The 141,750-nt window shown below is 47.0% G+C and overlaps 5 protein-coding genes across 9 annotated transcripts; 3 read left to right on the top strand and 2 right to left on the bottom strand.

The window, feature by feature from the left end:
* Positions 1 to 9,136: 9,136 nt before the first annotated feature.
* On the top strand, positions 9,137 to 13,500 carry LOC115466595 (prolactin-2-like). The gene is given in 5 exon segments (XM_030197940.1): positions 9,137 to 9,322; positions 9,517 to 9,624; positions 12,799 to 12,861; positions 12,863 to 12,979; positions 13,248 to 13,500. Coding segments are annotated over 5 exon segments (663 nt in total). The 3' UTR covers positions 13,437 to 13,500.
* A 672-nt stretch (positions 13,501 to 14,172) lies between these two features.
* PIH1D1 (PIH1 domain containing 1) lies at positions 14,173 to 23,965 on the bottom strand. 3 transcript variants are annotated; one of them, XM_030197932.1, is made up of 11 exons: positions 23,719 to 23,965; positions 23,229 to 23,314; positions 21,156 to 21,222; positions 16,911 to 17,096; positions 16,611 to 16,672; positions 16,313 to 16,394; positions 16,000 to 16,096; positions 15,720 to 15,767; positions 15,499 to 15,589; positions 15,266 to 15,409; positions 14,173 to 14,419 (listed from the first exon to the last, which is right to left on the bottom strand). In XM_030197932.1, exons 2-11 carry the CDS (start codon positions 23,310 to 23,312, stop codon positions 14,384 to 14,386), a joined length of 897 nt encoding a protein of 298 aa, XP_030053792.1. In that variant the 5' UTR covers positions 23,313 to 23,314; positions 23,719 to 23,965; the 3' UTR covers positions 14,173 to 14,383. The 3 variants fall into 3 exon arrangements, with proteins under 3 accessions (XP_030053792.1, XP_030053793.1, XP_030053794.1); XM_030197933.1 differs by having other exon boundaries at positions 23,725 to 23,965; XM_030197934.1 differs by having other exon boundaries at positions 23,875 to 23,965.
* Positions 23,966 to 24,093: 128 nt separating this feature from the next.
* Positions 24,094 to 47,111, top strand: ALDH16A1 (aldehyde dehydrogenase 16 family member A1). The gene is made up of 17 exons (XM_030197917.1): positions 24,094 to 24,331; positions 33,686 to 33,788; positions 33,957 to 34,083; positions 34,159 to 34,337; positions 35,070 to 35,147; positions 35,996 to 36,180; positions 36,910 to 37,062; positions 37,522 to 37,719; positions 37,909 to 38,007; positions 38,196 to 38,332; positions 39,177 to 39,282; positions 40,270 to 40,439; positions 40,588 to 40,755; positions 41,778 to 41,982; positions 42,073 to 42,258; positions 45,281 to 45,406; positions 46,798 to 47,111. Exons 1-17 carry the CDS (start codon positions 24,146 to 24,148, stop codon positions 46,969 to 46,971), a joined length of 2,580 nt encoding a protein of 859 aa, XP_030053777.1. The 5' UTR covers positions 24,094 to 24,145; the 3' UTR covers positions 46,972 to 47,111.
* Positions 47,112 to 53,127: 6,016 nt separating this feature from the next.
* Positions 53,128 to 75,783, top strand: FLT3LG (fms related tyrosine kinase 3 ligand). 3 transcript variants are annotated; one of them, XM_030197928.1, is made up of 10 exons: positions 53,128 to 53,395; positions 64,907 to 65,030; positions 66,255 to 66,353; positions 67,490 to 67,543; positions 68,309 to 68,452; positions 69,836 to 69,986; positions 72,197 to 72,313; positions 72,746 to 72,963; positions 73,451 to 73,520; positions 75,562 to 75,783. In XM_030197928.1, exons 2-10 carry the CDS (start codon positions 64,962 to 64,964, stop codon positions 75,612 to 75,614), a joined length of 975 nt encoding a protein of 324 aa, XP_030053788.1. In that variant the 5' UTR covers positions 53,128 to 53,395; positions 64,907 to 64,961; the 3' UTR covers positions 75,615 to 75,783. The 3 variants fall into 3 exon arrangements, with proteins under 3 accessions (XP_030053788.1, XP_030053787.1, XP_030053789.1); XM_030197927.1 differs by lacking the exon at positions 53,128 to 53,395 and adding an exon at positions 59,034 to 59,071; XM_030197929.1 differs by lacking the exon at positions 53,128 to 53,395 and adding an exon at positions 62,391 to 62,549.
* Positions 75,784 to 85,424: 9,641 nt separating this feature from the next.
* Positions 85,425 to 140,737, bottom strand: LOC115464607 (otogelin-like protein). Its single transcript, XM_030194966.1, has 37 exons — positions 140,656 to 140,737; positions 129,536 to 129,712; positions 129,245 to 129,401; positions 126,881 to 126,885; positions 126,361 to 126,497; positions 126,043 to 126,169; positions 125,722 to 125,899; positions 125,249 to 125,355; positions 124,840 to 125,064; positions 123,343 to 123,517; positions 122,394 to 122,471; positions 121,831 to 121,883; positions 121,536 to 121,680; positions 119,600 to 119,710; positions 118,735 to 118,876; positions 118,068 to 118,211; positions 117,792 to 117,935; positions 114,504 to 114,602; positions 114,003 to 114,113; positions 113,650 to 113,806; positions 113,314 to 113,340; positions 112,737 to 112,892; positions 112,034 to 112,312; positions 111,438 to 111,555; positions 110,636 to 110,715; positions 108,401 to 108,525; positions 107,057 to 107,183; positions 106,680 to 106,778; positions 105,115 to 105,134; positions 104,842 to 104,947; positions 104,274 to 104,416; positions 103,256 to 103,364; positions 100,515 to 100,534; positions 100,230 to 100,335; positions 98,754 to 98,852; positions 86,667 to 86,737; positions 85,425 to 85,643 (listed from the first exon to the last, which is right to left on the bottom strand). Exons 1-37 carry the CDS (start codon positions 140,735 to 140,737, stop codon positions 85,425 to 85,427), a joined length of 4,458 nt encoding a protein of 1,485 aa, XP_030050826.1.
* Between the last annotated feature and the right edge of the window lie 1,013 nt (positions 140,738 to 141,750).

The following is a 141,750-nucleotide window of genomic DNA, read 5'->3' as shown; positions in this document are numbered from 1 at the left end:
TACCTTTTGATCACCAAAATCTTGGTTGAATTAGCACTAGGAGCTGGAGGTGGGGTGGGGCATACCCTGCCCTGTCCTGTTGGGTCATATCCTGTCCTGCCCTGTCTTGTCAATTTATGTGCTGTCCTGTCCTGCTCTGTTGTGGCTTGTCATGTTATGTGCTGTTCTGCCCAGTCCTGTCCTACCTGTCTTGTCCTGTCCTGTTGGGTCATGTCCTGTCTTGTGCTGTGCTGTCCTGCCCTACCTATCTTGTCCTGTCCCGTTGGGTTGTGTCCTGTCTTGTCCTGCTCTGTTGTGGCTTGTCATGTTATGTGCTGTCCTGCCCTACCTGTCTTGTCCTGTCCTGTTGGGTCATGTCCTGTGTTGTGCTGTCCTGTCCTACCTGTCTTGTCCTGTCCTGTTGGGTTGTGTCCTGTCTTGTCCTTCTCTGTTGTGGCTTGTTATGTTATATGCTGTGCTGTCCTGTCCTACCTGTCTTGTCCTGTCCTGTTGTGTCTTGTCATATCTTGTCCTCACCTGTTGCCAAGGAAATGGATTCCTAAGCAACAGCCCATGGGGAGGGGCATGAAGAGCTGGTACCTGCTGTGGGCCAGATGGCGGTGTCCTACTGGAGTTCAGCAATCCCGGCTGCATCCTATAGTTTGGTGAGGAGTGTACATGTGTGTATATGATGGTATGTCAGGGGGTGTGCATTGGATTTTCCATGTATGTTTATGCAAGCACAAGATCATGCATGTACACAGCTCCAGACAATTCCCACTGGCATCTGTGGAGAAAAAAATAAATAAATCCCAGTACCAATAAGAAAGTCCAGAAGCAAAGAAGTCAGAGAGCTCAGGAGAGAGAGAAAGAATGGGAGGAAAGAGAGAGACAGTTGGAGAGAGAAAACGGAAGAAGAGAGGGGGCATGGACAGAAGGGGCAGCAAGAAGAGGATGAAAGAGGGAGCGTGAAGGAAGAACTGCCTTTTTCAGGACAGGCTGTGGAGTTCTGGTGTCTCCCCACCCCACCCCGAATGTAGGGACTTGTAGGTTTCCTCCTGCTCTTAAATAAGGAACTAAGGAAAGCAAAAAAGAGAAGAAGATGACGTGGAGTGGAGAAAATTCTCCAGAGCTGGGCCAACCATTAGTCAAGCCTAGGCAGTCGCCTAGGGTGGCAAAGGACAAGTGAAGACAAAGCTAAACACTAGATTCAAGAAACAACACTGTGTGTTTCAGCAGCCCAGAGGGTGGGCAGGTTTCAACCAGCCCTTTTACCCCGATTTATTCTGGGAACGGTGGCACTAGAGCGATATTTATGTTTATTGAGTACTTGTTATACTGTCTTTCGGTACAAAACATCAAAGCAGTATATAAAACTATAGCAAAGAAAGGAACAGCAATAACATATAGGACAGTGGACCATCCGTAGCGAAAGTAAAAGGGCAGAGGAGGAATCATGTTCCCCCCCCCCCCCCAACAAAGGACCTAAACCTGCCCTTAAGACAATGCAACCATTTAATATCCGTAAGGGGGGGAGGGGGGGAAGGGGGATAGATGCAGAGGGAGATGGGGAGAGGAGGGAAAGGAAGAGAGCAGCAAATGGAGTGAGAGGCAGACATGGGCACTATACAACCTTCATAGTGTTACACTGGACAAGAAAGTACCTGCCCCCTGGGGCTTACAGTCCATTCACACAGGACAGGGAGGACTGATACAGGACTGTATCTTTTCTTTTCCCTCATCCCCTCTCCCTCCTGCTCACATTCTAGAAACTTCCCTGCTCTCATAATTTGGGTATGAGTCAGCAAAGCCAGATATGCAATGGTTTGAATAAGAGAAAAACCGTAAAGAAACTGACACACTAAAGAAGGCAACAGGTGCTGATCCAGATTGCCCATTCGGGGCCCGGTGGCAGACACTACTGATTCTTTCTCTTCTTTCCCTGAGGACCAGACTCTGTTTTTCCTGCTTTGTTCTTTGTTTCGTCTCTTCCCTTTCTTTGGATTTTGCTCAGTACAGGAGGAAATGCATTTCTGTTTCCCTTTCGCTGCTGTTGCACTGTAGAAAGACTCTGACATTTTGGGGTTTCTAACTCTAATGTGTGGTCTCTTATTCTCTGTTTTTCTGTCTTCTCTTTGGGAAATGTCTCTAATCTCTTTGGATTTTGCTCAGTGCAGGAGGAAATGCATTTCTGCTTATCTTTCTCTGCTCTTGCACTGCAGACTGACTGACATCTCAGGGTTTCCAGCTCAGTTTGTGTCTGCACATTTCTGTTTTTAATTTGTGGGCTTTTATTCTATGTTTTTTTCTGTTCTCTTTGGAAAATGTCTCTCTTCTCTTTGGATTTTGCTCAGTACAGGAGGAAATGCATTTCTGTTTCTCTTTCTCTGTTTTTGCACTGCAGACTCTGACATCTCAGGGTTTCTAACTCAGTTTGTGTCTGCAGGTTTCTATTTCTAATTTGGGGTCTCATATTTTCCGTTTCTCTCTGTTCTTTTGGGGAAATATGTCTCTTCTCTCTCTGGATTTTGCTCAGTACAGGAGGAAATGCATTTCTGCTTCTTTCTCTGCTCTTGCACTGCAGACAGACTCTGACATCTCAGGGTTTCCAACTCAGTTTGTGTCTGCAGGGTTTCTATTTCTAATATGTGTCCCTTATTCCTTGTTTGAGGGTTTGTGTGACAGAGGTGAGTGATTCTGCTAGAGTTCAGTGTTATCTGTCACAGTTCAGCTGCCTTTGAAGTCCAACTGTTATCACTGTTCTGTCAGCGCCATCTAGTGGCATAAAGATGTCAAGCTCCATCTCAGCATAACCCTTTTACTACTACTACTACTTGACATTTCTAGAGCGCTACTAGGGTTATGCAGCGCTGTACAGTTTAACAAAAAAGGACAGTCCCTGCTCAAAGGAGCTTACAATCTAAAGGACGAAATGACAAATTGGGGCAGTCTAGATTTCTTGAATAGAGGTAAAGTGGTTAGGTGCCAAAGGCGACAATGAAGAGGTGGGCTTTGAGCAAGGATTGAAGATGGTCAGGGAGGGGGCATGGCGTATGGGCTCAGGGTTTATTCCAAGCATGGGGTGAGGCGAGGCAGAAAGGGCGGAGCCTGGAGTTGGCAGTGGTGGAGAAGGGTACTGAAAGGAGGGATTTGTCTTGAGAGCGGAGGTTACGGGTAGGAACATAAGGGGAGATGAGGGTAGAGAGGTAAGGAGGGGCTGCAGATCGAGTGCATTTGTAGGTTAGAAGGAGAAGCTTGAACTGTATGCGGTACCTGATGGGAAGCCAGTGAAGTGATTTGAGGAGAGGGGTGATGTGAGTATATCGGTCCAGGCGGAAGGTAAGACGGGCAGCAGAGTTCTGAACGGACTGAAGGGGGGATAGGTGGCAAAGTGGGAGGCCAGTGAGGAGTAGGTTGCAGTAGTCAAGGCGAGAGGTAATGAGAGAGTGGATGAGAATTCAGGTGGTGTGCTCAGAGAGGAAAGAGCGAATTTTGCTAATGTTCTACAGGAAGAAGCGACAGGTCTTGACTATCTGCTGGATATGCGCAGAGGAGAGGGAGGAGTCGAAGATGACTCCGAGGTTGTGGGCAGATGAGACAGGGACGATGAGGGTGTTGTCAATTGAGATACAGAGTGGAGGGAGAGAAGTGGGTTTGGGTGGGAAGACAATAAGCTTGGTCTTGGCCATGTTCAGCTTCAGGTGGCGGTTGGACATCCAGGCAGCAATGTCGGACAAGCAGGCCTATACTTTGGCCTGGGTTTCTGCAGTGATATCTGGTGTGGAGAGATAATGTGAGGCAGAGCCCGGGATTAGAACCGAGACACAGGACGATAGTGACTCACCCAGGGTCACACAGAGAGTCAGTGAAAGAGCCAGGGATTAGAGCGAACATGACCCACACTTTTGCTTTTCTCACCGGACATTACCTTTTGACACTAATTACTCATTGCCGGGTCAGTATTTTTATTCCCACTCTTTTTTTTAATTCTTTCCAGTGTTTTACCATCATACTTGTCCTGTAAAATATATAACATAGTAACATAGTAGATGATGGCAGAAAAAGACCTGCATGGTCCATCCAGTCTGCCCAACAAGATAAACTCATATGTGCTACTTTTTGTGTATACTTTGATTTGTACCTGTCCTCTTCAGGGCACAGACCCTATAAGTCTGCCCAGCACTATCCCCGCCTCCCACCACCCTGTATAAGTCTGCCCAGCACTATCCCCGCCTCCCAACCACCAGCCCCGCCTCCCACCCCCCCCCCCCCCCGGCTCTAGCACAGACCATATAAGTCTGCCCAGCACTATCCCCACCTCCCATATAAACCTATATCCTCTGCGTTGTATCCTGTATAATCCCTCATCTGCCTCCTGTATCCTGCATAATCCCCCATCCACCTCCCGTATGCAGTGTACACCCATATCCACTGTGCTGTATTCTGTATATACTTTGTTTTTTGCATATTTCATTACATATTCTGAGACTCCCGTTGCCATTACATTATAATGACATCTGTGGTACGATTTCCTTAATCGTTGCTCATATTATTATTATTTTTATATTCATGTTTTCTCTAAATGATTGTATTTATATTGATAGATGCTCATACTTATTATAATTATGTCATATCAATGTTTTATCATTTTTATTGATGTGATTGTACATTTATATTGATAGTATTTATACTTTTATTGGCTTTTTATATTAGCAGTTTATGCCTTATCATTTTCATAGGTGTTTTTCCTTTTATTGTACACTCCTGTATAATCCCCCATCCACCTCCCGTATGCAGTGTACACCCATATCCACTGTGCCGTATTCTGTATAAACCCATATTTGTCTCATGGGACTTTGCTGTTCGGTTACCTGTTTGTATCCTGTATAAACCCATATCCACCGCACCGTATCCTGTATAATCCCCCATCTGCCTCATGTTTCCTGTATAAACCTATATTCACTGCACCATATCCTGTATAATTCCCCAAATCTCATAGAGTATCCTGTGGCTTTCTCCATCCCGAATGTTTTATCCTGTATATTTTTCCCCACACTTTGTCAGGTTGAACGTTTGGCATCTCTTCCCACAGTGGTTCATATACCTGGTTAAGACCTGGGCCTCTGTTAGGGGAGGATGGGAGAATGGACAAAAGGTAGAAATGGAATGGATGGTGGTCTGTCCACGGGACTCTAGCGGTCTCAGTTTTCCTGTAAACTCATCAGCCCAGTAATCAGTGCACAGTTAATCTCACCATTACATGAGTCATGAGAACCCATTAATGTGTGTGTTTCCTGCCTGCTAAAACCATCTCCAGAACAGACGGGAGTGTTAATCTTCATGTATATGTATTTAACAGTCACTATTACTCAGACTGTGAACCATGTACTGGTGCCCTGATACTGACCCAGTGTCCCAGCATGGTGTTAAGAGAATTCTCTCCCCTCTGAATCAGTATTGACCCAGTATCCCAGCATGGTGTTAGGGGACTCTCTCCTCTAAACCAGTACTAACCCAGTGTCTCTGCATGGTGTTAGAGGACTCTCTCCCCTCTGAACCAGTACTGACCCAGTGGAGTGGAGACCCAGTGAGAAAGACAAAAACAGTATCTGAATTGAAGAGAGCTTGGGAAAAGTACACAGGATCTCTAAGGGAGCAGTAGGGAGAGTAGATGGCATGGATAGGTCATATGGTCTTTATCTGCCTACATTTTTCTCCATTTCTCTGTTTCTGTTCTGTGTTCACAGCCAAAGGGCCGGGAGCAAGACCACAGAAGACAAAAACAAATAGGAATGGAGGGGTGATTGTCCATGAATGATTTTCAGAGGACTGTGTTTGTGAGGAGTTGGCTAAGCTACAGATGGATAAAGCAATGGGGCCGGATGGCATCCATCCGAGGGTACTGAATGAACTTAGGGAAGTTCTGGTGGCTCCACTGGCTGACCTTTTCAATGCTTCTCTAGAGTCGGGACTGGTCCCAGAGGACTGGAGAAGAGCAAATGTGGTCCCTCGCCACAAAAGCAGAAGCAAAGAAGAGATTTTGGACCTACAGGCTGGTAAGTCAATTAACCCATTAGTGGCCAATGTTCCCATACTTGTTCCCACATATGGGAACATTGGCCACTAATGGGTTAATGGAAACGCTTTTAAAACAGAGAATAGTAAAATTTTGGGAATCCAATGGATTACAGGACCCGAGGCAACATGGTTTCACTAGAGGCAGGTCTTGTCAGACAAATCTGATTGGTTTTCTTTGACTGGGTGACCAGAGAATTGGATTGAAGGACAGCGCTCGATGCAGTGTATTTAGATTTTAGCAAAAGCTTTGCCACAGTTCTGAATAGATGACTAATAAATGAACTGAATTCCCTCGGTATCAGCCCTAAAGTGACTGACTGGATTAGGAACTGGTTAAGTGGAAGGCGACAGAGGGTAGTGGTAAAGGGAGCTCATTCCGAGGAAAAGGATGTTACCAGTGGTATGATGCAAGGTTTGGTTCTTGGGTTGGTTCTTTGTAACATTTTTGTAAGCGATATTGCTGAAGGGCTGTCAGGTAAGGTTTTGCCTCTTTATAGATGATACCAAAATGTGCAATAGGGCTGACACCCCTGGTGGTGTGGATAACATGAGGAAGGACTTAGCAAAGCTAGAGGAATGGTCTGGAATTTGGCAGCTTAAGATTTAATGTTAAAAAAATGTAGGATCCTGCATTTGAGCTCCAAAAACCCAAGGGAACGGTACAGTTTAGGGGTGAAGAACTTTTATGCAAGAAAGAGGAGCTGAACTTGAATGTGATTGTATGTGATGATCTTAAGATGGCCAAACAGGTAGAAAAGGCAACTGTGAAACCTAGAAAGATGCTTGGGTGCATAGGAAGAGGAATGACCAGTAGGAAAAAAGAGGTGAAGACCTCATTTAGAATATTGTGTACAATGCTGGAGATGCACCTGCAAAAAGATATAAACAGGATGGATTCGGTCCAGAGGCCATCTACTAAAATGGTCAGTGGTCTTTGTCAGAAAGTGTACGGGGATAGACTTAAAGATTTGAATATGTCTACTTTGGAAGAAAGGTGGGAAGGGAGATTGATAAGAGATGTTTAAATACCTCTGTGGCATAAATGCACAGGTGAGTCTCTTTCAATTGAAAGGAAGCTCTGGAACGAGGGGGCAGAGGATGAAGGTGAAAGGGGACAGACTCAGAAGTACCCCGAGGAAATACTTCTTCACAGAAAGGGTGGTGAATTCATGGACCGGCTTCCCAAGTGGAGGAGACAAAAATTGTGTCTGAATTTAAGTCCATAGATGGGAGAGTAGATGAAATGGATGAGCAGACATAAGACTTGATAGGTCATACGGTCTTTATATGGCTACATTTTTTTCTGTTTCTATGTCTCAGGATAGTGTTAGGGGACACTCTCCCCTCTGACCTAGTATCAACCTTGTCTCCGAGTTTACTGCCTAGATGTCACTCTGAGTTAGGATTTACACCTTGAAGTCATAAATATTCTCGGAGCACGTCATATGAAAATAGAGATGTTTTTCAAAGCATTACAGCTAACTTTCAGGCCAGATTCTCTAATATTCTTCTGGGCAGCTCACAGCCCCTTGTCCCCATTTTCCTAGTGAAGCTCTGTACCATTCAAAATCTGGACATCGTTGGTTGGGCTGCCCTAAGAATTACCCAACGATTAGCTCCAAAGTCCTGGATACAACTTGGACTGGGCAGTGAAAGGAATCAGACCGTCTGCAAAGTATTTCACATTTCTGCCTGACAGAAAGGGTTTAGCAGAAGAGGGCATGAGCAGGGCACAGTGTTTTGCACAGGAGTATCGGAGATGGAACAACCTACTACAGCAGGCACATAGGTCGCACTGTCAGAGCCACACTGAGCAGGAAGAAGGGGAAATAGCCCTCATGCTAACTTAACATGGCGCAGTTCTGAGCCAACTTGGACGCCACAGCAAATGCCAATCAATAATCTTATCCTGGTTTTGGTGAGGAAGGCACATGTCGCCATGTGGCGCTTCTCAGGGCATCAGCTGAGTTTCCAATGCAAAACAGGGGGACACTGTTGTCTCTGCTGCTTCCAGGCTCAAATTGCAGGTAGGACACTCAGAGAATACAGGTTCGCTTGCTCTGCGAATGCAAAAGGTGCTCAGACGTACTTCCTATGACGTGTACTCTAACTATAACTCAGCAGAAGGAGGTAGTGGATACGGCCACTGTTTAATTAAGTTACTCTGAGTCTCGTAAATAAATGCACAGGTATCAGTGCAAAGCACTGAACCTATTGGGCCCCTCTTGAATATGAAATACCAGGGGACGGAGACTTGATGTTTCTGATTATCGAACTGATGTCATGGAAGGGGCCAGGGGGAGACCTGAGTGGAGGGACGGGGGAGCCATGGACTATAAAGCTGGGACCCTTGCTGCATGGAGACGACGACAACACGCTGAGACGCCATTGGGAGAAAGCCCAGCTGTGCTGGAGAAAATCGGAGCCAGTCATGTTTGGCGCTTGCAAAACATCTCTCCCAGGTACAGGGTACTCTTTGTCTGCTAGTGGTGAGGGGAGGATGGCACTTGGTGTGGGGGTTTAAGAAGGAGGCAGCTGAAGGATATGATTCCACACTGCTTGACCATAGGCTTTTGGGTGGATTCCTGATGCATTTTCTCGGCTCTCTGTGGCACAGTGCAGGAACCATGAAACCACATAACACCCAGCACATGGATTACTGGCTCATTGGAGGGAAGGGAAGGGGTTGAGGTGAGTGCCGGGGACTTTGCAAGCATAGGCATGAATGCTGGCACATCATATGAATGCTAATTCTGTTTACGTGCCAGAAGGCTAACATGGCCAAAAGATGAACCCCAGGTGTGGCCACTGGAAACAAATTTACCACACCAATACAGACTGCATTTTCTGAATGTGCTGGAGCCCAGAATCCAGACTGCAGGATTGTCCCATGTGCACGTTAACTGATTATTTTCCGAGCCTTCTCCCTTACTTAAACTAGTCCAGATACCCCTCGGAATCCTCCCCACTTCCCTTCGCCCAATGGCAGCAGTCCACGGGTTTTCAGAGAGGAAGTGGGGTGTGTGTGTCCAGTACTGCCGTCTCCTCTCTCTGACACTTTCTGCCCTCCTATGCAGCCATGCTGCTGACCATCCTGCTCCTCTCCCAGCACTTCGGGTCCCGGACGAGAGTAGCTTCCTTGCCTATTTGCACCAACGGAAGCAGTGGTCACGGCTGCAAGATCTTGCTTGGAGACCTGTTGGACCGAGCCGTGATGCTCTCGCATTACATTCACTCCCTCTCCACGGAGATGTTCAACGACTTTGTGAGTATTTCCATCCTGGGGGAAGCAGGTCTTCTGCTAGGTGAGGGTGTGGTTCTTGCCTATCCTATGCCTTGGCATTCAGGAATTGCTGCCTTGCTCTCCTGGAAGGGCAAAGATCATTTCTCCATCTGCCATCGGTTTTTGCACAGGACTTGGCCAGGCTATAGTGAGATATCTTATATTTTTTTTTCCAGGACGAGTGCTACAATCGAGGTCATCAGTTCATCAGCCAAAACATCAATGCCTGTCACACAGCCTCACTGAACACCCCCGAGGACAAGGAGCAAGCATTACATATAAACGTGAGTCCTCGGACCTCAGGAGAACATTAGAGCTGCCATGCTGGGTCCACCTGACCCAGTAACCTGCTTCCAACAGTGGCCAGTCCAGGTCATAAGTACCCAGTAGAGTCCCAAAAAGTAGCAAGATCCCACGCTACTGACCTCAGGAATAAGCTGTGGGTTTCTCCAGGGTTCCTTAATAATGGTTTCTGGACTTTTCCTCTTTTTTTAATCCAGCTGCGTTAACTGCTTTTACCTTAATAACAGTTGCTGGGATTTTCTTCCAGGAATCTGTCCAAATCTTCTTTTTAACCCTGCTACATTAACTGTGTTTACCATTTGCTCTGCAACATGTTCCAGGGCTTAACTATTTGCTGAGGGAAAATATATTTTCTCCTATTTGTTTTAAAAGTATTTCCATGTAATTTCATTGAGTGTCCCCTGGTATTAGTACTTTTTGAAAGAGTGAAAAATCAATTCACTTCTACTCATTCTACGCCACTCCAGATTTTGTAGACCTCAGTCATATCTCCTCTCATCCATCTCTTTTCCAAGCTGAAGAACCCTAACCTCTTTAGACTTTCCTGATACGACAGGCATTCCATCCCCTTTATCATTTTGATCGCTCTTCTTTGAACCTTTTCTAATTCCACTATATCTTTTTTGAGACATGGTGACCAGAACTGAATGCAATACTCAAGCTGAGATTGCACCATGGAGCGATACAGTATTCTTGGTTTTATTTACCATCCCTTTCCTAATAATTCTAGCATCCTGGTTTTTTTTTACTGCCACTGCATACTGAGCAGAGGATTTCAACATATTTTCCACGATGACATCTAAATCCTTTTCCTTGGAGGTGATGACTTATGTGGACCCTAGCATCATGTAGCTAGAAGTTGGATTATTCTTTCCAATGTGAATCACTTTGCATTTGTCCACATTAAATTTCATCTGCCATTTGGATGCCCAGTCTTCCAGCTTCTCAAGGTCCTCCTGTAATTTCATGCAATCCACATGTGATTTCAGTTTTGAATAGTTTTGTCACTTCACCTGTCAATCTCATTTCCAGATCATTTATAAATATGTTAAATAGTACCGGTCCCAGTACAGATCCCTGCGGCACTCCACTATTCACCCTCCTCCATTGAGAAAAATGGCCATTTAATCCTACCCTCTGTTTTCTTTCCAATAACCAATTCCTAATACACAGAAGGACACTGCCTCCTACCCCATGACTCTTTAATTTTCTCAGGAGTCTCTCATGAGGGACTTTATCAAAAGCTTTCTGAAAATCTAGATACACTACATCAACCGGGTCACCTTTATCCACACAGAAAGGTAACGGCAGATAAGGGCCAAACGGCCCATCCAGTCTGCCCATCCTCAGTAACCACCAACTCTTTCTTCTCTAAGGGATCCCACTGGAGTCTAACCCTAGCCTAGTGGTTAGTGCAGCAGACTTTTGATCTTGGGGAACTGGGTTCAGTTCCCACTGCAGTTCCTTGTGACTCTAAGTCACTTAACCCTCCATTGCCCCAGGTACAAACAAGTACCTGTATATACAATGCAAAAAACACAGAAAGGCGGTATATCAAGTCCCGTTCTCTTTCCTCTTCCCACATGCCTGTCCCATGCTTTCTTAAACTCTGCCACAGTCCCCGTCTCCATGACCTCCACAGGGAGGCCATTCCACGTTTCCACCACCCTTTCCATGAAAGAGTATTTTCTTAGATTCCTCCTAAGCCTATTTCCTCATTCTAGAGTTTTCCTTCATTTGAAAAAGGTTCACTTCCTGTACATTAATGCCCCTGAGATATTTAAACATCTCTATCATATCTCCTCTCTCCTGCCTCTCTTCCAGCGTATACATTTTGAGGTCCCTAAGCCTGTTCTTATATGTTTTAAAACAGAGGCCACTTATCAATTTTGTTTGCGCCCTCTGGACCGACTCCATCCTGTTTATATCTTTCCATAGGTTGGGTCTCCAGAATCGCACACAGTACTCTAAATGGGGCCTCACCAGAGACTTATACAAGGGAACTATCACCTCTTTTTTCCTGCTGGTCATCCCTCTCTTTATGCACCCGAGCGTCCTTCTGGCTTTGACCGTCGACCTGTCTACCTGCCACCTTAAGGTCATCAGACACAATCACCCCCAAGTCCCACTCTTCTTTCATACACAGGAGCACTTCACCCCTATATTGTACCCTTCCTTGTTTAATTACTCCCATGTTTACTTACAATAAGATACGGTATATATATATAAATTAACATAAATAAAATAAATTCAAAGAAATGAAACAAATTGGTGAGGCAAGACTTCCCTTGGCTGAACCCATGCCGACTCTGTCCCATTAAACCATGTTTAACTATGTGTTCCATAATTTTATTCTTTATAATAGTTTCTGCTATTTTACCAGAAACTGATGTCAGGCTGTAATTTCCCGAATCATCCCTGGAACCCTTTTTAAAAATTGGCGTCACATTGGCCACCCTCCAATCTTCAGGTACCACAGACAATGTTAATGACAAGTTACAGATCACTAATAGTAAGTCAGCAATTTCATGTTTGAGTTCTGTCAGCACATCCGGTGCACGTGATTTTCTGCTTTTTAACTTATTATCTTCCATATTTTAACTTATTATCTTCCATGTTCTTTCAGTTCTTCTGTATCTTCACCCTTAAATACCATTTCTGGCTCCCTGACATCCTCCTCAGTAAAGAATAAAACAAAGAATTCATTCAATCTCTCTGTTATGGCCTTGTCCTCCCTCAGAGTTCCTTTTCCTCCTTGATGATCTAATGGTCCCTGCCGACTCCCTCACAGGCTTTCCGTTTCTAACGTACATGAAAAAGGTTTTGCTGAGTTTCTGCCTCTACAGCAAGTGCTTTTTTTCAAATCCATCTGACATGCAGAGGTTATGCTGCTTCCTGTTACCTTCATGAGGATCTTTTTTCCATTCTCTGGCGCTAATAGCTTCCTTCACCTCACCTTTTAACTATGCCGGCTGTCCTGCACCTCAGGGGGGCACAGAAATTGGAAAGGATGGATGAGGCTGAGGAAGAGAGGGATGGGACATCAGTTAAACAAGACAGAGCCAGGGGGATGCAGATGAGTTAAACAGTTGTGAGAAAGAGAGCTATCCTCCCTACCTCCGGTATTTCATCCCACGCACTCTCGCCTATCACAGCAGGAACAGCTACTGATGCTGGCGCTCAGGCTGCTGCGTTCCTGGCATGATCCACTGCTGCACCTTGACCTCGGAGGCAGAGAGAATTGAGGAAGCATCGGATACCATCCTCTGGAAGGCCACGGAGGTGGAGGAGCAAGCCAAGTCCCTCCTGGAAGGGATGGAGAAGATCGCCAGGAGGGTACGTAGCACTGCGGAATCCCTTTCCCTCAAACTGCACACGCATGCCGGGGAGGGGGGGGGGGGGGGGAGCCAGAGAGAAAATTAACGTCACAGAGGATATTCGAAGTCTACCTCTCCCATCCTGGCCATTCCAAGAGCAATGGGAGGACAGGATCCATCCTGCACGGAAGGAGGTGGAGAAGAGGGGCCAGGAGGGCAGTTAGGGATCAAGTGCCTACCCACCCCTCAGCAGTGGCTACATCCTTTTCTCTTTCCTCCCATTTCAGATCCAGGGCGATCCTGGGAACGAAGTCCTCCCGCAGTGGCGCAGACCTGAGAACTTGCTGGCAGACCCCCGTGACGCCCGCCTCTTCGTTTTCTGCCACCTCTTGCATTGCTTCCGCAGGGACTCCCACAAGATCGACAACTACCTCAAACTTCTCAAGTGCCGCATGGTGGCTGCTGGCAACTGCTAGAGGGGAAAAGATGGGGCCGTCCTGGCTCACATCCCTTCAGTGCCCGACTCCAACTCAGCAAGGGTCAACGGCAGAGAACATCTCAAGGAGAGCTTAGAATGTCTTACAGCTAAGGCAGAAAAGTTGAACCGTAACCTCTCCGTTCCTCCCAGCTCCCTAAGTAAAGACATTGCAAAGAGTTATTCCTGTCCTGTAGGTGTCCCAGTCCCACTGTTTTTTCTCCCTGATTTCCCTTTATGTGTCTCTCAGTCCCTCTATCTATAAGGATGTTACAGGGGTTCCGTCCTGTCGTGTCACAGCCCCCCATTGTGTATTCCCTGAAGATTTCCCTTTCTGTGTCTCTCTATAAGGATGTTACGGGGTCCCATCCTGCCCTGTAGTGTCCCAGCCCCCCCCCCCCCCCCCCCCCGTGTGTATTCCCTGGAGATTTCCCTTTGTGTCTCTCAGTCCCTCTCTCTCTCTATAAGGATGTTAAGGGGCAGTCACCAGCCCCTCCCCCGTCACCCCCAGTGTATTCCCTGCAGATTTCCCTTTATGTGTGTCTCAGTCCCCTTCTCGCTCTCAATAAGGATATTAAAGGGGGGGTCCAGCCCCCCACCCCATGTGTTCCCTAGAGATATCCTCTGTCTCTGAGACCCTTGCCCCTCTTTTCCACAGACTGACTCCGGCTGGGATTTCTGCTCTCTTCCCTGTACTGTTGTATTAAAGATTTCACACCTTCTCAGCTTCTTTCATTGCACTGTTTGTATTGTGAATATTCGGCAGAAACAAACAGAAATAAAACCCCACACTGTGCACAGTTCTGGACCAGCTCTTTCTTGCTGCTCCTGCCGTGGGAGAAGCCTGTCTTTGCATCCCTCAGCTCCGGGTACAAACCGATCTGCTCCCGCAATCACAGTGAATGAGTGAGACACTGCAGTCGGGGGTCACGCCCCGCAATCTCTCTGCTACAGGGGCTGTACAGGCATGGTGAGGGTCAGCACCTGAAAGAGAAGGGGGCAATGAGAAGCAAGTCCTTCCTCCTTTGCCCCCACCCCTCCCCCATTTCTACAACTACACAAGCTCCTCCTCCTCCTGTCCCCCACCCCTCCCCCATTTCTACTACACAAGCTCCTCCTCCTGTCCACCCCTCCCCCATTTCTACAACTACACAAGCTCCTCCTCCTGTCCTCCCTCCCCTCCCCCACTTCTAGAACTACACAAGCTCCTCCTTCTCTCCTCCCACCCCTCACCCATTTCTACAACTACACAAGCTCCTCCTCTTGTCCTCCCTCCCCTCCTCCATTTCTAGAACTACACAAGCTCCTCCTCCTCTCCTCCCACCCCTCCCTCACTTCTAGAACTACACAAGCTCCTCCTCCTGTCCCCACCCCTCACCCATTTCTACAACTACACAAGCTCCTCCTCCTGTCCTCCCTCCCCTACTTCTAGAACTATACAAGCTCCTCCTCCTCCTGTCTCCCATCCCTCCCCTCCCCCATTTCTACACCTACACAAGCTCCTCCTCCTCTCCTCCCACCCCGATTTCTAGAACTACACAAGCTCCTCCTCTTGTCTCCCACCCCTCACCCATTTCTACAACTACACAAGCTCCTCCTCGCGTCCTCCCTCCCCTCCCCCATTTCTAGTAAACAAGCTCCTCCTCCTCTCCTCCCACCCCTCCCCCATTTCTACAACTACACAAGCTCTTCCTCCTGCCCCCCCCACCCCTCACCCATTTCTAGAAGGCCAAAAAACTGTTCTGTTTCCCCAACCTTCATAATTGTCTTACAAGTGGTATGCAGCCCCTTGCTGCCACCCTCTCTGTCCCCCCTCCTCCCACCGGATACCTTGCTGTTCCTGTGGAACTGGGCCCCACTCTCCTCCTGGATAACACTGAAGGGTAGATAGATGTCGAGGTGATAGAGACTGGGCCGTGCCCACAGCACGATGCGGTCTTCCCCGAGGTCCAGGAGCAGCGACCTCACTGAGGACTGGAAGGCAAGAATAGGGATTAAGCCCTCCCTGCCGAAGCCCTGCTATTAGGGAAGAACTGGGGAACAGCTTAGGCTCCTCCACTCACCACTTTGGGTACAGTGATTTCTGCCACTAGAAAGCTGGGGTGTCCTTCGGCAGGTTCAGCCAGGATTCTGTACTCGGGAACATCGGGGGAGCTATGGATCAGGCACATAACACACACGTGAGTTAGTTTATCATGTCAGGCCATGGGGAGGGGAAACTGGGAGCAGGACATGGCAGGCCTAGGACACAGTGTCCTGGGGTCGGAGACAGATTGTTCCCTACCTCGGAGGCTCCGAGGCCTGTGTCGCAGTGCTTGGCTTTGGCACCTCACTGTAAAAACACAAAACCGTGTTAAAGCTGAGAAGTTTACGCCGTGTCTCCTAACTGACTCAAAATCCTAACAGAAATAGACTCCCAGCTCAGAGGCATTTACTGTGCAAAGCTCAGCATGTGTTCCCAGAAAGCTGCTAGGTCAGGGAAGCTCACAGCATGCAGGAAAGGGAGGGAGAGTACATGTATACTTATTTACACCATCCCCGTCCCAACCACAGCATCCCATTACCTTCTATCCACTTCCTGAATGATAGGCCGAGATTTGGTTCGGATGTTCTGGTCTGTCACGGATCCCATGAACTTGCGGTTCTTCAGCATGCGCCACTCTGGGGTTGGGAAGGTGGCAGATGGAAGAGGCATTAGAATTACAAAAGCAATTTGGGGAAAAAGGTGAACTCAGCACTGCTCAAGCCAGCAGACAACTCAGTTTGGATTTCACACTTTTTGGGTGACGGTCACGGTCACAGTTTGAGTAGGAGATTCTGAAATGGTTTATTGCAAGCTCCCTGCCACCTCCACAATAACCCAGCACCCTATCTCACCTCGGGACAGGTCCAGGCTGTATTTATTCTCCAGGCCCTCCAGGGCGACAGTGATCAGAAATTCCAGGAAGAGCTTGTTAGTCTGTTAAAAGAGACGGGGCGTTACAGGGAGCTGGGAATGGAAGACAGCGGACAGTACAATGGAGGAGTAGCCTAACGGTTAGAGCAGTGGACTGGGAACCGGGGTGCCTGGTTCAAGTTCCACCACTGCTCCTTGTGACCCTCCATTGCTTCAGGTACAAACAGATCGAGAGCATTCTGGAAACAGGCAATTCCCCTTCTCATGGGTACATCCTACCTGGATCTTCTCGAAGAAAGCTGTGTTAATGGCAACGTCATAGGCAGTACAGCCGTTCCCATCTGCAAAGAACAACGAACCATAATTCAGTTCTCATAGAGAGACGAGGCCTTCACACTCTCCTTCCTCTAAATAACCGCAGACCTCGTGACAGGGTACCACAAATGATTTCCCACCCCATCTCCTCTCAGGCAAAAATGGGTGAGGAGTTTGGAAAAGTCACTGATCTCTCTGGGCTCGGCCCATCCTCATTTCACGGATGCAGAGAGACAGGCTGTCCTGGGTTCTTTTGCTACTCACTGTTGTCCACCTCTGTGTGGGGCTCGCCCAGGCTCATGGGGACCCGGTACCCTGAGGGGTCTTCCGACTCAAGCAGGCTGACGAGGCCCTGCTCCGACAGTTCTGGAGGGGCCGGGATATGCTCAGATCTGCAGATGTTAATAAACACTTTGTTGTCATTGGAGGTTCGGGTCTTCAGGCAGAAACCTGCAGGAGGAAGCGAGAACCCAAAGTGGGGGAGGGGTGAAGACGGACACACACAGACATACAATCTACCCTCCAGACCTGCACACAGGAGCCAAAGGTTCCAATCAAGCTCTCCGAAACCTGCAAAGCCTCCTTCAGGGAGAATTAGAGAGAGGATCTGATGACTAAGGGGCCGTTTCACTAAACCGCATAAGTGTCTATGCGCACCAAAATGGAGTAACCGCCCGACCACCGTGTGGCTCTTGTGGTAATTTCATTCTTGGCACGCGTCCAATACGGATGTCTGCAAAATATTTTTTCTTTTCGGGTGCGTGTAACGGACGCGCGCAGGTCATTACCGCCCAGATTCTTTACTGCTAGGTCAATGGCCGGCGGTAAGATCTCAGACCCAAAATGGACGCGCGACAATTTTGATTTTGCCGCGTCCGTTTTTGACCAAAAAAAAAAAAGGCATTTTTTTGTAGATGCGCTGAAAAATAATTTTGTGCGTGCCCAAAACACGCGTCTACACTACTGCAGGCCATTTTTCAATGCACCTTAATAAAAGAGACCAGTATACTCTTAACACGCCAATGCCTCTTCATAGGTCCAAATTATGTATCCCTTTTATTAATTACTAGTAAAAAAGCCCGTTTCTGACACAAATGAAACGGGCACTAGCAAGGTTTTCCTCGGAGTGTGTATGTTTGAGAGAGTGCGAGAGTGACTGTGTGAGAGAGAGAGAATGTGTGAGTGTGTGTGTGTGACAGAGAGAGAATGAGACTGGTTGCAAGTGTGTCTGTGAGAGATTGTGTGTGTGAGAATGAGAGTGTGTGCAACTGCATATCTGAGACACAGTGAGTGTGAGAGAAAGTGTGTTTCACACAGATACAATGTGTGTGAGACAGAGAGTGTGAGAGTATGTGTGCGATACACAGACTCTCTGTGAGCAGCCACCCATGTCCAGTGACCCTCCTCTCTCCCCTGCCCCTCCCTCCAGCCACCCATGTCCAGCGACTCTCCTCTCCCCCTGCCCCCCTTCAGCCACCCTTGTCCAGCAACCCTCCTCTCTCCCCTGCCCCCCCTCCAGCCACCCATGTCCAGTGACCCTCCTCTCTCCTGCCCCCCTCCAGCCACCCATGTCCAGCGACCCTCCTCTCCCCCTGCCCCCCTCCAGCCACCCATATCCAGCGACTCTCCTCTCTCCCCTGCCCCCCTCCAGCCACCCAAGTCCAGCGACCCTCCTCTCCTCCTGCCCCCTTCCAGCCACCCATGCCCAGCGACCCTCCTCTCCCCCTGCCCCCCTCCAGCCATCCATGTCCAGCAACCCTCCTCTCCCCGTCCCCCCCCAGCCACCCATGTCCAGTGAACCTCCTCTCTCCCCTGCCCCTCCTCCAGCCACCCATGTCCAGCGACCTTCCTCTCCCCCTGCCCCCCCTCCAGCTACCCATGTCCAGCGACTCTCCTCTCTCCCCTGCCTCCCTTCCTGCCACCCAGGTTGTCCAGCGAATGCTTCGGAGCAGGAAAAATCCCCAGTCTTGCCTGCCTGCCCGCTGCCCCTCTCCCATTGTCGGATCGCTCTTCAAAATGGCCGCCGAGACTTCTGCTGAAGTCTCAGCGGCCATTTTGAAGAGCGATCTGGCAGCAGGCAAGACTGGGGATCTTTCCTGCCTGCCCTGAAGAATTCGCTGGACAACCTGGGTGGCTGGAGAGGAGCAGGGGAGAGAGGCGACCTTGGGGGGGGTGTAGAGGGGGGAGCAGTGGCTGCGGCAACATCGGGAGGGGGGGTGGAGGGAAGAATGGTGGCGACCCTGGGGTGGGTGGAGGGGGTAGCGTTGGCGACCTCGGGGGGGGTGGAGGGGTGAGCAGCGGTGGCGGCGACGACCTTGGGGGAGGGGTGTAGTGGCGAGGGCAGCAGGGGCGGGGCCTCCTGCTGCTGTCGTGCGGTTGGTCAGTGCTGCATGTGACGTCAGCCTGGGCTTTGGAGCCTAGCAGACCAACTCCGAAGAAAGCCACGGACACAGGCAGCAAGATAGAATGTTGGAGGTGAGAATTATTATATAGGATTCATTACTATACCTGTTTAATCTTCAAATAATCTCAATAGCGTTAATAGCTTACTCCTTTAAAAATAAAAAGTTTTTATCTTTTTATATTCTTTAAAACTTAGCTTTTAACAGTTGATTGAAAACACCAGGACCTCTGGCCGACATGCCGCATGTTTCGCAATAGCTGCGTCAGGGTCGGGTTCATATCCAAGACACCATCATCCAACTTTTACTCCCAGAGGTCTTGGTGTTTACAACCAACTGTTAAAAGTTAAATTTTAAAGAATATAAAAAGATAAAAGCTTTCTATTTTTAAAGGAGTAAGCTATTAACGCTATTGAGACTATTTGAAGATTAAACATGTATAGTAATGAATAAGGAGAAATTAGATCTTACCTGCTAATTTGCTTTCCTTTAGTCCCTCCGGACCGGACCAGTCTCCACCTGCTGGTAGGCGAGCACAACCCATCAGTCCAATCCTGGTCCGGTCCGGAGGGATGCTAAGGAAATGAATAATCAATAAAAGGGATACATAATTTGGTCCTATGAAGAGGCATTGGCGTGTTAAGAGTATGCTGCTCTCTTGACAAATGAACCACCGCCGCATGGATTGTGCCACTGAGGTCCTTGAAAAAATTAAACATTAACAAATAGTTCATATGTAATAAATTGCTGGTGGATACAGAAAAAGAAAGAAAGAAAAAAAAAGACGAACTATTTCTGAGTATACTTTGATTCTGAAATATTGCACTGAAAGATGTTACACAGAGTATTTGAGGCGCTGGGTATTTTTGGATCTATTAGATAATTTAATATTACCCCCGCCCGGTGTAATACAAGTTTTGTATAGTGGCCCTATTCTTGATTTGCCTTGAAGGATAATGCACAGTGTATTCTATTCTAATTATGTTTTGTATACTAAGTAGGGTTTGTAGTGGTTAACATTTGAGGGATGTATAAACAACACCTTCCTAAAACATAGGTAGGAAGGAATTTGTCTTAGATCACAGGGCAAAGAATTCTTTGAACATCTGTAAGAAGGAACAAGTAATTCAGCAGCTCCCCATGATTTTTGGCCATAAATTGGTTTAAAAACTTAAACCTAATGCGTTTACTAACACGTACCAATGTAGGTCTGTCAGAAGCGGAGCAGCGCTGTCAAACTTGCATTTGCTATTACTGACGATCGGTCGCAATATTGCAATAGTCTAGTTGTGGATGGAGAACTGCCCGCATTAGATTTCTAAAGCTTTGTGAATTTAGTGAAGATCGTACAGCTCGAAATTGTCAAAGGGCGCCTATAGGGATATTGCACGCGCGTACACGGTTAATGCGTGTTAAAGATGCTGAAGCGCCTATAACGCTGCTTAGTAAACTGAGCCATTAGTCTGAAAAAAAAGAAGTACAGAAGTACATAAGTATTGCCATACTGGGAAAGACCAAAGGTCCATCAAGCCCAGCATCCTGTTTCCAACAGTGGCCAATCCAGGTCACAAATACCTGGAAAGATCCCAAAAAAGTACAAAACATTTTAGACTGCTTATCCCAGAAATAGTGGATTTTCCCCAAATCCAATTTAATAATGGTCCATAGACTTTCCCTTTAGGAAGCCGTCCAAACCTTTTTTAAACTCCGCTAAGCTAACCGCCTTTACCACATTCTCTGGCAACTAATTCCAGAGTTTAATTACATGTTGAGTGAAGAAACATTTTCTCCAATTCGTTTTAAATTTACTACTTTGTAGCTTCATCGCATGCCCCCTAGTCCTAGTATTTTTGGAAAGCGTAAACAGACGCTTCACATCTACCTGTTCAACTCCACTCATTTTATAGACCTCTATCATATCTCCCCTCAGCCGCCTTTTCTCCAAGAAATGTTTAGTTAACGCATTAGTTTGTCTCTCAAGGACCAGGAACTTTAGCATAGCACTGGAAAGGGACTAGGGGCTGGCCAAAATGGATGGGACATATTGTGAAACCCCAGCGGACAGAGCTACCACCGCTCCAGCCTCTGAGCTAGCCTCCTCCCTTACCTGGCTGTGGCCGGATCTGTTTCGACTGGGGCTCCCTCTTCGCTGTGCCTTGCATTTCCTGGTTCGCCTGCAGACAGAAAAGGCAGAGGAAACACATACCTTATTTACGCCACGGCATGAAAGGATGTCCCATAACTGCGATTATATTGAGGTTCGAATGTGGTCGGCAGTGCCAATGCAAAGGGACAGCTTTGTGACTTTCATATGAGACAGACTCTGGGGGCTACCAGAAGTCACCATGAGGCTCTGTCACCAAAAGACGCATCTTATATTGTTATAACTCAAAACAAAAATCGTTTTCCGGTTCTGCTCAGGGTGGAGCGCTCTCTTTCTACCCAGATTCTCATCACAGCAAATCACCTTGTCATCCCATCACACTTTAAACCAATTTCCAATCCAGAAAAAGACTGTAATCTGGCCATTGGCCTTGGTCTTAAGTATAAGAACTTAAAGATTGCCACAATGAGACAGACCAACGATCTATCAAACCTAGCATCCTGTTTCCAACAGTGGCCAATCCAGGGTACAAGTACCTGGCAAGATCCCAAAACAGTACATTTCATGCTGCTTATCCTAGACATAAGAAGCAGATTTTAACCAAGTCCATTTTAATAATGACTTATGGCCTGTTCTTTTAGGAAGCTATCCAAACCTTTTTAAACTCTGCTAAGCTAACTGCTTTTACTACATTCTCTGGCAACGAATTCCAGAGTTTAATTACACGTTGAGTGAAGAAATATATTACCTCATTCTTTCATCTTTAAAAACAAATTGGGAAGCGGATTCCAACTGGATTGGTACTGAAACAGAATGGCAACATTATTTTCGTCATGTTAACGAACCCCGTCTTTCCACCGGCCTCGCTCAAACATTATACTTTCTAATCCACAGAGTACCCTGGATCCCACATAACAAACTCCTTTTACAAAGCCGTGCTAGCAATTCCTGCTCGGTAAATGCGAAGAGGCCCATAAGAACTGAATGGGCTTCAATGCATTTACCGCTCCAGAATCGCTAGCACAGCTTTGTAAAAGGAGCCCAAAATGTTTAAGGCTGGTCTTTCACAAGAAACATTGGCACTGCACCTCATCAAAAGGGCATCTAACTCATATGATATATTATTGACCCCTTGACTCTGTCTTTCTGGACGTCGCTATGGGCGGAAATTAAAAACTTTCTCTCTATAAATGAAGATTTGACTTTCCCTATAATTTTTCGTAGATCATTAGCTCTCTCCAAGCCATTAGATAAACGGCAATCTCGATGACTAGATATTGTCTCAGCTACTACAATACAGATAACCTACTGCATCTTTGCGTACTACTTACCTTTCGGTGGCATGGTCTTGCTATAATTTATGGCTAGGAATGCAAAGCTGCTGAATGCACCAAAATCTCTTTCCAATGTATATCTTAACATTCCATGAACACCCCTATTACAGTATTTCTTTTTCAGTTTAAATTTCAGTTCTACAGAAGTACTATTTCCATTTGTAAAAACCTTCTTTTTTTTTTTTTTGTTTTGCTTTTGATTCTATATATTGATTTGTACTCTATAGCAATAGTTTAATGACATTTCCCATCATCTCACGGTAACGGTTATTACCTTGCCAAAAAGCAGTATAACTACCCTCCAGATGGGCATCACACAGAAAAAACAAAACAGAGGAGATGTCCAAAAACAGAGGAGTGGGGGGGGGGGGGGGGGGGGGGGTCTCACTAGAAAAGGTGCCACTCAATCTCTTTATTCAATAGTCTACTGAAGATTGAATAAACAGATCTGGTGGAATCTTTTATTCTGAGACCTCCTTTTTTTTGTCAGCTTCGCTGTTTTGTTTTTTCTTATTGTTTATCTTGATTCATACTGTTAAGTATTGTTTACATTGTACTTTTTCTATTTTTTTTGTCAAAAATACAAGAAAATTAATGTGAACTGAATCCGCTCTGATGCCCCTGCAGCTAGGCAGAGGGTGCCAGCGGCCTGGGAAACCCCATGGCTTTCCAGCGATGCATTTGGGGACTGATGTTTCTGAATTTTCTAGCGTGGGCAGAACAAGCTGAGCCGGTGACAGACCTGCAGGAGGAGCGCTCTGTACAGATCCTCTTCATCTTCCGCCATCTCAACGGCGAGTAAGGACTGGTCGGTTGTGGAGGCCATGACTGGAGGAGAAAGAGCGAGAGAGAAAACCTTAAACGGGTGCATTACACTCCCTGCCCTGAGCACACTGACACCTGGATCCGCTCCAGGCTTTACCTGCAATCCACAAGCAAAATCCACTCCTGGCTTTACTCCTGAGTCTCTCTCATCCTAGTAAGTGTATTCCAGTCCCTGTTTTCTCTCAAAGTTTTCCTGATTCTGACCAATGAAATCCTGACCTGCCTTTACCCCTGAGTCTCCATGATCAGTACAGTCCACGCCTGGCTTTACCCCAGATTCCTGATCTTGGTTGGCATTATCCAGTTCTGGTTTTATACTACATAGATTCCCCCTGATCCTGGCCAGCATAATCCCTTCTGGTTTAATTTCAATTTCCCTGATCCTAATCAATGAAATCCAGACCTACCTTTACCCTAGAGTCCCTGTGATCCTGGTCAGAGCAACCCAGTCCTGACTTTACACCAGCGTCTGCTGATCCTGGTCAGTGCAATGCAGTCCTGGTTTTATCCTAGATTTAGTCTGAACTGACCCCTTCGGCTCCCCGATCCGGCCCGGGCTTTACCGAGGTCTCGTAGCTCCCGGTCTCCCGAAATCCACTTTCCGCTCTGACTGCACTGCACGCGCCGAACTCAACCCAGAACTAAGCAACGCCAACGACGACGACGCAGAGAGCACGCAAAATGCGCAGGCACGTACAGCACGTCGCTTACGCAAGGACGCGCAACTCGACGAGACGTACAGCCCGCACGTAATGGTCTTCTTTAAAACTTTTTTGAGTTGACCTTCTTCCGCCGGAAGTGAAGACTTTGCTCCCTCTTGTAAAGAGAAACTTTATGGAAGACAAAAAGAGGAAGAAACAGAAAGAAAAAGAGACTGCGAGAGACCGAGCCCCGGGGGAGAGACACCCCGCTCCTCAGCTCATGGCTGCAAGCATGGGCACAGGAGAGGCGGCCTCGGTCAGAGACATCTTCAGCTCCATGCAGTACGGACCAGCACCCGAGACACCCAGCATCGCCCAGGTAACTAGAGACTGCGCCCGAGACACCCAGCATCTCCCAGGTATCAAGAGACATGGACCGAGACGCCCAGCATCGTCCAAGTAACTACAGACTGTGCCCGAGACACCTAGCATCGCCCAGGTAACTAGAGACAGGGACCGAGACACCCATCATCGTCCAAGTAACTAGAGACTGAGCCTGAGACACCCAGCATCGCCCAAGTAACTAGAGACTGAGGCTGAGACACCCAGCATCGCCCAGGTAACTAGAGACAGGGACCGAGACACCTAGCATCACCCAGGTAACTAGAGACAGGGACCGCAGCATTGCCCAGGTAACTAGAGACGGACCGAAACACCCAGCATCGCCCAGGTAACTAGAGACAGGGACCGTGACACCCAGCATCGCCCAAGTAACTAGAGACTGTGCCCGAGACACCTAGCATCGCCCAGGTAACTAGAGACAGGGACGTGACACCCAGCATCACCCAGGTAACCAGAGACAGGGACCGAGACCCCAGCATCGCCCAGGTAACTAGAGACTGTGCCCGAGACACCTAGCATCGCCCAGGTAACTAGAGACAGGGACCGCGACACCCAGCATCGCCCAGTTATCAAGAGACAGGGACCGAGACACCCAGCATCGCCCAGGTAACTAGAGACAGGGACCGCAGCATTGCCCAGGTAACCAGAGACAGGGACCGAGACACCCAGCATCGCCCAGGTAACTAGAGACTGCGCCCGAGACACCCAGCATCGCCCAGTTATCAAGAGACAGGGACCGAGACACCCAGCATCGCCCAGGTAACTAGAGACTGTGACCGAGACACCTAGCATCGCCCAAGTAACTAGAGACTGAGGCTGAGACATCCAGCATCGCCCAGGTAACTAGAGACAGGGACCGAGACACCCAGCATCGCCCAGGTAACTAGAGACAGGGACCGCAGCATCGCCCAGGTAACTAGAGACGGACCAAGACACCCAGCATCGCCCAGGTAACTAGAGACAGGGAGGGACTGAGACACCTAGCATCGCCCAGGTAACTAGAGACAGGGACCGAGACACCCAGCATCGCCCAAGTAACTGGACACTGCGCCCGAGACACCCAGCATTTGCCCAGGTAACTAGAGACAGTGGTCCAAGACACCCAGCATCTCCCAGTTAACTAGAGACAGCGCCCGAGACATTGAATAATTGTATAATTAGTGGTTTAAATTAATTATGATCATCCATGAGAAACTGCTTAAATGGAGAGGCTTTAAGATATTTTTGGAATATCAAATAATTAGGTTCCCATCTGATGAATTTCAGGAGTGAATTCCACCATTTGGTACAGAGGTCAGAGAATCCTGACATGTAGATTGACTTGATGGACCTTTGGTCTGTCCCAGTGTGGCAGTATTTATTTTATTTATTTATTTGCAGTATTTGTATCCCCCATTTTCCCACACACTAGCAGGCTCAATGTGGCTTACAAGACACCATATTGGGTCGATGTTAAACAAATACAATCAGAAATAGAGTAAGGGAAGGTAGAGGTAGATGGGAACAATAAATGACAAAGGAATTAAGAAATAACAGTGTCTTTTAAATCAGTGCAGGGTTGAAGCAGCTAAGCAGATTCAGAAGGGTAGGCTTTACAAAACACATAGGTCTTTAAAGTTCACCGAAATTCTGGATGGTCATGTATCGACAGTAGCGTAGCAAGGAGGGCTACCACCCGGGGTGGTTCGCCGTTGCACCCCCCCCCCCCGGGTGCAGCACGATGACACCCCCCCTCGGCGCATCAACACCCCCCTGACCCAGTGCCTACCCTCCTCAGCTCCCTCCAACCAGCTCCCGCACCCTACCTTTAAAGAAATTTCGGAAGCCGTGGAGAGGCGCAGCGCCTCGCGCCTCCATGTAAAAAAAGCGTGTATCGTCATTGGGCCTTCCCTCACGCTGTCTGTCCCGCCTTTGCGGAAATAGGAAGTTGCGTCAGCGGAGGGCGGGACAGACAGTGTGAGGGAAGGCCCAATGAGGATCCACGCTTCTTTTACATGCAGGCTCGAGGCGCTGCACCTCGCCTCTCCACGGCTTCCGAAATTTCTTTAAAGGTAGGGTGCGGGAGCTGGTTGGAGCCGGAGGGAGCTGAGGAGGGTAGGCACTGGTCGGGGGGGGGGGGGATGTTGATGCGCTGAGGGGGGAGGAGCTGGCAGGGAGCACCCCCCCCCCCCCCCCGAGCTGACACCTGGGGCGGACCGCCCCTCCTGCCCCCCCTTTGCTACGCCACTGTGTATCGATGACATGTAGATCACATTTTTGCAACTGGGATAATTCTCGAACCAGGGAGATCAGTTAAAGGTTGCATGTAATCAGAGGTTAAGCTATATAGAGTTTTGAAAACAAATGCACATAGTTCGAATGTTGTCCTGGCTTTGATTGGGAGCCAGTGTAACTTTATAAGCAAAGGGGTTGCACTTTTGAATCTCGTAGCCTTGCCGACTAATCTGGCAGCTGTATTTTGAGCTGTCCGCAGTTTTTTCAAGGAAGATTCCTTACAGCCAGCATAAATGGCATTGCAGCAGTCGAAATGGGATAATGCTAACGTTTTTGTACTAAGGTTCTAAACATATCATTAGGGAAGAGATGCCCGATTATTTTTAGATTCCACAATGCTTTAAAGGTGTTTGTGACAGCTTCATGGATAGCGAATGACATGTAGGAATCAATTATTATACCAAGGGTCAAATATGCCTCCAAGTATCTTTAGTAGTGTAAGTTTAATAAATGTAATTTAAATAATTAAATAACATCATCCGAAAAGCCGCATCACTAAAACATGTGAACTGACAATACTAAACTAATAACACACAGAATTGTGTGTGGGGACCAAAACTCCTTCCATACCCTTTATGATGTAAACTGTTTAGTGTAAACTAAAGATGTAAAAAGACTAGAAGCGGTGCAAAGAAAAGCTACAAAACTGGTTTGGGATTTGTGTTGCAAACCGTACGAGGAGAGACTTGCTGACCTGAACATGTATACCTTGGAGGAAAGGAGAAACAGGGGTGATATTAATAACTAAGGACGGTCCCTGCTCAGAAGAGCTTACAATCTAAAGGACGAAATGTCAAGTTGGGGTAGTCTAGATTTCCTGAGTAGAAGTGTTGTGATTAGGTGCTGAAAGCGACATTGAAGAGGTGGGCTTTGAGCAATGATTTGAAGATGGGTAGGGAGGGGGCCTGGCGTATGGGCTCAGGGAGTTTGTTGCAAGCATGGGGTGAGGCGAGGCAGAAAGGGCGGAGCCTAGAGTTGGCGGTGGTGGAGAAGGGTACTGAAAGGAGGGATTTGTCTTGAGAGCGGAGGTTACGGGCGGGACGTAAGGGGAGATGAGGGTAGAGAGGTAAGGAGGGGCTGCAGATCGAGTGCATTTGTAGGTTAGTAGGAGAAGCTTGAACTGTATGCGGTATCTGATCGGAAGCCAGTGAAGTGACTTGAGGAGAAGGGTGATATGAGTATATCGGTCAAGGCGGAAGGTAAGACGTGCGGCAGAGTTCTGGATGGACTGAAGGGGGGGGGGATAGGTGGCTAAGTGGGAGGCCGGTGAGGAGTAGGTTGCAGTAGTCAAGGCGAGAGGTAATGAGAGAGTGGATGAGAGTTCGGGTGGTGTGCTCAGTGAGGAAGGGGCGAATTTTGCTAATGTTGTAGAGGAAGAAGCGACAGGTCTTGGCTATCTGCTGGATATGCGCAGAGAAGGAGAGGGAGGAGTCGAAGATGACACCGAGGTTGCGGGCAGATGAGACGGGGATGATGAGGGTGTTATCAACTGAGATAGAGAGTGAAGGGAGAGGAGAAGTGGGTTTGGATGGGAAAACAATAAGTTCAGTCTTGGCCATGTTCAGTTTCAGGTGGCGGTTGGACATCCAGGCGGCAATGTCGGATAAGCAGGCCGATACTTTGGCCTGGGTTTCCGCGGTGATGTCTGGTGTGGAGAGATACAGCTGAGTGTCGTCAGCATAAAGATGATAGTGGAAACCATGAGATGAGATCAGGGAGCCTAAGGAAGAGGTGTAGATTGAAAAAAGAAGGGGCCCAAGGACAGATCCCTGAGGAACTCCAACAGAGAGCGGGATAGGGGAGGAGGACGAACCATGAGAGTGTACTCTGAAGGTACGATGGGAGAGATAAGAGGAGAACCAGGAGAGGACAGAGCCCTGGAACCCAAAGGAGGACAGTGTGTCAAGAAGTAGGTTGTGATTGACGGTGTCAAAGCGGCGGATAGGTCGAGGAGGATGAGGATGGAGTAGTGACCTTTGGATTTGGCGAGGAATAGGTCATTGCAGACTTTAGATAGTGCCGTTTCTGTCGAGTGTAGGGGGCGAAAGCCGGATTGAAGCGGATCGAGGATGGCATGAGAGGAGAGAAAATCAATGCAGCGGCTGTCGGCGCGTTCAAGTATCTTGGAGAGGAAGGTTAGGAGGGAAATGGGGCGGTAGTTGGAGGGACAAGTAGGGTCAAGAGATGGTTTTTTGAGGAATGGTGTGACCACAGCATGCTTGAAGGTGGAGAGAGAGAGGTTGAGGATATGACAGATGGTGGGGGTGATTGTAGGCGCGATGGTGCTAAGTAGGTTGGTGGGGATGGGGTCTGAGGAACAGGTGGTGGATTTTGAGGAGGAGAGGAGATGGGCAGTTTCCTCTTCGGTGATATCAGGAAAAGAGGAGGAGGAGGCCTGGGTTGGTTGGTTGAGAGAGTGGGTTATAGGATGAAGAGGAGGAGAAGGTTTGGTGGTGAATTCAAGGTTGATCTTCTGGACCTTGTCACGGAAGTAGTCAGCCAGAGATTGAGGAGAGAGTGAGGAGGGAGTTGAGGGTGGCGAAGAGACGACGAGGATTAGAGCTGAGGGAATTAGTCAATTGGGCGTAATAGTCCTGTTTGGCGAGGAACAGGGAGGATTGGAAGGAGGATAGCATGAATTTGAAGTGAATGAAATCAGTATGGGTGCGAGATTTCCTCCAGAGGCGTTCAGCCGAATGTGCGCAGGAGCGAAGGTATTGGGTGCAAGGGGTCAGCCAGGGCTGGGGATTGGTACGCCTTGTGGGACGGGAGATGGACGGTGCAAGGGTGTCTAGGGCAGAGGAGAGAGTGGCATTGTAAGTGGAGACAGCTTTGTCAACAGATTCGGAGGACGTGATGGAAGGGAGGAGATCAGAGATACTAGAGGATAAGGTGAGGGGGTCAACAGCCTGGAGATTTCTGGAAGTAGTATTTAGTGTTGGGCGAGAATGAGGGGGAGGGTGCTGAAGTGTGAATGTAATTAGGTGATGGTCAGAGAGAGGAAGAGCTGATGCGCGGAAATTGGAGGGTGAGCAAGTAGAAGAGAGGACGAGATCAAGACAGTGGCCAGATTTGTGAGCAGGGGTGGAGGAGCTCAGTTGGAAGTTGAAGGAGGAGGTAAGAGTGAGGAACTGAGAAACATATGAGTCTCAAGAAAGCCGGAGAGCCAGGCATCGAAGTCGGTAAGGAAGGAAGGAAGGGAGGGACTTATTAGGGGGGCGGTAAATGACTGCAACTCTGAGTGGCAGCGGGTGGAATAGACAGATGGAGTGAACTTCAAAGGATGAGAAGCAGTGAGACTGAGGTAGGTGGAGAGGTTGAAGACTGCAGGAGGGCAAAAGTAGTAGCCCGACGCCGCCTCCGTGACCAACTGGGCGGGGCAAATGGGAGAAAAGATAGCCTCCGTGGCATAGGGCCGCGATTGAGGCAGAGACGTCAGGGGTGAGCCAGGTTTCAGTTAGGGCGAGCAGTTGAAGGGAATGGGAGATGAAGAGATCGTGGGTGAAGGGAAGTTTGTTGCAGATTGAGCAGGCGTTCCACAGGGCGCACAAGAAGGGGAGGGAGGAGGGGGGGAGGAGGGGAATAGAGATGAGATTGGAGATATTGTGGGAACGTTTGCATAGATGAGATGAGGACGAGGACAGGTGTGGGGGACCTGGGTTGGGATTGATGTCTCCAGCGGATAGCAGGAGAAGGAGCAAGAGAGTGCGGAGAAGGGTGGGTGAGGAAGGGCGACGAAGACGGGATGCGCTTAGGAGGAATGGGGAAGGGTTCATGGCAGGAAGGAGGTGTTGAAGGTTGAGAGCTAGGAAGGAGGAGGAGGACAATAGGGATGGTGAGGTGGTGGGGGACAGGGGTAGGTAGGGTATTGCAGTAGTGAGCAGGACGGGAGAGGACATGGATGGGTAGTGAGATCGTGTGGTATACAGCGGTGGGAGGGGGAAAAGATTAGGGAGGGACAGGGCAAGGAGTAGAATGTGAATGGGGGCCATGAGTAGTGACTGAGGTGTTCACAGGGCAGGTAGATGGGCTGGGAGACAAGCAGGTAAGGGTGAGCAGTCGGGCAGGGAGTGATGAGCTGGTAGGAAGATGGGCTGGGAGGCAGGCAGATTTCAGGGTGGGCAGTCAGTCAGGTGATTGGCTAGTGGGCAGGAGCAGGTGGATTGGGCAGCAGGCAGGCAGGAGCAGGTGAGTGCGGTGGAGAGCACAGCAGCAGTACTGGAACAAGCTGGAATGGTATGAAGCAAGAGCTGGCGGAATAGAACAAGCTGAAGCAGATGGACTGGAGCAAGCTGGATCAGGCAGTCTGGAGCAAGCTGGAACAGAGGCCTGGAGTAAGCAGGGAGAAGCTGGATCAGGCAGAATGGAACAAACTGGAGCAGATGGACTGGAACAAGCAGGAAGACGCTGGATCAGGCGAGCTGGAACAAACAGGAAGAAGCCGGATCAGGTGGACTGGAACAGCAGGGAGAAGCCGGATCAGGCGGACTGGAACAAGCAGGAAGAAGCCGGATCAGGCGGACTGGAACAGGCAGTTATTAATTTGTACAGCGCTGATGATGGAGAGGAGAGAGGTGGGATCCTCCCCAAAAGGAAAGAGGGCATTCCTGAGGATCTGGGAACCTTATATCCAGTCTCTGGCACCCAGGGCGAGAAGCTTTATTCTGAACCGACTATGAAGCGGCTATTTTTTTTTTTTTCTTTTTCTTTTTCTCTTTCTTTCTGTTTAATATTAGGTTGGGGGGAGTGGAAGGGTAAAGGGAGAAGGTGGGGTTGTTAAATGTCACAGTGTATGGGAGAGCTGTTAAGGTGGAGTAGAAGCTACACCTAAGATACAAACATGGTTAACAGAACAAACCAAAGCACTTGGTAGCTTGGTATAGTAGACGAAGTCTGCACAATAAAAGTGTCACCTTCCAGAACGGGGGAGGGGGTCATCAGAGTAAAAGACCCAGGACATCCTCCGGGACGGGAGGGAGCTAGTTCAATATGGAAAGTCAAAGCATACACATATCGACTCACACTTAGAGGGGGGGAGGGGTAGAGATAATAATGTAAAAGTTTGATAACGAGTTGTATCATACGGTTTAAACAGAGCTTGTTTAAATACTCTGAATTTCTGTATATGCACCAGATTAACAATGTTATCTTTGAATTGTCATTAATAAAAACTGTTGAACCTTATACTAAAAGGAAGGGAGGGCGGGGGGAGGGAGTGTCAAGGGATAAAAGAAGAAAATGACTTGATGTATGTGGACGGATTACAAGTTGTCTGTTGTATTAGTAAGGTTATTTGTTGGGCATGATGTCTATATGTTTTATATAATACGTCAATAAACAGATTTAAACATAATTTGTACAGCGCTGCGTAACCCTAGTAGCGCTCTAGAAATGTTAAGTAGTAGTAGTAGTGATATGATACAGACGGTCAAATATTTGAAAGGTATTAATTCGCAAACAAACCTTTTCCGGAGACAGGAAGGTGGTAGAACTAGAGGGCGTGAATTGAGGTTGAAGGGGGGGCAGACTCAGGACTAATGTCAGGAAGTATTTTTTTACAGAGAGGGTGGTGGATATGTGGAATGCCCTCCCATGGGAGGTGGTGGAGATGAAAATGGTAATGGAATTCAAACATGCGTGGGATAAACACAAAGCAATTCTGTTTAGAAGGAATGGTTCTGCGGAATCTTAACGGAGATTGGGTGGCGACGCCGGTAATTGGGAAACAAAACAGGAGCTGGGCAGACTTCTACGGTCTACGCCCTGATCATGACTGAATACATATGGATGGGCTGGAGTGTAAATTTTAAGGGGTTTCGACGATAGCTTCAGAACTTAGTACAAGAACAGAGCTGGGCAGACTTCTACATTCTGTGCCCTGAGAAAGGCAAGGACAAATCAAATTCGGGTATAAAGTATCACACACCATATAAAATGAGTTTATCTTGTTGGGCAGACTGGATAACTATGTTACTTCATCATTGCCATTACTTCAGAAAAGAATAAAGCAATCGGCAAACATCAAACATTCATATGTATAAAAGAGTAAAAGAAAAGGTTAATAAAAACCCCTGTGGGTCCCCACCACCACACACACACACACACACACACACACACACACACACACACACACACACATAGTTCTTTGTGTTATTAGTGCAGTATTGTCAATTTCCAAGTGGTTTTTCAGAGGATGATATTTATTTATTTATTTGTGACATTTATATCCCACGTTATCCCAAACAACTTTGACTTCAATCCGGCTTGCAATAAACAGTATAGGCTACATAACAAAGAATAATGCATAAGAAAGTAATTTGTTGTAAGAATCCAATTATGGTATCTATGTTTTTATGTTGGGTACCACCTTTAAAAAATTCATTTACTAATAAAATCTTTTGTTACTTATATCCGGGTCTACTCCAATGTCAGCACCCTGGTAATTGCACGTTGACTCTGGCAGCGAACCCCAGAGACGGCCTGTGCTCCCCGTCCATCGGTACAGACAAGCTCCTGAAGTGTAAATTATATTTTTAGGGTGACGGAAAGCAAACCGACCAGTTTTGAAGTTGTAAAAAATAAATCCAGAGCCTGGATGAGAGAGCATTTGTGCCAGGACTACAGACAGAGGCAGGAAATGAGAAGCTGGGGTACAGACAGCTCTCCCTGGGCACAGGAGACGAGTCTCTTCAACGAGGGGGCATAGGATGAAGATGAAAGGGGACAGACTCAGAAGTAACCTGGGAAAATATTTCTTCATGGAAAGGGTGGTGAATTTGTGGAACGGCTTCCAGGTGGAGGTGGTGGAGACAAGGACTGTATCCGAATTCAAGCACGCCCCCCCTCCACCCTGTTCCGTCCTGAGATTCTAGGTGCACCTGGCACATTGACATGTTTTTTAAACATGTTTCTGTTCTGTACCCTGCTGGTGTTCTGCTGCAGTAGGAACACAGTTGCTGAGGAAGTTTAGTTGGGTTTTGCATTTAGATGTATCAGGAGACAGGATTCTGTTACTTCCAGGTGCTCCTTGCTCACTGTGCCTGTTCTGCCCCTCCAGGCATGGCTGAGTGCCCACGGACGCAGCTTGGGTCACTTCGTGGACGGCAAGTGGCTGAAACCAGAGGGGAGACTAACATACACCACCAAGAACCCCGCTACAGGTAGTCCTTGAGCCAGCTGGCATGTGTCAGGATTTGGGAAGTTCACCAAGTTTTCAGATGCTAGATTTTCTTAATGCCCCAAATCTCTAGGAATTGAATTCCTTTTGTTTGTGGCTTGTAGGGGGTAAGTGGGATGCTTTATCCCAGTTCTGTCCTTGCTTTCTGCAGGCGAATCTCTGGCTACAACCCTTCAGGGAGAGGATGAAGATGTGGAGACAGCGGTGCAGGCAGCTAGGAAGGCCTTTGAGTCCTGGAGCCAGCTCCCCTGTCATATCAGGGCCCGATACTTGTACAGGTGAGAAATGATGCAGGGCAGCGTGAGAGTTCCCATACCACATCCTTCTGCTGATGGCTTCCGTTCTACTTGCAGCGTGGCTCGCACTGTGCAGAAACACCAGCGTCTGCTGAGCGTGTTGGAGAGCCTGGACAACGGCAAACCCATTCGCGAGTCCCGGGATTGCGATGTGCCACTTGTGGTTCGTCACTTCTACCACCACGCTGGCTGGGCCCAGCTCCGCGACATCGAGATGAGGGACTGGAAGCCGCTGGGTGAGTCTCCTCATGCCATCGGGAGCTGACGGTATGTAGAGGTGCCACAGTCCTTCTCCGTATAGTCCATCAGCCCCCAAATGAGACGGACCCTGCAGCCTGAGGTTTCCTGGGAAGAATCGCAGCTGCTCATCACACTGTGTGGAGATCTGTCCACCCCCACCTCCTCAATCCTCAGATCTGGTGGCTGTATTGGTTAAGAGAGAAGAAGCGTAGAAATCTGGGGGATGTATTGGTTATTGGGTGGGGGAGTGGATGATGCAGAGATGCGAGGGGGGGGGTGTATGAGTTATTGGTGGGGGAGTGGATGATGCGGGGGGGGTGTATGAATTATTGGTGGGGGAGTGGATGATGCAGAGATGTGGGGGGTGTATGAGTTATTGATGGGGGAGTGGATGATGCGGGGGGTGTATGAATTATTGGTGGGGGAGTGGATGATGCGAGGGGGGTGTATGAGTTATTGGTGGGGGAGTGGATGATGCAGAGATGGGGGGGTGTATTGGTTATCAGGATGGTGGGGTCAATGGTGCGTTAATGTATCTGCTGTATTGGACATTAAGAAAGGGGGAAGGGAGTCGATTTGTCTGCCTTCCCTGGGATTCTGGGGAAAGGGGACCTTTGTAGTCTTGGCTCCATCTTGGTATGAAGCTTTGTTTTCTCTTGGTGGGACTCAGATGCTGACCCAGTCAGAACCATGGCGTTCTCAAGGCCCAGATCTGTTTTATTCTGCAGGCGTGGTTGCCGCTATCGTCCCCTGGAATTTCCCCCTGATGCTGCTGACCTGGAAGATCTGTCCTGCGCTGGCCATGGGTAGGTTCTCGTACTTCACACAACACAAGCCAAACATGCAGAGGACACCGATACTCCTCTTCTCACCACCACTGGGAACATCCCTACCTTTCCTCTCTATTTTACCTCTTAATATCAGGGCCGTGGAGTCGGTAAAAATGTACCAACTCCCACTTCAAAATAAAAACTTAAAACACTGTATTGCATATTTTCATTGACAGCATTTTTTCAAATTCAGGTTCTTTGAAATTCAAATAAATATACTTTTGTGGTCTTAATTAGTCTTAATTTTGTACATAAAAGAAATATCTTTTATTTCTGTAAACATCAAATTTCTCTTAGATTTACTGTAGGTCATCGGAGTATAAGGTTTGATGTACTGACTCCACAGCCCTGCTTAATACCCGCTTGGAGAAGAGACGGCTGAGGGGAGATATGATAGAGGTCTATAAAATAATGAGTGGAGTGGAATGGGTACACATGAATCATTTGTTTATTCTTTCCAAAAATACTAGGGGGCATGCGATGAAGCTAGAAAGTAGTAAATTTTAATACGAATTGGAGAAAAGTTTTCTTCACTCAACGTGTAATTAAACTCTGGAATTCGTTGCCAGATAATGTGGTGATGGACCTTTGGTCTGTCCCAGTGTGGCAATAATTATGTACTTATGATTCCTTGAGGGAAATTAGCAGGATAGAAAAACTGGAATAGAATATTTACGAATGGCTCTTTTCACACTGCCACAGATTAGGAAGCATAACGTGATTTCCCCCAGGGTTCCACCCGGTCAGTTTGACCTGAGTCACGGGAGATGAAGGGATCTGCCTTGGCCCTTTGCTAAGTCTGCTGTGCTCTCGTTCTTGCGCAGGGAACACGGTGGTCCTGAAACCAGCGACGTACACCCGGCTCACCGCGCTCCTACTGGCTGAGATCTGCGCCGAAGCCGGTCTCCCACCCGGTGTGTTCAACGTGGTTACAGGCACTGGGGCCTTCGGGAGTAGGTTGGCAATGCATCCTGGGGTGGACAAAGTGGCATTCACAGGATCTACCGAGGTAAAGCCATTAATCTGCTTGCTATTACCATTTGAACTGTCTAGCAGGGCAAAGCGGTTTTACGTACTAAACAACATCAAATGAAGTAGGAAAGGGACACAAACCAGCAGATGTCAAATCAAAGCCAGAATCGGGGATTATAGGTTTGTTCAAATACAGTCGCAAAAGAGAGGGCCAAAGTACAGAACCAGAAAAGGTAGATGTAAAAAAGCATCAAGGGCCGACACGATGGGACAGTCAACAGTTCTTCGTTGAGGGACACGACATGGACTTTGCTTGGCGCATGATCGCAGGCGTGAGCTAAAAGTCCGCTCCCTGATTAATATGTCTGATCATTAATTGGGATTGGATCAGACCCTAGGAGAGAGCATGGACTTCCAGAAGTTTGCTGTATTCTGTGTTCTGGAGGCTTGATTACTTGGTTTCTTGTCAAGAGTTTGGACTTACTTGTTTGGCCTGTGTCGGATCCATCAATAAAGAACTTGACTGTCCTGTCTTGATGGTCCTTGGTGCTTTTTTGTGTGTAGGCTTGTTCAAATAGCCAGGTCTTTAGTAGCAATTTGAAGGTTTTTCACGGAAAGTTCACAGTGTAGTAGACGACGTGACTTGAGGAGAGGAGAAAAGGGGGCAAAGAGAAATGAGTGCAAGATTTCTGACTCTCTGTGCCGTAGAACCCTGCGACTGTTCCCTCTCTTCCCCATCCCCGTGATCACATGGACTTCTTTTCAGGTGGGCCGCACGCTTCGGAGGGCCACAGCCGGCACAGGGAAGAAGTTGTCGCTGGAGCTGGGGGGCAAGTCCCCCTTCCTGGTCTTTGACTCGGCAGATCTGGACAGCGCTGTGGAGGGGCTGGTGGACGCCATTTGGTTCAATCAGGGACAGGTGAGCACAAGCAATTCCTTCCCGCTGCTGTTGATTACTCTTTTTGGCACAGAAGTAAAGTCAGGTGACCTCCCCGCCCCCCCCCCCCCCCCAACCCTGGCACTGGCTCTTTATTCCCTCCTGATCGCTCTCTCTCTCTGTGTATTCTGCATAATACACAGTATTGACCAGTGAGAGAGAAATTTGGCTACATATTATTTGCCCTAAGTCTCTGGTTCCATGTCCTCTGTGACCTTACTTTGTAGATCTGCAACTTAGCTGATCAGACTAACGATGCTTCGTACTGGAGCCCCGAGGGCTTGGAAGGGGTGGATGAGAGGCAGCAGACTGAGAGGTCTCTTGGATCTCAGTCAGAGCTGCAGGCATGACTCCTGCATGCAGAGACCAAGAAGGGTGGGCTGAGGAGGGTCTGAGGCTGTTTGGGAGCAGCGAGAGTGTGTGACATTCCTTTTTCTGTAGGTATGCAGCGCTGGGTCCCGGCTCCTTGTGCAGGAGTCGGTCACCAGTGACCTGATCGACAGGCTAAAGCAGAGAATGGGACGACTTCGGCTGGGTGACAGCCTGGATAAGGCAGTAGACATGGGGGCCCTGGTAGATGAGTCGCAACAAAAGACCATCACAGAGTTTGTGGAGGAAGCACGGGCTGAAGGAGCTGAGGTACTGGAGATCTGCCCCTCCCTCCTCCAGATGCACTTTCTGTCTGTGTTTTTTAAATGTACCCCACTGCTTAATCCATCTTCCTACCTGTTGTTCTGTTTAATCTTGGTGTTTGCTTTTGTATATTCCTGCTCAGACTCGTTTCATCACCCCACACAGACCTGGAGCTGCTCTACTTTGTCCCCTCAGGTTTTCCAGCCATCAGATCCGCTCCCAAGGAAAGGCTTGTTCTACCCCCCCACCCTGATCACCGGGGTGAACTCCACGTCCCGCTGTGTCCGAGAGGAGGTAAGCCGTGCATCCAACTCCCCCAACCCGCACAGCCTCTCAACTCCCTAAACACAGACGAGTGAAGGCCGGAGCGCCTGATCGTGAGTTGGTCCCGAGGGCTTCTGTTCCTCTTCCCATGCCACCCTGCTGCACATGCCCCATTCAACCAGGCCTCTCGTATGCTCCTTAGCTTGTTCCCATTGCAGATCTTTGGGCCGGTGCTGGTGGCCATGAGCTTTCGGACACCTAAAGAAGCCATCGAACTGGCCAACAATACTCCATATGGACTGGCGGCCAGCGTCTGGACCGAGAACCTGCCTCTGGCGCTGGAGGTGGCACTCAGGTAACATCTGTGCTATTCCTTCCTCTTTGCCTCCCTCCTCCCCCCCCCCCAAAAAAAAAAATAGGGGTCCATTTTATAAAATGTACCAAAATGAGGCCGAGCGTGAATTCTATAGTGGCGACTGGGGCGCCCAGGTTTCATTATAGAATACTTGCAGTTTACGCACTTACATTTTAGGCAAAATCCGCTTACGTTGTGTCAATAAATGCCCGGCCTAAACCTAGCAGTTTAGCACATAAATGACTGACAATATTCTGTTACCTACGTGCATAAATGTTTTGAGATGCCCATGTGCTGCTGCTGCTACTACTACTACTTATCATTTCTATAGCGCTACAAGGCATACGCAGCGCTGTACACCATACACAAAAAAGACAGTCCCTACTCAAAGAGCTTCCCCCCTCCCCTTGCATTTCCCCACGTAACGGTATTCTGTGATGAAATGATAAATAGTGTGAACAAAAGAATTCTATACTTTTAGGGTGCAATTGGCCCTCACATTTAGGCAATAAAAGGTTATAGAATTAGAGGGGATCGAGCATATGAATTGTGTTGCTAGAGAATGTAGTAAAAGCGGTTAGCTTAGCAGGGTTTAAAAAAAGGTTTGGATGGCTTCCTAAAGGAAAAGCCTGCTGCTTATTTCTAGAATAAGCAGCATAAAATGTATTGCACTGTTTTGGGATCTTGCCGGGTAACATAGTAACTGGATTGGCTACTGTTGGAAACAGGATGCTGGGCTTGATGGACCTTTGGTCTGTCACAGTAAGGCAATACTTACGTACTTATGAGTGAGACCTTCTTCCTCTCTCTCTTCCCCCCCCCCCCCCCCCCCACACACTTTCAGTTTAAAAGCAGGCACTGTCTGGGTAAACGGGCACAACATGTTTGATGCTGCAGCTGGGTTTGGCGGGTACAAGGAGAGCGGATTTGGCCGTGACGGGGGTAAAGAGGTAAGGATGGGGCCTCTTCCTATTCCATGGGTGAGGCAGGTGGTGGAGGGGGGCAGGGGAGTAGTAAGAAGCATTCGTGTGAGGTTTCCCTTCTCCCAAACCAAACCAAAGAAGTGGAGGAAGCTAACCAAAATGTTCAGAAGACCAGAGTTTTCTTCTTCAAAATAAATGCCGATAGGATAACCCAACACGGGCCGTGTTTCAACAAACACAGTCTTCGTCAGGGGTATCTTTCAGGTCAGCAAGTAATGCGTTGTCATATATAGATTATCATAACAGCAAACCTATTGAGATTCAGCGAGGTAAGGTACTCCGCAGGAACCTAAACTGCAAAAACGCAGTCAGGTTATATCCTATCAGCATTTATTTTGAAGAAGAAAACTCTGGTCTGAACATTTTGGTTAGCTTCCTCCACTTCTTTGCTTTGATTCGTGCGACTGTGTGGATTTCACCAGTGCTCCTGGTGGCTTGTTTTGGTGCTGTTTTCCTTCTCCCCACCCTCAGGCTGGCTTCTACTAGGGGATTTTTCTAAACACGAGCAAATAATCTAGCTCTCGAAGAAAGTCAGTGGTTTGGCTGAAAACCTCACATCTTATCATTTTAAACTTTGGAGCAAATGTTTTTTTCAAGCAGGGCTAGTCTTGTATCATTTCTGAGAATAAGCAGCGGGGAGTCAAATCCCTCTGCTCAGAACAGATGACCAGAGAAACGTCTAAAGGGCTGGTAAGAGTTTCAGAGAGACGGGGCAGCCAGTAATCCCAGTATATGCAGGTTACCTGGTGTTCTGAGAGAGCGGGAAGTTCGTCCATCCTCTGATCAGCTATGGATTTTTAGCATGGGCAGGGATGGAGAGGAAAGGGGGAGCTGGGCGTGAGCATGGAAAGGTACACAGTCTATTAAATTAAAACCTGTTTCTGGCCAGGACTGAAGAAATTCCCGGGGAGCCATTCCTTTGGTACCTCCGTTTCTTCTTCTTCTCTCTCGCAGGGTCTTTATGAGTATGTTAGACCAGCCTGGGAAGATCCGCATCATCCTAACCCTGGAGACGTCAATTACAAAACCTTTGCTGCCTCATATGGGGCACAGCTGCCTCCAGTTCCCAGCCAGAAGGAGGTCAGCCAGGCCATGATTCGTGTGCAGGAAGCTGAGATCCCCAGGTAACGGGTTTAACTTTCCTGACAAAATCCCCCCTCTCACTAGGAGCCTCTGGGACAACCCGTGCTCACTTTTCCCTTCTCTCCCCTAGCCCCCTGCTTTACCCTTCTTGCGTGATAGCCCGTGTTCCTCCTCTGTCTGTCTCTGCAGTGTGGATCGTACCTACAAACTGTATTACGCTGGGGCCCAGAAGCGGCCAGATGCCATGTACTCTCGGCCCATCTGTAACCCCAGCGGCAAGGTCGTGGCCTACGTCGCCGATGGCAACAGAAAAGACGTGCGAAATGCCGTGGAAGCAGCACACAAGGCAGCGCCAGGGTGAGTGCGCCCTGAGCTGCCGTACCGTATCTCCTTTTCCAGGAGCAGCTGTGATTTTTTTTTTTGTTTGTTTTTTTGTCACAGCTTCATTGAACTGGCAGGAAGGGAGAATTAGGGGCTGCGCCACAATGAAGATGGCAGCCCAGGTTCCCATCTCTCCCCCCCCCCCCCACCCCACCCCACTCACAAAAATGATCAAAAGCAAACCCGTGCTAGAGTCTTTAACCTTCAGGGAATTCACAGGTAGGACTGATAACACACATCTAATCTAGCAGCCCGCCTGTCTGAAGTCCATGTTTACTCCCGGTACAGCCCCTGTGCTTCCAACATCTCTCCATATCCTACCTCCTTCCTGCACTTTAATCCCCCCCCCCCCCCCCCCCCCCCCCCATGAACAATAAAAATGGCTTGGGGAGGAGCTTTAGAGAGGGCTATAGTACCATAGCACCTGTAACTGAGGCCTAGTAACCCAGTGCACCTCAGGGAAGCCACACAATGCGTGTGAAAAAGACATGTGGTCATTGCATTTCCAGCTGGCTTCCAATTCACTGCAAAAACCTTTGCATAAAGAGGCATTTCCCTCCCATGCCTAAACGTAGCCCATAAGGGTGCAGTTGCTTTGATACAGCACTACGCCCCCCCCCCCCCCCCCACCACCACCATCAGCTGCAGGAAAGCAAGTCCTCTGGTAGAGATGTTGCTACTCTGAAACAGCATAGAGTCCTTCCCCTTCTTAATCTTGCTCTAATCTTAATGCCGCTTCCTTAGCATCCTCACCAGACCAGTCCAAAATCTGTTTGTTGTTCCCCTTGACCAGCAGGCTCTGGTTCTGGACTGGTCTGGTGGGACCAAAGGAAACAAAAATTAGCAGGTAAGATGTAATTTCTCCTTGTTTCTGATAAGGGGAGGATTCCCTTTTTAGGAGCAAATGACAAATGGGGTGAGGGAGGAGAAACGCAGTGTCTCGAGGACTGTTAGTAGCAGCAGGTGTTAATGTTTCCCTTCACTCTGATTCATTCCAGCTGGGGTAAGCGAGCTGCTCACAACCGGGCCCAGATTGTGTACTACATGGCGGAGAACCTGGAACTTCGCCGGGAGGAGATGGCGCAGAGGCTGAGCGCCCTGATGGGGATGCCTGTACCAGAAGCTTTACGGGAGGTGGATGCTAGTATCCAGCGACTCTTCCTCTGGGGTGCTTATTGTGATAAGTATGGAGGCACGGTGCAGGTGAGACGCCTGAAGAAGAGGGGAGCGGCTGCAGGAGCTCTCACCTACCATTCCCCTCCCTCATCCTCTCCCTTTCTTTGACCTGTGTAGGAAACCCTCTTGTATGGTGCCACAGTGCTGATCCGAGAGCCCTTGGGAGTGGTGGCCATAGCCTGCCCAGATGAGAGCCCCCTGCTGGGTTTCGTTAGCCTTTTTGCCCCAGCCATAGTAAGGGGCAACGCCGTGGTGGTGATCCCCAGCGAGAAGTACCCTCTGCCAGCCCTGGACTTTTATCAGGTACTCTCCCCACCCTCCGCCCAGCTCCCCCTAATAAGACCAGACAGGGACTCTCAGACACAGGCTGCTTTTCCTTCTGTCTCTGTTCCTCTCTGTCTGTCTCTGTGTACTTTTCTCTCTTTCCCTGTCTGTTTGTTCTTTTTTAATCTTTTAGAGTCCTGCCAGCTGGTTGCCCGCCATAAATGAAATCCATTACTATGGGCGAATGTCCAGGCCGTGTTGTAAGCGTGACAGTGCTGGATGCTTGATACGTCTGGTGATTAACGGTAGTCAGAGCTTAACGTGTGCTAGGAGCTGTGTGTACACGTGTGTGAGTGCGGGAACATGGAGCACATGCGTACATAGGTGTGTACACAGGTCTGAGCATGCGTGTCAGAATGCTGTGTACACATGCAGGTTTCACATGGGTTGTGTGTATGTGTGTGCGAGAGAGAATACTGTTGTGGGTATTTAGAGGGATATGTAGTGCAACAATATATTCTCTCACACACAGCATTCTGACACACATGCTCGGATCTATGTACACATGTGCTACATTTCTGCACATAGGAATTCTCTCTCACACATACTCGGTCACAGCCCATGTGAAAGCTGCCTGTGTACACACGATGCATTCTGACATGCACGCTAAGACCTGTGTATACTGTATGTTCCCGGTGTTCTCTCTCGCACACAAACAGCCCATGTGAAACCTGCCTGTGTGCACAAAAGTTGCATTCTGATGCACTTGCTCGGATCTGTGCACACGCCTGACTGTGTACACATGCGCTGTGTGTGTTCCTGCACAGCGGTAATTTTCTCGCACACTCATAGCCCATGTGAAACCTGCCTGCTCGCACAAGGTGATTTGTGCACATGCTACGACTAGATTTAATGACAGAGAGACTTTGTTCCCAAGTTTCGTTTTGTCTTGTCATTGCTTCCTAATCTTTTCTCATTGTGACGAATCTGAGAAAAGATATTTAATCCACATATTCATAAATGCTATTTCTAATTGAGAAACAAGACCCTTTATCTTATTCCCTGTAAATAAAGTTTCTTCTGCTCGGAGGTTCTCTGGTGCAGGAATCTTTATATTCCTGGGCAGATAAATCTGGATATAATGAGAACAAAAGGTAAGATTTAATAAAAGGTTTGCTAAAAAAAAAGAATGATTTGTGCATGGGACAGCTTTGAAGTCTGATATAATTAGGGTAGATCATCAGCGGGCTTTGAGTGGTAGCTGAGGTCTAAGACTACTGGAAGGAGCAGCTTTGGACCCAAAATCTGCTTCGTCATCAAGAGGAAAGGAAAACACAGAGAGGCCATAAGTAGCCTATCCAGATGCTGCTTAGGTCAGCCTAGGACTCAATTTTAGCGGTCTGCGGGCAGTCATCTGTCACAGTGCCAGAAGCAGCTCCACCGTGCAAGCTGCTTTATACACGAAATACTATAGACCCCTGTCCACTTCTCTCTGGTCAGCCTCTTTAGACCACGTGTATGTGACAGTGTCTCCTGGTCCAGAGCAGACGGGGTCCTTCTTGCTTACCTTAGCCTGGAGTAGAGTTTCACAGCTGTAAGGTCCAAGGCATGTGCACTGCCCTCCCCTGGTGTCTCTCCCTCTTCCCCACCCCTCCCTCCTTCTGTGTTGTGTATAATGAGGAACTTGGCTGTGAGTGAAGGACTGCAGGGAAATTTAGGGGATATTCGAAAGATCTGACCTCAGCTTTCTTTCCTCCACTTCCCCCCCCCCCCCCCCCCCCCTTGCATGTGCAAATCTGAAAAAAGTTCTTCCACTGCTAGCTTACAGGAAGGCAGCTCTGTGCCTTGCTTCCTGTAGTCTTTATTCTGTGCCTTTCTTAAGTAGGGGCCAGACACATTTGCATTCAGTATTTGTGAGTGTTTCGGCTCAGCCATCAGCTTTGCTGCACTGTTAAAATGGAATAGAAAGTTCTGGCTGTATTTGGACTGTAGCTGCTGTTGTGTGCTGCAAAGGAGTCTGTGGATGCTGAAGCCGGTCATCTGATAGAAAACAGGTCTTGAAATGACATCTGAGCCTTCACTTAGACTCACTCTGTGACAACCATGTGTGTAAAGGCCATACAGGAAAAAAAACTGCACTTGTGGGAAGTCTCTGATCTTGTAGTATTTTTTTAATTTGCTTTTGAAATCATACATTGCAAAGCAGAAATAAAGTTATTATAATACATACAGTCTATGTCAAGAAGGACAAACAAAGCAGTTAACAGAAAGTCTACCAGTATAAAAGATATATACAATCCACATTCAGCCCACCAAAATATACACACATTAATTTTTCTATCTCTCCTCCCAAAGCAGCTTCTTTATATCTCTTGGTCGTCGTGTATTCTGATTTCAGCTACAGTGTGGAGGGAGCGTTGTTACTTAAATTATCCTAAGAATAAGAGAACAGCAACTGCCAGGCTTGCTAAGGAACCGTGATGGGGAGAAGGGAACTTACATCACTTGGATGCAGAGAAAGATGTGATTGGGAGGGAGATTGGAGGATCATCTAGAATAAGAGAAAGATGGAACTTGGACCTCAGCAGATCATCTAGAATCGGAGAAAGATGGGGCTGGGAGGGACCTCAGCAGATCATCTAGAATCGGAGAAAGATGACGCTGAGAGGGACCTCAGCAGTTCATGTAGAGTCAGAGAAAGATGAGGGACCTCAGGGGATCATCTAGAATCGGAAAAAGATGTGGCCTCAGGAGATCATCTAGAATCAGAAAAAGACTGGACTGGGAGGAACCTAATAAGATCATCTAGAATAAGAGAAAGATGAGGCTGGGAGGGACCTCAGGAGAACCAGAATCGGAACAAGATGAAGCTGAGTATAAGCTCAGAGGTTTATGTAGTTCATACCCTGCTTTAATGCAGGCTTCTGTATATTTAAACTCTTCTAGATGTACATGTGTTGAAGCAGAAATTATAATCCTTGATGGGAATGCCTCATCTCCCCGCTAATCTGTTCCACTGGTTGACTCCCTCTGTATGTGTCTCTCTCTTTCCCCTCCTCAGGTATTTGATACTTCAGACCTCCCGGGGGGTGTTGTGAACATTCTGACTGGGGCCCGCGATCACCTGACCAAATACCTGGTGGAGCACCAGGATGTGCAGGCCATGTGGTACTTTGGATCTGAGCAGGTGTGTTTCTGTGGACATCATGCACTGCAAGTGGATACCATCCTACACTTTCTAGAGCTTAATGTCGTGAGCTAGAATAGTGACACAAGGCCATTGCCCTCTTTCATTGCATCTATTCCACTCCAGCCTCGCAGCTTATTTTTTGGTGTTTATAGAATGTAAGAATATCCAAACCAGTGGTCCATCTGTCCCAGTATCCTGCTTCCAACAGTGGCCAATCCAGGTCACAAGTACCTGACAGAAACCCAATTAATCAAAAAATAATAATAGCGGCCATCAGGACTGAGTGATTTTATCTATCCTTATTGCCTACTTTGGATCCCCCGAAGCAGGTTATGGAGATCGAAATGCCCTTTTCTTATTAGCAGGTGTCGGGAGCTTTCAAGAACTTTTCAGTGCTGTGCCCACAGAAGTGGTTTCAGCTACGTGGTCATTGTGTGGCAACATTTGATTATATGCATTTTGCTGTTTATTTTATATGCTAAAGTATAGCAAAAGGTTTGTTGAAAGCTCTGGAGGCAAATGATTGATAGTATTGAAAGGAGCTCAGATTTGAAATAGCTTTGGGCTATAAGAGATCCAGTAGCTCTTCAAAAGGTTTATCTGATGCTTCCAGGCTTTTTGTGTTAGGTGTTTTAGAAGCTGTAATAAATAAGTTGGTTGTTTTTGCTGCCAACTATAGTTTTACTCCTCCCTCATTGTTTTTTTTGATGTTATCTTGTGGAGGGTTCTGTCTCCTTTTTCTCCATATATGTAGAATCCCAATTAGTAGTAACATTCCATGCTACCAATCCCGGGGCAAGCAATGGCTTCCCCTATGCTATTGACAGACTATGGACCTTTCCTCCAGGAACTTTTCCAAACCCTGCTGTTACTACATCCTCTGACAGAAACTCAAATAGTAGCACCAGAGGAAGAGTAGCTTAGTGCAGCAGACTTTGATCCTGGGGAACTGAGTTTGATTCCCACTGCAGCTCCTTGTGACTTTGGGCAAGTCACTTAACCCTCCATTGCCCCAGGTACAAATAAATATCTGTATATACTATGTAAACCGCTTTGAATGTAGTTGCAAAACCCACAGAAAGGCTGTATATTAAGTCCCAATTCCCTTCCCTTCCATGCTACCAATTCTAGGGCAAGCAGTGGCTTCCCTGTGTCTGTCTCAATAACAGACTTTGCACTTTTCCTCCAGGAACTTTTAAAGTATTTCCATGTAATTTCATTGAGTGTCCCCTGGTCTTTGTACTTTTTGAAAGCGTGAAAAAAATCAATTCTCTTTACCCATTCTACACCACTCAGGATTTTGTTGAGCAGTGTTGAGTCATGTAGCCTTCCGGGCCTGTGCTGGTGTGTTTTTGGATATTACATGGCCCTTTTTTCTCTGGTCACAGGGTTCCAAATTTGTGGAGTGGTCCTCGGCAGAGAACGTGAAGCGGACATGGGTGAACTATGGTGCCACCAGGGATTGGGCTGATCTTCATCAGGGGGCAGGAGAAGAGTTTCTCTACCACGCCACACAGTGTAAGAACATCTGGATCCCCATGGGAGAGATCTTTGCCAACTAGTAGGTCCTCAGACGTGGCGTGACGGCCAGGATGCTTTCTCCACTCCTCTGCGACAACTAATGCTATGCAAAATAAAGCAAATTTGAAACGCACTGTAATAACTAAAACCAACTGTAAATTTATTTAAATGATTTCCTGTAGTATTTTGTAAGGCCTTTGCTGCATCAGGGGCTATAAGCTGCATGCTGTAACCTTTTCACGAAGAAGCAAGGGGAAACACCAAGTCCCAAGCAGGTGACTTCTGATGTTGGAGGTTGTTCACTCTGTAGGGAGAGTAATGGGGAAGGTGACCTCCAAAGGTTATGTGTGCACTGTTTTTGTAACGCGCTGCTGCTTCCTGGTATGTGCAGAATGCAGTTAATTATGAAAGAGAGACTCTCCCCCTCTCCTCCTGTGAAGAGATGGTCCTGGGACTGTTGGAGCATCTATCCACACTTGGATGGGTTTATAAGGAAGTTCAGGACAGACCAATGCATCCTCTTGTGATCCCTTCCGGGGAGTCAGTGGGAGATTTATAACAGAGGCGCTTGTGAAGAGGAGATATTCTTGTAAGGGGACTTTCCATGAATTAGCTTTGCAGCCCCCCTGGCTTCATCATTACGTGCACAACCCACAACCTTTTTTAGCAATAAGAATGTATGCAGAGCACTTTCTCTGAGACCTGAAAGGACCATGGGAGAGACGTAACTGTGGGCAGATTGGGTTTTATTTGTTTGCGCTGTGGTTTGCTGCTATATTTAAATTCTGAGAAAGGAGCCGAGACCCATTTGCTTTCTCATACACACTCTGAACCTGCTAAAGGACGCTGGGGGCTGCCCTATGACTCACACCAGGCTGAGGACAGGGGAAATGTGGTTTCAGCAAGTATCACTGTGAGTCCGAGGGATGGACAGGCAGCTGACGCCAGGGCTTAGGGTGATGGAAAGCTCTGCAGACCCTGGTTGGAATGAGAGGATGAAACTTTTGGCCTCCCACATTTTTCTCCCTCAGCTGCACTGTTCCACCACCAGATCAGAGGCTTTTACTTTTCCACTTTACGCAGAAGGTGGTGCTTTTTAATGTGATCCCCTCCCCCCCATGCCACTTTCTGCACTTGGGAGAAAGTGAATCATTGTGTGCCTGTGTTCTGCAAGCGTGCTGAATAAAAGCCCGTTGGTATCCCTGCCTCATGGACCCAGTCACGAGTTTAGGAAAACCATACTGACGCCTCATCTAGGAACTGTGTGTCCCATGGACCGAATCCACCAGATAGCAGTGAACAGAAGTCCGAATTTGGGGACAATCTTGTCCTTTTTCAGGGATTAGGCACGGTGCTCTGCCGAAGAGTCTGGCCATGTGAATGTGTGGTCGGTCAGCATTTTTCCAAAACTACTTATCTTTTGCTGCAAGAAGTAACCTGGTTGTAACAGTGCCCAATCCAGGTCACAAGTACCTGACAGAAACCCAATTAATAGCACCATGCCCATGTGTTGCTGTTGGCATGACTGATATCCGGCTTAGTTATGGTCACCTAGGATGAACTGGTCCGGCCCATTGCCCTCTTGCACAGAGGTAGGCATAATCCTGGTTGTCTTAGGGAAATCAGGTTTGCAGCTTCCTCCATGCAGTAAGGGTTGCACTGGCACAGATGCGCCATCCGCAGAATCCATGCGCTCAACATGCTTCCTCATGCCAGTGGGGTTTTTTTTTTGTTACAAGGACATTTCAATATATACAGTACGTGCTCAGACTTACAAGTAATATTAATCCTTAATTTATAAGTTTTACCATCCGTTGGGTTAGTGAACTCTGCATTCCAGTGTCATTCCACAATTTGTACAGCTCCCACATTTCAAATGTCCAAAGGAAGTATCTAAAGAATCTACTGATTTAAAAGTAGATAACTCAGCAGGGCTCAGCATTTCCTTTAAATTTTGGCATCTTGAATAAGCAATCCTAAGTTGATAATTTTGAAATAAAGGATGAGACAGCATGCTGTCCCAGTTCTTACAAATTATATTATCCACCTCTTCCCGTCCTGCCTTATAACGTAAAACAAAAATCTCACATGGATCATCGTGTGAAGATGGAGTTTTATCAGATAACATAGCCATCCTGCTCTCATCCTGCATTGATCTGGGGAAGGGCGCGCACCTCCAGCGAAAAGGTAAAGTGGAATTAGAAAAGGTGCAGAGAAGGGTGACGAAAATGATAAAGGAGATGGGACAACTTCCCTATGAGGAAAGGCTAAAGCAGCTGGGGCTCTTCAGCTTGGAGAAAGGACGGCTGAGGGAAGATATAATAGAGGTCTATAAAATAATGAGTGGAATTGAATAGGTAGAGGTGAAGCGGCTGTTTACGCTTTCCAAAAATCCTAGGACTAGGGGGCATGCGATGAAGCTACAAAGTAGTAAATTTAAAATGAATCGTAGAAAATTTTTCTTCACTCAACGTGTAATTCAACTCTGGAATTCATTGCCAAAAAATGTGGTAAAGGCGGTTAGCTTAGCAGAGTTTAAAAAAGGTTTGGACGGCTTCCTAAAGGAAAAGTCCATAGACCATTATTAAATTGGACTTGAGGAACATCCACTATTTCTAGGATAAGCAGCATAAAATGTTTTGTACTTTTTTGGGATCTTGCCAGGTATTTGTGACCTGGATTGGCCACTGTTGGAAACAGGATGCTGGGCTTGATGGACCTTTGGTCTGTCCCAGTATGGCAATACTTAGGTAAGGGCGACAAAAATGACAAAAGGGGATGGGACGACTTCCCTATGAGGAAAGGATAAAGCGACTAGGGCTCTTCAGCTCGGAGAAAAGACGACTGAGGGAAGAAATGATAGAGGTTATAAAATAATGGGTGGACTGGAACGGGTAGACATGAATTGTTTGTTTACTCTTTCCAAAAATACCAGGACTAGGGGGCACACAATGAAGCTACAAAGTAGTAAATTTAAAATGAATCAGAGAAAATATTTCTTCACTCAATGTGTAATTAAACTCTGGAATTTATTGCTAGAGAATGTAGTCAAAGCAGTTAGCTTAACGGGGGTTTAAAAAAGGTTTGGATAGCTGCCTAAAAGAAAAGTCCATAAACCATTATAAAATGGACTTGGGGAAAATCCACTGCTTAATTCTAGGATAAGCAGCATAAAATGTATTGTACTGTTTTGGGATCTTGCCAGGTACTTGTGACCTGGATTGGCCACTGTTGGGAACAGGTTGCTGGGCTTGATGGACCTTTGGTCTGTCCCAGTATGGCAATACTTATGTACTTATGAACCCATCATCACAGCTGTCAGGTGCTGTTTTAGGGCATAACTGAAGCCCCCTTCCTCCATACCTCGGTCCTTTGCCTTCGATAACCCTGATCCCCTGTCCTGTGGACTTTTCTGCTGATGATATACAGTAGAACTGCAAAGATGACACAAGAATGAGTGGGTGGGTCCAAGAAAGCACGAAGGCAGACGGTCTGCAAACTCCAAGATGGAAAACAAAAAAAGCAGATCGTGTAGAAATGAAATGCAATTTATTTAAACAATACAACAATATTTATATGAGTACAAACAGCCCGACACAGGCCGTGTTTCGCCCAACTGGGCTGCTTCAGGGGCTATAAAAGATATTTAAAAAATAAAATTGGTGAGTAATCTGCTGTAATATTACATATCTAGGTAACATACATAAAAATTATATACACATACAACAAATATATCATGTATATACATACATAAATTTAAAATAATATGTATCTCATAAAACATGCCCTATATAAAACACTGCTTGGGCAATACATATATAGAGAACATCATCTAAAATTATATTAAATATTGATAAAACAGAAATCAAAAGAAAAGGAACAGCTATATCCTATGTATACATGAGAATGAATTAACATAGGCTAAGACACCCACCTATACAGAAAATCCTTTGTTGCCAAATATAAGGCAAAATGTAGAAATCCTGTTAATTTAAAAAGATTTGTGTGAGTAAATATCAATGTTATATGCTAAAGTACTGTTCATTCAATAAACTGCTTGTTGAAGCTCTAACAATGTGATGTCAGTGCACAGGTGGTTGACTGATGGCACAAGCCAGAAGCCTCTGAGTTATAGGACTGGGACAGTGCTAGTCTGTACCTACAGCGAGGGAAAAACCAATGCGTGGACCGGGCATGGATTTGACAACCTGGAATCCCTGGAGCATGACGTATTTTCATAGAATGGATCTCTTTGCATGGAATGGTGCTGCTAATTGGGCTTCTGCCGGCTACTTGTGACTTGGATTGGCCACTGCTGGAAGCAGGATACTGGGCTAGATGGATCATTGGTCTGACCCAGTATGGCTATTCTTATGTTCTTTTCTCATGCATATTTATTATGGCAATCCGAAAAGCTCCTCCCTAGCAAGGTGTACCTCCAGGTCAGGGTTAAGAAGAACTGATCTAGTTCAGTCTGCATCTACTACTACTTATCATTTCTATAGCGCTACTAGATATATGCAGCGCTGTACATTTGAACATGAAGAGACAGTCCCTGCTCTGTTGTGATGATTGCCTCCCAAAGTACTTGACACATTCCCACCTCTCTATCCACAGGCTTAACCCTCTTGAAGTTCCACCCCATCCCTGCCCTTGTGTCATCCATGGCTCTCCCCCTTCCATAGTCTCACCTGAATTTCTTCTCAGGCTACCCCATCCCAGTATGCTCCTCACACCTGTTCCTTCTTCTCCATCTCTCTCCAGGGTCTCCCAGTTCCGGATTTGGAAACTGGCTAGACCAACCAAATTTTGAAGGCAGTAAATACAAGTGCTAAATGGGATCCTGATTAGGGCTATGATTGCTAATGTGTGTGGGGGGTGGGGTGGGGGGGCACCAGCCTGGTCTGTCTCTCCTTCCTCATCCATGACTCATACTTTCTCCCTGGCAGTAATGTAATGTGAAGTCCAAAATGCAAAGCAGAGAGGGCCGAAAATACCACAGACTACAGAAAAATGCAGAGAGCACAGGAAATGAAAGTATTCTTCAATGGCTCACACTTTTTTCCGTCTCCCTGACAGTCTTATGTAATGTGAAGAAGAAAATGCAAAGACAGTGTGAGCCAGCTGTTCCAGGGAAGCTTAAAAGCAGCAAAGGATATTTTCAGCCCTTGCGCTGCTCTGAATTTTTCTGGGGTCTCCTTCCATATTTTCAGCCTCTGCACTTTCTGGTACCGTGCTCTTATTACGTTGTGCTGCAGTCTGGTATTTTCAGTTCCCACCCACTCTGCGTTTTTCTTCAGTCATTGGTATTTTGAGAGCCTGGAGCTCCTTGCGTTGTGCTTCAGTCGCTGATATTTTCAGTTCCTGTGCTCTCTGCATTTTTCTGTATGATATTTTCAGCCGTGTTGATCCGCATTCACTCAACCTCTGTGTACTGCATTTTTTCTGTCCTGGAAAAATGTATCTATTTCTCCAGCAAAAATGGCTGAAAATGTTCCAAATGAAACTCTGCCTAGACTCTGAAATTCCGGGCTCCCTGCCAGGGCTATAGTGCTGCACTGCCTGAGCTCTGCCTGTCTCCTGCACATTTCCAGAATTTGCGGACCTCAGCTATAAATGCCCCCAACCCCAGAGCTGACAAATATTCAGGCTCCTGGTTTTGAAGCTTACATCTCGGTGCATAGTGGGAAGTGTAGGCTTTCAAGGAATGGATGGAGTTAGGTTGGGGATAGAGTATCTGGTGTTGACTACGTTTTCTGCAGGTTCTGGGACATAGGGGCAGGCGTGAAAACAGGCAAATGCTTGTACTGTGGTCATTTTGTGGCCATGGTCTCACAGGCTTGCGAATGCCCATTTCCTTCCTTCACACCCCCTCTTCCCTCCTCATGCGCATCCCTTCGTTCCCTTTCCCATGTTCGAATCCCGTTGGTTTTAACCTCCGCCCCCCCCCCTTTATCCTCTTACCCCTCCACTCCCACACCTTTCCCCATATCCTTCTCTACACCCTATCCTCTGGCAGTTTCTGCCTTCCTTCCCTCCAATGCCACCCCCTTTCTTCCACCCCTTTCCCCCATTCTTCTCTATCCCTTTGCTCCCCTATTCTGCCTTCCCCTTGCCCCCTCCTCCTCTCCCCGGCTACTTCCTTTCCCCCTCTCCTCTGACACCCCTTTTCCCCCTTTCCTCCTCTCCTCCCGACCGCTCTTCTCTCCTCCCCTGCTATCACTTTCGCTTTGCTTTCTCTTGGCGGGAGAGGCGGTGCTCTCTGTACACCATGGGGGAGAAGCAGCCGTGAAGGGTGAGGGGGGCGGTGGCAGAACCGGATCTAGAAGTGGAGCAAGACTAAGTTCAGAACCGGTGCTCACTGCGGAGCTGGGAGTCCTGCCAGGGGCCAAGAGGGGTACCAATCCCAGCCACTGTCCCAGGAGATGTACGAGCAGGAGCAGCGCTGTCCCCTGTCTGCTTGAGGCGAGTCCTAGCCTGTGGCTGTCCTCTGTCTGTCTGTCAGTCTGTGTCTTTCCAAGGTTTGCACCATGCATCAAGTTCTCGGTAGACTCTGCCCCTTTCCACCGGGCTGCAGAAGTCACAGCTGCCGAAACGCCTCGGGACATATACTGCTACTGTTGTCCCTGCCTTTCGGCAGCTTGCAAAAGGTTTGAAGGGGTTCGGCGAAGGGGGAGGGAGGAGCAGCTGGTAAGTGCCGAACATTGGGTGGGTAGGGGGGGAGGCACAACCCCCCCCCCCCCATTACAATAACGGGGCACTTTTTGCAGGTGCAATGAAAAGGTACCATTTGGGGTACGTTGCAGGGAGGGACGGAGCATCTCTTCAGTACAAAGGGGAGGGGGGCTGAGGAAGAAGAATTTTCAGGGGTAGGGGACTGGTAAGGTTTCTGAAAAGCAATGGGCGAAGTGGAGGACATAGGCTGTGCCCTATTGGGTCAGCCAAAGGTCCATCCAGCCCTGCAACTTGACTTTGACAGTGACAAATCCAGATTGATCCCAAAAAGAAGATCCATTCGTTCCCCACACCCAGAGAGATCAGCAGCAGCTCTCCCAAGTCTCCCTGGTTAATTTGTGTCAGTTTTTTTCCTCTAGGAACTTGGCTCAACCCAGTAATTGCTTTCACCACATCTTCCAGCACATTTTAACACTTTCTCCCATTTGTTCTACAAACTAATTTCTTGGACCTGCACGGAAAGGATGACTGAGCATTTTCTAGTTACACTCAGGAGTTCATAGATCTCCAGCATACCTGTATCTCCTCCAAGCTGCCCCTAAGCTCTTCATAAGGGAAGGGTTGCATTCCCTTCATGACTTTTTGTCACCCTTCTTTGAACCTTTTCTGCTATATCTTTTTTGAGCTGTGGCAGTCGGAACTGTACAGTCTTACCATCTAGCAACTCAGAGGCATTGTGACCTTTTCTGTTTCATTCTCCATCCCTTGCCTAATCGTTTCTGTCTGCTGCTTGTTTGACTGTTGCCGCTCACTGAGCCCACGGCAGCGAAACACCTTTTTGGTTGGAGGGACGAAACAAACTAAACTCCAGCCCCACCCTCAAACTCTCCATCACGAGCAAAATATTGGCCGAGCCGTGGTCCCAGTGGCCCATCCCACTTCGCCGTTTACGCACGGATCAAGGATTTCATCATGGTCTTCACTGAGATGCCAAGGTCCTGTTCCTGGGTTCTGCCTCCTCACAAGGATCCAGTTAGGATTCTTTTTCCTTCTGTGCATCACTTTCTGCTTGTACACGTTAAATTTCATCTGTCGTCCGGATGCCCGAGCCCCCAGTCTGATCAGGTCCTCCTGCGGTTCCTCACAGCTTTGAACTGTTGTGCGTTATCTGCAGATTTGATCACCTCAATCGTTATCCCTAGGCGGGAGAGATTCCTGCCTGGTTAAATCACAGCGGGACTATCTGCTGATATTCAGTGACCCTTAACCCATTAGCGCCTCTGGATATCAGAACTCGAGGCCAGCCATTTTGTGGGCAGTCTGGGGGCAGAGTCACAACTTACATAGTAACATAGTAGATGACAGCAGAGAAAGACCTGTACGGTTCATCCAGTCTGTCCAACAAGATAAACTCATATGTTCTACTTTATGTGTATACCTGACCTTGATTTGTATCTGCCATTTTCAGGGCACAGACCGTAGACGTCTGCCGAGCACTAACCCCGCCTCCCACCACTGGTGCTGCCACTTATGCCCTTAAATACTATTCAGCACTTACCTGTGCAGTCCGATTTAGCCACTTAACAGGGCCTCTTTTACAAAGCTGCGTTAGCAATTCCTTTGCGGTAAATGAGAGGAAGCCCATTCAGCTTCCTATGGGTTTCTTCTCATTTGCCGTGACGGAATCACTAGCGTGGCTTTGTAAAAGAGGCTCTGAGTTAAGTGGCTAAATCGGAGTGCACAACACTCAGTCCTGTCTTTATTCAGTTTCACTTAGGAAGTTAAGTGCTGAGTATCACACTTAACTGCAAAAGAGAGAGCCGGCTGCATAAACCTGGATCTTTAATACCAATGCCCGGGAATAATGCCAGCAGCAGCCAATGAATGCTGACCACCGCCAGCTGAACATTTATCCCATTGTTGGTCCCAGTACTGATCCCTGGGGCACTCCACTGTTTACCCTTCTCCACTGGGAAAACTACCATTTAAGCTTAATCTCTGTTTTGTGATTTTTTTTAAGCATCTCCCAATTCCATAACTCTTTAATTTCCCCAGGAGCCTCTCACGATACGGTTTATCGATTGTCTTCTGAAAATTCTGATCGACCTTGTCAACTGGCTCCCATTTATCCACATATTTATGAACAATGTCTAAAAAAACATTTAACAGATTGGCAAGGCAAGGCTTCCCTTTGCCAACTCCATGTTGGCTCTGTCCATTAACCCTTGCCTATCCATGCAGCCAGTAATTTTGTTTTTCAGAATTGTTTCCACTATATTGCCTGGCACCACCGTCAGGCTCATTGAATTATAGTTTCATGATCACCCCAGAATGTTTTTTAAAGAGTGGCATTACACTGGCCACTCCCAATTCTCGGTACTCAAACTGATTTTAATGATAGGGTATAGGGTACTTGTAGTAGATATGAAGCCTTAGTTTTGAGTTGTTTCAGAACTCTAGGGTGTGTACACCAGGGCTCATATATCCCAGGTACCAGGTGACTGCAGCACCTCAAAACTGCTCTGATACCAGGGCTTTTGTGCTGTCCTGTGGGTTTTCCCACATTGGCCACTGAGGTCACCAGCACTGCAGAACACAGTCCATACCATGTGGTTTGGCTCTCAGTAAATTGAGCTACATGGTGTAAGCATTTCAGGCTACTCTTAAGTTTCAAGTCCCATCAGGTCTAGGTGATTTGTTACATTTCAGTTCACTTTGCTTCATAGCATCTTTTAGGGAGACTGTGATTTGCTTCATTTCCTAGGAGGCATTACCATCAAATACATTTCTGGCATGGGTATCTCCCCAACATCCTGCTCAACAAAGACTGAAGCAAAGACAGTGTTTAGTTTTTTTGCTATGATTTTGCCTTTCTGGGTATCCCTTTTATCCCTCAGTCATCTAATGGTCAATCAACTCCCTCACAGGCTTTTTGCTTTGAATGTATTTGATAAAAGTTCTTTTGAATTAGTTTTTGCAATATGCTAAGCTTCCTTTTAAATTCTTCTCTGGCCTGCCTTATTCAAGTTTGACTTCTATCTTGCCACCTCTTATGTCATTTCCTATTTTCTTTATTTGGATTAGCTTTCTATATTTTGAAAGATGTCATTATAGCTTTAAGAGCCTCTTTCACCTCACCATTTAACTGCACTGGCAGTCATTTGGTCTTCTTTGCTAATGCATGGAATACATTTGGTCTGGGCTTCCAAAAATGGTGTTTTTAAAGTGTCCACGCCACGTCACATGGAGATGTTTAATTTTTGCAACCCCTTCTTTTCATGTCTTCATTTTATCATAGTCTCTCTTTTTTAGGTTTATTGCTTATGTTTATTCAGCAAGCAACAAAGTGGTGTACAAAATGAAACAAAAACTAACAAAACCTAGAAAAAGGATTTTGCAATTGGCTCGTGCCCTGTGGAACTGCGTAATTTAATGGATAGGTGGAAAAAGTAGAAGACAGCATATCTTCTGAGAATGAGCAATCCTGTAGAAAAGATTCGAACCATCCTAAACCTGGGCCCACATTCCAGTCTTGGCTAATCTGGTTAACAATAATGTATGATCAACAAGGTCAAATGTGGCAGACAGATCAAGGCATACAGCCAAGGCCACTCGCCCACTGTCCAAATAGCTTGACTGTCACTTTAAAAAGCAGCTAGGATAGTCATGGTAGTGTGTCCCACTTGAAAACCTGATTGTCGAGGATGTAAAATGGACATACTTTCAGTATGAGCAGATAACTCTGAAAAAGCTACTGTCTCCACCAATGTCGAGAAGAAACACAAGTTGGAAATTGGTCTATAGCTAGAAGGGGCATTTGGGTTCAGGAAGGATTTTTCCAGGATGGGACAAACCACCACTTTCCTGTTGAGAGACTGATTGATAACCATGAGAGCCAGAGAAAGTAGGCCATGAATGGGTACCTTAAGACATCTTAGATCAGAACAGCAAGTAGTCATCCGTGTTGACACAATTTCTTTAGTGACAAATAAGAGAAGGTTACTGATCGATGAGATGCCAAGACTGAGGTGTTAATGAGGTAAACTTGACTCAAAACCACAATTGGAGACAAAAGTTGGCATAGACGCAGTAATGGAGTCAACAGGGAACAGGAGTGCATCAGGAAGAACAGGGGAATCGGGAGGAAAGACTTGTATGGTTTATAATGGGCTAGAAAACCCAGATCTTTGTTAAGTCCTGTCTGGAGAGTGTCAAAATATTTAATCATTCTGAATTCAAAGATCTTACGTTCCTGGATTGTTTGAATGTTTCCTTTTAGTATTCTCACCATAAAATCATTAATATAGTGTTCTGGTTTTGTAAAGTGCTGCCCCACAGAGGTGACATCCTGGTTGGCACTGGCATTTTTCATATGATGTCTATATAAATTGAATCTTGTCTTCAGCATCTGGCTTGTTTCTCCAATATATCACCTTCGTCACACGTTTTACATTGAATGATATATACCACATTTGAAGATGAGCATGTAAAGGATTCCTTTATGTTGAGTATTTTTCCTTTGTGAATTACTGTGGGATCCTCTGAAATGTTTTGGCATAGTTTGCAGCTGCATATATTGCAAGGATGTGTGCCACTCTCTTTTTTTTTTTGAGTTTCTATCGGGAGCTTGCTTCTCATTAGTTTGTGTTTTAAGTTGGGTGGCTGTCGGAAGGCCAGCACTGGTGGGGAAGGGAATATCTCTTTCAGTAGTTCACCCTCCTGCAGTAGTGGCTATAGATCTTTTGTGGTTTTTCCAGCTCTGGGTTGTATGTCACTACAAGGGGGGTTCTGTCTGTGGCTTTCTTTTCTTTGTACTGTAGTAGGTTCTCCGTGGGTGTTTTGAGGGAGCAGGCAACATTCTTGGAGATTATTTTGGGGTTGTAGCCTTTTTGTTTGAAGGATTCGGTCAGGATTTTGAAGTGTTTATCTCTGTCCCCTGGATCAGAGCAGATACAGTGGTATCTTGTGGCTTGGCTGTAAATAATGGATTTTTTTGTATTTGAAGGGTGAAAGCTGGAGTTGTGGAGGTAACTGCATTAGTCTGTGGGTTTCCTGTATATAGATGTTTTTATATAACCATTGCTGATGGAAACTGTGGTGTCCAAAAAACTGACGTTATCTGGGGAGTAGTCAATTTTGAATTTGATTGTAGGATGGTTATGCATTGAAAGAACTGTATAATTGTTTTAGTGGCGGAATATTCATATTAACCCTCTCCTCAAGTCACTTCACTGGCTTCCTATCTGTTTCCGCATATAGTTCAAACTCCTCTTATTGACCTATAACTGCATTCACTCTGCAGCTCCTCAGTACCTCTGCACTCTCATCTCTCCCTACATTCCTCCACGGGAACTCCGTTCACTGGGTAAATCTCTCTTATCTGCACCCTTCTCCTCTACTGCTAAATCCAGACTCCGTTCCTTTTATCTTGCTGCACCATATGCCTGGAATAAACTTCCTGAGCAGGTAGGTCAAGCTACATCTCTGGCCGTCTTCAAATCTAAGCTAAAAGCCTACCTTTTTGATGCTGCTTTTAACTCCTAATTCTTATTCACTTGTTTAGAACCCTTATTTTATCATCCTTACTTTAATATTCCCTTATCTCTTGTTTGTCCTATTTGTCTGTCCTAATTAGATTGTAAGCTCTGTCGAGCAAGGACTGTCTCTTCATGTTCAAGTGTACAGCGCTGCGTACGTCTAGTAGCACTATAGAAATGATAAGTAGTAGTAGTAGTTTCTTCCCCCTCAGTCCAAATCATAAAAATGTCATCAATATATCAGTAGTATTTTAGGGGTTTAGTCTGACGTGTATTTAAAAATGTCTCTTCCAGTTCTGCCATAAAGAGGTTAGCATATTGGGACCCCAGGTCAGTAGCCTCAGGGTAGGTGGCAGAAGAGATAGTAGGGGCTGTACAGAAGAAAATAACCCCAGTTCCCTGATAGATATATGAGCAGTGCATTCATCCTGTCCCCAGAGTGGATTAGCAGGCTGCCTGCCTTTCAGGAATCTTGCCAGGTCTCTTTGGGATGCCCTGGTACTTTCCTGTTTCAGTTTCTCCACAATGACGCTTTCTTATGGAGGTGTGACCCAGCTTGGTCTTCAAAGAAAGTACTTTTCTAGTGTAAAGCCTGCAAAAGTGGAGAGGTGAAACCCTGCCAGAAATGTCCCCCTTCTTCTCCTCTTTGCACTTAGGGGAAGCAACAAAGGGTGGTTGGTAAATGAACTTCAGTCTGAGGAAAAGGCCCTTACCCCTGACATGCTGCAGAAATCAGTCCTTGGTCTCTTTCTTTGCAAAACGAATTATAAAAGATCGCCAAATGGCTGTCAGGTAACGCTTATCTCAGATCTGCAGAAGAGAAATAGGAAGAGAAAAATGTTCCACAGAAAACAGGAACAGCAAAAAGTGGAGATGGGCAGGGGGGATAATCATGTTTTATTGTTGGCCAGAGTATGGCTCCATCATTATCCCCCTAGGCATCTCCACTTTTTGTTGTAGGGTGGACATCCTTGATGGCGTGGATGACATGAGGAAGGACTTAGCAAAGCTTGGAGAATGGTCCAGAATTTGGCAGCTCTGATTTAATGCTAAAAAATGCAGGGTCATGCATTTGGGCTGCAAAATCCCAAGGGAATGGTACAGTTTAGGGGGGGTGAAGAACTTTTGTGCATGAAAGAGGAGCAGGACTTGGGTGTGATCGTATGTGATGATCTTAAGGTGGTCAACCAGGTAGAAAAGGTGATGGCAAAAGCTAGAAGGATGCTTGGATGTATAGGAAGAGGAATGGCCAGTAGGAAAAAGAAGGTGATGATGCCCCTGTATACAGTGGGGGAAATAAGTATTTGATCCCTTGCTGATTTTGTAAGTTTGCCCACTGACAAAGACATGAGCAGCCCATAATTGAAGGGTAGGTTATTGGTAACAGTGAGAGATAGCACATCACAAATTAAATCCGGAAAATCACATTGTGGAAAGTATATGAATTTATTTGCATTCTGCAGAGGGAAATAAGTATTTAATCCCTCTGGCAAACAAGACCTAATACTTGGTGGCAAAACCCTTGTTGGCAAGCACAGCGGTCAGACGTCTTCTGTAGTTGATGATGAGGTTTGCACACATGTCAGGAGGAATTTTGGTCCACTCCTCTTTGCAGATCATCTCTAAATCATTAAGAGTTCTGGGCTGTCGCTTGGCAACTCGCAGCTTCAGCTCCCTCCATAAGTTTTCAATGGGATTAAGGTCTGGTGACTGGCTAGGCCACTCCATGACCCTAATGTGCTTCTTCCTGAGCCACTCCTTTGTTGCCTTGGCTGTATGTTTTGGGTCATTGTCGTGCTGGAAGACCCAGCCACGACCCATTTTTAAGGCCCTGGCGGAGGGAAGGAGGTTGTCACTCAGAATTGTACGGTACATGGCCCCATCCATTCTCCCATTGATGCGGTGAAGTAGTCCTGTGCCCTTAGCAGAGAAACACCCCCAAAACATAACATTTCCACCTCCATGCTTGACAGTGGGGACGGTGTTCTTTGGGTCATAGGCAGCATTTCTCTTCCTCCAAACACGGCGAGTTGAGTTCATGCCAAAGAGCACAATTTTTGTCTCATCTGACCACAGCACCTTCTCCCAATCACTCTCGGCATCATCCAGGTGTTCACTGGCAAACTTCAGACGGGCCGTCACATGTGCCTTCCGGAGCAGGGGGACCTTGCGGGCACTGCAGGATTGCAATCCGTTATGTCGTAATGTGTTACCAATGGTTTTCGTGGTGACAGTGGTCCCAGCTGCCTTGAGATCATTGACAAGTTCCCCCCTTGTAGTTGTAGGCTGATTTCTAACCTTCCTCATGATCAAGGATACCCCACGAGGTGAGATTTTGCGTGGAGCCCCAGATCTTTGTCGATTGACAGTCATTTTGTACTTCTTCCATTTTCTTACTATGGCACCAACAGTTGTCTCCTTCTCGCCCAGCGTCTTACTGATGGTTTTGTAGCCCATTCCAGCCTTGTGCAGGTGTATGATCTTGTCCCTGACATCCTTAGACAGCTCCTTGCTCTTGGCCATTTTGTAGAGGTTAGAGTCTGACTGATTCACTGAGTCTGTGGACAGGTGTCTTTCATACAGGTGACCATTGCCGACAGCTGTCTGTCATGCAGGTAACGAGTTGATTTGGAGCATCTACCTGGTCTGTAGGGGCCAGATCTCTTACTGGTTGGTGGGGGATCAAATACTTATTTCCCTCTGCAGAATGCAAATAAATTCATATACTTTCCACAATGTGATTTTCCGGATTTAATTTGTGATGTGCTATCTCTCACTGTTACCAATAACCTACCCTTCAATTATGGGCTGCTCATGTCTTTGTCAGTGGGCAAACTTACAAAATCAGCAAGGGATCAAATACTTATTTCCCCCACTGTAAGTCTCTGGCGAGACCTCATTTACAATATTGTGTAACAATTCTGGAGACTGATCCTTCAAAAAGATATAAACAGGATGGAGTCGGTCCAGAGGGCGGCTACTAAAATGGTCAGTGGTCTTTAGCGTATGGGGTCCTGTCCAGATGGTGCCGAGGTGGTCAGAGGGAGCTTTCAGTGTGCTGTCCAGCTTGCAGGAGTTCTTTTCACGGAAGTGCTTTTGAATATTGGTCAGTTTGTTCCTTTTGGGTCTGCCACTCTCGTAGCATCCCACATCCACCCCCCCCCCCCCCAGTACCTGGAACCCTTTTCTAAGAACAGCTGCGGGTTTCTGGGGTCTGGGGCTGTTTGTGGTGAGGTTTCTGGTACCTAACATAGAGGGAGGGACAGGCGACCTCTTGTTAAAGCACTACAGGACTGATATGTTTCAGGAGTTAGAGAGGGAGACAGGAAAGAGACAACAGTGACGAGAGAGACCGAGGCAAAGGTGGTGTCACATTCTTCCTCTCTTTCCACCAGGCTTCTTGATGGGTGAGTCTCAGGAATTGCCTTTCCTTTCATAACCTTGCCTCTAGCTCTCACCTTGAGAGTCTGACTTCCCCCTCCCTACTGTGTGATGTGCCCTGTTCCTTCTTCTCCTTTCCCATGTTCTGACCATCATCTCTTCCAGCTGTCACCATACCAACTTGCATCTTTCTAGTGTACCCTGTAGGCCCTTATTCAGGTTTCTCCTCTCCCACATTTAAAGTCTTACCCACCCTGAAACTCCATCAGTCGACAGCCCTCCACCCTTTCACCATAAAGTTACAGGGACTAAAAAGTCAAGTTAACAGTGTCTGTCTCTCTGAGTCTCATTCCTTCTCTCCTTCCCTTTATCTTGTTCCCCGCTTCTCTCCTTGTCACGCCTTACTTTCTGCTTTTCCTCTGCCTGTTTCTCTCCTCTTTCCTTTCTCTGTGTTTTTTTTAATCTTTCTCCTTTCTTTCCCTCCCCCTTATTTAATTTAACTTAATTTGTGCATTTCTATCCCATTTCACCTTTCAGTTTCAGGAGTTTTACAATACAGTATGATCACCAGATAATCTGTAAATATTAATTTCCTTCTTTACAAATGCCATCATAATTCTCCCCATAAATCTCAAAATAATCTTTTCCTCTCTCCTCACTTTCTTCTTGACTGGACACTGTTCAAGATTAGCCAGTCTTGCTAGGGCTGCGGACTTGGCTTGGGGGTTATTGAGCCAGAGGCTGTAGCGGCTTGGGTATGCCCAGGGTTAAGATATGTTTTTGTATTTAAAATAAAGCTGCGGCCAAGTTGTGCCAAGTCAACAAATACTACATGTGAAGTCTTTATTGAGTTATGGTGGTTAATGCAGTTAATGGGGGCCCGAGGGGTCTCGGCTGCCTATGTTATCAGACCAGTACTAGAACCTGGAAACTGCTTTCTGCCCTCGCTCCTTCTTTCTCTCTGTGTCAGTCTTTCCTCCCCTCAAGCCTTCCTTCTCTCTATGTCAATCTTTCCTCTCCTTGCTCTTTTTCTTTCTTTCTTTCTTTCTTTCTTTCTTTCTTTCTTTCTTTCTTTCTTTCTTTCTTTCTTTCTTTCTTTCTTTCTCAGTCTTTCCTCCCCTTGCTCTTTCTTTCTCTCTGTCGCTGTGTCTCTCTCTTTCCTCTCCTTGCTCCTTCCTTCTCTCTGTGTCGCTTTCCTCCCTTCTCTTCTTTGTGTCACTTTCCTCCTGTCCTCTGTTTTCTTCTCTGTGTCTCTCATTCCTCCCCTTGATCTTTCCTTCTTTCTGTGTCAATCTTTCCTCCCCTCTTTCTTTCTCTCTATGTTTCTCTTTCCTTCCCTTACTCTTTCCTTCTCTCTGTGTTTCTCTTTCCTCCCCTTGCTCTTGCTTTCTGTGTCTCTTTCCTCCCCTCACTCCTTCCTTCTCTCTGTGTCAGCCTTTCCTCCCCTCCCCTCGCTTTCTTTCTCTGTGTTTCTCTTTCCTCCCCTTGTTCTTTCTTTCTCTCTGTCTCTCTTTCCTTTCCTCGCTCCTTCCTTCTCTCTGTGTGTCTTTCCTCCCCTCTCTTCTTTGTGTCACTTTCCTCCCCCCCTCGCTCTTTTCCTTCTGTGTCTCTTTCCTCCCTTTGCTCTTTCCCTCTCTGAATCAATCTTTCCTCCTCTCTTTTCTTCTGTGTCTCTCTTTCCATCTCTCTGTGTCTCTCTTTCCTTCTCTCTATGCCACTCTTTCCTCCCCTCACTCTTTCTTTCTCTCTGTATCTCTTTGCTCCCCTCTCTCCTTCCTCTCTCTGTGTCTCTTTTTCCTCCCCTCTTTTTTTCCTTCTCTGTGTCACTTTCCACTCCTTGCTCCTGCCTTCTCTGTGTCAATCTTCCCCTCTCTCTTTCTCTGTGTCTCTTTCCTCCCCTCTCTTCTTCCTTCTCTCTGTGTCAATCTTTCTTTCTTTCTTTCTTTCTTTCTTTCTTTCTTTCTTTCTTTCTTTCTTTCTTTCTTTCTTTCTTTCTTTCTCTAACTTCTCCCCTACCTTCTCTCTGTGTCTGTTTCTTCCCCTTGCTCAGTCTCTCTGTGTCCACTAGGAGTGGCCTAGTGGTTAGTGCAGTAGACTTTGATCCTGGGGAACTGAGTTCCATTCCCACTGCAGCTCCTTGTGACTCTGGGCAAGTCACTTAACCCTCCATTGCTCCTGGTACAAAATAAGTACCTGAATATATGTAAACCGCTTTGAATGTAGTTGCAAAAACCTCAGAAAGCTGGTATCAAGTCCCATTTCCCTTTCCCCTCTCTTCTTCTCTTCCCTCCTCTCTTTCCTTTTCTCTGTCTCTTTCTTCCCCTCCCTCCTTCTTTCTCTCTGTGTCTCTTTCTTCTCTGTCTCACTCTCCCTGGTTTTGCAGGTCCTGTGCTCCTTGGCTGCCATCCCAGGATGTGATCCCAGCCAGCGATGTTGAGATGATTAAGTACCATGCTTGTCAGGACATTCTCTCCCATGCTGGCTCCGTGACCCTCAGACTGTTCCCGGTAGGTACACTGTTGCCGATCAGCCTGGAGAACGTCCTTTCTCAGATAAAAGTGAATGCCATATGTTCAACACTTGTTACTTCCCCTAGGGTTGGTATCCCAGGAATGTGGGTCATAGTCATAGCCGCAGGGGGGACAAAATTCCCCGGGCCCGGGCCTCCAAGGGGGGCCCGGCGCCGCAGTCCCACCCACCCTCCGTTGGCGACCGTCTGCCCCCTGCATTGAAATCACAGTCTCACCTCCATGAAAGCAGTGCTGCAGGCAGCAGAACGGCTCCCTTCGGCCCTCCTTCCCTCCCTGTGTCCCACCCTCGTCTGACGTAACTTCCACGAGGGCGGGACACAAGGTGGGCTGAAGGGAGGCATTTTTGCTGCCTGCAGCGCTGCTTTCACAGAGGTGAGACTGCGATTTCAATGCAGGGGGCCCGGCCCAGTGGCAAACGGAGGGGGGGAGCAGCAGCGACCTTGGGGGGTGGAGGGAGGAGCGGTGGCGGCGGCGACCTCGGGGGGGAGCAGTGGCTGCTGCGATCTTGGCGGGGAGTGGTGGTGACCTCGGGGGGGTGGAGGGGGAGCAGCGGCGATGACCTCGGGGGGGCGGGGCGGCGAGGGCAGCAGGGGCAGGGCACAGGGAAATAGTGACTGAACTCCAGAGTCACACACAGAGAGTCAGTAACAGAGCTGGGGGTTAGAGCTCAGGCACAGGGAAATAAAGTGACTTCTCCCAGGATCACACACAGAGTCAGTGACAGAGCAGGGGATTAGAGCTCAGGCATAGGGAAATAAAGTGGCTCACCCTAGGGTCATACACAGTCTCAAGGACAGAGATGGGGATTAGAAATGAGGCACAGGGAGATAATGTGACTTACCTCAAGATGAGAGGGTTAGTGACAGAGCTGGAGATTAGAGCTGAGACACAGAGAGATAAGTGATCCACCCCAGGGCCACACACAGAGAGTCAGTGACAAAGCCGGGGATTAGATCTCAGACACAGGCTAAAATCACAGGCAGAGTCAGTGAGAGAACGAGGGATTAGAGTTTATATACAGAGAAACAGTGACATCTTCCAGGGTCACACACAGAGAGTCAGTGACAGAGCTGGGGATTAGAACTCAGACACAGGGCTGCGCTCTGTGCACCTGACTTTTTCTAATGTCCAGGTCTTATTGTGTCTGAGAGCGAGTTCCCAGCTGACTCCTAAAGTGTTTCTCTTGTCATCTGGCTGCAGGTAGCTGCCCTCCTGCTGGTGTCCCTTCTGGATCCTTCTCACTCCTGTCACTTCAAAAACCCAATATCAACCACCTTCGACCGGCAGATTAAGAATCTGGTTAGTATCTCATGTGCTTTCTGGCTTGAGTGACAGAAGGACCGAGTGTTCCAGTGACACATCCTGTGAGACAGCATGGACTGTGTAGGAGGACTGAGTGTTCTTGTGACACATCCTGTCAAACAGGGACTGTGCAGGTGGACTGAGTGTTCCTCTGAGACATCCTGTGAGAAAGCATGAACTGTGCAGGTGGACTGAGTGTTCCTCTGAGACATCCTGTGAGACAGCATGGACTGTGCAGGAGGACTGAGTGTTCCTGTGACACATCCTGTCAAACAGGGACTGTGCAGGTGGACTGAGTGTTCTTCTGACACATCCTGTGAGACAGCATGGACTGTGCAGGAGGACTGAGTGTTCCTGTGACACATCCTGTCAAACAGGGACTGTGCAGGTGGACTGAGTGTTCCTCTGACACATCCTGTGAGACAGCAGAGACTGTGCAGGAAGATCTGTAACACATCTTGTTCAGCTATAGCAGGAGCTGTCTTCAGTGTCTAAGAACACTATTGAGGCCTAGGGAAACTCGCATGTATAGCCTTTCCCCTCCTCTGTCTCTCCTCCTCCCCTTTCTCCCCCACCCCCCATCACAGGCCAGAGGCTAATTTTGGGTGCAGCAGTAGGTACCTGTGCTGACTCCCATACATGATTTAGGGGCAGGAGGGCCACTCTGCAGCCTGTGAGCATGCACTGATTCCAAGTTTGGACTCAGAACCTGCTGCTGTCCCCAGAACCAGCCCTTGAAGGCTCCCTGGGCTGCTCTGGAGAGATGAACTAGGAGGGGGCCTGCAGGGAAAGTGAAGGTCTGTGTAAGGGTAGTGGGGAGACGGGGTGAGGGAAGAGGTGGCTTCAGGGGTCCCAGTGAGAGAGGAAAGTGGGGCGTTGACTTCTAACGATGTGGACCATTGCTCCTATGGAGCAATATGGTAACCCTATTAAATTAATAGCAATTACAATGTTGATTTTAATGGTTCTGTCTGCCTCTGGCCTCTCCCTAACCCAGCCCCAAGACTCCCACATCTGTCAGACGTTTACCATTCTCAGAGCGTCATCCTGCTCTTGAGAACAGAAGATTTTGAAAAGGAAAAGCATTACTGCTTCTGTAACACATTTTCCTGTTCTGTCTTTTTCCTCCTAAGTCTAAGTGGCTCCTTCTGGATTATCCAATCTCCATCACTTCCAACCTCAAACCGGTAAGTACCAGAGCAACTCCCTGCCAATGCACCTCACTCTTGCCCTGAATCACCCCCTGCTATTCCAATGCTGAGACTCTCATACACAGGTCTGCCAATGCACCTCACTCCTGCCCTGCAACAACCCCTGCTATTCCAGTACTGAGACCCTCACACACAGCTCTGCCAATGCACCTCACTCCTGCCCTATAGCACCCCCTGCTATTCCAGTGCTCAGACCCTCACACACAGCTCTGTCAATGCACCTCACTCCTGCCCTACAGCACCCCCTGCTGTTCCAGTACCGAGACCCTCACATACAGCTCTGCCAATGTACCTCACTCCTGCTCTACAGCACCTCCTGCTATTCCAGTACCGAGACCCTCACACACAGCTCTGCCAATGCACCTCACTCCTGCCCTGCAGCACCCCTGCTATTCCAGTACCGAGACCCTCACACGCAGCTGTACCAATGCACCTCACCCCCTGCTATTCCAGTACCGAGACTCTCACATGCAGCTGTACCAATGCACCTCACTCCTGTCCTGTAGCACCCCCTGCTATTCAAGTACTGAGACCCTCACACACAGCTCTGCCAATGCACCTCACTCCTGCCCTGCAACACCCCTTGCTATTCCAGTACTGAGACCTTCATACACAGCTCTGCCAATGCACCTCACTCCTGCCCTGCAACACCCCCTGCTATTCCAGTACTGAGACCCTCATACACACAAACACCTCTTCCTGTGCACCTCTGCTTACCTTGGCTGCATTTTTTGGTCCCAGGACAGCTGGTGCTCAGAGTTATGGCAGCTGCAGCTCATGAAGAAGGAGTTGGAGAGGATGAGAAAGGTGGCCGGGGAGGAACTGAGTGTTAACCTCGAGAAAGTGAGGGGAGAAATCGCCTTCCTCGGGAGCTGCACTTTCACTGTGAGTTTGCCATCCAGTGTATGATGCACTGCGCTGAAACGGCTACAGCGGATGAACATACTGCGTCCGACTGGCTGATGTGTTTCCTAGTTCCCTCCTTATACAGATGATTTTTCTAATAAGTGCTCTGACACCTGGACATTATATTCGGGAGCGATATGGGCCACACAGAACTAGAACTGGCTTTGGCCCTGCACCAGGGGACTTGCAGATTGCTGCTTTTCATAGTAGACTATACTCCCAAGGTCATAGATGTGATGGAGCACAAGACCTGGCCTGGATCATTCTGGACCTGAAGCTGGTGGACAGTGCCAGCATGTGACCTGTGAGGTTAAATCCCCACATGTCATGGGTCACTGTGGAGTTCTGCACCTAGGCCAGGAATGGATAATCGGTTTTGGTTCTAGGGAACTGTTGGGTTTCCCTGCAGGGCTGTTGCAAGGGCAATACGGCTTGTGATGGTCAGAGTGCCTTTAAGGTACCATCACATCCCCCACACCATTACTCTGCTGCTTCCTTTAATGGGCTGCTAAGGTATTTCTCTGTGGTGTATTCCTGAGCCTGAATAATTCACAAACCTCTGCTACACAGGCAGCAAGAGAAAAATGTGCAACATGTTATCCTGAGGTCCCTCCCAGCCCCATCTTTCTCTGATTCTAGATGATCTTGCTCAGGTCCCTCCCTGCCCCATCTTTCTCTGATTCTAGATGATCTTCCTGATGTCCCTCTCTGCCCCATCTTTCTCTGATTCTAGATGATCTTCCTGAGATCCCTCCCTGCCCCATCTTTCTCTGATTCTAGATGATCTTCCTGAGGTCCCTCCCTGCCCCATCTATCTCTGATTCTAGATGATCTTCCTGAGGTCCCTCCCTGCCCCATCTTTCTCTGATTCTAGTTGCTCTCCTGAGGTGTCCCCCACCCAGCCCCATCTTTTTCTGATTCTAGTTGCTCGCCTGAGGTGTCCCTCCCAGCCCCATCTTTTTCTGATTCTAGTTGATTTCCTGAGGTGTCCCCCCCAGCCCCATCTTTCTCTTATTCTAGATGATATCCTTGAGGTCCCCCCCAGCCCCATCTTCCGCTGGTTCTAGATGATCTCCTGAGGTCCCTCTCAGACTCATCTTTCTCTAATTCTAAATGATCTCCTTGAGGTCCCACCCAGCTCCATCGTTCTCTGATTCTAGATGATCTCCTGAGCTCCCTCCCACCTCATCATTCTCTCATCCTTTGATTGTTGGATGAGTGATGAAGGTAATGTGTGTTGCAGGAGGAGCTCTGTTGGAGATCAAAGCATAAAGGATATACATCTGTGTTCTGGATTATCACTGTAGTGTGTCAGTCTCCTTGGCTCAAGCCTCTTAAAGCTTATTTATTTCCTTTTGATAGGTATCTACCGACTGCCTCACAGGAGAGCGTACAAATGCCTCCAACTTCCTTCGTCTGCTTGAACAACAAATAAGTGTTCTGAAGAGCAAGTTAACAGGGGGGCAGAAGCCATTAGATTTTTCCAACTGTACCCAGATTATGTGCATGCCAGGTAAGTTCCAGGCCACTAGGTGGAGACATTCGTTTGTGTTTAAAGGAAACATTGTGTAGTATATTTTTTTTTATCATTTAAAAAAAAGTTTAACCTTAGCACATCCCTGTAAGAAACATAGAGGCAGTGGTGTGCTGGTAAATTTTTAACAACAGGCTCTCTCCCCGGTCCACCTCAGCGCCCCCCCCCCCCCCCCCCCCCCGCCCACCAACGCGCCCCCCCCCCCAAAATTGCAGAGCTGGCTATAGCGGGGGAGGGGGGCAATGCATTACTCTCTCCAGGAAAAAAATTAAATGATCCCAGGTTCCAATCTAATTCATGTTTAATGTGGGATAAAATGCCATAAATAAGTAAATAAATATAAATTTTTAATGTTGAGCACCTGATTCTCAAAGTGAACATATTCCAAACACTATAATGAAAATAAAATAATTTTTTTTCTACCTTTGTTGTCTGGTGACTGTTTTTCTGATCATGCTGGCCCAGTATCCGATTCTGCTGCTATCTGTCCTCTTAACTCCGTTTCCAGGGCTTCCTTTCCATTTATTTCTTTCCTCCTTTCTTCTTCATTTCTGGTCCTCAGCTTCTGCCTATTTTCTTCATCCATGTGCAGTTTTTCTCCTCTCTTCCTTTTCCCTCATCTCATCTTCTTCCTCACTTTTCTCTCCCCTCCATCCATGTCCAGCATTTCTTCTCTCTCCCCTCCTCTCCCCTGCCCTGCATGCACCCATGTCCAGCAGTGACCCTCCTCTCCCATGCCCTGCATGCACCCATACCAGTGACCCTCCTCTGCCCTGCCCTGCATGCACCCAGATGTCTAGCAGTGACCCTCCTCTCCCCTGCATGCACCCATGTGCAGCAGTGACCCTCCTTTCCCCTGTCCTGCATGCACCCATGTCCAGCAGTGTACCCTCCTCTCCCCTGCCCTGCATGCACCCATGTCCAGCAGTGACCCTCCTCTGCCCTGCCCTGCATGCACCCAGATGTCCAGCAGTGACCCTCCTCTCCCCTGCCCTGCATGCACCCATGTCCAGCGACCCCCTCCATCCACCCATGCCCAGCAGCGACTCTCTTTTCCCCCCTGCCACCCCCTCCCGAGCTGTTTTATGAAATTCTTCTTCTCCTCCCTCCCTCCCACCCTCCCGATCCGGTCTCTCACCGCGCGCCTGCTTGTTTTTTAAATTCTTCGCTTCCAGCGCCGAGTCGCCGACTGTCTGAGTCCTCCCTTGCCGATTCGCGCTTCAAAATGGCCACCGAGACTTCAGCCGAAGTCTCGCGAGGCCGCCTCTGGAAGTCTCGGCGGCCATTTTTAAAGCGCAAATCGGCAAGGGAGGACTCAGGACAGTCGGCGACTCGGCGCTGGAAGCCAAGAATTTAAAAAACAAGCGGGAGGTGAGGCGGATCCGAAGGGAGGGAGGAGAGCCAGAGCCGGCTCGCTATTTGCAACAACCGGCTCACAAGCCGGAAGAAAATTTAACAACCGGCTCTTGCGAGCCGGTGCGAGCCGGCTCCAGCACACCACTGCATAGAGCCCTATCCTGACTTTCCAGTTGAGGTTTTTTAACTTTAGATACATAAGAAGACCACAACCATATGTCAGTCAACACCAGTTTACTGCCAACCTCTCCCCCCCACCAAAAACATTTCATTCTTTTCCTATCAATGCCCTCCATATCAGTTCCAAGTATTCCCAGAATCTGTTAATATACTGTACAAATAAATAAATATTGTATAAAGCTCTATTTTGTCAATGTCTACCTAGCAGGCCACACTTTTTAATATTTCTTTATGCAGGTTCCACAGTAACTCAGACAAACTGGTACCAGTGTCTGGAATGGCTGCTAGATGGCAGACGTACCAGTCTTATGTTTTTATTTTTATAGATTGTTCCTGTGATAGACTCCAACATTTGCTGATTCCTATGTTCCCAGTGCATTCTGGGGTGGCTAATACATTCTTTCCACAACTAGTAGAGTTATAACTGCCTTACCTCTGGACCGTGCACTATTTCGGATATCTATCTTCATCTTAGGTTTTTGTCTTGTACGTGTTGGGATTCTCCAGCCCCTTCAGTCCCCAAATATACTGCCGGGAGGCCGACCCGTGTGTTCTGTTACCCAACTAAAGACTTTTCACATTTGGAAATTGGAGGCCACAGCCTCTTCTTGAATTTTTATTTCTGTCTTCTTTCCACTTTGAACAATCAACAGTGCAGATGACTGGCTCCGACTCCATGACGACAACTGGACTAAGCCAGCCTGCAAAGGACAGGAGACATCATGAGGAGAAGGTCCCACCACACCAAGAGGACCATCGGCCTAGTTCAGGTTGACACTCTGAATCCATTGTGTGTTCACACTACCCAATACAGGGGCTGCCAACTAGATCCATGTGCCCCTCACCACCACCACCATACTGCCCTGTCTCAAAATAGCTGTACAAATTATATTACCATCTCCCGTTGCTTCCAGGTCTATAACCATCATGCAATAGAGGCAAATTAGAGCTGATCAGTCCATGGGGGATTGAGATTAACCCATGGGGGAAATATGGAAGCCAGCTGGTAACCCTATCTGAAGAAATGCTTGCCCATGTCTAGTCTGTCCCAGTAAGGTAGCATGCATGCCCATGTATAGTCAGCGAAGAGACCCTCACCACTGTGTGGCGGGGAGAAAGGTAATAGGGAGCAATTGGTGGATTTCTATTTGCAACATGAAATGCTTGTCTCTTCCCCATCCTCTTCCTTTCTGTCATGTTAGGCTGGATTTCAGCTTCCAGCGAGGCGGGTTCACGCCCTCGAAGGACACCAGAGAATAAGGCAAATGGGTACGCCCGGGGAAGCACAGCACTGGTGGACTCCAAGGATTGGCTTAAGAGAGCACATGCCTGGCTCTGCATTCCCATCCTCTTTCTTGTCTCCATCATTCTGGTTATCATCTACTGGTGCATCCGGTCATTGCGAAAAACACGGAATTCAGTAAGTAACAAAGCCTCCAGCCATAACTGAACCTGAAAAGATAACAGAGGGCCATGCCCAACTTTAGAGAAAAAGTCTTGGTTCTTTATCATACCAAGTCAAGAGTAAAGACCATCATCCCCAGGCACTTTTATCCCTTCTATCTCACTGTATCACACACTACAGGGAATACAGACCATCCCCAGACATTTCTAACCCTTCTATTTCATTGAATCTCATGGTGCAGAGAATAAAAACCATCCCCAGGCATTTCTATTCCTTCTATCTCACTGTATCACACCGTGTGAAGAATAAATATCATCCCCAGACATTTCTACCCCTTCTATCTCACTGTATCACATAGTGCAGGATATAAAGAGCATTCAGTGTTTTAGATCCTGTCAGAATCTGCTGCCTGAGGTGTAGGACAGTCTGCGTGTCTCTGCTCTTGTTTCATTTTCTATCTCTTCAGGTTTTGCCTCCCTTATGTCCCATGTGCTTGTTTTAGGTGAGTTACAGCAGCTCTCGTGATCAAAGGAGAGAAGGAGAAGTGAGCAGAGAAGGAGCAGAAGGACCAGGTACTGATCATGGGTGGGGTTTCCTGTATATTGTGCTCTTAAGATGTTTGTGGGTGATGATTGGGCCAGGAAATGACATCATTCACGTGTATAGGAAAACAAGTTTCTGTCCAATTTCTTTGCAGTATTTAACCACTGTGATCATACTTCGTCTGTAGTGCAGTGTAGCTGGGGTCTTCTTGTGCTGGGGTTGCCATGTGTCTGTAGTGCAGTGTAGCTGGAGTTTTCTCAGGGCCGTGCCTAGGGTCTCTGGTGCCCCCCTGCAGACTATCAGTTGGCGCCCCCCTCCCCCGCCCCCCGTGTGGCACAAGATGCAAAGGAAATAGGAGCTTAAAGATGGAGTGCATCTTTGTTGGATTGCTGAACAAATAGAGGGTTTACAACCACTTAGCTTTTCGTGCTTTCACGTTCACGAAATTAGTAATTAAATCTTTGATATCTAACTGGGCACATATATCATTCTCAATAGCAATTATGGCAAGGCTTACAAGCCTTTCTTGTGAAATACTTGATCGCAAATAATTTTTTATGATTTTTAACCGTGAAAATGATCGCTCACCACTTGCCACACTGACAGGAATTGTCAGCAATATTCTTAGAAACAAATTGCTATACATTGCAAAATAAGATAGCAGATGTAAATTCTCAAAGTGGACATATTCTAAACACTAAAATGAAAATAAAATGATTTTTTTCTACCTTTGTTGTCTGGTGACTTTCTTTTTCTGATCATGCTGGCCCAGTATCTGATTCTGCTGCTATCTGTCCTCTTAACTTCGTTTCCAGGGCTTCCTTTCCATTTATTTCTTTACTTCCCTCCTTTCTTCTTCATTTCTTGCTCTATATCCATAAGTAAAAGCTGGGTCCTCCGCAGACTTGACTGTCCAGTGGATCCAGCTTCTGCCTATTTTCTCCATCCATGTGCAGTTTTTCTCCCTTTTCCCTCATCTCATCTCCTTCCTCGCTGTTCCCTACCCTCCATCCATGCCCAGCATTTCTTCTCTCTCCCTTCCCCTCCATCCATGTGCATCTCCTTCCTCTGTCTTCCCTTCCCTCCCCTCCATCCATGTCCAACAATTCTCCTCTCTCCCCTCCCCTCCATGTCCAGCAATTTCTCCTCTCCCTGGGCCCTGTCCTCCCATCCATGTCCATCATTGTCCCTTTCTGCTCTTCCCTCCTCCATCCATATCCAGCAATTCTCTATCCCCTCCCCTCCATTTCCAGCATTTTCTCCTCTCCCTGGGCCCTGTCCTCCCATCCATGTCCATCCATGTCCCTCTCTGCCCTTCCCTCCTCCATCCATATCCAGCAATTCTCTCTCCCCTCCCCTCCATTTCCAGCAATCTCTCATCTCCCTGGGCCCTGCCCTCCCATCCATGTCCATCCTTGTCCATCGATGCTCCTCTCTGCCCTTCCCTCCTCCATCCATCCTCCCATGTCCATCTGCCTGCCCTCTGAGTCTGGTTTCTTGTATTTAATTTAAATTTACCTCCATCGTGGCAGCAGCTGCGCAACGTCAGTGAAAGCGCTGCCGACATCTCCAGCCTTCCCTTCGCGCTCATTCGTTCCCTCAGTGTCCCGCCTTCTTCTGACGTCATTTCCTTGCGAGGGCGGGACACTGAGGGAACGAATGAGCGCGAAGGGAAGGCTGGAGACGTCGGCAGCACTTTCACTGATGCTGCTCAGCTGCTGCGATGTCAGAGGTAAAAGATTTAAAGCCCCCAGGGCGGCGCGGAGCTGAGGTAAGCGGCGAGAGTAAGCACTGTGGCGGCGCCCTCCAGAGGTCGGCGCCCCCTGTGGTGCTTACCGTGTTGGTACGGCCCTGGGTTTTCTTGTGTTGGGGTCGCCCTGCATCTGTAGTGCAGTGTAGCTGGGGTTTTCTTGTGCTGGGGTCGCCCTGCGTCTGTAGTGCAGTGTAGCTCTAGTCTCTTTGCATGGGGTCACCCTGCACCTGCAATGTACTTGCCTCCTTTTCTAAGCTGTTACAGGGTTCTTCTTCTTGACTCTCACTTTTTTTCCCCTGTGTTATTCATCTTCACAGAGCCCCTGAGTGCTGTCCCTGCAAGCTCAGGTACTACCATTCAATCCCGCTGAGTCGAGAACCAAGCTGAAATCAGCTTTATCCATCTCTTCCTTCTTCACCATCACCACATTCTTCCGGAAGAGTTTCATCAGGTGTGTGTACACCCTGTATCAAGTTGTGAGCCCGCTACAGCTTTGTCTGGGACCTGCGAGTCACCCCCTTTTCACCTGTCGTCTGAGGGGTGAAGAGCAGGACATGTATGACAGAGTTTCCCCAGGAAAAGGAGACACAGTCCCACAGTCCCTGTTCCAGAAGGCAGAGCAGAGAAGAAAATGAGAGTACAGCTGGCAGAGATGCAGAAAGTTTGCCCTCAGAACCTATAGAGCTTTCTCCACCCTGGACATATTTATGTAAAAAAAAATAATTTAAGAAATCCCCCTGGACAACTCTGGAAACCAGCCAAGGATGCCTGAGCATTTGCTATAGACAGAATCGGCATTTCTGAAAGGACAAAGAAAGCCCGATGCCCTCTGTAGTCTGATAAACCCACACCTGGGACTCTTTCACACTCTAAGGATGACCCTGTGACCCAGGTCTTTGGATGCTGAGGGAATGTGAGCGAGTAAAACGGGAAGGTAGGGCTCAGGCGTCTGACATGGAGAGCCTTCGCCTGGATTTTGGAGGTCTTTATCTGTTCTTTCGCCCTGTGCCAGAATCTGGACTTGTCAGAGGTATTTCTCCACTGCTCACTGCCAGTATCCTCCTCCCCTTTCTGCCTAATGAGGTGCCTTCCATGGATGCACAGATGGTTTACAGAGACGGATAAAGCTATTTTTATAATATAAAGTGTTTTTCCTGCTCACTTGCTTAGGTTTTCCTTTCCCCCCCTCTCCTTTGATGTTTGTTTACAGCTCTTTTTTTAAATAAATGATTTTAAAATGTGCTCTTCTCCTTTTCTGATAGTGTAAAATGGCAAATATTGTGCGTTCATAGGCAGTGAATGATGCCTGGCAGCACTTCCTGCTGTAGCTGCCTCACAGAGGGTGCGTGCTCCTTCCATGCAACAGGAGCTGTCTGATTTTCAACACAGTGGCTAACAGCAGGCCAGGACCTGGAGAAACTGCCTCCGCTGCATTTGGCCCAGCAGGGGCATAGCCAGACACCCAATTTTGGGTGAGCCTGGGCCCAACATGGGTAGGTAGAAGAACTCTGCCCTGTCCCACAAGTGATCTAATCTCTCCCTCTCTTGCCTGTATGCCATATGGTCTCTCAAACATCCTCCCTCCCTGGCATACTTTTTAAGTAGCAGATTTTCACCGGCAGTGCAACGGATACACAGTGCTCATGTTCGCCCACAGCCTTCCCTCTGATGCAACTTCCTGTTTCCGCATAGGCGGGAATATATTAGAAGGCTGTGGGACCAGTGCGAACAGTATGTATCAGTTGCTGCTCGCTACAAGCGAAGATCTGCTATTTACAAGGTATGCAGGAGGGACAGTTGTGGGAGTTTTTTGCTGGTAGCTTGGGGATCCCTGCCAGCCACTTCATAGGTGTGCTGCTACTGGGTGGGCCTGAGCCCAAAGTGGGTGTGCCTGGGTCCACCCAGGCCCACCCTTGGCTACGCCACTGGGCCCAGGTAACATAGTAACATAGTAGATGACGGCAGAAAAAGACCTGCACGGTCCATCTAGTCTGCCCACGATAAACTCATATGTGTAAACCTTACCTTGATTTGTACCTGTCTTTTTCAGGGCACAGACCGTATAAGTCTGTCCAGCAGTATTTCCTGCCTCCCAACCACCAGTCCCGCCTCCCATCACCGGCTCTGGCACAGACCCCGTATAAGTCTGCCCTCCCCTATCCTAGCCTCTCAACCACCAACCCCCAGGTGAAGAGCTGCTAGTTTTGGAGCAGAACCAGGCTCCCGCTGCCACCCCAGAGAAAAGGGTGTACTAGAGTGGTGGGAGATGGGGGTTCAGAGAGGAAGGGCAATGTTTTAAAAAAATTAGTAATCCTGTTCCCCAAAATACAAATCAAAGTGGTGTACTACTTCTGTCTTTGCCTCTGAGACAGGAGTAACCTTCTGGAGGTCTCCTGGAGGGTGGACCCTTGCCCCCCAGACAGAACCCCAGGCAAGAAAAACTCTGGCTACCAAGTAAGTATTAGACATAATAAACATTTATTTAAATAGTCAAAGAAGACAATCAGTAATTATTGAAATATTAACAAATAAAATCCCAATAGAATATAATATATAGCAAATTAAAACAGAGTTTTCCCTTGGAGCTGTCAATATGTCCACCTGCTAGTGTAGGCACATTGAGGCTCACTATCCTCAGTTCTGTTTCCTCTTAAATACTTTTTTTCTTCCTTTCTTCATTATCTTAATTATAATTACCCTTCCTACCTAATGAATATGCATCTCTCCAGAACATTCTATTTCCTTTTATGGTGAATCCTGTTCCAGCACTTTCTAAAATCTTCCAACTTCCATAATTTATTCCCTAATTGCATGGACAGTTTAAAGCCTGTCATATAAAGCATAAGTCTTCATTAGATAATGGTTAAAGTCACCATTATAGTGTCTACACCCTCTTGCTGGAATTACAATTTCACCCACACCCACTTACTTCTCCTTGTGATTGTTTATTGAGATACTGCAGGTGTCCTTAGTCATAGGAGTTTCAATGCACTGAGGTCTGGGTGTGGCGTGTCCCTTGGGCCTCCGTTCTCCCAACTTCTCAATGGGAGCCTCTGAGAGGCAGAGCTGGTCCAACCATGAGGCAAAATAGGTCTTCACCTAGGGCAGCAGCTTTCTGGAGACAGCAAAGAGCAGCTGCGGTCAAAGCAAAATGATAGATCCAGCCAGCTACACCAATTCCGTGAACCATCGGTGTGTGCTCTTACATGCAGGTGGGTGGCCAGTTTTCAAGCAGCCTATTTGTCTTTAAGTGGCTTTTGGAAACTGCCCTCCGCAGGGGCAATTCTGTAACTTGGTGCTTTGATGCCATGTGCTGAGCATCAATTCTATAACAGCATCACTGCACCTACATGTGGGCAAGCCCATACACGCCAGGTCTATGGCTGTCTTGTTGGCATGCCTCAGTGCATCAGGCTATGTGCGCAATGTAGAGTATTCTAGAAGGGTTGCCTATGCTCTGTCCACACTTACCCTCCCTGGCAATTAAAGCGCTAGAGCACGTAAGCGCTCCATAACAGACTAGTGGGTAATGCCCTTGTGCAAATTAAGGCACCCGTAATTGCCTTGCCCAATTATAGAGCAGCCCTGAGCATGTCTGTTTTTAAAGTCAATATTTGAACGCATGATGTCCAAATTGATGATGTTATAGGGTTGTTCTGGTAATGTTGGTGTTGGGCTGATCCTGCTTCTTGAGTTTAATAGAAAAAAAATGTAAGGCACATAAAGACAATATGGCCTATACAGTCTGCCCATCCATGCCAACTGCTGTCCTTATCGCTCCCTTACAGACCCTATGTACTTGTCCCCCAAAGTTCTCTTGAATTCAGATAAGAACAAAGAACAGCTATACTGGGTCAGACTAATGGTCCATTGAGCCCAGTATCCTGTCTCTAACAGTGGCCAATCCAGGCCACAAGTACCCGGCAGAATCCCAACTAGTACCAAATGAGAATGGGAGCAGACGCAACGTGGCAACAGACCCAATTAAACAGAACAAAACATGTCCAATATCAACTTATAACCTTTTTTTGAAATTATCTTTTTGATCTTTTATTGTTATTGCACTCTATTGAAATGGCATTAAGAACATAAGAACAGCCATACTAGGTCAGACCAGGTCCATCAAGCCCAGTATCCTGATTCCAGCTGTGGCCAATCCAGGTCACAAGTACCTGACAGAATCCCAAATAGTAGCACCATTCTATGTAACCAATCCCAGGGCAACCAGTGGTTTCCCCCATGTCCATCTCAATAACAGACTATTGACTTTTCATCCAGGAACTTGTCCAAACCTTTTTTAAACTCAGATACACTAACCATGTTACCACATCCTCTGTCATCAAGTTCCAGAGCTTAATTATTCTTTGAGTGAAAAAATATTTCCTCCTATTTGTTTTAAAAGTATTTCCATGTAGTTTCAGAGTGTCCCCCTGGTCTCTACTTTTTGAAAGAGTGAAAAATCAATTCATTTCTACTCACTCTACACCACTCAGGATTTTGTAAGCCTCAATCATATCCCCCCTCAGCTTTCTCTTTTCCAAACTGAAGAGCCCTAACCTCTTTACCCTTTCCTCTTGCACAAAAGTTCTTCACCCACTAAACTGTATCATTCCCTTGGGTTTTTGCAGCCCAAAAAATTACCCAGATGTTGGGGTGGGAGGAAGGGGGTTGGTGTTAGGATCATGAAAGTTTTTTGAGAGAGGACACAAGGCTACGTTTTTTTCTAGGGTACAGTGGCAGGTTTCATACACTTTGGGCTCAGGCCCACCCCGAATTGGCATACCCTTGCTGTGGCTGGCGGGGATCCTCAAGCCACCAGCTGAAGATCCATCAACCCACAACAGCTACTGGCAGTGTCCCCGTGCCAACGCTGGCCCCACATGCTCAGATTTCGTGCATGTGTAGTGGGCTAGTGGTGGCGGTGGCCCAGGAACATTGCTGCTGTTGAGGCTAGAAGGAGTTCTGGCTTCCAGAGGAGAAGGTCTTCAGCTGGAGGGTTCTGGGGATCCCCCAGCTCAGATATTTCTATTTTAAGTTTGGGAAGCACCAAAAGGGGTGGGAAGAGGGTGGAGGGCAGGGGCTGACAGAAAAATGTAAGCCCACCCACTTTGGGTCCCATTTTCACTCCAGTAAACCAACAGACATGTCAGGGCCTTGTGGCTATTCTGTACGATGTGTGGAGAGACGGAGGATCCTCATGTACCAAGGAAACGTGGCAGAAAGATGCAGAAATGATTCCAGGTGTTTTAGGTACTACTGGCCTGATTAAAAACAATTTCCATGCACATCCAAGCAGTACCACTGAATATCTTTACAGGCTGCCGTGGCTCTATCTGAGTAGCACCACTGAATATCTTTACAGACTGCCGTGGCTCTATCTGAGTAGCACCACTGAATATCTTTACAGACTGCCGTGGCTCTATCTCAGCAGTACCACTGAATATCTTTACAGACTGCCATGGCTCTATCTGAGTAGCACCACTGAATATCTTTGTAGACTGCTGTGGCTCTATCCAGATAGTTCCACTGAATATCTTTACAGACCACTGTGCCTGCACCCAGATAGGACATATCTTTACAGAGTGTCACAGCTCTATACAGATACTACCACTGAATATCTTTACAGACCAACGTGGCTCTATCTGAATAGTACCATTGACTATCATTATAGACTAGCGTGGCACGATTTGGATGGTGCCAAGGCGGTCTGAGAGCAGAGTCAGCAGTACTACTCTAATACCTATCTGGATAACTTAAGCGAGCAAAAAAAGCTGTCCTCGTGGATCCAGATAAGCTGTCACCTGGAAAGCACCAGGCACTCACTGCACTATCTGGATCTTCAGCGGCAGCCACCGTTTTAAAATAACGCTGACCACCATGGGCTGGAAGTCAAAGACCAAGCCTTCAGACTGTGGGTGGTGGAAACCATTTTGAGTACAGAAAAATAAAACTGGTTTGGAAAATAAAAAAACAAAAAACAAAATGTCATTCTAACGTGTGGCGATACCCTGATCAACAACTTTCTCTACAGGGGGAGCTATTCCAGCAGTTGGTTATGGAACCCACGCAGGATGGGGTCATACTGGACTTTAGTGATTACTAATGGGGAGAGTATCTGGAGTGAAGAGAGCTTAGGAAGAGTCCATAGGATCTCTAACGGAGTGATAAGGAGAATAGATAGCATGGATGGGCAGACTGGATAGGCCATATGGTCTTTATCTCCCTACATTTTTTAAATGTTTCTAACATCCTCTCAATAGCACTTGAAGAGCAGAAAGATGCATGTGGGAAAAAAGAACCTGAATCATAGCTACGTCATGCAAGGTTCCACGTTAGGAGTTACGGACCAAGAAAGGGATCTGGGTGTCGTCGTCGATAATACACTGAAACCTTCTGCTCAGTGTGCTGCTGCGGCTAGAAAAGCGAATAGAATGTTGGGTATTATTAGGAAAAGTATGGAAAACAGGTGTGAGGATGTTATAATGCCGTTGTATCGCTCCATGGTGCAACCACACCTTGAATACTGTGTTCAATTCTGGTCGCCGCATCTCAAGAAAGATATACTGTAGTAGAATTGGAAAAGGTGAAGCGAAGGGCGACTAAAATGATAGCGGGGATGGGACGACTTCCCTATGAAGAAAGACTAAGGGAGCTAGGGCTTTTCAGCTTGGAGAAGAGACGGCTGAGGGGAGACATGATAAAGGTATATAAAATATTGAGTGGAGTGGAACAGGTGGATGTGAAGCGTCTGTTCACGCTTTCCAAAAATACTAGGACTAGGGGGCATGCGATGAAACTACAGTGTAGTAAATTTAAAACAAATCGGAGAAATATTTCTTCACCCAACGCATAATTAAACTCTGGCATTCATTGCCAGAGAACGTGGTGAAGGCGGTTAGCTTAGCAGAGTTTAAAAAGGGGTTAGACTGTTTCTTAAAGGACAAGTCCATAAACCACTACTAAATGGACTTGGGAAAAATCCATATTCCATGAATAACATGTATAGAATGTTTGTACGTTGGGAAGCTTGCCAGGTGCCCTTGGCCTGGATTGGCCGCTGTCGTGGATAGGATGCTGGGCTCGACGGACCTTTGGTCTTTTCCCAGTGTGGCACTACTTATGTACTTATATAACTAACAAAAGCAGGAATGGTGTGATGGACTTCATGGATCACGTGATGGACCTCATGGGGCTACGTTCCACTGATTTGAGACATTATTACTGGACGGCAGTACTCTACCCAATAATAAGTTATCGAAGGCCTTTTACAAGGGCCACGTTTCACATTAAAAAGAGTAAGACCATTCTTCCCAAGAACCGTCTTCCGTAATCTGGTACAATCATTAGTGCTCAGTCATCTAGATTACTGCAACTCACTCTACGCAGGCTGCAAAGAGCAAATACTCAAAAAGCTCCAAACAGCCCAGAACACGGCAGCCAGACTCATATTTGGAAAACCAAACTACGAAAGTGCAAAATCCCTACGAGAGAAGCTACACTGGCTCCCACTCAAAGAACGCATCACGTTTAAAGTATGTACCCTAGTTCATAAAATCATCCATGGTGATGCCCCAGCCTACATGTCAGACCTAATAGACCTACCACCCAGGAATGCTAAAAAATCATCTCACACATTCCTTAATCTCCATTTCCCAAACTGTAAAGGTCTAAAATACAAATTAATGCATGCATCAACCTTTTCCTATATGAGCACGCAATTCTGGAATGCATTGCCACGCAACCTAAAAGCGATCTATGAACTGACCAACTTCTGAAAACAACTGAAGACCCATCTCTTTGACAAGATATACCACAGAGATCAACACATGTGAAACTCCCCACATATATCCAGAAATGTTTAATAATGTATTCTGCTATATTACTATCATGTATTCTATTACCATGCAACCCAAAATCCTTCTATAAAACCAAATATCTATTCTCCTTTTACTTCCATTATCCATAATGTATTGTAAGCCACATTGAGCCTGCAAAGAAGTGGGAAAGTGTGGGATACAAATGCAATAAAATAAATAAATAAATAAAAATAGCAGGCTTCAGGAGAGCCAGGACAGGACGGGGCCTCCCCTACGGCGAAAGGACCTCATTAATAGAGAGTTACACTCTCGGCAGGGACATAAATTAGCAGTACTATTTACAAAATGAAGGATAATGTCGGCGGTTTTGTCAGAGGTGTTTATCTATCTTGTCTAGCCCCCCAACATTGGAATGATCTTCCAGCTGGGATTAGGGGAGAATTGGATGGGAAAAAGTTTAATACTCTGATAACAACTTTCCTTTTTGAGCAGGGGGTGTCCAGATAGTGCTGTTAAGACGACATGTTTATATGTGTTTGATTGGATTTTGTTGATGTAATAAGTTAATATGGGTTTGGAATCAAATCAAATACTAACTTGTTTATCGCTAGTATCCCCACTGTACAAAATAGATGATGAAGTACAAAATGAGTTCAAATTACAAACATAACAACAACAACAAAAAATCCAAGTAGTCATTAACATTTTTAGGAAATAAAAAGATTTTCACCTTCTTCCTAAAAGTAGCATCGCTCTATTCGGTCCTAGTTTACGAAAGAAGAGAATTGCACAATGATACTCCCAACACTGACTTTTTTTTCAAAAACCCGGCACTTTTATAAAAAGGTGGGCATAAGATCAATCGATCTCGAAGACATAGGGAACATCCAATGATGAGTGAAGTCAATTTAATCGATAATTCTGAAGTGGACCCGTGTAAAAATTGAAAAAAAAATTAAACAAACTGCTTTAAGCTTAATTCTCTCATTAACAGAGATCCAATGTCATCTGCCAACGTATTTTGTAATACTGCGATATCTGTTAAGTTAAAAAAAATTGTCTTACCGCTGTGTTCCATATCAGCTGCAATTTTTTTTTAACACTGTTAGAAAACAAGCCCAAAACAGGACATCACAATAGTCTAACCCCCCCCCCCCCTTTTACAAAGCCGCGCAGTAATGCCGACACGGTCCGTTCACTTTGAAAGGGTTGTATCGGTATTATAGCGCCGGCAACTGGTAGCATGGCTTTGTAAAAGGGGTGTAAAGAACGTAGTATCAGCATTTGAACTAATGTCTTTTCTTGAAGCAGGCTTTCTTATCAATTACTGGCTTTCTTGAATGTAATGTTAAATTATTGATCTTGATTATTATGTGAACCACTCTGTACTGTTTAGTTTATTTATTTGTTGCATTTGTACCCCACATTTTCCCACCTATTTGCAGGCTCAATGTGGCTTACACAGTACCGTAAGGCGTTTGCCAAATCCGGTCGAAAACAGATACAAGGTTATGTTGTGTTTGAATAAGGTAGATGTATTCAAAGCTCCAATTAGGGTCGAAAGAAGGGAGGTTGTATATTGTCCAGTACGGTTTGGTTTAGTTGTGTGGCCGGATGTGGGGATTTACGTTGGATCTGTAGTGTAGGCCGTTTTGAAGAGGTTGGTTTTTAGTGATTTTCTGAAGTTTAGGTGGTCGTGGATTGTTTTCACAGCTTTGGGAGTGCGTTCCATATTTGTGCGCTTAAATAGGAGAAACTTGATACATAGGTTGTTTTGTATTTCAGTCCTTTGCAAGTTGGATAGTGAAGGTTTAGGTATGTACGAGATGATCTGGATCTGTTTCTGGTTGGTAGGTCTATGAGGTCTGTCATGTATCCTGGGACTACACTGTAGATAATTTTGTGGACAAGGGTGCAGATCTTGAAGGTGATCCTTTCTTTGATTGGAAGCCAGTGTAGCTTTTCTTGGAGGGGTTTGGCACTTTCGAAACGTTTAAGCAGTATATTAAACTTAATAAACAGAAACATTCTGAGCCACAAGTTTCCTGCTCATTTTTGGAACTTGCTTTTATGATGAATCTTCCGAAACCAGCCCAGTAATCAGAAATTTAACTGGGGGGAGGGGGGATACAAATGAACGCTAACCTTGAGAGAATTAAATACAGTCCAGGCAGCCAGTGTCAGAAGTGCTGTCAGGGGGGGACTTTTTATTGAAAACTAGTAAAGCATCCTCATTTTTCCAGAAAGAAAACAACAGTACTCCAAAGCCTATTTCTCACATTGGAGCTGCTCTCTCTGCTGCCTCTTATGGGATAAGAGTGCAGCAGCACCCCACTCCCCTATAATCATCTCTCCTGCCTCCCTCAACCACTGCCCTCACTGCCCTCTAAGCAAGTCTCGCAGCCGCAGCTCACAGCCTCCTGCATGCTCAGCTGGACGCTGGTGCCATCTAAGCATGCGACCTCAAAGTCGGCAGAGCGGGTGGCCGTGGCTGCGCAGCAGCGACATCGTGGCACAAGCTGCCAGAGGGTGTTGTGCTGAGAGGTGGAATGGCAATACCCATCGCAGACAGCAACTTTCACCTGAAAAAAAAAAGAGAGAAGGGGGAAGGGAGTCAGTGGTGGGGAAAATGAGGGGGTGCGCCGCTTGCAGGGGGACAGTGGAGGTGCCTGTGGGGATTTGAAGATATAATGGGCCATCTTACCCACAGGATCTCTCCAGTTTTAGGGTCTTACTGATCAGAATTTATTGCCAAATGATGGCTAGAGAGTGACTAATCTTAAGGGTAAAGTTTCCCAGGAGCGTGACACCACATTAAAAGCGCCCTGTCTAAATCATCTCCGATGAGCAACTTTTTGAAACCCTGCAGTGCCCAGGGAGAGGAAAACGATGAGACTGGCTTGGAAGTAGGGCAGTAATATAGGGGGATTTTGCTTTTGCCCTGTCCTGTGTGGTCAAGTTCAGCAGCAACATCAAATTCACTGTCAAAACAGCACTCACCCCCCTTCCCCACCAAAAGGAAAAGGGTAGCACTCATTCCGCCCTGCTGGTGTCAAGGCTGATGAATATCAGAGCTGTGACAAATACAGGTCAAACAAAGCACACGGTCACAGCGAAGGAGACAAGAAAGATGATGACAAAAAACCTCTAATGGACTCAGAGTTCACATCGAAAGCTTATTGCTAAAACCTGGACTTGACAGGAGTCATGTTTCGGCTGCTCTGGCCTGCCTCAGGAGTCCCTGTATTTTAAATCTATGGCGATTTCTGGAAGCAAAAATGTTCCTCAAGATTGTATATCAGAATTAAACGACAATTCAAATATAACCTTGACTCGAAAACACTGATGGACACCATCCCAAATCCAGGGACTCCTGAGGCAGGTTGGAGCAGCCGAAACACAACTCCTGTCAAGTCTAGGTTTTAGCAATAAACTTTCGTCCATTAGAGGTTCTTTGTCATCATCTTTTTTGTCTCCTTTGCTGCAACTGTCTGCTTTGAATATCAGAGCTGTCCAGGGAATATAATAATGTTCCTGAGAAGGAGCCAAACAAACTCCAGTCCTGAACATTCATCCGTCTGCCCCTTAAACTGAAGAACCTTTACCGTAGCAGTGCACAAGCCCTCCACGAGCTGCACCTCCTGGTACACGGGGTTACACTCATCCCTTTTCCACTCTGTGAAAGAAAGCAGAGCTCATAATGTTGCCAACTGGCTCCAAATCCACCTGCAGAGCTGGGACATGCATGCTGGGACATGTAGTTCTGATTTCTCAACAACATTCTCTAAACCAGTGCATCTCAACCCAGTCCTTGGGATGCACCCAGCCGGTCTGGTTTTCAGGAGAAAAATTTGCATGCACTACCTTAATTCTGTGCAAATATGCATATTCATAAGTGCTGCACTTAGCCTAAGGGGGTAAAGCCTGGGATGGGCACAGAGGATCCTCAGTGTTGGGAGAGTGAGGGGTAAAGCCTGCGATGGACACAGAGGATCATCAGTGGTGGGGGAGTGAGAGGTAAAGCCTGGGAGGGGCACAGTGGTGGGGGAGAGAGAGGTGAAGCCTGGTGGGGCATAGAGGATCCTCAGTGGTGGGGGAGTGAGGGGCTAAAGCCTGGGATGGGCACAGAGGATCCTCAGTGGTGGGGGAGTGAAGGGTAAAGCCTGGGATGGACACAGAGGATCCTCAGTGGTGGGGGAGTGAGGGTTAAAGCCTGGGAGGGGCACAGAAGATCCTCAGTGGTGGGGGAGTGAGGGGTAAAGCCTGAGAGGGACACAGAGGATCCTCAGTGGTGGGGGAGTGAGGGATAAAGCCTGAGAGGGACACAGAGGATCCTCAGTGGTGGGGGAGAGAGGGGTGAAGCCTGGTGGGGCACAGAGGATCCTCAGTGGTGGGGGAGTGAAGGGTAAAGCCTGGGAGGGGCACAGAAGATCCTCAGTGGTGGGGGAGTGAGGGGTAAAGCCTGAGAGGGACACAGAGGATCCTCAGTGGTGGGGGAGAGAGGGGTGAAGCCTGGTGGGGCACAGAGGATCCTTAGTGGTGGGGGAGTGAAGGGTAAAGCCTGGGAGGGGCACAGTGGTGGGGGAGAGAGGGGTGAAGCCTGGTGGGGCATAGAGGATCCTCAGTGGTGGGGGAGTGAGGGAGTAAAGCCTGGGATGGGCACAGAGGATCCTCATTGGTGGGGGAGTGAGAGGTAAAGCTTGGGATGGGGACACAGGATCCTCAGTGGTGGGGGAGTGAGGGGTAAAGCCTGGGATGGGCACAGAGGATCCTCCACGGTGGGGGAGTGATGGGTAAAGCCTGGGATGGACATAGAGAAACCTCAGTGGTAGGAAAGCCATTGACTGTGAGATTTGAGGCTTGCAGTAGGTGGGGAAGATGGGTACAGACAAAGGTCCTGACAGTTATCAGGTATTATCCCTGTTTTGTAGTCCTCCCAGACCCATAATGCACTGCTCGGTCCTGAATTTTCTACTCACCACAGTCTAGCAATGGACAACACACATCAAAGGGGTTTGGCCGCTTAACCAGAACTTTGCCTAGTGGGCAGTCTGTGGTCTGAAGGCAGGTGGCATCCTGGCACTTGGGCTGAAGGGGAAAAGAAGGGGACAGTGTGAACACAGATAGCAAATCCTCGGAGTTGAACCCGGCCCACTAGCACTCATCTGCCCTGGGGAGGGGGCCTTTCATTCACTACCACTACTAACTCAATGCCAAAAGTGATCTTTTAGGGGGTTTCGCGGCAGCTCAAGTCTGTAGTAGTGTGAGACGAGTTGGAATGTAGCATGGAGTGATCTTCCCAAGGCACAAACCTTTCACATCCAGAGCTGCCTAAATACCCAGTTCCCGGAGGGAGACTATAGATCAGTCCTGGATTTCTGACCAGCCCATCCAGTGCATTATGGGACCTGTAGTGCTGATTTTTCAACAGGTAGACTCAGAGACTACAGATCCCACACTGCTTTGGGATGTGAGTTCAAAACCAGGACTGTTCTGTTGGAACTGGATGTCTTGCAGATGTTCTCATCCCAGAGTTTCCACCTGACCCCGTACAGATAATCCACTGCTGGTTTTACTCCTGTGCCTTTATGGGTGGATGTCTTGCTTTTCTTGAGAAATGTGATGGGACATTCAGAACTATAACTTCCAGCATGCAATATGGTAAAAGCAGGATTGGAATAAGTTGTCATTTTGACATGGTGTCAGGTTAAAGCTAGCATCTTCCATTAAAGCAGTGGTTCCCAAACCTGGCCCTGGATGTACCCCAGCCAGTCAGGTTTTCAGGGTATCCACAATGAATATTCATGAGAGAGATTTGCAGGCAGTGGAAGTTTGATTAACAGGAAACGGCAGGCGTGTGCTTGCCCATTATCTGGGTGGAAGCCAGTAGATGGAGCTTGTCACCTTATCAATTACATTGGTTCGAGTGTACCAAGATGGCGGCAGTTGCTGCATTGAGGAGCCAGTTAATCAAACCTCCTTGGTGGAGGCTGCCTGGGGAGGGGGCAGGGTTTCTGCACAGGGTGGTGGAAGGAGCCACAGAGACAAACGTCTGACAGGAAGTGATATCACTGGAGCATAGTGCATGCTAGGAAATGTAGCTCCAGGTCACTTGGGGGCTGGAAAAGGCACAGACTGTAGAAGATGCAGAGGCAATGGTGGTGGGTGAGTGGGTGGTTTATGACTGTCACAAGCCAGGGGACTCTCCACTGGGGCACCCTAGAAGATGCTTCAAAGGTATGGGGATGGAGGAGGGGATGAGCTGAGTCTGGGATGGAGAAGAGACAGAATTTTTAAACAGTAGGTGGGGATGGCAGGCAGAGATGCTAAGTTCCCCAGTTCCAGGCTGGAGATTTTAGGGACATTCCTGGACTTATGACCATCCCCCATCCTGGTGCATTATGGGACTTGCAGCACTGATTTTAATGGGCAGGATCAGACACTACAACTCCCACACTGCTTTAGGATGTGAGTTGAAAACCAGGACTGGTCACAAAGTCTCCAGCCTGGAACTGGGTAACTTGGCGTCTCTGCTGGATTTTAACCACAGTCTCTCCGTGCAGGGCCGCCGAGAGGCTGGGCCGGGCCCGGGACAAGGCCGCCCCCGGGCCCCCGCCCCCACTGCCACCCCCCCAGATTGTCGTCGCCCCCCCTGAGGGGGGCCCGGTGCCACAGTCCCACCCGCCTCTGCCACCAGGCCAGGCCCCTTCCACCCAAACCCCCGCCAGCAGAAGTGCTGTCTTCTGACTCTGGCGTGCGTGGCCCACACAGATGCGCTCCTCTCAGCTGATCTTCGCTGTACTTTCAGGGCTTCTGTGCGTCTGACGTCCTGCACGTCAGACACACAGACGCACAGAAGCCCTGCAGAGTACAGCGAAGATCAGCTGAGAGGAGCGCGTCTGTGTGGGCCATGCACGCCAGAGTCAGAACAGAAGACAGCACTTCTGTTGGCGGGGGTTCGGGTGGAAGGGGCCCGGTGGCGGTGGCGGGTGGGACTGCAGTGCCGGGCCCGCTTGGAGGCCCGGACCCCAGGAATTTTGTCCCCCGTCCCCCCCTCTCGGCGGCCCTGCCTCCGTGCACGGCACTTGGCCCAATGTAATGTCATTCACTGCTGTTTCAGAACTGTCATCTCTGCTCTGTACCCGTTACCCCACTGCCTGGACTGTGCAGATTCCCAAATGCTTCATTTCTAGCTTGTCTCCAGGAATTCTTTGTGCTACCTCCATTTTTTTTAACAATTCTGTCACTCATTTTGCTTTTATCACCTCTCTTGAGATCGTCAAGTGTCTACCAAGCTTTGCATGAAAAATATGACCTGAGCTAGCCCCGGAGCTTAAAAATTATGCTCATAAATTTAGGCCTGTCATTCATTTGCCTAATTTCCGAGCCCTAGTGCTGAAGATCAGAGCTAAACTCCTAACTTCTCCCTACCCTAAATCCGCCCCGTTACCAAACACTTTCTATGCTCTTAAATTTATGAGTTTTGGGACATTTTGCACCCAGCCCTAGTAAATTTTCAAAGAAGCCAATCTGGGAGCAGAACTCTGAGTTAGGATTATAAATCCTTTGAATACTGGGTCCTGCAAGAATAGAGTTGAAAATATTATTTCTTCATGTATTGTCAGGTACAAAATTAGATTCTGAGCCCTCCAGGGACAGAGAACTACCCAGTGGTACCTGACTTAGGGTTACCATATTTGGTCCCCCCCCCCCCCCCCAAAAAGAGGACACATGCCCCGCCCTCTATCACATATCGCCCCACCCCTTTCACCACACCACCCCGTCACACCCCCCTAAGGGTGTCCTCCCCTCCCCTTACTTTACTGTACTGCCCTGGTGGTCTAGTGACCTCTTTGGGGCAGGAAAGAGGCCCCTCTTTCCTGCCTGAAGCACTGCCCTGCATCCTATTCCCCTTGCAATTCTGAGTGCTGACAGTCCTGGCGCCAATTCAAAATGGCCGCCGAGAGTTGAAGCTGAATCGGCGCCGGGACCGTCAGCGTTGCAAGGGGAAGAGAGAGAATGCAGGGCAGCGCTCCAGGCAGGAAAGAAGAGGGGGCTCTTTCTTGCCCCAAAGAGGTCACTAGACCACCAGGGCAGTAGAGTAAGGTAAGGGGAGGGGATAGGACACCATTAGGCCCTCCTGCACGCCAGCCTGCCCATTTGTCCAGAAATCCGGACAAACGGGCAGGCTGGCAAAATCCGTCCGGTTGCCTGGCCATGTCCTCAAAAAGAGGACATGTCTGGGTAAAACCAGACATGTGGTAACTCTAACCTAACTGTAACTCACCTTGAGCTACTACTGAAAAACAGTGTGAGCAAAATCTAAATAAATAAAATTGTTCCTTCCCTGACAAGCACAACCCCCGGGAACGCCTGCTGTCCGCTTGGCTAGCAGTCCTTACACCATCCAACTGTACGCAGACTTCAGCCACATTGGGGGGGGGGGGGGTTATTTGGGTATAAAATTCTATGCATCACCCACAAGACCCTCCACTCAGGTTCCCCCTCTTATCTGACCTCACTGATCATCCCCTGGCTACACCCCCTCTCGTTCCCGCCCTTCCCTGGTCTGGTCTTCCATTGTCTTACCCTTCCTTCCCCTAAACTGGCACATTATGAGTGCACTGGCCACTCAGCCCATGTGGAACAACCCCCCTCCCCCCATAAGATCTGCTCTTTCTTTTCCTTGGTTCAAGTCACAACTGAAAACCCAATTTTTGTTTTAGCATTTGGCATTTCACCTAATGCCTGAGACGTAGACCTCGGTAGACAGGTTCTGATAATGTATCTGTTTATGTATTTATTAATGCATTTATTTTGGTTTGATTGCTGTCTTGAGGTGACTGATATCTGTTCTATCGAATGCTGGCGTTCCTTTCTTTGATACTTTAATCTTTCTAAACCATTTTGACCTATAGTAGAAATGGTGGTATATCAGATACAACCAGAGGCGTAGCTAGGTTTTCACATCTGGGGGAGCAGACTTTGTAAAATAGGCGCCAGACATGGGCATAGTTTGACTGTTTCATTTTGGGGGCAAAGGGTGTGGCTTGGCACATTTGCATATCATTTGCATATGTACATCTCATACATATTCGTTAAGGCCATTTAAAAAAACACACACATGCACCAGACTAAAATGCTGAATATGAAGCCAGCATATCAAAAACAATAGGGCCAGACACTTTATGAAATAACACAAAACCCTACAAAAAGACACTCAAAATCTATACAGAAAACTTAACACACAAGAGCCCTAACTCACCTATGAAAATACCCTGGACCCTAGAGCACCAATATACCTGCTACTGGAAAATGGAACAAGCTGGACTGTTACACATTCCTACACAAAACACTACATGCTAGCAGAATCTGTCACCTCAGTCACATATGCAGAACACGGACAGACCCTCATGTGATACAAAATAGGGAACCACAAAAAACGTGCCCACAAAAACTTAAATATAGACCTCTTCAAGAAAGCCAGACTCTGTAAGCAGTGCAAATACTGGTAAAAGAGAAACAGAAATGTATTTTCTCCTGTATGCTGCAAAATACAACAATAAGAAAAAAAAATGTACATTTCACAAAGCAGGCACATCTTAGTCCTTAAAAAGCACTAAATAAAAATAATGTTTTGTTTTCTACCTTTGTTGTCTGAGCATTCTATTTTTCTAGTTGGGCTGGTCCCAGTCTCTTTTCCACTTTTCATGTGTCAGTCTTCTCCTAAATTCTTTTCCAGGTTGGCTTTTCCGTTTCTTTGCTCTTCTCTTGTCTTCTTCTTGTACTTCTCTGCATCTGTCTGGCACTGATCTTTCATTTTGTTTTTTCCACCACTTTTCTCTCACTCTTTAGTCCTTAGTATTCATCTACCTACTAGCTTTGACTATCTCCCTCTCATTCCCTTTCCAGCACTCCCATTCCCCCCTCTATCTCTCCCTTACCCAGTCTCCTAAGTTCTTTTCCCATCTTTCACCCACTTCATAAGTGTTTTTCTGATCATGCTGGCCCAGTATCAGATTCTGCTGCTATCTGTCCTCTTAACTCCGTTTCCAGAGCTTCCTTTCCATTTATTTCTTTTACTTTCCTCCTTTCTTGCTCTATATCCATAAGTAAAAGCTGGGTCCTCCGCAGACTTGACTGTCCAGTGGATCCAACTTACTACTACTACTACTAATCATTTCTATAGTGCTACTAGACATAGGCAGCACTGTACACATTATATACAGGTATTTTCTCTATCCCTAGAGGGCTCATAGTAGATGACGGCAGAAAAAGACCTGCACGGTCCATCCAGTCTGCCCAACAAGATAACTCATATTTGCTGCTTTTTGTGTATACCCTACTTTGATTTGTACCTGTGCTCTTCAGGACACAGACCGTATAAGTCTGCCCAGCACTATCCTCACCTCCCAACCACCAGCCCTGCCTCCCAACCACCGGCTCTGGCACAGACCGTACAAGTCTGTCCAGCACTATCCCCGCCTCCCAACCACCAGTCCCGCTTCCCACCACCGGCTCTGGCACAGACCGTATAAGTCTGCCCAGCACTATCCCTGCCTCCCAACCACCAGCCCCACCTCCCGATCTTGACTAAGCTCCTGAGGATCCATTCCTTCGGCACAGGATTCCTTTATGCTTATCCCGCGCATGTTTGAATTCCGTGGGATCTCTATGCTGATGACTCCCAAATCTACCTTTCTACCCCTGATATCTCACCTTGTATCCAAACCAAAGTTTCAGCGTGCTTGTCTGACATTGCTGTCTGGATGTCTCAACGCCACCTGAAATTAAATATGACCAAAACCCACCTCCTCGCTCCCCCCGTTTTCTATTTCTGTTGATGGCTCTCTCATTTTCCATGACTCCTCAGCTCGAAACCTTGGGGTCATCTTTGACTCTTCTCTCTCCTTCTCTGCTCATATCCAGCAGATTGCCAAGACCTGTCATTTCTTTCTTTACAACATCCATAAAATCCGCCCCTTTCTTTCCGAGCACTCTACCAAAACCCTCATCCACACCCTTGTCACCTCTCGTTTAGACTACTGCAATCTGCTTCTTGCTGGCCTCCCACTTAGTCACCTCTCCCCTCTCCAGTCGGTTCAAAACTCTGCTGCCCGTCTTGTCTTCTGCCAGGGTCGCTTTACTCATACCACCCCTCTCCTCAAGACCCTTCACTGGCTCCCTATCCGTTTTCGCATCCTGTTCAAACTTCTTCTACTAACCTATAAATGTACTCACTCTGCTGCTCCCCAGTATCTCTCCACACTCGTCCTTCCCTACACCCCTTCCCGTGCACTCCGCTCCATGGATAAATCCTTCTTATCTGTTCCCTTCTCCACTACTGCCAACTCCAGACTTCGCGCCTTCTGTCTCGCTGCACCCTACGCCTGGAATAAACTTCCTGAGCCCCTACGTCTTGCCCCATCCTTGGCCACCTTTAAATCTAGACTGAAAGCCTACCTCTTTAACATTGCTTTTGATTCGTAACCACTTGTAACCACTCGCCTCCACCTACCCTCCTCTCTTCCTTCCCGTTCACATTAATTGATTTGATTTGCTTACTTTATTTATTTTTTGTCTATTAGATTGTAAGCTCTTTGAGCAGGGACTGTCTTTCTTCTATGTTTATGAAGCGCTGCGTACGCCTTGTAGCGCTATAGAAATGCTAAATAGTAGTTGTAGTAGTGGTTGGGAGGCGGGGCTGGTGGTTGGGAGGCGGGGATAGTGCTGGGTGTAATTTTTTTTTCTGCCTATTTTCTCCATCCATGTGCAGTTTTTCTTCTCTCTCCCTTCCCCTCCATCCATGTGCATCTCCTTCCTGTCTTCCCTTCCCTCTCCTCCATCCATGTCCAACAATTCTCTCCTTGCCCTCCCCTCCATCCACCCATGTCCAGCAACCCTCCTCTGTCCACTGCATCCCTCCATCCATGTCCAGCAACTCTCCTCTCCCCTCCATCCACCTATGTCCAGCAACTCTCCTCTTCCCTGCCCTCCCCTCTATCCACCCATGTCCAGCAACTCCCCATCCATATACAGCAATTCTCCTCTCTCCCCTGCCCCCCTCCATCCATCCATATCCAGCAATTTCTCCTCTCTCCCTGGGCCCTGTCCTCCCATCCATGTCCATCCATGCTCCTCTGCCCCCCTCCATCCATCCATATCCAGCAATTTCTCCTCTCTCCCTGGGCCCTGTCCTCCATCCATGTCCATTGATGCTCCTCTCTCCTCTTTCCCCCATCCATCCATCCATATCCAGCAATTTCTCCTCTCTCCCCTCCATCCATGTGCATCTCCTCCTGTCTTCCCTCCCCTCCATCCATGTCCAGCATTTCTCCTCTCTCCCCTCCATCCATGTGCATCTCCTCCTGTCTTCCCTCCCCTCTGTCCATCTCCAGCATTTCTCCTCTCTCCCCTCCATCCATGTGCATCTCCTCCTGTCTTCCCTCCCCTCTGTCCATGTCCAAAATTTCTCCTCTCTCCCCTCCATCCATGTGCATTTCCTCCTGTCCTCCCTTCCCTCCATCCATGTCCTACATTTCTCCTCTCCCCTCCATGTGCATCTACTTGTTGTTGTTGTTACATTTGTACCCCGCGTTTTCCCACTCATGGCAGGCTCAATGCAGCTTACATATTGTATACAGGTACTTATTTGTACCTGGGGCAATGGAGAGTTAAGTGACTTGCCCAGAGTCACAAGGAGCTGCCTGTGCCTGAAGTGGGAATCGAACTCAGTTCCTCAGTTCCCCAGGACCAAAGTCCACCACCCTAACCTCTAGGTCACTCCTCCACTTCCTCCTGTCTTTCCTCCACTCCATGTCCAGCATTTCTCCTCTCTCCCCTCCCCTCCGTCCATGTGCATCTCCTTCCTGTTTTTGCATCTCTTCCATCCATATGCAACATTTCTCCTGCCTTCCCCTGCATCCATATACAGCAACTCTCATATCTCCCCTGCCCTCCCCTCCATCAATGTCCAGCAACTCTCCTCTCTCCCCTGCCCTCCCCTGCATCCATGTTCAGCAACTCTCCCCTGCCCTCCCCTACATCCATGTCCAGCGATTTCTCCCCTCTTCCCTGCCCTCCCCTGCATCCATGTTCAGTGATTTCTCACCTCTTCCCTGCCCCTGCATCCATGTTCAGCGATTTCTCCTCTCTTCCCTGTCCCCTGCATCCAAGTCAGCGATTTCTCCCCTCTTCCCTTCCCCCTGCATCCATGTTCAGCAATTTCTCCCCTCTTCCCTGCCCCTGCATCCATGTTCAGCGATTTCTCCCCTCTTCCCTGCCCCCTGCATTCAAGTTCAGCGATTTCTCCCCTCTTCCCTTCCCCCTGCATCCATGTTCAGCAATTTCTCCCCTCTTCCCTGCCCCTGCATCCATGTTCAGCGATTTCTCCCCTCTTCCCTGTCCCCTGCATCCAAGTCAGCGATTCTCCCCTCTTCCCTTCCCCCTGCATCCATGTTCAGCAATTTCGCCCCTCTTCCCTGCCCCTGCATCCATGTTCAGCGATTTCTCCCCTCTTCCCTGCCCCCTGCATTCATGTTCAGCGATTTCTCCCCTCTTCCCTGTCCCCTGCATCCATGTCAGCGATTTCTCCCCTCTTCCCTGCCCCCTGCATTCAAGTTCAGCGATTTCTCACCTCTTCCCTGCCCCCTGCATCCATGTTCAGCGATTTCTCCTCTCTTCCCTGTCCCCTGCATCCAAGTCAGCGATTTCTCCCCTCTTCCCTTCCCCCTGCATCCATGTTCAGCAATTTCTCCCCTCTTCCCTGTCCCCTGCATCCAAGTCAGCGATTCTCCCCTCTTCCCTTCCCCCTGCATCCATGTTCAGCAATTTCTCCCCTCTTCCCTGCCCCTGCATCCATGTTCAGCGATTTCTCCCCTCTTCCCTGCCCCCTGCATTCATGTTCAGCGATTTCTCCCCTCTTCCCTGTCCCCTGCCCTACCTCTTAAAACTCATTTTACCTGACAATGGCAGTGAAAGAAGCAAAGAACAGCCGCTCATCTTCAGCTGCCTTTCTCCTTCCCTCTCAGCATCCCGCCCTTGCGTAAACAGGAAATGAGGGCGGGACCACAGCTCAGCTGAGAGGGAAGGAGAAATCTGAAGACAAGCCGGCTGTCCTCTGCTTCTTTCACTGCCGTTCGCTGCATAGGCGCTGGTTTTTTTTTAAAATCGATTTAGGGGAGCAACCGCTCCCCCTGCGCACCACCTAGCTACGCTTCTGGATACAACAATAATAAATCAGAATTTCCCCCCATCAATGGCCTTGAGAATTCCCCTCTGGTGACCGGATGCCTAAGTCTCTCTCAGGAGCAAGTTACCAGACCAAGAGAAGCATGAAAAGAACTTACCGGGGAGGTGGGGAGTGGAACTGGAAAAAAGCAGAGACAGATAATTATTAGTTTACCAGATCGAGAAGTATAAGATGTACTTTAGAGAACGTAGGGACAGGTTCTATGAACACGTGTAAATGGCGCTATTCAAGTAATTTATGCAAATGGACCATAGTGTATGTAAATGAACAGTTTCGGGCTATGTGCAAGTTGGTACGCATCACTCTTTAACGGCGTGGGCATTCGCATGAGCGGGACACATATTCTGCATAGAATGCTAGAACTGACCTGCGTTTTTTAGCATTTCAGACATGAGCGTTTACAACACCTCTAACATATATGAGTGTGTGTGACCTGCTCCGCTATTAGTTTATTCCTTAGGGAATAAGCTAAATATTGGGAAGATACTGGGCCCTGCCCCAGGGACAGGCCATTCATGGGTATATAAAAATTGTCATACACTGGATCATTCACCTCCGCTGAAAGTAAAACTCATGAGGCACAGTAGTAAATGTCGAAGGGCCATCTGAAAACTACCTTTGTACTGTCTGAGATGATGAACTTACCTGTCCATTCTACTCTAATTCTCATAAATACATAAGTACATAAGTATTGCCACACTGGGACAGACCAAAGGTCCATCAAGCCCAGTATTCTGCTTCTAATCCAGGTCACAGATACCTGGCAAGATCCTCCCCCCCCCCCCCCCCCAAAATTCAATACATTTTATGATGCTTATCCCAGAAATAAGCAGTGGATTTTCCCAAGTCAATTTAATAATGGTCTATGAACTTTTCCTTTAGGAAGCCGTCCAGAACCTTTTAAAACCCCGCTAAGCTAACCGCCTTTACCGTAATCTCTAGTAACGAATTCCAGAGTTTAATTACACGTTGAGTGAAGAAAAATTTTCTCCAATTCATATTAAATTTACTACTTTGTAGCTTCATCGCATGTCCCCTAGTCCTAGTATTTTTGGAAAGAGTAAACAAACTATTCACATCTACCAGTTCCACTCCACTCATTATTTTATAGACCTCTCGCTTTTGTCTAATTCTCGATAGTCCCTTTATAGTTACTTCATAAAATGCTTCTTGCTTTAATACACTCAGCTCATCTTGAACTTTTGTTTTTGTGTTTTTCAAATCCCTATGATATCTGATTATTTGTGCTGCTTGGCGACTCTTTTACAAATTTTTTGTTCTCAACCGATTCAAGGTTTGATCTTTTGATATGAAGTCCAAATAAGGATTTTAAAAGTCCCTCGTTAACCCCTAGAATCCCCTGTTCTTTTGACGTCCTCTGTATCTCTCTCCAGAGCCACGTCATTACATTTTAACTTGGTATTTTCATGCTAACTCTTACCACAGGTGTACGCTGCACAGCACTGAGTCTCCGGGTCATAGTCCTTCTGTAAGATGAATCCAGGTGTACAGTCTGGAGCTGAGGGACACAAGGGGCACTCTGGAAAAGAGAGAGAGAGAGGAGAGTGAAGCAGACAGGAGGCTGTAACAGTGGCCGGTGTGAAGATAAAAAAAATTTATGCTGTGAGACGAAAGGGGTTTAATGGGAATCTTATCGTCAGGCTTAAGCTGGATATTTTCTCCAGAGACACAGAAAGTTACAAGTCATCAGCAAAAAGTAGAAATGAACTCCAAACAGCCTGATAACCTCAGCCAAAGGTTTTTAGGTAGAATATTAGCGGTGACAAAGAAGTTCCCTAATGGGCACCTAAAGACAGTTTCCTTATTATCCACAAGACCAGTGTGTTATGCCCGTCAACCAGCAGATGGAGACATAGAGTTTGAACCTTGCCCTGTATTGAGCACCATGCAGCACATGCTATTCAGTATTTGTGTCTCCAGCAAGTGATGATGGGCATAATGTGTAGCTGTCTTTGAACTGCTGTGGTGCAACTGCGTTCCTGGTCAAGCAGGGTTAGTTAGAGAAAGACTCCAAGGTTCATCTGTGAGTATCACATTTTGGAAATACCAAGAGGAGTCTGGGTCCCTTCTCTCTTTTCTTATCCAGTGGACCTGAAGGATGACCCCCCCCCCCCCCCTTTTCAGGATATGAGGTAAATTAAAACAGAAATAGAGAGAGCTAAAAACAGGAGAAATTTTCACTGGATTGGTGTCTTTACGAGAGGCCTTCAGCTCCCTATCAGAGGGAAGCATGGTTGACCAGACGTGGAACCCTACGCACAGGGGGGAGCTGATATCAGCAGAGTGGAACTTTCCAGAAGCCAGACTCCAGGTCGGCAAGGTCATAGGAAAGCTTCACCTTTTGGTCCCAGAGGAAAAGGAGAAACCAAATGTCTTCTTAGATGACAGCTGTGACAAAGAAGGACCAACTACTCCTGTGGAGGGTGTCACAGCTCTGAAGGATATGTAAGATCTCAAACTAGAGACCTGAATAAAGCAAGCCTTAGGGTGGAAGCTGCTGATTGTAATAGTGACATATCCAGAGCCTGGTAGGTGCAACAGTCTCCGGTTGAGCTGTTGGAAAAAGACCACCGAGCTTTGTGGATTGATGGGACTGGATGGGTTCATGAGGACATGGGTGTTTAGCCTCCTTGTCTCTCGCCATTTTGCTTTTATTGAATTTCTCTTACTAAATGTTTGTTTGTAAACAGCTTTGATGTTTTTTGAATGGCAGTATATTAGGACTGGAAATAAATTCTAGATGGACCATTGGTCTGACCCAGTATGGCTATTCTTATGTTCTTATAAACATAAACAACCCCCAAGATATTTGGGAGAAGGCTTTGCTAGAAGCAAATCTGTTTTGTTTTGTTTTTTATTGATCCTGTAGGTATTTTGCAGCCTCTTGTGTACTTACCACAATCATAATCATGACAGCAGGGATCTGAACCGCTCACTTCCACTTGGATGGAGCCTGTCTTACTGCAGGGGTCAGAAGTCGGGCAAGTCACATCCTCACATTCCTTTGGATGCAAAACCCACATCAATGATGCCAAAATTGGAAACTTCCAACCTCAGAATGCCTTCTCCCCTATACCCAGAGAAACACCTAACTTCAAGAGGACTGAGAGTTTGGTTATACAAGAGACAGAGGCCTGCAACGTTTTACACCAGAGCAAGAGAAACATGAAAACAAACTTACCGAGGGTGAGGGTTGAGGAACTGCAACAGAATAGAAACAGATAATTCTCATGTTATCATATCAGTAGGTGTAAGACGTGGTGAAAACATATACAGTACAGGGGATTAATCCTTTACAGACAGCATCATCATTTAAACACTAACCAGCCGCTATTTAAAACCATTTAACCGGCCAAAAATGGCACTTAACCGGGCTATTCACACATCGCTGGCTGTTTGGAGGCTGAAATAACAGGCCTATCTTTGGCCCGTTTCAACTTAACCGGCCAGTACTGAATATTAACTTGGCCAGTTAAGTTGAAGCCGGCCAAAACATAAACCGGATATTCCGTTCCGTTCACTGGAATCGGCCCTGCATTGAATACCCCGGCTCGGTACCGACCACGAGAATCAGCCCAGCCACCTCCCGCGGTCTGAACACTGGCCTCACAGTACATACATGAACGGCCACAATACCGACATACACACACATGTGTACACATAAGCACTTAAATACCAGTATTCTGCCTGTGCGCTATTGTATAAATTGGCGCACAATGGCGAGTTGATTGAAGGTGGCTGTACAAAGGCTGGAGCCCGGCCTGTCCTTACAGTCATAGCCGCCGGGGGGGGGGGGGCAGGGGGGACAAAATTCCCAAGGGGGGCCCGGCGCCACAGTCCCACCCACCCTCCGTCGTCGACCATCTGCCAGCGGGCCGGGCCCCCTGCATTGAAATCACAGCGCCTCTCACCTCTGTGTGAAAGCACTGCAGGCAGCAGGGCAGCAGATCGCCTTCCTTCGGGCCTCCTTCCCTCCCTGTGTCCCACCCTCGTCTGACGTAATTTCCGCGAGGGCGGGACACAAGGAGGGAAGGAGGACTGAAGGGAGGTGATCTGCTGCCCTGCGGCCTACAACGCTTTCACACGGAGGTGAGAGGCGCTGTGATTTCAAAGCAGAGGGCAGGTGGAGGAGGGGGAGCGGCGGCAACCTCGGTGGGGGGGTGGAGGGGGGTGCGGCAGCGGTGGCCTGGGGGGCGTGGGCGGGGCCTCAGGGGCAGCCTTGCCCCGGGCCCGGTCCAGTCTGTTGGCGGCCCTGCTTACAGTTAGACAAGTACATTGTGTATAACCACTATAATTTGCATGCAGTTTTTAACAATCCAGGCTCAAGCATTTACACAAGCTTTGTGGCCGTTGGCACTCAGTAATTCCACTATTAAACATCTGATACAGCTTCAGAAATGAGCCCCTTCATAGGCGCCGACTCCATGGGTGCTGTGGGTGCTCGAGCACCCCCAATATTTTGACCTGTCGGAAGTTCCCAGCCAGCCCGACCTTCCCGCCCTCTTCTCCGTCAACAGTCCTCCCGCCCTCATTTCCTGTTTCCGCAAGGGCGGGACCAGAGCTGAGAGAGAAGGGAAGGCTGAAGCACTGAGCCTGCTCGCCTTTCACTGCTGCCGCCAGGACCCTGAGGTAAGATGAATTTTAAATTCTGGGCGACACGCAGGAAGGCGAGGGCAGAGGACTGTTGTGGGAGAAGAGGTCAGGAGGGGGCCTGGAAGTCGGAGGAGAGGGAGGGGGCCTGGAACTCAAAGGGACGGGGCCTGGAAGTCGGAGGAGAGGGAAGGCGGCCTGGAAGTCAGAGGAGAGGGAGGGCAGCCTGGAACTCGGAGGAGAGGGAGGGCTGCTTGGAACTCAGAGGAGAGGGGAGAGGATGGGAGGGGGGAGGAGGAGGAGGGGGAGGGGGAGAGAGGAGGGACAGGGAAGGGGGAATGCACCACCTGTTAAAAAAAAAATTTTCAGCACCCCCAATCATTTTGAAAAGTTGGCTCCTATGGGCCCCTTAATACAGTAGAAAATGCTACCCAGCAGCTTTTGAAGTCAACAGCAATAAACAGTATATAAACCCCACTCCCCCATATAAATATCAGACAGGTGTGAACGGTAACTTCATATTTTCCTCAAACCCATACCGCAGGTGTATGTTGGGCAGCACTCGATGTCGGGGTCATAATCTTTATGTAGAGAGAATCTGGGGCCACAGTCTGGAACTGAGGGACATGATGGACATTCTGGAAAAGATGGAGCGTGGGGAAAGATGATGACAATAGAAGCTCAATGAGGTCTGACTACACCATGCAAAAGAGAGAGAGAGTAGAGAGATTCAGAAACATGTCACCATCTGGCACACGGAAAGAAGACCGAAGACCATGACCACACACCTAGGAGGGGACAGAGTGGACAGACACTCTGGAAAAGAAGGAGATTGGAGAAAGAAGGAGACAGAAAGATGAATGCAAGAGCAGCTCATTGAGATCTGACCCAACCATGTGACAGAGGGTAGAGAAATACAGAAAAATGTCGCTTTTTGACCCTGGAAGAAGACCATGACTGCACATCTAGGAGGGGAAGTAGTGGATAAACACTCTGGAAAAGTTGAGAGTGGGGAAAGATGAAGACAACAGAGGATCTTGCCACCATGCAAGAGAGACAGAGAAAGACAAACAGAGGCAAAAACATGTTGCCATGTGACACGCTGGAAGAAGACCATGACTGCACACCTAGAAAGGGAGGCGATGGATAAACACCCTGGCTAGAGGAAGGAAGGGGATTTTATGATTATGCCGATGAGAAAAGATGAACGGAATGAGAACCTGGAGAAGAAGTAGAGGAGATGCCTCATCACTACTGGATTAGTTGGAACTAGATAAGGGTAGATCAAGATGTTAATGTCTAAAATAGTTTCCTAAAGTCTCATATACTTACCACATTCATAATGGGGGCAGCAGGAATCCAAACTTGGTTCTGTGACCGCAACGGCATCTTTCTGCTGGCAGGGCTCTGGGGGTGTGCAGGTCACTCCTGAACATACAACCTGCTGCAAAACCGATAACGTACACATCACAAGAAGAAACCCACCACCTCACGGCTCAATGATCATGTCAGCCCTACTTTTAGAGATCTGGTGATCAGACTCATTACTACAAGGATGTGGAGCTTGGGGTGATTCCTTAACCTCCAAAAAAGAGAAGAAAATGAATCTTACCGGGGATGTGGGTGGTAGAACTGGAAAAGAGCCAAGAAAGATGATTATTTACTTCATCAGATCGAGAAGTATAACATATGGTGCGGACATGTAGGAAATAATTCTAAAAGGAGGCACCAACATTTAAGCACCAGACACACGCATACATGCCCATAGGCCGTAAATGCCAATAATCTGACAAAATTCCATCACATGACGCCTAAGTGCGATGATGCGTACATTTTAGGGTGGGCGCGCACATGGCTGGAGTGTGGATGGGGTGCATGGTTACACATGTAAACGATAACATGCTCTCAATTTTGCATGTGCTTTGGCGATCTAGACTTGAGAATTTACACTATACCGTATGGCTGGCGGAAGTGATCGTCCCTAAAATATAGGTGTGCATTTGCCCTGCGGCGCAGTAAATGAATGTAGACACCTACTTTAGGCTCCAGGTAGACCCCCCTTTTATTGAACTACCCCGGTACTTTCTGGGCTCATGAATGTTTTAGTTTGTTCTCCTGCAACTCTTGCTCTCACCTCATTACCAATACTTCCCTTCTAGTCAGTTCAGATAACGATTCTCACCTTTATCCAATGAATTCAACTAGTACCTCAGTACGCCAGGGTTCTTTTACTTTTAGATTTAATGACATCCCTAGTGTGAAAAATAGTCTTCGATACTGTCCCAGAATTCACCGCTCTTTTAGCGTCCTCTTTGGAAAACTGAACCCATCTCTAGATCCTCCTCATCACCTCGTTATTACATTTTAACTTCATATTAATGGTCACGCTCTTACCACAGGTGTATATTGTGCAGCACTGAGTCTCGGGGTCGTAATCTTTCTGTAGGATGAATCCAGGATCACAATTTGGAACTGAGGGACATGATGGGCACTCTGGAAAAAGGAGAGAGAGGAAGCATGAAGACAGAAGGACAGAGGAATGAAAAGGTTACTGATGGCTCACCCAACTAGGCCTGTGAGTGGAGAGAGATAAAAGCACGTCCGCTGCAGTGCGCTGGAAGAAGGCCGAAGAGAGAAGGGCGGTGATGGAGACTCTAACTACAGCAAGAAGAGAGAAAGGAAATGGTGGACTTTTTGATTATCTAGATGGGAGAATAAACTCAGTGAAAATCTTGAAAGGAAGCAGAGGAGGATCTGGTTGGGCCATTATCATTGCAGATTTGTTTAGGGCCTGGAAATTTCTGTGACCATTCTTCAAACAGGATAGATCCAATGAGGCAACTAGAGTAGTAAGAAGTTTAGGATTCTCAGTCCTAACATGGGTCTCATGATTATTTTTCAGCCTCTCCTGCGCTTACCACAGTTGTAATCAGGACAGCAGGGATCTGAGCCAGACACTTCCACTTGGATGGAGCCTGTTTTACTGCAGGGGTCAGAGGTCGGGCAGGTCACGTCCTCACATTCCTTTGGATGCAAAACCCACATCAATGACACCAAAATCCTTTCTCCCCCACACCTATACAGCATATGAACAGACACCTAATTTCAAGGGAACTGAGTGTTCAGTTATACATGGGATGGAGGCCTACAATATCGACCTCAATGCAAGAGAGACATAAAATAAAACTTACCGAGGGTGAGGGTTGAACAACTGCAATAGAATAAAGATAGATAATTATGACCTTCTCATATCAGTAGGTTTAAGACACGGTGTACATATCGATGTTTGGGGAGGATGCCTGAGAGGAGTTTATTTGATAAGACAAAATGGCCGCCCATTTTCCTTTCTAGAATATTAGCCCAGGAGGTCAATTGCCTTCTTGGAATTTGGGCACAAGCATTTACACCACCCTTGGGTAATCCAGATTTGGCAACTACACGCACATCTCGTAGTGTCTATAAGATGCAAACACTCTTGCAAGCACCACAGATATGCCTGTGGTTATAGGACAGTGAGCAGGCAGCATACAGGCCTATCTCAGACAGCCTGAAAATTCTCGGAGTAACAATCGACCGGAACCTCTCACTAGAGAACCAAGCGAAATCCACCATAAAGAAAATGTTTCACTCAATGTGGAGACTCAAACGCGTGAAACCATTCCTCCCAAGGGAAGTATTTTGCAACCTGATACAATCAATGGTACTAAGCCACGCAGACTACTGCAACGGAATCTATGCAGGATGCAAAGAACAAATCATAAAGAAACTTCAGACCACACAAAACACAGCAACCAGGCTTATAATTAGAAAAACGCATTTTGAAAGCGCCAAACCCCTACGACAAAAACTGCACTGGCTCCCAATCAAAGATCATATCGCTTTCAAAATCTGTGCAATAGTTCACAAAATTATTTACGGAGAAGCCCCGGGATATATGACAGACCTCATTGACCTGCCAACTAGAAACACCACACGATCAGCACGTTCATACCTAAATCTCCATTACCCAAGCAGCAAAGGACTAAAATACAAATCAACTTACACATCCAGCTATTCCTATTTAAGCACACAACTATGGAACGCACTGCCTAAAGTAGTAAAAACTACGGTCGACCACTTAAATTTCCGAAAGGTCCTAAAAACTAACCTGTTCAGAAAGGCATACCCCACCGACCCAACATAAATAACCTGGACATTTGCGACATAACGAAACCAAAGACCGTAAAAGACATATCCTAACTCTTCATCTTTCTCTCTGTTCCCCCAATGTATTCACCATAGTTGAACCTCTTTCTACCATAATATCACCTTGTATTTGTTCATACCGGAACTGCAAACGCTGTTACGGTACTATGTAAGCCACAATGAGCATGCAAATAGGTGGGAAAATGTGGGATACAAATGTAACAAATAATAATAATTTCCACACGCATATGCACCCCTAGGCTCATATCGTCCCTTATTTTATAACCTGTGTGTGCAGCTCGCACCTCACTATAGGAAGATAATTCTTCATAGGGAGATAATTCTATAAAGAACGAACCAACATTTGACAGCAAGAACACCAACATACACTGGCATAAATAGCAGTATTTCAGCTACGTGCTATCCTATAAAACGACACCATAATATGATGAGGCATAGTTTGAATATTTTCCCATAATTCTTTGCTCTTTCGCATGCAGATTGGCTATATTTACCCCTCCCCGGATCCATCGTATCTTCACATTTTAAATACATTTTTCCCAACACTTACCACAGTCATATGTGGGACAGCACTGGGTCTCGGGATCATAATCTTTCTGTAAGGAGGATCCTGGACCACAGACTGGAACTGAGGGACATGAGAGACACTCTGGAAAAGAGGGAGATACGGCAAGAGGATGAAGAGAAAGTGAAAAAGGAAACTAAATATCGTTGGGTCAACTAGACTTACGAGTCCAGAGAGACACAACACGTCAGTAATGAATGCATTGGATGAAGACCATGAGCGCACGCTTGGTAGAGGAAGGAGGGGATGGGCACTCAGTTTGGAGGAGGCTACAGGAATTGATGCATGTCTCACCAAAGACCTCCGAGCACCCCGCCTCCCTCCTCCCCGGCACTGTCTCCCCACAGTGACCACTGTCTTACCACAGTGATACTCTGTACAGCAGGGGTCAGTCATGTTGGTCTCCACCTCCACAGAGCCAGACTTCAGGCATAGCATCCGCATGGGACACTGTGCATCCGAGCAGTTTGTAGTCACATGGTCCGTTATCTGCATCAGAAATAAAATAGAACATTACCCCACCCCCCAAAGATAGGTGACACATCAGCTTTTCACTCTATTATACCCTCTTCACTCTCTCTCTCTCTCTCTCTCTCTCTCTTCAGTCTTTTCATCATTTCTTGTGTTCTTCAAGAGAATTTTCATATATTGCTTATGCAAGCGATGCCTTCTTTTCAGAAGTTTAGTACCTGTAGAATTGTATGTAAAACTGCCTCGACTCAGGTCTTACTCCAAATCCTATCCTAAATCCAATTTCAGACTCTAATTCCACCATGATCTCAATTCTATAGCCCAGGCCTTTATTCCAAACCCTAACCCAAACCTCTAAACCAAATTGCTATCCTGGTCTGAACCCTAAATCTGACCACAGTGTCTCATAACTCTAACCCTGGAGTCCTCATGGACCTGGAGAACAGGTGATTGTGTCCTTCCCACCTCCTGTTAAACCCCTCATTTGTGTAATGGAGAGGTTTTCTGTAACCCTAGAGTACCTGTTTGGAGATAAGGAATAGTTCTACACCCCTTGACTGTTGCAATGCTCGCTCTGTACCCATGGAGTCCCCTTTGTCTTTTACAAGCCTGTCTTTGTTCAGACCTCCTGAATGGTGGACAGAGATCTCTGAAACCAGAACCCCTTCAGTTCAGAGGCAGGGGCCTATCTAGCTGAGGCCTTCTTCTGCCCCCCCCCCCCCCCCCCCTCCGAAGAGCCACCTGTCTCTGGCAGAGTGCTTTCTGTATCACACAGGTCCTCTGTGTCATGGGGTCGGTGTGGAGTGGCACCAAGGGAAAAAATAGAGTGAGACATTCAGAAAGGGTAACAAGATCATGAAGGATGAAAAGTTGATAACGTTTGAGTGGAACTGCTGCCTCAATATTTGCATGTCATCTGTATAATCCCAAACACTCACAAATTATATATCTCACACAGTCCAGGCTGACAACTTCAACATCTATTTTCATTTTTTTTCTTTTTTATGTATATATATATATATTTTTTTATGTATGTTTCCGGGGATCATCAGAATAAATATCAGCAAATCCCATCTGGGAACAGCATCCCATTTATTGTGGCGCTGTATAAATCTTCATAGATCAACCCGATTTTATCTTCTTCAAAAACTTTTTATATATATCAATCCTTAAAATAACATATCTTCATAACCTTTAAGGTACAATATTTGCATGGGCACAGCTTATGCAGTCACCTTGGTAGGGGGGATAACAACAGGTATCACTGGTGGACTTGGTGGTGAGAAGATCTTAGGGGTGGTCACAGCTGGGATGGTTGTTGAAGGTGTTGAAGATTCTCCAGGAACAGTAATATCTATACCTGGAAACGCAATAGATTGTGTGTTATAATTCCTTACCTCCTTCCTTAGACATGGTGTACAACACAGTAAACAGAAGAACATCACAAATCCAGTGCATCACAGAGTAATGCAAAAAATAAATAATTCCTCTGGAAGGGAGGCAATAATTTTTCTCCTCACTAGAGTGGCTCTAGATATATCAGTGTCTCTGGCGGGAATTAATTCATTAAGGGAGGAATATAGATGATGACCATCTCCCAGAGGAGGGTGATAGATCAAATCCATTGTGCGGGAGGAGTTGTTGCCCTTACTGCACAGTTCTGGGCTCTGGGGTGTGTGTTCCAGGGGCCCAAGGAGCCTAGAGCTCAGGAGAGAAGAGCCACATGTGAGGAGTGTGGATTGTGGTGTTGGATTTGTTTAACAGCTAGTCCTAGAGCAGTGGTTCGAGGAGCACGGTTAGAGAAAGGAGGCTATAGACCCAGGGAGGAAGCATTCAAGTCTGCTAGATCCTTAAGAGTGCCTACAATTGGTCACCAACATAAGGATTTTCCCATAAAGAAGGAAGAAGACCCAATAATCCCAGGATTTAATAGAATCTGACTTGACTTCCTTATCTTAAGGTTTTGTTTCTGCATTGGGTTTGTAAATCATACTGAATATTTGTATTAATTTATGGAGCTGAGATACTAGAATTAGTCGGTACTTGGAGCGTAGGAGGCAACTTTTCAAATTATGGAGAATAAATTCAAAATTCTTGGCCTAGTGTATAAGGGACTCTCCTCTCATTCTCCCAGTTACTAGCTGACCACCAGAACCCTTATGACCTAAGCCAAACTCTTCGTTCTTCACAAGCTGCTCTTCTCTCTCTTCCACCTGCATCAAGTATTCATTTAGACATCACAAGAGATTCTGCCTTTTGCTACCTTAGTCCATCTTTCTGGAATTCCCTCCCCAAACCCCACCCCCAACATTCATTTTGAATCACCCTTCCGGAAATTCAACAAAGTAGTTAAATCCTAGCTCTTCCAAATGGCTTTTGGTTAGTCCCGTTACCTTCTGAGTGCTCCCCACCTCCCCTTCCTTCCCCCAGCCTGACCTTTCACTGCCCTTCTTTTCTTCCATGCATTCTTTTGACCCATGCGTCCCCCACAATGACTTTAGTCCCCATACTTCTCTCGCCCTTTTCCTTGGTCTTCCCTCTCCTCTTGATTTTACTATAAACTGCTCTGCTGTGCCACGTATGAATGGAGTATATCAAGTCTTTTGTATGTAAATAAATACTTAACCCATGTTTCACTTCTTTGCACACTGTGAAGAAGTTTGCTCAATACTGGGGCGATTAGGAGCTCACAATGCTGGTAACTATAAACTGGAATGCTTATGACTGTATCTAGGACTGGTGGTGTTAGTTCAAAAGATGAGGGCCCTGGAAGCCATTTCTTCCTCAAACCCAGCACACACAGCACTAGGAGATGTATGATGGCTGCCCCTGACCCCTCTCATAAGAACATATGCATTCCATACTGGGACAGACTGAAGGTCCATCAAGCCCAACATCCTATTTCCAACAGCAGCTAATCCAGGTTACAAGTACCTGGCAAGATCCCAAAACAGTAAAACAGATTTTATGCTGCTGATCCTAGAAATAAGCAGTGGATTTTCCCAAGTCCAGTTTAATAATGTTTTTTAAACCCTGCTAAGCTAACTGCTTTTACCACACTCTGGCAATGAATTCCAGAGTTTAATTACATGCTGAGTGAAGAAATATTTTCTCTGATTGTTTTACATTTACTACTTTGTAGTTTCATTGCGTGCCCCCTAGTCCTAGTATTTTTGGAAAGAGTAAACAAGCAATTCACATCTACCCGTTCCACTCATCTCAATAAGGAACCCCAGGGTTACACATGAAAATACAATATCAGTTAAAGGTCACCAGGATAAACAGAGAGGTTTCAGCTGATGGACATTTCTCTCGTTGATGATGACATCATTCCCAACAGCCAACCAACCAGCGTTGTGGGTATGACATCATTTCAAAGCACAGTACAGGTGCCTGGTAATCAAATGTCCATGAAAGAGACTTAGAAATAGATACAGAGAGATGGTGATGAGAATCTAAACTTTACTTACAGTCCTTGTAATGGACACACCGATGTGTGACTTCATCAAAGACCATCCCTGGAAAGCAGTGAGGAAAGCAGCCCTCAACGCTAGGAAAGAAGAAAGAAGCCATTACTGTTGAAAGGGTCGCCATCCAGTGTGAATCGGAATAAAATGGAAGAAACCATCAATATTGAAGTGCAGTGGAAAATGTACTGGGTTGGGGTCAGGATAGGTGTGGGTGGTCTCAGGTGTCAAGTCAGCCACCCCAGTGTGATCCAGCAGAAAAACCTTGTTCTTACTCTTCCAAGGATTTACCTCATTCTGTAGCAGTTTGGTGTCCTAAGGATAGTATGCAATGGGATTGAAGCTGAGCTAGCTGGCTGGAGGCTTCTAGGTTGAGTCCCTACTGAGACAGGAGTTCTTTGGTATTCAGTCTGTCTGCTTTGTGCTTTGAATAATGTTAATGTTTTGTTTTTTTGTTTTTTTTAATTTCTTAATCTTCAAGGCAATTTCCTCTTTCTATTTGTTTAGTTATTTTAACATGACTTTGTAGAGTTGTATTTTCTTTTCATATACGGGTGATTGTCTTCTATCGCTCTTGGTAGGCACTGCACATACTGAAACTTAGTTTGAATGAGATGAGGATACCTTTTATTCATGAACATGCATTAATGACAACACTGAAAAATATTCCAAAATACATAATTCTCCCAGCGTACTGGAAGGATTTTGTTTTACATTTTATGGAAGGCAAGGCGCACAGATGAACACAGCTCAAGTGCAGAAAGAATGGAAACGGCTGGAGGACAGTGTTGAGTTTGCCACTTACTTGATAGATAAGGTGCACTTCGCCATGTATGGATCCTGACATGTGGGGGAGCAGGGGTTCTCACAGACCTTATACCTCCAGGTGCAGATGGAGAAAGAAGGAAGGCCAAAACTTTCAACTGGAAAACAACAGAAAAAGGGAGTTAAACCAGATCAACACCATGGGTCTTTGCCCAAACCTGTACAGTCTAAGGAAATTTGGACTGAAAGCGCATCTTCAACCACACCATGGAGCCTGAATAAATAGAGGGCAAAGTAAGCAGTGTCTCTGGACCTACAGGAAGACAAATGGAGCTTGAATTTCAAGGGGATTCGTAGGAAAGGGGTGGTAATATCTTCCAGTTCTGTGCTACTGAGAGCCCCAGTGGACAAAAAGTGGTTGTGTCTTGAGGTCTTAAGCTTCTACGAGACCTGAACAGCAAAGGTTGTGGTATATGAAGGTCTTAAGCTCCTAGGAGACCCAAGCAATAAAGGGTGCATGTGGCTGGAATTATGGGACTTCTAGGAAACCCAAATAATAAAAGACAAACTGCTCCAAGGAGACCCAAACAGTAAAGGATAGTAGCGTTCCCAAGCTCTCTTATTCTTTACACTGACCTATCAATTTGAAACTCATTGCCAGAGCGTTCCCTGTCATGAACCTGGCCATAATCAATGAGTTGCCCTGGCCAACAGATACATAATATTGGCGTGACGTGAAGGATTCCAGTGCATCGTAGCCTGCTCTCCAATGGTTCTTCCTCCAAAAGAATGTGGCCTGTTTTCGAAAGCTGATGCTCGCTTGCCACTTATCCAGTCTCAGGCTGCCATCGTTATTCTCTACGATGAAGTAATTGGGGTGTGCTACTGATTCCAGAGAGATGAGTGTATTGCTGCCTACAGGTTAGAAAGAAAAGCAATCAGTACATGCAATATTTAACCTGTTTGTTGCTTACCATATCAACTATGTGCCATTGTTCTCTTTATGTCACCTTTAAAATCTAAGATCTCAGACCATTTTAAGTAATTTTGTGTAGGAGTTATACTGAGGGTCTTGGTGAGCTGCATGTGATTCCCAAGCCTATAAGAACATAGGAATAGTCATACTGGATCAGACCAATGGTCCATCTTGCACATCATTGGCACCACTTATAGAACCACCTTTCACTGGACATCCCTGTTTAGGAAAACTCCTTCATATGAGGGGATCCCAGAGGTAGGGTAAGAGAGAAAGAGAGACAGGAGGACAGAAAATATCAAGCAGTCAAGATTTGTGCATTCCACACAAGGGTCTGCCTGCCAAGAAAGACAGCAGACTTACTGGACGGCTCCTTGAAGAGGCTCTGGGTGATCATGAAGCTTGCATCCAGTTCTCTCACAGAGTCGCTCTTGGACAAGCCCACCTGCCTGGAATTGTAATCCGCAGTCAGAACCAGCTGATCCAGTGTGACAAAGCGGAAAGGACCTTCACCTGAATCTGTGTGGGATCAGACAGGTGTCAGCATATATCTCATCTCTCATTCTAGTCAGGGAACCTGGCACAAACTCATTTAATTGCACCATACCCTGTAAAGGACTCGCGATAGGGTCTGGATTCTACATTCATCTGAAGAACAGCCTGAGGGTAGAACATGGAAGGAGAAGACCCATGTCTTATATATACAAGGGGAGGGAAATAGCAAATTCATAACTTATATGCACCTCAATTTTTGGCATGTTTATGACTAAGATTGGGGTAGACATTGGGGTGAGGTAACCCCACTGGCCCTTACACTATAATTAAGCAAGCCTCCTAAACAGCTGTCAGACAGTAAGTAGCTTCCGTGGCTCCAGTTTAATACATACCGCTAAGGAACATATGCTCAGGTTTAAGAAATTGAAAGTTAGACAGTACCCACCTCGATTGTAGTATTCACATGGAGAGGCTGTCAAACAAATAAAATGAAGACATTGGTTAAATTTCAGAATACAAAGTCAATGCCACAATCCCCTGTACAGTTTAGATGTGCTGCTTGCAGACTGGAATACAGACGAAGCTTGGGCCAGAAGACATCCTTGGACAACCCAAAAGTGCGCTTGACACCACAAGTCAATGGGAGAAGCTGGTCATCTCCTGAACCAAAGATTGCTTTTTTTTGCCCAACTTTCTATTTCACAGTCACGCCAAGACCTGTTACAAGTGCATGTGGCTTACTAAGCGAAAGAGCTTCCGAGCAGGCCTCAAGGATACTCACGACAGATGTCAGGGGTTCGCCAGTCAATGGCGACCCCCTTGCGACAGCAGGCCCGGCCATAAGCAGCCACAGCGGTGCAGAAACTTATGCTGCTTTCGCTATTCTGGCAGTTCTTGGTCTCCTCCACACAGGCAGTATAGTAAGACTCCACAGACACCTGGATGTGAACAGCAAAGAATGGTTAGACCACCTTGCTCCTCTCCCCTGCTCTGCTCTTAATAAATACATATCTGATGCAAAGACTGGAATTTTACAGTCTAGCATTAGGATACAGCCCCATGGGTCTTTGAGTCACCACTCTAGAAACAGATACCGAGGTAGAGAAGGAAAACTTTGAAATGGAGGAGACTCACCAGATGGTGACATGGGGAGAACACCTCACTCTTGAGCAGACTGCAGCGTTCCTCTATGTACCTCTTGTGCTTATCAGATGGAGGAGGTGGTTTGGGCACTATGCCTGAACACTGAAAGGAAGAAGCTGGTCAATCAGTCAGCTTGGGTACCAGTCAGCATCGTCAGCCGTTGGCATAGAATGATACCAATGGTCGGTTGGCCATGACCGATGGGAAGATGGCCTGCTTCACAATGAGACCCACCACCCAGATAAAACAATACTCCAAAGCTAGAAAAAATGATTCCCCTTTCTCTAGGCATGCTTTGGTAGGAGGAGAGATGTTAACATTAATATAGAGACAGCTAGAGCAACGGTTACAGAACTGTTACTTTCTCCTTAATTCATGCTTCTCAGTATCATCTCAGGACGGAAGAGGCTTCTCAGCTAAATACATCACATACGGTACCTACACCCTCCTCTTCCCATAGCCCATGTGCTGACCGTCACTCTGGCTACTTACCTTGCCAAGGGCAAACTGCTGGGCATAGTACACCATGCCCATGATGTTTTCCGAGTGTGTTTTCCCATCAGCATCACCACACATGCCTTGCACATGCCCCTACAAGATCGAAGATGGAGAGTCAACAGTCAATAACAGTGTGAAGAAATAGTGTGTTTTAAGCCTGCAAAATGTATTAGATATTTTCCTGTTTTAATTATGTCCTGAAGTGTATTTCTCCTATTTGGCCAGCAGGTGGTGTTTCTTTGCTGTAAAGCTGTTGCAGGGAACTGAATCTTCTTTTTTTTAACACAGGCAGGAAGCAAGCAGCAGTATACTGATCTTCCCAGGTACTGTTTAGACAGTATGCAAATGTTTAGTTAGCATTATAATTGATCCATAATTCAGTTACCTGTTATTGTTTGCTGATTGCACATTTTATTTTTGTTTATTGTTCCAGTGTGACAATAAACCTGTTTAGTTTGTTGACTCTCCCTGACTGGACTGGTAAAGAATCCTGGTGGTTTATGTGTTGGGTCTATGAGTGGTTTCTGGGAATTGTGGGACCACTGGGAGTGTGGTTCCTGTAACCTAGAATTCACTGGGGATAATTGGAGAGCGGGAGACTAGCCCAGAGGCGGTTGTGACCCAAATTGGTGGGAGGAGGTTGCTAGTGTAGAGCACAAGCAGCAGGTGCAGGCTGGGCTGGGGATAGACCGTCTAAGTGGCTGGGGGGTAACCCCAGGCGGGTGGCCAGGCATTTCATGACAAACAGTTACCAAGGTAACATCAGATCTAGGGCCCGTCTCTTCTTCCCATTCACTTTCTCTTCTTAAAGGGAACCGAGAAGTCCCTAGAGGGCCCTGAGTCACTGCATTGATCTTGATCCAACCTCATAGGTTCTCCTGCTTACACATGTAAATAGGCTCTGGAATGGCTCACAGAGCATGCACCCCTGTGAGTTTACTAAGGAGGATGAACTGCTATGAATTTACAGCCTGTCTCACTGACACAGACTACTCAATAATTACCGTGGATTCTTTTGGATTCATATTAGATAAATGAAACCTTTATTAGAGGAGCTAAATTCTACATTGATTAAGATATATATACAATGGTTAAGACATATACAATGACTAGCTATATAAACACAATGATTAGCTACATAACTGAAAAGAAACAATACCTATCTATAAACAATTATCACATCACTGGTCTCTACATCTAAGCAATGCAAAGAGTTCTTAGAACAGGAAAGGAAGCAAAACATACACTATACATACAATCATCACTGGTCCTTACATCATTCAGGCTCTTATCATCAGCTGGGGGCAGTGGTGTGCTGGAGCCAGCTCGCTCCGGCTCGCAAGAGCCGCTTGTTAAATTTTGACAGCTCTTGCGAGCCGGTTGTTCTTCGAGGCGAGCCAGCTCCATTGCAGGAGGTAAGCATGGCAGGAGGGCACCATGCTTACCTCCCCTCCTGCTCCCAAACATGCCCAGCGATTGTCCTTCGCCCCCACCGTCCCCTCCCGCTCCCATCCATCTTTTTTAAATACCTCCTCCGTTGAGGCGCCGCATTAAAGCCCTACTGCCCGTCTCTAGCTTTCCCTCCCTGTTTGCTTCAGTTCGTGAACTTCGTGCCCTTAGTCCCGCCTTCTGATGTAGGGGAGGGAGGAGAATCGCTGGACATGGACGGGAGCGGGAGGGGAGGGCAGGGGAGGGAGGAAAATCGTTGGACATGGATGGGAGCGGGAAGGCAGAGGAGGGAGGAGAATCGCTGGACATGGATGGGAGCGGGAGGGGAGGGCAGGGGAGGGAGGAAAATCATTGGACATGGATGGGAGCGGGAGGGCAGGGGAGGGAGGAGAATTGCTGGGCATGGATGGGTAGAGGGGGACAGGGGAGAGAAAACAATTGCTGGGCATGGATGGATAGAGGGGGGCAGAGGAGAGAAGACAATTGCTGGGCATGGATGGGTAGGGGGGCAGGGGAGAGAAGAGAATTGCTGGGTATGGATAGATAGAGGGGGACAGGGAAGAGAGGAGAGTTTCAGGACATGGATGGAGGGGAGGGCAAGAGAAATTCTGGACATGGATGGAGGGGAGGGAAGGTAGAGAGAGTAAATGCTGGACATGGAGGGAAGATAGAGGAAGGAGATTAGATGAGGGAAAAGGAAGTGAGGAGAGAAGCTGCACATGGATGGAGAAAATAGGCAGAAGCTAGATCCACTGTACAGTCAAGTCTGCGGAGGACCAGAAATGAAGAAGAAAGGAGGAAAGAAAAGAAATAAATGGAAAGGAAGCCCTGGAAACGGAGTCAAGGGAACAGATAGAGAGCAGCAGAATCAGATACTGGGCCAGCATGATCAGAGAAACAAAGTCACCAGACAACAAAGGTAGAAAAAAATAATTTTATTTTCATTATAGTGTTTGGAATATGTCCACTTTGAGAATCAGGTGCTGAACGTTAAAAGTTTATATTTATTTACTTATTTATGGCATTTTATCCCATTTTAAACATGAATTAGATTGGAACCTGGGATCATTTAATTTTTTTTTCCTGGAGAGAGTAATGCATTACCCCCCCCCCCCCCCAGCTATAACCAGCTCTGCAATTTTGGGGGGGCGCAGAGGTGGATGGGGGGGCGCAGTGGTGGGCGGGGGGATGCAGAGGTGGATGGGGGGCGCAGTGGTGGACGGGGGGGGGGGGGCGCCGAGGTGGACTGGGGAGAGACCTGTTGTTAAAAATTTACCAGCACACCACTGGCTGGGGGAGTCCGTTACAGCAAAAGCCAGGAGCTTTTTAGACCAGGAACAGATCCTCTGCACAGTACGTACGTTACTCACAGATGAGCTCCCACTCTGCTGTAACAAGTTCCCCTTTTTATTAGGCTCTGAGCTCATGTTCAGAGCTAGGGAAAGTTACAGAAAACTTCTCTGTTTAGGTAAACAAGCCATACTGTGGGAACGTGGTCACATGCTCCCCAACTCCAGGTGGCCATGCTAGAGCTGGAAAGCAAACGCCATCCTCCCCTTCACATACCAAATTAGTTAGAGCTGTGTCTTATCTTCTGCATTCCAACTTATTTTCACAGTTAAACAAACAGAATTACTTCTAATCAACAATACAGATCCCAAGTGCACTGGTTGGTCAAGACAGAGATGAAAAACAATCTTTAAAATTCACTTCCATTACAGAGGAGTTCACCCCCCAACTGTTAACATACAGTTGGGGGGTGAACTCCCTTGCCTGAAGGTTCAGATGTAAGATAAGTGACTAATGGGAACAGGAAGTTAGACAAGCATGTACCTGAAGCTGTGGTTGGATGTGAAGGAAGATATCCAGGTGTTGGTCATAGTACAGTGTCAGCCCGACAGGTAACTCCACAACAGTGTAGAAACCAGCAGAGTAGATGTTGACTTGATTTTCAGCAGAGGAAAGATCATCATAACTCTGCAGTACAGTGAGAAAAGGAGACAGAAGTGTTTGCTGGGTCAGAGGAAGAAGGCATAAGGCTAGTCAATCAGACTGGCCAAATATCCCAAGCCAACATCATCTGTGTTTGAAAGGGGAATGGTGACATACCACGCTTATATTGGATTTCATCAGCATCACCTTGACTCCTCCGATCTGGATGGAGATGGTCTTCGTGGTGAAAGCTCCAGCCCACTGTCTGGAGCGCCTGCTCACAGCAGAAACCCGAAAGGCAGGGGAGATGTCAGCCTGGGACTGCGAGGGAAATCAGAGAGATAAATGACTCACAAGAGCAAAAGGAACTCAACAGCAGACTTCTACGGTCTGTGCCCTGAGAATGGCAAGGACAAATCAAACTCGGGTATAAAGTATCACATACCATGTAAAATGAATTTATCTTGTTGGGCAGACTGGATGGACCATACAGGTCGTTATCTGTCATCATTTACTATGTTAAAAAGAGCTGTAGAAACTGGAAGAAGACCAAGCAAGTCCTGGATTAATGGCACCTGCCTTGGAGCAGGATAAACAACTGACCAGGACTAGTCATTCCTGTGTTTTACTACTCAGCCGTGCATGCAGTGACTGAAACTGTGACCTCTACGTTGTCAAGGACAGTCTACCCCCATTGCATCTATGGATCTGTAGTTTCATCTCCATAGGGTGGGCTGACAGCAGAGTTTAAGCGGGCGAACCCTATTTTCAGTTACTTCTCGGTTTTCAGTGAAAAGCTCTGAGCCACGACACCTATGTGAAGCGGGGACAGGCTCTGAATTACCTCTGAAAGAATGACCTCGCAGTCTGCTGTGGAGAACTTTTTCCAAACGTTGTCGAATTGGAGGAATTGGGATACGCCATAGGCGTTGCACATCGAGCTGCAGGCTTTCTTGGTGCAATTGAATTTGCCTTCTGTACAAGTGCTAAAAGAGAAGCATAGTCGTGGATTTTGGACTATCAGGTTGTAATTCTGGAGAGAGCTCAGTTTGGTGCTAATGAGTGAAGTACCTATGAGCCTGTAGTACTAGGGAGAGCTCAGTTCAGGGGCATTGAGAATGGGACCCCTTGAGGCTATGGTACTGGACTGGGCTCAGTGTGGAACTCAGTGCTGGCACCTGTGAAGTTGCAGTACTGGAGAATTCAGAGGCAGCAAGTGTGGTGGAACCAGTGAGACTGTAGTACTGGAGGGACGGCTCAGGGCAGTGAGTGTGGGACCTCTGAGGCTGTAGTACTGGAGGACTCAGCTCAGGCCAGTGAGTGTGGGACCTCTGAGGCTGTAGTACTGGAGGACTCGGCTCAGGATGGTAAGTGTGGGACCAGTGAGGCTGCTGAACTGGAGAATTCAGAGGCAGTGAGTGTGGTGGAATCAGTGAAACTTTAGTACTGGAGGACTCAGCTTGGGGTAGTGAATGTGAGACCTGTGAGGCTGTAGTTCTGGAGGACTCAGCTCAGGGCAATGAGTGTGGGATATGTGAGACTGGTGACAGAAAGACCCAGAACAAAGAATCGTTACAGCTCCGAAACCAGCAGGCCACCTTCTTCTCCACAACGATTTTTCCAAAGTTGTGCCTACAACAAAATAGAGTCGTTTCTAATAATACAGAGCTAGCTCTCGGGGTCCTATGACAGCCCCGTTTGCCCCTTACCAGGTGTTGCAGTTCTGAGAAATGGTGTCCCCTGGTTTATAAACATCATCTCCGTGGAAACATGGGCACTGGTTAACGGGGACACAGCTGCCGTTGATGCTTCGGAAGTACCTGCAGCACAGAGGGCTGTGGTTTAATCAGCGAGCCTGACACCTGCATCCTTAAACACACACACACACATCAATTACGCCTGGGAAATCTGTAGCCGGCAGGGAGCAGGTGTCGATCTATGCGCATGAATTCAAAGTGGCTACTTTTGTTTTGACGATTCACAGGGTTCCATAAGAAAATTACCCCATCCCATGAATTCGATAAATGGCCCCAATTGCACATCCAGCTATGCAATATACACATGTAACATAATTAGCTAATCGGTGCTCAATTGTCACTTAATTGGACAGAAGTACCAACAGTTGTCCTTAAACACTAATTAGCAGTAACTAACTTACACCTCTATTCTACAAACTGAGAGCCCATTATTCAACCCAATGCTGGGCCATGTACCGAAACTCTTCTAGTAGCTTTTCACGACTCCATCAAGACATTATTGGATCAACGGCTTTCTGTAGTAGTGATATCACTAGATTTATCCTCTGCCTTTGAGCTCGATCATTCTCTTCTTCTATCCCACCTGCAATCTCTTGGTGTCAATGGTACTGTTCTTCATTGGTTTTGTAGTTGTCTCTCTGACCGTACTTATCGTCATACTCAATCCCACACCTTTTCTGTTACATCCAGTGTTCCACAAGGCTCTGTCCTTGCTCCCTCCATTTTTAATATCTTCCTCGCTCCACTCCTTACTCTTATTCAGTCCAACCACTGCCTCCCTTTCTGTTTTGCATATGATATCCAAATGTTATACCACTTTCACCCTTCCAATTCTGATTTGAGTAAACTCAGCCCCTCGAAAGTATCTGCTTGACTTTGTGAAAATCGCCTCTTTCTTAACTCACAAAAATGCCAAGCCATTCATTTTCCCAACCCTTGCTCTCCCACTCCTTTGTTCCCGGTTCTCGACCAACACCCTCTCGCATTCCAAGAAACTGTAGAGGAGTGTGGTAGCCGTGTTAGTCCACTCTTAAGGTTATCAATAGAAATCAAACAAAATAAAACATGGAAAAGAAAATAAGATGATACCTTTTTTATTGGACATAACTCAATACATTTCTTGATTAGCTTTCGAAGGTTGCCCTTCTTCGTCAGATCGGAAATAAGCAAATGTGCTAGCTGACAGTGTATATAAGTGAAAACATTCAAGCATTACTGTCATTTTGGCGACCAACTGGAGAAGCCATTTTTGGAATTCCTCCTACGTGTGCAAACTCCACTGGAGCCCCCATTAGCAGGGTATGTTGACGAATTTGTAAACACCTGGGTGTAAATTACAGCTTTCAACGCTGTCGTCCAATGCTATACCACTAAGGCCATAAACCATAGAAATTCTACTGCCTTGTCACTCTCTTGTCGCCATGCATATCTCCCTGTCCCTCATCCACTTGGCCCTCCCTGTCTCTCATCTAACCCACCCCACCCTCACACTGTTAGACTGTCACTGAAATGCTTTGATGTTTCACTTATATATACTGTCATCTACCAACATTTGCTTATTTCTGATCTGACGAAGAAGGGCTACCTTCGAAAGCTAATCAAGAAATGTATTAAGTTAGTCCAATAAAAAAAGGTATCATCTTATTTTCTTTTCTATGTTTTATTTTATTTTATTCTATTTCTATTGATTACCTCTAAGGCCTAAAATTTAACACCTGCCTTGGAACAGATATCAAATTGTCAACATGTGCACTGGGCATCTTGAAGTCCTCTTGTTAAGTGGACCAAAATGAAAAAGGGGAAAAGCATCCCCCCCCCCCACACACACACACACACACACCACCCCTGATAGTCTTAACACCGCTCCCAGTCTCTTCACTTGAGTTACCCATATCTGCAGACGCATCCAGACTGGCAGGGAATGGGGCACAGCTCGTCTGTCAGATGCATGTTCTGGCAGCTGGGTTCACAGGCCATCCCGTCACCCTTCAGACAATCGGAGAGTTCCTCGTCCTCTCTGCAAGTCTGGGGCACTGAAATAAGAGATCCCAGACAGCGTCAGTCAGCAGATGCTTGATCAAGGTGGGACTCAAGGCTGGGTCTCCACCCCCCTTCTTCATCTATCAACAACTATCTTCCCATTCTCCAGCTACACCCAGGGTATCACATTCACTCCAGCGTACCTATGCTTTCAGGGGTGATGTCATCGCTGCACGTCATGGTCCTCTTGCAGGGACTAGAGGCAGATGACAAAATGAAATAAATATTATAGGAACACTCAGCCTATCCACAAAGACCTTAATGCCTCATGGAAATCATCCAACACAGGAAACTAAAATCACTCTATACAGTCCAGGCTCAATTACAGTCCAAAATGATCAACTAATCAGAACAAAGACTCCATGACTGAAGGACTTCAACATGTCAGATGAATTATAGGGTTGGAGACTTTTATCTGACTAGCTGATCATCATGGAAATCATGTCACAGAAGCACTCAACCCATCTACAAAGTTCCTACCATCTCATGGCAGAAGTCTTGCAGGAACACTCAACCCTTACATAAGTCGCTGTCGTTTCATGGCTGATAAGTTACAACTTCATTCATTATACGAAGTCCCTGCTACCTCAGGGCAGCTATGTGAGTGAAATACTCATCCCTCCTACAAAGTCCTTCTACACTCAAGCCTTCTAGATGCTCACTGATATTTTATGACTGTTGGATAACGCTTCTCTTATTGACGTACCATTTTTGGCCATTGGAAAATTGGACAATCTCTCCTATCTTATAGGCTTGATTCTGACTGTAGCAGGGACACAGTTCACTGAAAGAAAGAAACAGACCACATCACAGAGCCTCTGTTACCTCATGTCTATCAATCAAAAAGGAGAAACATTCTAGAGCAAAGACCCATGATATCAAACACGGCTATAAAATAAGGACATGTTTCTTCACAGAAAAGGGTGGTGAACACTGGACATAACAGAGCGAAAACTGTCTCGGGATTCAATAAAGCCTGGAAGGGGCACAGAGGATCCTCAGTGGTGGGGGAGTGAGGGGTAAAGCCTGGGATGGGCACAGAGGATCCTCAGTGGGGGGGGGAGTGAGGGGTAAAGCATGGGATGGGCACAGAGGATCCTCAGTGGAGGGGGAGTTAGGGGTAAAGGCTGGGATGGGCACAGAGGATCCTTAGTGGAGGGGGAGTTAGGGGTAAAGCCTGGGATGGTCACAGAGAATCCTCATTGTTGGGGGAGTGAAGAGAAGCCTGGGATGGGTGCAGAGGACCCTCAGTGGTGGGAGAGTGGGGACTCAGAACTAGTTCATGTTTCCATCTCTTGGTCTTAAACTTCACTGGCAATGGAGCAGACTGAGTGGAAAGAGTTTTTTTTCTACATTAGTTACGTAGGATCCATGTGCAAAAGGTTTACCATTTCTAATTGAGGTTTCTCTACTAAAGTCTGCCTCTTTAAAAAGTTGCCCCCTTTAACCAGTACAATTTGGATAATTTAAATCACAAGCGGCACATTTTTAGTGAGTTGTAAAAGGTGTCGGGCAGAAGCATCCTGGAGCAGCTTTCAAGTGTAAAGCCCTGACCTAGCACATGGCAGGCACCGTAGTCAGGTAGGTTTGATCTGTTAACCACTCAGTGGGTTTTGCTTCTCAATTCCAGAGGGATTAATTTGTGTCCCACTTACCCATCCACACAGCTGTCCTGAGTGGCATCATAGTATGTACCCCATGGGCAGATACAGGCCTCCACCAGCATCACGTCGCTCTGGACCTTCAGCAGGTCATCTGAGAATTCCCGGCAGTCCGACTGAGTGAACTCTCTGTCTGCGGTCAGGACCTGGAGTCCGACACAGCCAAAATCTAAAGGACAGGATAGAAGGAGGATAGTGATAACCGTGGCTGGGAAGGTCCAGAGAATGCAAAGGACATGTTGCAATGGTCTCCTCGTTTCCGACATGAATGACTGTCATATCTTTGTCTTACTCTCATATCCTCTCTCTGCTTCTCCCCCTATCTATGTCCCTCTGTCTGTCTTTTCCTATCTATGATGTTTCTGTGGAGTTTGACTGCATCCTTCTGGGTCTGACAAGACACTCAGAGCAAAGCAGGAGACACTCGGCCACACTCTGTAAAGAGAGACACACTGAGACCAGTCTGAAATGTAGAAACACAATGGCAGATAAGGGCCAAATGGCCCATCCTCAGTAACCACTAACTCCTCCTTTTCCTAAGGGATCCCACGTGTCTGTCCCACGCTTTCTTAAATTCTGACCCAGTCCTTGTATCCACGACCTCCACAGGGAGGCCATTCCACGCATCCACCACCCTTTCCGTGAAAGAGTATTTCCTCAGATTCGTCCTAAGCCTGTTTCCTCTTAACTTCATCGTTTGCCCTCTCATTCCAGAGGTTTCCTTCATTTGAAAAAGGTTCATCTCCTGTACATTAATTCCACTGAGGTATTTAAACACCTCTATCATATCCCCTCTCTCCAACCTCTCTTCCAGCATATATATGTTGAGGTGAGCCTGTCCCTATATGTTTTATGACCGAGAACGCTGACCAATTTTGTAGGCACCCTCTGGACCGACTCCATCCTGTTTATATCTTTCCATAGGTGCGGTCTCCAGAATTGCGCACAGTACTCTAAATGGGGCCTCACCAGAGACTTCTACAAGGGCATCATCACCTCTTTTTTCCTGCTGGTCATCCCTCTCCTTATGCACCTGAACATCCTTCTGGCTTTGAGTGTCACCTTTTCTACCTGTTTGACCACCTTAAGGTCTGAGGAGATGTTCAGCACACTCTTAAGATGTGGTGTGGAGAGACACATTGAGACTGGTCTGAGGAGGTGTGAAGAGACCAGCCTGAGGAGACATTCACCACACTCTGGAAAGGAGGTGCAGAGAGACACACTGAGGGATCAGTCTGAAGAGACACTCACCACACTCTTAGAAGGAGGTGTGGAGAGACACACTGAGACCAGCCTGAGGAGACACTCATCACACTCTTAGGAGGAGGTGTGGAGAGACACAGTGAGACCAGTCTGAGAAGACATTCACCACACTCTGGAAAGGAGGTGCAGAGAGACACACTGAGGGATCAGTCTGAAGAGACACTCACCACACTCTTAGGAGGCGGTGTGGAGAGACACACTGAGGGATCTGTCTGAAAAGTCACTCACCACACTCTGGAAAGCTGGCATGGAAAGTCAAGCTGAGACCGGCTTGGGCACAGTGGTAGGCATAGTCATTCAGGACGGAGCACAAGGCAGCCTGGGAGGTTGCGTTGTAAACGCTGCGGATGCAGTATTCCCTGAAGCTCTGGGTGTCCAACATAGCGTGGCAGTCCGCAAATACGGAATTCCCTAGGGCCTCGGTACAGGTGTCCTCTGCCGTCAGCTGCGAGTCTGTAAAAAGCAAACCAGCAATGTCAGGGCAAAAAAACACTTTTCTGTCCATGTCTGTTCTCAGAGCTCATGCCCCACAATTCCTGTAACTTTGGGTGCATGAGATACACCTTGCAGAATTAGCTGCTGGGGAAACTAGCCCTCCTCTGCCCTCCTGCTGCAAAGACTCGGGGTCCTCAGTTACCCAGATCCAGTTCCTTCTGTCCGCTGTCTCGCTCTGTGCAGTACTGGTTCATCTTCCAGGACTTGGTGAAGAAGTTAGCCATGGTCTCCATTACATTGCTAGAGCTCCTGAAAGAATGATAAAGAGGCACAAAAGATGAGACACTGGGACCGGCAGCAGTGGCAGAATCAATAACAGAAGACAAACTCTACGAATTTTAGAGCTTCTCAGCAGATCTGTCCACCACTAGCGTGTAAGAAGTTCACCAACTGATCTATAAATAGCCAAATGAAAATGCACCATTAGAACTGGGGTCTCCACCCCCTAGGTCTCTGTGATGAGCTCTCTATACCCCCAAGCTTCCTATGTTCTCATTCTGGGCTCTGTAGCGCCTCCCCTCCCCCCGGGTTCAGCACCCCAGTACATGAGTACCAGGATGGGCATCTCCCACTCTGCCGCACTAGAGTCTTACACGGGCCATGGTGCACACTCACAGGAAGTCATCGTTGCGGTTGTCATTGAAGGTACCACATAGTCCCCTTGTGTGGTCTTTGTTTTGGGGATCCAAAATAACGTAGAGCCGGCCACCCAAGAAGTCGTACTGCAGGTTAAAACCCAGGGTGGTTGCAACATCCATGAACACAGATGAACTCCTCAGGACAGTGATGTGACCTGGGTGGAGGGGAAGGAGGTTAGAGAAAGAAAAGTGCAAGTTCCAGTTGTCCAACCACAGCTCAAGGAGAAAGGCTGCCTACCATGTAGAGGCAGGTGAACCAGAAAATGCCACTGCCCCCCTCCACCAGCCTTTGGCTTACCATTGATGTGGAATGGGAGGACAGTCTCCTCGCCGGAGGACAGCAACTTCCCGTTGGACAGGATCTTCAGGTTGGCCAGAGATGGCAGGTAGATCTCCACCGATTTAATACAAATGGCATCTGGGTTCTGTAAAAAAAAGGTGTGTGTGTGGGGGGGGGGGGTTACGTGCTAGGTTAAAACAAAAATAGAGCAGACAGAAGACCCCGCTCCCTCATCCACACACTCGTTTTTCTCTTCCTTGGCTTTTCCACTCTCTTCCTAACTCCTTCTCTCTGTTCCCTTGGTCATTTGCCCTCCTCTTGTCCTCTTTCTCTCACCTCTGGGCACCGCTGGTTGTTCAGATACACCGAGAAGCTCTCTGTCTTCACCAGGACATAGCTGCACGGCCCAAGGCCTTCATATAGTGTCCCGTCAAAAGTCCGGATGATCTGGATCCCCATGACAGAACAGATCCCTGGAGGTGGGGAGGAGCACAGTCAAGTAAGGTGGGGCTGCAAAGCACCCCCAATAAACCAGTTAGGAACCAGTTCCTTTAAGAAACCAGTAACTGCAAATAACTTCCACAAGATGGGTTACTGGTCTGATAAGGGAAGTCCCAGCTTGGATGCATAACTGACCAAAGGTCAAGAGCTGAAGGACCTCTCATCATCCTTTCCATGGGAGATTGTAGTACCAGCTCTCTCCTTGATCTGGTGCCACCCCCAACAGGTTTGGGACTATTCTCCGGACCCCCTAAGGCCTCGCTGCCATCAATTCCCCAGCAAGCTCTGCCTGCCTTCTGGAGGCCCCTACCTTTGCAGCTGCTTCCTCTAATACAAGATGGAACGCCAGACTCACAGATACTGTGAGGGGAAAAAAGCAGAGTCCATAATTATGACCATGACAATAATATAACCATCTAGGTAAATTATTAGCAGCATATCAATGAATAGAGCTTACAATGGGAGCAAGAAGAGAGACAAGCAATGGGACGTACTGGCAGCAGGTAGGCAATGTTCTCGTGGTAGAGTGGGAGGGGTACTGGGATGGACACTCTTATCACCTCTCGCTTAGACTATTGCAACTTGCTTCTCACAGGTTTCCCACTTAGCCATCTCTCTCCTCTTCAATCTGTTCAAAATTCTGCTGCATGACTAATATTCCGCCAGTGTCGTTATGCTCATATTAGCCCTCTCCTCAAGTCACTTCACTGGCTTCCTATCCATTTCCGCATATAGTTCAAACTCCTCTTATTGACTTATAAATGCATTCACTCTGCAGCTCCTCAGTACCTCTCCACTCTCATCTCTCCCTACACTCCTCCCCGGGAACTCCATTCACTGGTAAATCTCTCTTATCTGCACCCTTCTCCTCCACCGCTAACTCCAGACTCCATTCCTTTTATCTTTCTGCACCATATGCCTGGAATAGACTTCCTGAGTCGGTACGTCAAGCTCCATCTCTGGCCGTCTTCAAATCTAAGCTAAAAGCCCACCTTTTTGATGCTGCTTTTAACTCCTAACCCTTATTCACTTGTTCAGAACCCTTATTTTATCATCCTCACTTTAATATTCCCTTATCTCTTGTTTGTCCTGTTTGTCTGTCCTAAATAGATTGTAAACTCTGTCAAGCAGGGACTGTCTCTTCATGTTCAAGTGTACAGCGCTGTGTACGTCTAGTAGCACTATAGAAATGATAAGTAGTAGTAATGTGTGCATCCACTCTTAACATCATTGCTCCCCGTCACTCTTTGCCTGTTCCCTCTAAGAGGGGCTACGCACCCCATACGTGTGTGATGAATGCGTACAAAAATAGAAGAGGCCCAGGAAAATCATAAAATGTGAGCTCATTCCTGTAAAAAAAACCCATCATACAATAAACTTGAAAGATCTTTATTTTACTCAACGTGCAAGGCACAGAATAAATGCAATAGCGCAGACCAGCTCTCTTTCTAAACCCATAATCAGAGAGAAGTCCTCCTGCAGGAATTTGATTATGAGAAAGTCTGCATTTGAACTCACACTGTGTATAATTTCACTCTAAATGAGAAAACCCCCTGAAGTCGCCGGCATTAAATTAATTTCTTATTCTGGTAAGTTTTCCTTTATTATTTGTTCATCTTGTATTTACTGTTAAATTAATTTGATGGTTTTATGTTGAATATAACAAGTTAGTATTATTTTCCTGCAGGAAGATGAGGTCCGATAATTTAGCATAGCTTGAATTAAAAAAAAGGATTTAGACAAGTTCCAGAAACAAAGATCCATGAGCCATTATTAGCCAGGCAGACGGAGTGAGTGAGAAACATGGAATGGATCTTCTGGGAACTAGTGATCCAGATTCACCACTGTTGAAGAGAAGATGCTGGGCTCGATGGACCTTGGTATGACCCAGTATGGCACATCTTAAGTTCTTTTGCTCGTAATTTAATTGAATTGTTATTTAGAGGCAGACAGCGTATAATCTTTGGCTGGACATCAAAATGTTTCCTGGAGGACACAGCCAGGAGGAGAAGGGGTGATAGAAGATAAAGATGAGATCTTTTGATGGAACTACATGAAGGACAGGGAAGAAAAGACAGTGATATCTTCTGACAGGACAAAGCCTGGAGAAGAAGTGGAGGTGGATGAGAAAGAAGAGATCTCTTGATAAGACTACATGAAGGCCAGAGAAGAAAAGACAGTGATATCTTCTCATAGGACAAAGCCTGGAGAAGAAGTGGAGGTGGATGAGAAAGAAGAGATCTCTTGATAGGACTACTTGAAGGCCAGAGAAGAAAAGACAGTGATATCTTCTGACAGGACAAAGCCTGGAGAAGAAGTGGAGGTGGATGAGAAAGAAGAGATCTCTTGATAGGACTACATGAAGGCCAGAGAAGAAAAGACAGTGATATCTTCTCATAGGACAAAGCCTGGAAAAGAAGCGGAGGTGGATGAGAAAGATGAGATCTCTTACTAGGACTACATGGAGGCCACAATATGGAGAAGGAAAGAAAAGAGAAGACAGCGACAGTGACATTTTCTGATAGGACAAAGTCTGGAGGAGGAGGAGGGGAGTGGAAGAGAAAAATGCAAAATTTTGATGGGACTATATGAAGGCCTCAGTACATAGAAGGAAGGAAGAAGAGGAGACAGTGACAATGACATCTTTGATAAGACGAAGCCTGGGAGAAGGTGTGCAGAGGAAGAAATTGGTTCAAATAGAATAGTGAAGCCCACTTACCATGTGGCACAGGTAAGGTTCACAGAGTCTCCATCAGCCAGAAAAGCCTTGTTATAGACGCATTCTCCCTCCTCCTCCTCCTTGTACAGATTGGGCAGAGTGACTGTGGAAGAAATGGGCGCCTCTGTTTCACTTTCAGCAACGCTCATTAACAGGTCTAGAAGAAAACAGTTATTTCCTTCTTTAACATGTCTTGGATTCTTATAGTCTTTCTCCCCACCCCCCTTTATTTCTTAAACATATGAACTGGCAAGTTGGGTTAGGCCAAGGTCCTCAGATTCCTGAACTTACTCTCACTCATGTCACTTGAGCGTTTCCTGAGTCTGTGCCCAGCGGTGTGGCTGCTACTGTCGAACACCCCCTGCTCATCCTTATCCTCACCCTCATCCTTCAGGAACTTGCTGCTGTCCTGCATATCTTTATCTTCAGCCTCCAGGAACTTGCTGCTGGTGACTGTGGCTTTCTTGCCTGGTAATTGGAAAAAAAAAAACAAAGGACTTGACGTGGGATATTGACCATTCTTTCCATCCAGGAGATCCAAGGCTGCCTTCCTAGTTTGGTTAATGGTGACCCACTTCCCAGACTATGAAGAACTTGTGGAGTCACTGACGGAAAAAGATCAGAGTCTGCCCCTATTATCCAAGAAATGTCTTCAAAGTTTTCCAACCTCTGGGGAAGGCTGGCAAACTTTGATACAGAGATAGGTACAGTATTTAGAATGGATAGATAGAATGAAGGGAGCTAAGATATCATACATTTTTTTAAATAATCAGCCATGCAACCATCTAAGTTCAGACATCTGTACAAGTGTGAACCGATGAAGTAATTAAGTCCTCAGAGCTTTAGTAGGTTACATGGCTTGACATGAAGGTCTCCGTCAATGAAGGAACTGTTCATAGCAGCAGACCGGAGCCTGTACAGATCAGTGACTGATGGAAGAAATCCACATTGGCTATGGAGTGTATTAAATCCATGGCACTTCCATAGTTAATGGTCAAAGCCTAGCTGGTCTCAATTTGTCCTACTTCATGAAGGATTCTTACAGGACATGGAACAAACCCAAGAGTGGTTCAACACTTTCAGATGTTTCGGAAGAGTCTCCTCAGCTCAACTGGAAGCCTCCATGCAGGTCACTCCTCCAGGTCTGCGGATATCTTACCAAAGCAAGTGACATTCAAGTTGCAGTCCATATTCCCTTCTTCACAGAAACTGCATGGAATAGAAAGATCAGGGTCACTACAGTGCGAGAAACTGAGTTAAGGGGCAAGAGAAAGCGCAACCAAACTCTGCCGAGATAGATCTTCTCTCTCACAACTCAATGCACAAAATAATCACTTGGCACTGAAACCTCTGTTAATGCCATAATCCCTCCTACAAGAGACAAGAATGTAGCTCAATTATTGTTGCATTGGGGAACAAGTGCTACTTTTGAATAGAAATTTAAAATTCAAAACAAAATTTATTTAAAAAAAAGATCAAAAAGCAATAAAGTAATGAAATAAAAATACCACAAGGTTTTTTAGACCAATGATGAATGATACAACCCCGGTGAAAGACGCCAAAATCATAGTAAGCATGATTTGAGGTCTTTTTCTTTGTGTTTTGCAAACAATAATAACCACATATTTTTGTGTTATCACTGGACTCTTCATCATATTGTTAACAGTATATATTAAAACATAAGGGATCATTTTACTAAGCCGCATAAGCGTCTACGCACGCCCAACATATGCCAAAATGGATTTACTGCCCGACTACCGCATGGCTCTTGCGCTAATTTCATTTTTGGCGTGCGTCTGATACACACGTCTGAAATTTTTTTTTTTTTTTCGGGTGCGCGTAGGTCATTACCGTCCCGGTTACCACGTGAGTCTTTATCGCTAGGTCAATGGCCTGGCAGTAAGTGTTACAGGCGCGCTAAAAAATGGATCAGCGCATGCCCGAAACCCGCGCCTACACTACTGCAAGCCATTTTTCAGTGTGCCTTTGTAAAAGGACCCCAAGAACTGCCAAGGACTCTTCGCTGGATATTTGGTCCAAAGTAATCAGCTGCCTGGCTAAGCTTAGCCGAGCAAAATTAAGCTGGCTGGATTTAGATCGTCCCTTTATGCGGCCAGGATTACCGTTAAGATTGAATATTTTGATTAACCAGACCGGCAGTGGGTGCAGTTGGAACAATACACCTTGGGCGTGAGGCCACTGGGGGCACTTATGTGGATTCCGAACTCGCTTAGGTCACTAGGGGAGGGAGTGTGCCCCTCTATATATTTCACCCTCTCAAACTGGGACAGTATGTTTCCACATCAACATACTGTACTTTCTTGTTTATCCCCCATAGCCCACAATCCATTATTTTATCCTGGTACGACAAATGGAGCATTCACACAATGGTATAAGGGGGGTTTGCGAATGTGGAGTCAATTGTTTGAAGGGGAGACCTTACTGTCGTACTCAGAGGCGCTTGAGAGATTCCCGATAGTGGGACCCGACCGGTATACTTACCTTCAGCTATCCTCCTTTCTCAAGACACGAGCAGTTCGGGAGGTCATGAACCGGGAACAATCAACCCTAGAGGCAATTTGCACAGGTCCACCCGGGACAAGTGGACTGATATCACGCCTTTATCAAATTGTTAATAGGCAGTCCCCGAATTACACACTTCATAGGAAGAGCTGGCAGAGGGAGCTGGGCCTGGAATTGGAGGACGCGACATGGGAGAGACTGGAGCGGGCTGTGGTGGGAGTGTCGTCTCATGTACCCTTTAAGGAGAATGCGGTGAAGGTGCTGTACTGATGGTATTTGACGCCTGAGCGTCTTCAACGCATCTACCCCACATTGACGGGGTTGTGCTGGAGGGGTTGTGGTGTAAAGGGCACAGCGGGTCACATATGGTGGACATGTAGGAAGGTTGGTGCCTATTGGAGGTCGGTGCGTAGCAGGCTGCAGGGGTGGACGGGTAGCCCGATACCATGGAGCCCGACCTTTTTCCTATTCCCTGCTGGTGCTGCGGGTAGGCCTCACACCCAGCAAATCTTCTTGAAGCAGGCTATTAGTGCCGCCAGAATTGTAATTGCAGCCCATTGGAAGCAGCCCACAACCCCTCCGATAAATCGGTGGATACAAAAGTTGAGGCATGTTTGTGACATGGAAAGATTGCTAACGGAAAGGCGCAACCAATTGTGTAGATGGCACCTGATCTGGGACCCTTTTATTCTTCATGTATAATTTGATTGACGCCATAGATTAAGGTGCTGTTCGATTGGGGGGGAGGGAGGGAGGGAGGGTCAGGAAGGGTGGGATGGGGTGGAGTCTTGACAGGTATGAGGGGGATGCAATGGGGACAATTTAAAATTGATAAAGACTGAAGTATTGGTTTGGCTATTCTGAACAGTTTAATAGGTGTATTAGTGTAGTGAGAGATGTTCAGTTGGTCTATAACTAGAGCGCCACTATGTTATTAATATTTGTTTGATGAAGCATTGGAGTTGTGTTCTATTTCATTGACTGTATCATGAATCGAATGATATGTCCTGTTTCAGAATTTGTGTATTATCTACTAATAAAGGCTTCATAAAAATTAAAAAAAAAAAAAAGATTGAATATTTTGGCACCTACCTGACAGAAGTTAACAAGGATCTGGGTTTCCTACAGTGCAATTTTTCTAGCAAAACAGGTGCCGGTACTCAAATGCCAGGCTACCCTTCAGGGGTGGGGTGATCACTGAGGGACTCACCCCACAATAGCCAGGCCCCCTGCAACCAGTCACAGAATCTATGACAAGGCAGAATTGGTGTGTTGAGCCTGAGCTCTTTCATTAAAACTTGTGGTCCATGGGTCAATTTTAGCAGACACTAGAAAAGGTGCCGGTACTGAGTACCCCCGAGTACCCCCTCAAAAAAGCCCTGGTTTCCTATGACATTATACGCCACGGGGTCAGTATTCCGCCCACGGCGGTGAGTGGTGTACAAATCACTTCCCACTGTGTGGTGACTTAACCCAGACGCGTAGCCAGGTGGGGAACAGGGGCAGCGGTCGCTCCCCTAAACAGCTGTTTTAAAAAGTGGCGCCTATGCGCCTCAACTGATAAATATATTTTTTTCTGCTCCCTCTTCTTCTGCCGGCGCTCTCCCGTCCGCGATGTCACTTTTTACTTCCCGATGCGTTCTCCCTCCTGCGCCGGCGATTATCAGTCAGCCTGCCAGCGTCGGGGCTTCTGCTGCTTCTCCTCCTCAGGCGCGCGTCCCGCCTACTCTAAGCAACTTCCTGATTTGCGCAGAGGTGGGACGCGCGCCTGAGGAGGAGAAGCAGCAGAAGCTCCGACGCTGGCAGGCTGACTGATAATCGCCGGCGCAGGAGGGAGAACACATCGGGAAGTAAAAAGTGACCAGAGACGGGCAGAAGAGAGGGTGAAGCCAATTTGTAGTATTATGGAAGGAAAGGAGAAGACGGCAGGGAGCTGGATGGGAGGGTCAGAGTGAGAAAGGGAAGGGACACGTGCTGGTTGGAAGGAGGAAGAGAGGGGCTCGATGAGAAAGAGTCAGAAAGAAGGGGAGGAAAAAGATCTGGAAGAGACAGTTACTGAATGGAGAGTGGGAAGGGACAGGTGCTGGTTGGAAGGAGGAAGAGAGGGGCTGGATGAGATCCTGAAAGAAAGAGTCAGAAAGGAGGAGAGGAGAGGAGAAAGATCTGGAAGAGACAGTTACTGAATGGAGAGTGGGAAGGGACACGTGCTGGTTGGAAGGAGGAAGAGAGGGGCTGGATGGGATCCTGAAAGAAAGAGTCAGAAAGAAGGAGAGGAGAAAGATCTGGAAGAGACAGTTACTGAATGGAGAGTGGGAAGGGACAGGTGCTGGTTGGAAGGAGGAATAGAGGGGAAAATACTAGAAGGAATGGTCAGAGAGAAAGGGCAGGTGCTGGAAGGAAGAGTCAGTGAGATGGGTTAGAAAGGGGACAGATGGTGAAAGGAAGGTGGAAGAGAAGGGGACAGACTGGAAAATAGGGAGAGAGAAGGGAGAAAGGGGGCAGACATTGGATGGAAGGGGAAAGAGTGCAGGCTGGATGGAAAAAGTAGAGGAGGCACACACTAGGTGGAAGAGGGTTAGGGGCAGACACTAGATGGAAGGGGGGAGAGGGGCATCCTATTATTTCACAGTGTTTTTTGCTAACTCTCCCCCCTTTTCCAGCACCTTCTCTTTTCCTCCCTACTGTACAGCACCTTCTTTCTATTTTCACTCCTCTACCCAGTATATTCTCTCTTGTTTTCTCTCACCCCCTCCAGCATCTCTCCCTAACACTCCATCCAGCTGGATGGAAGGGGATAGGCCTCTAAAGGGGTTGAGTGAGGGCAATTGCTGGCTTGGAAGAGGGAGGGAATCTTGGAGGATGCTAGAGTAAAAAAAAAACAGAGGGGGGTACTGGACATTACACAGGGATGAGGACCAAGAAGGGGTATGCTGCAAATGGGAGGAGTAGGGATATAGGGGAGATGCTGACATGGAAAGGAGAGAAGGACAAGGAGGAATGCTGCATACGAGGGGGGAGTAGGGTGTCAGGGAGAGATGCTGGATGGAAGTGAGGGAAAGAGGACATCCTGGACGGAGGGGGGTAAGAGAAAATGAAAGAGAATATACTGGTCAGAGGAGTGAAAATAGAAAAAGGGTGCTGTACAGAAGAGAGGAAAGAGACGGTGATGGAAGAGAGGGGATAGCAAAAAAAAAAAAATATGAAATAGGATGAAGAATGGGAGGGCTGGAGTAAGGGAGATGAAAACTGTAGGCAGATGTGGTTAAAAATAAAAAGGAAGATTGAAGACTAAGTAGTAAAAATGAATGAAGTCTAAGAGGCAGAAAACTAAATGAAGGAAAGCTGAAAGGAAAAGATCAGTTCAGAGGAGAGAAAGTGAAGAAGGCAGGAAGGGAGAGAAGAAGTGGCAGATGAACTGGAGATCATGTGAAGAAAGTTAAGAAAAGCCAGAAACTGGAGACTGAGACAAACATGATGGGAAAAAGAAAACAAAATGACCAAACAACAAAGGTAGAAAGAAAAAATTTATTTTTAATTCACTGAATGGAAAATGTCAGTTTTACAGTAAGTTTACACTGCTTTCTTTATATTTTGCAGAGTGCTGTTTTGATTTCTCTTTCTCTAGTGTTGCAGTGTGGCTTCTTGGGTTTTAAGTTTAGTCTACATATTCATATTTTAACTTTGTGGTAATTTATTCTGTACCTGGCAAGGGTGTTCAGTGTTTGTGACCGAAGCCAGGTACTCTGTTTGCACCTAGTTTCTGTTTAAGCATCTGTAAGAATTCAACTTGTTCCAGTTTTCTAATGGGCATATTGATGTTCTAGTTCCTACTGTAGTATTTCCTGTGTTGCATTTTTCTAGATAAGGTCTTTGTTATGTTACTTCTGTAAATCAGTGGTGTTATGGTCAAGTAGATTTTGAGTGACTTTTGTAGGCTTTGTATTACAGGTTCAGCTGTTCCTCGGTAGAGTACAGGGGCATTCCTGCTAATGGTGTCACCAGACTCATGGCTGAAGAATGGAGTGTTGGTTCTCCTGAACCACAGAGGAAGGGCCAGCGCCAGTGGCACCAGCACTGCACTCTTCAGTCATGATCACGACAACACTAGCCGCACGAGCACTCCTGGTTGACATAGTATGAAGTGCAGCTAAGTGCTAAAGAGCCAACGTGGGGTGAGGATAAGAGTGTGAATGGTAAATGACTGCAAATACTTTGCTTCATAGTTCAGGAAAAATTCAGTGAAAAATGTTTGGTCAATTCATAATGTGTTACCGAGCAGCATTCTTAGATGACTATCAGCTAACTAACCATAACAAAAATAATATCAATTTTTCTATTGTGCAATGCGTTTCTCCACTACCAGGGAAGTAGACACATACTCATACTGTTTCCTGTGGTTTCCAACTTGACTTCTGCTAGTTCAGTTGTGTGATCGTTGCTGGCGCCTATTTTACAAAAGTCTGCTCCCCCTGACCTTAAAACCTAGCTACGCCTCTGACTTAACCCTGGATATAACCACTGTTCTGGAAGTTTAACCAGACTGATGCCCGGTTAACTCGCTGCGTAAAGTTAGGACAGCTGTTACTTAGCCAGTTAAAGGACTGAAAATCGCCACTAACTGGCAAAGTTCTCGCTCCTTCCTAACTCCATTACTGGACCTCCCGCACACTAGCTGGTTTTGGTACAGGTGGTTAAAGGAGATATTTAGCGGCATTAACCAGTTAATTGCCGCTGAATATCACCCAGATAACCCTGCACAAGTGACTTAAACAGCCCTGGCCATTTAAATATCGAACTGCATAAAATGATACAGCTTTTTCACCTTCCGATCACCAATCTCCCACCCTCTATTTCTCCTTGTCACTCCCCACCCCATCTCTTCGACACTGCCATCAGAACACTTTTCATGTCTCATACATATCTATTTTGGATATTGTTATCTTTTGCTCATATCTGACCTGAACTGAGGAAAGGGAAAGAAGGTTCTGCTTTTGAAAGGTCGTCAAAAGATGTATTACGTTAGTTCCATAAAAAAAGTATCACCTTATTTTCCTTTCTTTGGTTTTCTTTCTGTTTTATGTTAGCAAAGAATCTTGTGCTAAACAGTTACATTGGAAAAACCAGCCCTGAACCCCCCTCCACCCCCCCCCCCCCGATTGCTCTTTAACAAGCCAGATATTTAAGGGTGCGATTTGTCCAGCTAAAAGCCAGTTTTAGCCAGACAAAAGCCTTTGAATATCAGAACCAGGGGCGTATCTGCGTGGGGCCACAGGGGCCTGGGCCCCCGCAGATTTCGCCCTGGCCCCCCTCCCCGCCGTCAACCCTCCCCCACTGCTTACTTTTGCTGGCGGGGGGCCCCAACCCCCGCCAGCCGAGGTCCGACCTGAAGTCTTCATATTTCGTCTTCCTCCGTGGCCATGCTGCAAGGAAATAACGCTGCAGTGCTAATTCGCTGAATCCAGTTCGGAGTCTGACATCGCAGCACGTTGTACGCGCGTACAACATGCTGCGACGTCAGACTCCGAACTGGATTCAATGAAGCAGCACTGCAGCGTTACTTCCTTGCAGCATGCCACGGAGGAGTCGGAGGAAGACGAAATATGAAGACTGCGGGTCGGACCTCGGCTGGCGGGGGTTGGGGCCCCCCGCCAGCAAAAGTAAGCAGCGGGGGAGGGTTGACGGCAGGGAGGGGGGTGGAGAGTGGCGGCGGCGGCGGGGGGAAGGGAGGCAAAAATGTGCCCCCCCTCTCTGGCTCTGGCCCCCCCTACCGCCGGATTCCAGATACGCCCCTGATCAGAACAAAGTAAAACCTTCATTGGAACAAGGACTGTTCTCTTATTTCAGGTATGAGACAGACCACAGACTGCCAGTAAGCTGTTCAAAGCCCCTGAGCAGAAGCCGCAGAGTAAGGTTTAAGCCAAACATGTACAAACCAAATCAGGCAATCGAGATCATATCTTCCTCCATCCTGGTAGACCTTCCCCTTGTAAATACAGTGCCCTGTGGAGGAAAAAAAAACAGTGTTATAATGCCTTGGTATCAGTCCGTTGTGCAACCGCACCTCGAATACTGTGTGCAGTTCTGGTCACTGTATCTCAAAAAAGATATAGTGGAATTAGAAGAGGTACAGAAAAGGACGATGAAAATGATAAAGGGGATGGGATGACTTCCCTCTGAGAAAAGGCTAAAGCAACTAGGGCTCTTCTTCAGCTTGGAGAAAAGATGGCTGAGGGGAGATATGATAAAGGTCTATAAAATAATGAGTGGAGTGGAATGGGTAGATGTGAATCGCTTGTTTTCGCTTTCCAAAAATACTAGGACTAGGGAGCATGCAATTAAGATAGAAAGTAGTAAATTTAAAACAAATCGGAGAAAATATTTCTTCACTCAACGTGTAATTAAACTCTAGAATTCATTGCCAAAGAATGTAGTAAAAGCAGTTAGCTTAGCGCGGTTTAAAAAAGGTTTAGATAGCTTCCTGAAAGAAAAGTCCATAAGCCATTATTAAGGTGGACTTGGGGAAAGTCTACTGCTTATTTCTAGGATAAGCAGCATAAAATCTGTTTTTTGGGGATCTTGCCAGGTACTTGTAACCTGGATTGCCCACTGTTGGAAACAGGATGCTGGCTGGGCTTGACGGACCTTTAGTCTGTCCCAGTATGGCAATACTAATGTACTTATGTAGTTAATCAGAGTTCACCTGTATCTCGATGACTGGTTTATTTGCGCATTGTCCTATTTGCACAGCGTGGTGGTGACAGACAGTTGTCCATCTTCTGCAATTTGGGGGTTGGGTGATCAATTTCAAGAACAGCAAACCAACTCCATCGCAGACGCTGGAGTACGTGGGTGTTCTATTCAACGCAGCACAGGAGAGGATCTTCCTTACAGAGTGCAGGAGGTTGAAGCTGGTTCAACAGATTCATCTTCTCCTCAGCCGAGGCAGGCCCAGGGTCTGTGACTATGTCCAGGTTCTGGAGTCAATGATGGCGGGGACGGAAGTGGTGCCATGAGCAAGGGTTAGACTGCCATTACAGGAATTTCTTCTCAGCTGCTGGTCTCTGATGTCACAGAAGTATGACATTCATCTTCCTTGGACGCGACCACCATTGGATTTCCGGGGGTTTGTTTGGCTGCTATGTACACAGCCAGTTAAGACGATATTCATTGGCTGACCAGTTAAGTTATAGCAGCCAAAGATAGAACTGCTATTTATGCGAATCTATCTGGCCGCTAAATTTATCTGGTCAGCTGGTGAATGTTAAGGTGCGCTGAAAAATAATTCTGCACACACCCAAAACACGCGTCTACAATACCGCAGGCCATTTTTCAGCACACCTTAGTAAAAGGACCCCTTATTTATTTATTTTAAAAACATCTGACCTGCTTACAACCTACAGTAAGCGGCTACCATAATAACATACATATTAAAAACAAACATTTTGAAGAAATTCACCAAGGGGCTGAATAGTGAGAATCAGCCGGACACACGCAATAGACAATGACAGCAGTAAAAATATTCAGATAACAGGACATAATCTGACACAGTCTGCTCCTTACAATGTCAACACAATACACAAGAAATCAATTTAGACAGAAGAGGGGGTAAGCAGAGGTGCAACACAGAGACAGAGAAGAGAGAGAAATAAGGGTCTGTCTTGCAGGTGAAATTAGAAGAGATGAAAACAGAAAAAGTCTTCCACGGAATTTCAAAACCTCTTCAAACAAACCACTGTAGAGTATAATATATGTTGCTAATAGATTCCCTTAAAGGCAAAACAAGGAGGAAAAGACCTCGACAGACCCAGGGGCTCAAGTGAACTTGTCACTAACGCACTCCCAGCACTCAATGGGCCATTACGTCATCATAGACCAAAAACCTCCACAAATATTTACTCAAAACAAACAAAAAAATCACTTCGTTTTTGTCTTCTTCAAAACAAACTTGCAGCGTCTGCTATCTCCCTTGAAAACTACCAAAAGCCTTGAAAACTAAGAACGACCACCTAAACTTCCAGAAAACACTAAAAACTAACCTGTTAAAAAGGCATACCCTACCGATCCAACATAAATGCCTGATCTCTGCAACACAACAAAACTAAAGAACGTAATGGACATAACACAACTCTTCCGTTGTACGATTTCCTAGTGTGGCTGTGCCACATGAACTTTATCTTACCACAACATCACTTTGTATTTGTTTACACCGGAGTCTGTAACGCCTCTCCGGTACTATGTAAGCCACATTGACCTCTCTGGTACTATGTAAGCCACAATGAGCCTACAAATAGGTGGGAAAATGTGGGATATAAATGTAACAAATAAATAAAAAAGCCGGAGGGCGAAACGGATCCCTGTCATGAGTTATGCGGCTGGATCGAACAAGAAGCTAAGTCGCTCTGTTTACATATTTTTGTTCACATATTTGGATCAGCACAAAGGGAATCTATTAGCAACATATATTATACTCTACAGTGGGTTTTTGTTTGAGGAAATGAGAAGAGATACAGGACTTCTGCACCTGTCCTGCCCTCGGCCCCACTAGAACTGCACAGCCTGGATCAGAGGGGACGTCCACGATTACACCAGTTCAGTGATGCCTGGTCTGGCAATTCTTTGCACGTGATAGGAAAAGAACCAACACCAAGATACCTCTGTAGAATTTCAATGACGTTCCCAGAATAAAATAGATCTATTCCTTTTTAATCTCGGAGAGATAATTGGGGAGAACCGTGAAATTAGTGCTTACTGCATTCTCCCAGAACCACTGAAGACCCCACACACATCGTGCCACTGACCTTTAGAGTCACGTATAACCATTATAAAGGTTTACCTGCATACACTTGTATGCTCTCAGCCCCCTCCCCAAAACCCACCCCACGATTTACCTGAGGGCAGCGTAGTATTATCGTTAGGGGAGATGCCCTCGGTGAAGAGGAAGAGGGAGGTTAAGATGTGGAGGACCTTCATGGCCGCAGAGGACTGGGGGCTCTTCAGTGTCAGACGCTCTTCAGGCTCCCAGTTCAGACCTTCCTCCTCCTCCTCCTCCTCGCCCTGGGTCTGCTCTCCCTCCCATCACTCAGCTTTTTGTATGGCAACCCCAGTGAACTGTCCATCTGAGGAATGAGGAAGGAGATGTGGAGCAGAGGAACAGGTTCTGCTGCAGTCTAAGATGGACCCCAAAAATGTGCTGCTTCTCAGAGTTCATCTGCTCCATTCAGATGCTTCTTGTTCCATGTTGAACCTGTTCTCCCCCCCCCCCCCCCCCACCATACACACATATATGCACTCAGTTTGAGTAATTCTCTCCAGAGTCCAGTTGAAAAGCTGGCTGAGCTGAAGCAATGCCCAGACCTTGAAGAAAGGAGACTTCTCGGACCATAGAGAATGTATCCTTGGTACATAGTGCCAAAGCCTGCAAATGTAATCAACACTAATCTAGTATTTTCAGCTCCTACGCTCTCTGCATTTTACAGGAGTCTCCTCTGGTATTTTCAGCCCCTGCACTCTGCATTTTACTGGCATCTCCTTTGGTATTTTCAACCCCTGTGCTCTCTGCATTTTACTGGAATCTCCTCTGGTATGATCAGCCCCTGCACTCTCTGCATTTTGCTGGAGTCTCCTGTGGTATTTTCAGCTTCTGCACTCTCTGAATTTTCCTGGCATCTCCTTTGGTATTTTCAACCCCTGTACTCTCTGCATTTTACTGGCATCTCCTTTGGTATTCTCAACCCCTGTGCTCTCTGCATTTTGCTGGAGTCTTCTCTGGTATTTTCAGCCCCTGCGCTCTCTACATTTTACGGGAGTCTCCTCTGGTATTTTCAGCTCCTGCGCTCTCTGCATTTTACAGGAGTCTCCTCTGGTATTTTCAGGCCCTGCACTCTCTGCATTTTACAGGAGTCTCCTCTGGTATTTTCAGGCCCTGCACTCTCTACATTTTACGGGAGTCTCCTCTGGTATTTTCAGCTCCTACGCTCTCTGCA

The sequence above is a fragment of the Microcaecilia unicolor genome, chromosome 3, assembly GCF_901765095.1.
Source record: "Microcaecilia unicolor chromosome 3, aMicUni1.1, whole genome shotgun sequence".
Classification (NCBI taxonomy): domain Eukaryota; kingdom Metazoa; phylum Chordata; class Amphibia; order Gymnophiona; family Siphonopidae; genus Microcaecilia; species Microcaecilia unicolor.
The sequence above is the reverse complement of the archived record's forward strand: the minus strand, read 5'-3'. Positions and strand labels throughout refer to the sequence as shown.

Excerpts from the sequence above, each read along its gene's own strand:
- ALDH16A1 (XM_030197917.1), top strand. The coding sequence starts at position 24,146 with ATGGAAGACAAAAAGAGGAAGAAACAGAAAGAAAAAGAGACTGCGAGA. Across the intron at positions 37,063-37,521 it reads TTTGGTTCAATCAGGGACAG|GTATGCAGCGCTGGGTCCCG; the intron begins GTGAGCACAAGC and ends CTTTTTCTGTAG. Across the intron at positions 40,440-40,587 it reads CAGGAAGCTGAGATCCCCAG|TGTGGATCGTACCTACAAAC; the intron begins GTAACGGGTTTA and ends CTGTCTCTGCAG.
- PIH1D1 (XM_030197932.1), bottom strand. The coding sequence starts at position 23,312 with ATGGCCTCCACAACCGACCAGTCCTTACTCGCCGTTGAGATGGCGGAA. Across the intron at positions 21,223-23,228 it reads ACAGAGCGCTCCTCCTGCAG|GCGAACCAGGAAATGCAAGG; the intron begins GTCTGTCACCGG and ends TTCTGTCTGCAG. Across the intron at positions 16,097-16,312 it reads CAGCCTGGACCTGTCCCGAG|AGTGGCGCATGCTGAAGAAC; the intron begins GTGAGATAGGGT and ends TCCCAACCCCAG.
- FLT3LG (XM_030197927.1), top strand. The coding sequence starts at position 59,046 with ATGCCTGGAATAAACTTCCTGAGCAG. Across the intron at positions 67,544-68,308 it reads TCACTTCCAACCTCAAACCG|GACAGCTGGTGCTCAGAGTT; the intron begins GTAAGTACCAGA and ends TTTTGGTCCCAG. Across the intron at positions 72,964-73,450 it reads TGCGAAAAACACGGAATTCA|GTGAGTTACAGCAGCTCTCG; the intron begins GTAAGTAACAAA and ends TGCTTGTTTTAG.
- LOC115464607 (XM_030194966.1), bottom strand. The coding sequence starts at position 140,737 with ATGAAGGTCCTCCACATCTTAACCTCCCTCTTCCTCTTCACCGAGGGC. Across the intron at positions 129,402-129,535 it reads CTCAAGTGACATGAGTGAGA|ACCTGTTAATGAGCGTTGCT; the intron begins GTAAGTTCAGGA and ends GTTTTCTTCTAG. Across the intron at positions 113,341-113,649 it reads GCGAACCCCTGACATCTGTC|CCTCTCCATGTGAATACTAC; the intron begins GTGAGTATCCTT and ends TTTGTTTGACAG.